At 44.1% G+C, this 144,179-nt stretch overlaps 3 protein-coding genes and 1 pseudogene across 3 annotated transcripts; all 4 read left to right on the top strand.

Moving 5' to 3' along the window:
• Window positions 1–56,585: 56,585 nt before the first annotated feature.
• Window positions 56,586–110,107, top strand: LOC136404019 (histone-lysine N-methyltransferase PRDM9-like). Its single transcript, XM_066383498.1, has 6 exons — window positions 56,586–56,678; window positions 104,318–104,419; window positions 104,622–104,893; window positions 105,275–105,342; window positions 106,824–107,017; window positions 108,567–110,107. Exons 2-6 carry the CDS (start codon window positions 104,347–104,349, stop codon window positions 110,105–110,107), a joined length of 2,148 nt encoding a protein of 715 aa, XP_066239595.1. The 5' UTR covers window positions 56,586–56,678; window positions 104,318–104,346.
• LOC136403390 (histone-lysine N-methyltransferase PRDM9-like) lies at window positions 58,405–74,778 on the top strand (annotated as a pseudogene).
• Window positions 110,108–127,646: 17,539 nt separating the features above from the next.
• LOC136404371 (histone-lysine N-methyltransferase PRDM7-like) lies at window positions 127,647–130,790 on the top strand. The gene is made up of 4 exons (XM_066383689.1): window positions 127,647–127,744; window positions 128,149–128,420; window positions 128,803–128,870; window positions 130,562–130,790. Exons 1-4 carry the CDS (start codon window positions 127,672–127,674, stop codon window positions 130,788–130,790), a joined length of 642 nt encoding a protein of 213 aa, XP_066239786.1. The 5' UTR covers window positions 127,647–127,671.
• Window positions 130,791–132,771: 1,981 nt separating this feature from the next.
• LOC136404370 (histone-lysine N-methyltransferase PRDM9-like) lies at window positions 132,772–133,896 on the top strand. Its single transcript, XM_066383687.1, has one exon. The coding sequence runs from the start codon at window positions 132,772–132,774 to the stop codon at window positions 133,894–133,896; it is 1,125 nt and encodes a 374-aa protein (XP_066239784.1).
• The last annotated feature ends 10,283 nt before the right edge of the window (window positions 133,897–144,179 follow it).

Raw genomic sequence — 144,179 nt, 5'->3', positions numbered from 1 at the left:
ACACTTGTTCCCTGAGGACATGACAGGGCCTCCTATCTGGCTATGAACTGATTTATGAATCCCTGGCTATGACACACTCAGAATGACTCAGACATTGTCACACACTTGGAGAGGGCAGTAAAGGAGCAGTGTCACAAGAAGGGGAGGAAAGGGGTAAGGGAAATCAATCAGTGGGGATCAGATTTACCGCATCCTTCCGTCGGCTAGGGTCCAGAGGGGAAGGCTGTGTGTCTCTTGCAGAGAGGAAAGCGTTTTCTTACCTGTCAGTTTGCTTCTACCCCACACCCTGGCTGAACCCTCGTTCACATGGATGGAAAAAAAGGACCCCCACCCTCCTCCACTGACATGAATAACTCCCCATTTGGTGTGTGCTCTTACTGTGAACTGTCTTTCTTCGCGCCTATGTGTGGTTTTACTGTGTCTCTTCCTTCTTTCCGACACGTGTCACCCTAGGGAAGACAGGACCTGCTCTCTCTCCCTCCACTATGCCATGATTGAGATGTTCCATTTTCTTCACCCGGACACATTAAATATTTCCCTACACATGAAGAAACGTCCCTCCCGGCCAAATAAAAAGTCCGCCATCCTAGACTATTCAGTGGGAATACACATCATTTTCAACTGTGAACAACAGACAGTCTTCGGGACCCACACTGAAACCCCATTTCTGTCCCCATCTTTCAGCTCCCTGGACTCCACAACATTCCCAGATGCCTAGCCCTCACTCTTTTATTCTCCCTGAATCTCATTCAGACTTACTCCCCTGGATGCCTTTGGAGGCCTTCCAGACTTCTCTCGGCTTCCCAAGAACCTTTACCACTCTTTCCATCTCTTTCTACTAACAAACCCCTAGCACATGAGGTCCCATATACTGTCACTATCCTCTGGATGCATGAACATCCATAGCTCTGGGACATATGACCCTCCCCACAGGAATAAACCTCTGAGACTTCAAGTAATTCTCACCCGAGTTGGAATGGAAGACTACTCCACCCACTGGGCCAACCCAGGGTCACAGTTCCCCTTACAAACTTCACAAAGAGATATTCTGAGATATCACAGTACAACCCTCATAAGTTTCTCAATACTTCTCTCTACCACACGGGCACTTCCAATGACTCATGGCAAAATGACTCTCCAAGGGACACACAGGGTCTCTCTACCTTTCTGATAAATCCATCTCCCCACAGCCCCCTTGCCCCTAGCCTTTCTGCATTTCACCTTCTATATAGTAAAGGGCCCCAACTCATCATATTCCCCTGGGAATTTTGGGGTATGAGGATAGCTAAACCCTGTTTGGGAACTAGAAAGAGATAACTTCCTCTTTAAGACTTCAGACAGCTGCCCAGGAACCCAATAACTGCTACCTCTAGGAAGTACCCTACGGCCAAATCTCTCAACCCCATCCCGCCTACTTGGGTTTTCATAAGTATTTCTATACCCCAACTGAGCTATGGTTCCTTTTAACTCTTTCTTCCACAAGGTCTATAAAACCTGTGTCATCTACATCATCCTCACTCTTCCGACCTATGCTGTGCACACCACACACTGCCCCCCTCCCCAAACACACTGCACAGGAACAGCTCCCCACCACATCCAACGAGAGTACAGGACACTGGAGAGAATAGAACACAATGAAACTAGTCATTCAGAGATGCTATGTAAACCCAGCTCCACTTACTCCCTGACGACTCCCAGGGAGGGAGAAAGGGCTTGGACTGTGGGCCGGGGACCCCAGCTCCATCTTACACCCTGAGCACCATGGAATGGAAAGGAATCACCATCTCGAAACCCTGTGGGGCTGTGGCTGCGTCCAATTGGTTCACATCACAAACTGACATGGTGGGAATGGGTGGCTCAGCAATAAAATGGCCGAGATCTCCCCCAGCAGACACTATCCCAATCCCCTCCACAACGCCCCTCCACATCACCTCCTTAGTAAACTCAGCCAAGTCCCAACTTTCTGAGACAGAGCTGGAAGGGGGTGAGAAGTGTCACTACACACCACAGATACTCATGGATCCCCTGGAAGTGGGTGAATCTCCTCTCTTGCCACCTTATAAACCCTTCTTTTAATTTCTTTTTTTTTTCTGAAGTTGGAAACGGGGAGGCAGTCAGACAGACTCCCGCATGTGCCCGACTGGGATCCACCCGGCATGCCCACCAGGGGGCAATGCTCTGCCCATCTGGGGTGTCACTCTGCTGCAACCAGAGACATTCTAGCACCTGAGGCAGAGGCCACGGAGCCATCCTCAGCGCCCGAGCCAACTCTACTCCAATGGAGCCCCAGCTGTGGGAGGGGAAGAGAGAGACAGAGAGGAAGAAGAGGGGGAGGGGTGGAGAAGCAGATAGGCACTTCTCCTGTCTACCCTGGCCGGCAATCAAACCCAGGACTCCTGCATGCCAGGCCGACGCTCTACCAATGAGCCAACCAGCCAGGGCTTATAAACCCTTTTTACAGACATTCAGCACACCAAATCGATTCTGCTAACGACATTGCTTTCTCTATGAACATACATATTGCAACTTAGTAAAGAAGTTGCCCCCACCAGCATGATCTTAGTAACATGCTTTGACAACCAGCACAACCTAGAAATCCTTTCCCTACACAACCTGTACTGAAAACTAGCATATCAATCTCCCGGTGAGGAGTCGACACTGCTGTCCTATACAGAACTCAGGAGACAACTCACCAGCAAAATATCTCGGCCAGAAAATTCCTAACTGACACACTGTTTCTATGAATGGTGTGAGGGATCTGCTGACGTTCACAGCCTCCTACTGGGGGGGGGGGGGCACCCAGCACGCAGATCATTTCAACTTCTCCCCAGGTGCTTTCGGTCTCCAGGGGAGTCCCTGCCCCACAACATATCCACGGTCCCCAGCTCTTCCCCTTTAATTCAATAAAGTCTATACAACACTGGAAGAATCCCCAGCAATACCTCCTGGGTGGGAACCCTACTAGTCCCAAAAATCTAGGAAGACATGAAATGATGAAATATATACAGCCATGAAACGATTACTTATGCTTTCCTCGCAGAGAACTCCAGCTGACAGAGGCAGGGCAGGGACGGGCTACTGTGGTGTGGCAGGACAGCATCACACTACGGGGTGTTAGTCACTGGGGACCCTCTCTGGCACCATTTCAAAACTGCAGCCACAAGTTCGATGGTGATGGAAGTAGAAGGGTGATGGTAGCAACAGAAGCGGAGAAGGAGCAGAAAACCGGAGAATAAATGGTGGAGAGTAGAGGCAGAGAGTAGGATCGGAGGCACAGTGCGGTCAAGGACCGGAAGCAGAAGCGAGGGCATGGGGCGGAGTGATTTGGAGATGACAGGTGACACTGGGAGTACTTAACATGAGTTCAGAAAGGGGAGGGAGGAGGGAGCGAGGGGAGAGATACAGATGTACAAGACGAAAGGAAACCTCTACACCTCTATCAAGACTTCACTACATTTCCAAGCAGGTACAATGATGAACTATCAACAGATTATCGGCTGAATTGTGGCCTACTAACTAGCACATGACCCACCTCACCCCCGACATAGCATCCTGGAAATACTTCAACTACAACCTACCTTTCCGTAGACCATCATGGCTGTGAATACACAAACCCAGTGCAAAACAAACATCAACCCAAACGACTTCCCCTCACCGGGCTTCTTTTGCCATGAACACACACCTTTCTAAACTTTTCCGTAAACCCTCTCCACCCCCACCATGGCTTTCCCTACACTCCCTATTCTGACACCTGCATCACAAATCCACTTGTGAGGAGTGGAGAATCCTTGTATCTATATACACACCAATAAACAAAGACAATAAATTAACATGATGCCTCACCTCGTTTACCCACCCACCACACTGTCCTGTTGGGACACTTTCATTGACGTCTCCTGGAGGACCCTTCCCCTCCCCCTTTCTTTTCTGTTTCTCTGTACCTTTCAGTACCCACTGCATGCTCCTGCATTATTCTGACACTGCACATGCTCACCTCAAATATTCCAGGGCTCTCACAACAATGACCTGAACCAAATATCACAGGACGCTCTTCTAAGATTCTAAAATCCACTTCAACAGACATTTCTCCACAACTCCCGGGACCAACTCATTCCTACAAGCAAGCCCACTTTCCGCCCCAGAGGAGGAAACGACGACTCCTGATGACTTTTCTGACGGATCTACTAACACCTCCACGAACATATGCACCAACCCCTAGTGCCCTTGGCCACAACTTTCTCCACATAAAATGTATTTTAAACTTTAGAATGCAATAGGATATACAACAGTGTGAAGCTGCCCAGTAATACCTTCTCCTGCAAGAAAACCCTTCTAACCTACACTTTGTCCTTCACCCTAGCTGCTTGTAAAGGAGCATGAACCCTTGACCTGCCCTACACACCTAGTAGGGCAAAGTTCACAAAACACCATAGGCCACATAATTCAACTAAACTACCAATTTCCTTTTCCTGCCACAGAACTCCCTGAGCTGAAGGTGAGGCTGCGGCTCAAGTGCACATGGACTGCTGTGCCGTCCACCACCTTCCGTGTATGATTACAGCCAACACCACACACTCTTAAATCCACAGCTGAGACACAGGTGACGTGACAGGAAGGAGAATGGAAAGTAACAAAGATAGTAAGGTAGAGGACACAGGACAGACACGTTAGTAAACACAAGGACAAGGAAAAAAGACATAAATAAAATAGAAAAAAACTAAACACAACCGTTACCCTCCACAGGAAATACAATACATACCAGCAGTTGACTGGGGTGTCTCATCACTACACTCTTCACCTAAATAAGTGACATCACGCCTAACGATCATCACTGCACTCCCGCTCCACACAACCCCCAACAGTGACTCATAAAACCACTCGGCTCACCTTTCTATGACAAACATACATGGGGCATTCATCATGCTATTCATCATATCATGTTCCCTTGAATCAGGGAAAGTGGATGGAAGAGACTCTTAATCAAAGTCCTGTAACCCTTTCACTACACACAGCATTCCCAGCCACTTACCCTGACAGCACTTCCTTCTCCATGAACACACAGCTTCCAACATTTCTCAGAAAACAACCCCTCATTCCCATGCTGTGAGAACCTGCAGTGCCTGTACTATCTTTCCCTTCACGCCCTTTTCTGACACCTGGATCTCAAACCTCCCTGACAGGAACGTAGGCACTGCTCATCTAGAAAGAACCCACTAAATGACCATAAAAAACAAACATAAGACCTCTTCACGTTCACCCAACCATCAGACTACCCCGTTATATGCTTCCCCGATGGTTCCTGTAAGACGCCTACTCTCCCACTTCCTATTCTGACACTCCACATGATCTGGTCCCCACTGCACACACCTACGCTCTTCTGTCACCACACACACTCCATCACTCTGAAACACTCCGGGATGCCTGCCTACACGGCACTCACCTGACATGCACTACTCCCAAATAAACGTCAACACAGATATTATATAAGTTTCTAAAATCCTCTTTTCAGGACCTTTCTCCACAATACCTACTACTATCCATAGGCCTCTAATGGCTCCCTGTTCTATCCCCAACACAAAGACTCACAGGGGACAATCACCTATATGACAACCATTTGATTACATCAAGAAAAAGATAGACTGACACACTGATGCCATCTACCACCACCATTTTCAACTTCCCTTCTTCTGGAAAAGGATACAGAGACATGGCACTACAAAATCACTCAACAAAAGGACATTTCTGGAACTCATACGAGGTGATTTCCTCCTTAACCAATACAAAACTCACCCAGAAGCTTGAAACAAGCCTGGCACAAAGAACTTCCCTACACCATGACACGATAATTTTTCAAAGAAGTCTACAATCTTCTTAAAACCCATTGACTCCAAACCTACCAAACTAGACCTACTTTCCCCCCTTCTCCCAAAAAGGCAATTTAATGATAGAATTACAATAAAAAACATTTCCTACCTAAAAATGCTACAAACTGCACGTGATTTCACTACCGCTCCCTAGGATGGTCACTACAAAAAACATTCTCCTCCCGTACCACGGACACCAATCCATTGCACCATGCTGCCCACTGGGGGGGGGGGGGTTCAACCTTCTTATACCTACCGCCCACTTTTGTATCTGTGAGTAGTAAAATTTTCTAACCGCCCACCGGTTCCATGATAATGGTGATTTGTAAAGTAGGGAAGTAACTGTACTTTATAACATTTATAAAGCAGAATTACAGCACGTGAAAGCATATAACAATAATTACTTACCAATTACTTTATTTTGGATTTTCACTAAGTTTGGAAGAATAAATGTTTATAAAACAACTTACTATAGTTCAATCTATCTTTTTATTTATACTTTGGTTGCTCTACTACCACCCACCATGAAAGCTAGAATGCCCACTAGTGGGCGGTAGGGACCAGGTTGACTACCACTACTGTACACTAAACATGGGAGCTACTACAGCACAACAATGACTCCTCGTCACACTGAGTAGAAACTGCCCTGATGTCCCAGTACCGACCTTCCTATCAAAACACCCCGGAGGAAAGAATCACAGCTAGCATTAGGATGGCCCTCTCTGCCATCTGCAACAGTGAGGCCAAATAAGGGAACCACCATTACAAACATGATCACTAGGAAGACTATAAAATAGGGGGTGCCTATACAACAGGATCTTTCACGATACAAATCTCAACCAGCAGTCCCCCTCATCAGTCACAACCCCAACTCCAACTCCTAAGGAACCCAACCAAAAGCCAACCCTTCTTTTCCTGACATACATGTCCTTAAGGAAGATTGAGACTGAGCAAGGACCATTCTATTCTTTGCCCAAAGGCCACCCTGGCTCACCTCAACAACCCCTGGGCTTGCTGGGTCAAGGCAGAAATGAGAAAAAAAAAAAAAAAAAGGTCATGCTTCCTGTTCTTACCACCCTCACTCTCCTCTCTCTAAAATCTTATTTCATTGATAATAACCTGTGACAAAAATAATTTTCAGCAATCACCACCTTTCTCACACAGAAAAAATAATAGTGAAAATATAAAAAATAATCTCTATGTGGCAAATAACTTCAACTCACACACTACTCCATCAAACCCAATCAAGGTAAACCTAAGATATTCTCCAAGAAGGCTTTGAACTTCTTAAAAACTGATCCTACTGAACAAAGAACAAACTTCCTACACATTTTGATGTACTAAAACTGCATAAATTCTCTTGGACTCTCCTCACCCTCCATCTACATCCCTTTCAAGAAAATTCTTGACATTTTCCTGTTTACATCTTTTCAAACAAACTTCTAAAAACAAAAAGTGAAAACCCCAACATAAATCGCTGGTTACCTTAGAAAACACTTTCAACAGACAAATCGCTGGTTACCTTAGAAAACACTTTCAACAGACAAATCGCTATACTGCTGTGTTCCTATCACTCTGGTTTCCAGGAATATTCAAAGCCAGGTTTCTGCATCAGGTCTCTGAACCAAAGTTGAATATGCCACCAGGGCATATTGGGCCAATATGGCGCTGCTTTCTATTATCAAGACTATAAGGCATGGTTTTTATTTGCATTCCGTAAATAGAAAGAAAGGATGCATGAGAGCTCCTAAAATGCACAGCCATTCACCCAGGACAAAGACTGACCCACCCAAAAACATCCATAGAACCCAGAAGACAAGCCCTACTACTTTACACCTGACTTTAGCTGCTCTTCTCTCCTTCACATGAAAACACCCAGGCACTAGGCACATACCTGCATATGTACCTTACCAAAGTAAATTCATTCACTCACACTTCATAAACCTAAAAACAACAATGGACAACACCTTCTTCACAAATTAAAACCATGAGCGCCACCCCATGGGAGACATTTTGAAACACAAAACCTGAACACGGGACACAAAGCTTCCAAGACAAACAGTTGGAAAATTTCTATGGGGTGAGCTGAATAAAGGTTGACAGTCATTCTATGGAAAATAATACACTAATTGATAAATAAGAATAAGACAATTTATTCCTTCTCCTACTCACCACTGAAAACCTGCTTTAAAACCCACATGTATGATGCAAACGTCCTACAAATGTACCCTATACAACACTTAGAACGGCTGAGGGCAAAAACAATGACAAAAAAGAACAGCATTTCCTACCTTTGAGTTGTATGGACCCGGGAGTTCCTACTTTTCATGCATTTCACAAACTCTGTAACAGAAACTCTCACTGACATAAAGCACACCTACAACCAAAATTACAAAACTTTATCACTAAACTAGATATCTCTCTATAATTCACAGATGGAGAGTCATTTCTTCAGAAACAATAGACACCTCCCCCCTTTCAAAATACTGGGCCATGAGACAAAACACTTTACCTGAACGAAAGACTGAATACAGCCTTCATAAAGGATCCGCTCTACTGAACATTCTCTGGGCAACTGCGCTAAGGTGTTCCCAGAGGTGTCCACACGAGGACGAAGGACATTGCGTGGACAGCGATTTTAAAAGGGACCGTCTTCCACACCTGTGATAACAGGGTAAAATTACAAAACAATTTCAATGCAAATATTCTACAAATACTGCATTAAACCCCTTTTAGGTTCCAGAAAGGTTCCAAGCTTCTGCCTCATTAGTTTCTGCTTCAAAGGTGACTATGCCCCCAGGGCATATCCGGCAAACAGGGCGGTCCTTCACATTATGAACCTTGTGGGGCTAACTGAGCACTGGAGACAATACACAGGTGCTCCTGAGCCCCGATGATACAGACGGCTTCACCCAGGACACAGAATGATCTAACCCAAACGGCCACTACTACACAAAGACAAACCCTACTCTCCATGACAGGGGAAGAGTCAAGTACAACACACACAGCTGGTCATTTTGCATTGTGGATCACAAATGCTGCCTCTCAACTAGCCACATCGGAGCTCGCACAGACAGAAAAACAGACAAAACCACCAATTTTCAACAATTCCGGAGGAATGCCCTATGCTGGGAACACACCTAACAAAATTACAGACTCACAAACCATCATTCCACTTCAGACACTAATCTCTCGTTCATGAGCCAGATGGGATTTCTCAAGGTCATTGCTTCTTTTCATAAACCATCATCCAATCTTTAATAACTTTTTCTTCATATCACATAAAATATGTATTCCTACTCTTTTACATTTTAGCATTCACTCTCTAAACTTGCATTACTTTTTTGGTAAAATCATAAACAAATTCCTCTTTACAAATAAACTTCATAAAACTTTTAATATACCACAGACCAAAGTTTGTTACTACTCTCAAACAGCTTCATTTCCCCTACAAGTTACCCAAAGCATTAAAAACCCTACACTCTGGGACCCTTATACTCACCCTCACTCAAACTATATACTACACTACATGACACAGTCTAAAATTTACAAGAAAAACTATTTGCGACTACACCATTCTTCTGCTATTTCGTTGCTCAAACACACACTGCCTCATCTTTTCCTCCACGGTGGATGCTGAAGTACTCGCAACTATCTCAGCGACATGGGATTATCTGCAGCACCGAGAAGTGTCTCCGGCACACATCCTGATGTGATAGACCTATCCTGGCCTTCAGCTTTATTAGCATCACATAGATCACAGGGGCCACTTAGAATACCACCACCACCCCCCCCCCGCCTGCCTGCTCAGTACAAAGACTGTGGACACATTAGGACACTGAATGACGTGTGAAACACAGGATGTTTTGAAGCATCCTTGCTTTCTCAAGACTCATGACAAGCTCTGTAATACAGCTGCAATAATGTAACTGATCATCAATCACCCTAGTCTTTTACTTTCCTACCTCCACCATCTACGGGTGCTTCTTTCAATTTTTGCACAACTGCCAATTGACATAATTGCTGCTCTCCTTTATTGCAAAATAATTCCTGTTCCTAGAACACTCTCCACCTAGACCCTTCATCTCCAACACTAACGACTCTCATCCAGTTTTCTTTCTTAATCAACTTTAAAACAATTTTACATAAAATCCCTTCCCAAACATGTCTATAAACTCCTGTCACACGTAAAAACAACACCCAGAGTTTTCATAGTGCTATTGCCTTAGTTTCATTTCACCTATTAAATTACAAAATATAGCCTGACCAGGCGGTGGCGCAGTGGATAGAGCATTGGACTTGGATGCAGAGGACCCAGGTTCAAGCCCCAAGGTCGCCAGCTTGAGTGCGGGTTCATCTGGTTTGAGCAAAAGCGCACCAGCTTGGACTCAAGGTTGCTGGCTTCAGCAAGGGGTTACTCGGTCTGCTGTAGCTCCACGGTCATGGAACAAGTGAGAGGGCAATCAATGAACAACTAAGGTGTCGCAAACGAAAAACTGATGATTGATGCTTCTCATCTCTCTGTTCCTGTCTGTCCCTGTCTATCCCTCTCTGTGACACTCTCTCTCTGTCTCCGTTTAAAAAAAAAAAAAAAAAAGAGCCTGACCTGTGGTGGTGCAGTGGATAAAGCATCGACCTGGAAATGCTGAGGTCACCAGTTCGAAACCCTGGGTTTGCCTGGTCAAGGCACATATGGGAGTAGATGCTTCCAGCTCCTCCCTCTCTCTCTGTCTCTCTCTCTCTCTCTCCCTCTCCTCTCTAAAATGAATAAATAATTAATTTAAAAAAAAAGATCAATAGTAACCAGAACACAAACCCTGGCCCTGGCCTGTTCACTCAGTGGTAGAGCGTCCGCCTGGTGTGCTGGAGTCCCGGGTTCGATTCCCAGCCGGGGACACACACAGGAGAAGCGCCCATTTGCTTCTCCACCCCTCCCCCTCTCCTTCCTCTCTGTCTCTCTCTACCCCTCCCGCAGCCGAGGCTCCATTGGAGCAGAGTTTGGCCGGGCCCTGAGGATGGCTCTGTGGCCTCTGCCTCGGGCGCTAGAATGGCTCTGGTTGCAACAGAGCAGTGGCCTGGATGGGCAGAGCATCGCCCCCCTGGAGGGCGTGCCAGGTGGATCCCGGTCGGGCATTGCAGGAGTCTGTCTGACTGCCTCCCCGTTTCCAACTTAAGAAAAATACAAAAAAAAGAAAAGAAAAAACACACTAATGATTGATGCTTCTCATCTCTCCATTCCTGTCTGTCTCTCCCTGTCTATCCCTCTCTCTGACTCACTCTCTGTCTCTGTAAAAACAATAAATTAATTACTTTTTTAAAAATGTAACATAAAAAAAAATGTAACAGAAGACAAACCCTAGTCTACATTAAACTGGACCAAGAGTAACATATAATGCAAACAGCAGGTCATGTTGCTGATCCTACATCTCATTTAGCAAACCTCTCTTCAACAACCCACATGGAAGCTGAAACTTAAACAATGACAATAAACACAAAGTATTCATCTTGCAATCCCTCTAGCTCAGTGTACCAGGCTGAGAACACTCAGGACAGAGGAGAGAAGGACCTCACAACTGAGGAGACGAATCCCTCTGTGATAAACCACACTGCACATGTCCACATCGCTACTTTTATAAATCATAAATCGCTCATTCGTAACTGTTTCTTAAGATCACTTACACTCTTTCCTCTTATTCTTTCACATTCCACATCTCATCTTCTAAACTTTTCCTCATTGAAATCAAAGACTCTGACCAGATGGTGAGCCCCCCCAACATGACCTTCACAGAGCACATGACGACTTACGTCCTTAGAATTTCCAATACACCTTGCATCCCCATCCTAAACTCATTGAAAATTAAACATAGCTGTCACTACTTTATTTTATCATTACTGGATGTATAACTTACAAAAGAGATGTTGCAAACACCTCACATGACCTCATTTCTTCCTTTTACCTTCCAAACTCTAACAACTTCTTCATTTCTTACATATTACAACAATGAAACTATCGTTACCGCACGTCATATACCTTGATGACACATGACAATCATCTAAAATTTACTGCAAATTAAATTAAGTAGAGGAGGAATAACATCAGTACATACCTATCCCATCTAAATACAAACAAGCAAATGCACTGTAAAGCCGGTAGCCACAGCCACCATCACAGCAGCCTGGCCCATGCACGTTTGCATTGGATTCGGACAGATGGTAATGAAACAACAAAGCCACAAACTGGTAGGCTATTACCTTTAATCCTACCTTACACCTGGCGGGCAGGTAAAAACACACTGGGCTCCAAAACCCACTCATTCACCACTCACAAAGCTACCAACTTATCCAAGTTTCCTAGAATCACAGGTTTCTAGCTAACTAGCCTCATTCTCCTTTTTTCCCCATCTCCTCTCTGCAAACTCGGCACTAACTGGCTTCCCTTTCAGCTATCTTGGCTGTCTCTCCTCTCCTCCACGTCGTGGCCTTACTGTGCTCTTCAACCTGCTCTCTACTCTAATGATAATCTCAGGAACCAAGAAAACAAGCTCCCAGTCTGCCCCACTTTATTGTGCAGAAATCAAAACCTTTAATCTAATATACAAAACAGGGAAGTCTCTAATACAAAGTCACTTATCTGAGGCATGATGGGATTGTACCACCCCACATCAAAAAGAGTGGGAAAGGCTTAGTCCTAAAACCAAGCCCCAGGCTACAAGGATCCTGCCTGTCCACAGCCTGCCCCCAACACACATTGATATCAACTAGGCGATGGGCTTCCATGTGGGCGGCGCCATCTTTAACAAAGTGAGCCTAATATATTTTATCTGTCCAACATACACCTCTTGGAATCCATGGAAGTACGAAAGACCAGAGTAACAGGCTTTATTGAAAGGAAGAAAGGCCCTGGCCGGTTGGCTCAGTGGTAGAGCGTCGGCCTGGCGTGCAGAAGTCCCAGGTTCGATTCCCGACCAAGGCACACAGGAGAAGCGCCCATCTGCTTCTCCACCCCTCCCCCTCTCCTTCCTCTCTGTCTCTCTCTTCCCCTCCGGCAGCCGAGGCTCCATTGGAGCAAAGATGGCCCGGGCGCTGGGGGTGGCTCCTTGGCCTCTGCCCCAGGCGCTAGAGTGGCTCTGGTCACAATAGAGCGATGCCCCAGAGGGGCAGAGCATTGCCCCCTGGTGGGCAAAGCATCGCCCCTGGTTGGCGCGCCAGGTGGACCCCGGTTGGGCGCATGCGGGAGTCTGTCTGACTGTCTCTTCCCGCTTCCAGCTTCAGAAAAATACAATAAATAAATAAATAGGAAGAAAGGAACCCTGCCGTGTACTTCTCCTGGGGAGAAGAGCTCTGGTTACAGACTAGGGGCAAATTACATAGTGTTTGGGAGAGCCTGACGGGGTACTGAGTCAAAAGTACTGGTATGTCTAGAGCCCCTCCTTAGAGCAGCTTTTCAGCTTCTTGGAATTCCTCTGTCTCACGGGCCATAGTCCAGTGAGGGTGAGGTCTGACAGATAAGCGGAACATCAAGAGGGCAGTTTCGAATTCACGTATCTATCATTTCTCAACTCTGTGGTTACATATAAAAGAAAGGTAGTTATTAATTTTATAATATACGGTGAGGGGTGTCGAAGAGAAAGAGGAGAAAAAATTGGAAAATTATAGCTTCTTCTAGAGAAAACTCAAGAAAGGAACCTTGCCAAGCTAAGTCCCTCATCCAGTTAAGGAGGTCGTCAATTTCCGTGCTGTAAGGTCTGAACCAGGCAATGTTTTTGACAAGCTGAGTGAGGAAGTTAAAAAAAACTTGCGAGGTAATAATTGTGAATTGCTTCCTGCGAGTGCTCAGTGGACAGAGTGACATGGTGATACATGGTCTCCTGGATGAGCCTCATGAGACGTTCTGGTCTGGTTCCTCTCTAATGGGAGGACATGTGGAGATTTTTAGAGACAGGGAACCTGTTGGTGTAAGTTTTAGAAAAACTGAGTATGTGTGGCTTAAAAGGAACAGGGTTTGGAGAACATTCAGGAGGGAACTCCTCGGGCTGAGGGGCAGCTTCTTCCTGCTGTCATGTCTACCTATTTGATATTTCCCTCGTGAAGTTCTCCTTGGGGTATTGAGGAATAGGAGTGTAGAACCATTTGATTGTAGGTAATCCTAGAGATTTCTCTCATCTGGGCCTGTAGGAACTTGATAAAGAGGGGGCAAGTATTTGGAGATTAGGAATGCAGAAATAAAGAGGGTTGTATAGCGGGGGGTTGAAAGTTAAAATATTTTTTCCTGGAAGCCCTGGAAGGGGCAGTTTTACCTTGAGCTAAAAGAAATGTTTCATGTCCGTTTGTAGGCTCTTCTTCAGCCAAGATCCCAGAGATCTTGTCCCCTTACTATGTGAAGAGTAAAAAGACTGAGAAGTGTTAAGAGGTGAATGCTATTCATTCTCCTAGTTCTTCAGGGATATGGGAGAGCTTTAGGGTCAGGGGACCAGTAGGGGTTAGAAGATAGGATTTAGGAGGTTTGCTGAAGTAGGTTTTCAGATTTCTCTGTTCCGCGAGGGCAGGTTTCAGGGTTGCTGGGTAGGGTTAGGTAGATTTGTCCAATTTTCTGATTGGCAAAGGTCTACATGCGATTCTGTAAGAAACTACTGAACAAATGTAAAAGGCAGGGTCCAAAAGTTAAAAAAATAAATAGGTGAGTGGACTAATGAAAGGCAATAGTCAGGACACCCAGTTTCTATGAAACCATTGATTCTATGTATATGAATTCGCTGGGCTTCAGAGAGAGAGAGAGAGAGAGAGAGAGAGAGAGAGAAGAAATAAGATGGAGAAATGGCCAGTCCCCATGCCCCTAGACCTATTTTTAAAGAAATTTTTAAAGCAACAAGAAGAGAAATTACCTGTTTAGCTCGTTTGGTCCTTAGATTAACAGGGAGTGTACGAAGAAATGGAAGAGGCTCATGAGGTGGGATTAGGTTGACATATGGGATGAGATAGATTAGGGTACAGGTTTTTGTCCAATTAGTGGGGAGACACATAATAGGTGTTGGTCCCACACAAGTAGAAAGCCCCTGACTGGGTGAGGCAGCCTGAGAGGTGAACAGAGAGGGAGTCGGTTTTTTGTTTCTCTGTTTCTGAGCTCCAGATGGTCAGGGTGCAGGAAAGAGTCACCCTTAGCAGCAGTGGGAGTTGTCAGGATCACGGTGTGTGGACCTGTCCACGTGAAAGTCAGTCCTTGGGTGATGTACTGCTGGAAGCACCTCTTGGACAACCTTTGAACAGTTTGCTGAGTAATCTGTTAATCCTGCAAGTGCTTAGGGAATGGGTGATGACATTTCTACACTTTGCAGCTAGAGTTTCAGTCCTAATGACCACTGCTTCTAGCTGGAATTAGCAGCAGGCCCCAGCCTACAATAGGCATGGGACATTGAGACAAGAGGAGTAAAGGAGACACTATACATTAAATAAAGCAACAAAATTAGACTGTCAATACCCACAGGACAGATCTTGGAGGAATAAATAATATTTAACTATTCAAACGAGGCATAGTAGATGGCCCTTGTGTTTAAAAGACATGGGATCAGTTTATCTTCTCCTTGGAAAAAATACCTTAGGCTCGTGAATGATGTTCTTCGGCCTTCAGTGGCAATTCCCAGCATGCTGGGCAAGGTCGGGTCACAGGTAGCTGGAGTAGAGCTAGAAGAGACTGAACCCTCCCTCCATGGATCAAGGGGGCACCTTACCTTCTTGTGTACCTTTTCCACAGCACAGACGTGTAAACTGGTGGGGCTAGGAAGCCTAGCAGGCTTCAGTACAATGAAGCAGGGCCCTTAAGGGTGCTGGTGCCTTCAAGAGCATATGACAAAAGCTGTTATTTCCTAACTTCTTTTGGGCCTTATTTGCCTTTTCTGTTACTTCCTTGGCCATTATAAACCTTAAAAGCCATGTTCAGAAGATCTCACTGAGGGGCTTGACTAAGAGAGCAAAATTGGGAATCCAGTGTATAAACAAGCCTATTAGACCGAGGAAAGAAAAGATTTGATTTGCGGTGGTAGGTGGATGGAGACTATGGAGGATCTGAGTTCAATCTAGGGTGAGACCTCAGGTGGTAGGGGTTAAGGCAATGCCCAGATAGACTAGGGACTAAGAGTGAAGTTGAGCCTTAGCAGAAAAGATGTGATATCCCTTCATGGAGAGGAAGTTAAGAAGGGTGGAACAAGATAACCTGGACATGTTATCTTTGAATATATCTATCCTGATTTATTGATGTCGCCCCATTAAAAAAATAAAATTATTTTTTAAAAAAAGGGTGGAGATGTGTCTCCTAGAGGCAGGCAGGGAGGAGCTGTAGAGGAGTATGTTATCTACATATTGTAAGAGAGTACTAGTTTTGACATTGCATGCTGCTAAATCCTGAGCTAGTGCCTACCAAAACAGGTGTGGGCTGTTTCTGATCCCCTGGGGTAAAACAGTACACATAAAGGCAAACAAAAGTAAGAGCCAGGGTGTAGAAGAATGGTAAAGAAGGCATTCTTCAGGTCTAGGACCTGTAGAGATTAGAGACTACTGGATGGAGGGGAACTACTGCCTCATTGATTGGATGTAAGTCTTATAGGAGGCGATAAGCCCCGGAAGGTTTTTGAACAGGAAGAATGGGAGTTATTGCAGGGAGAGTCTGTGGGGATGAGTAAACCTTGATTTAAGAGGCGGGTATTTATTGGTTTAAGGCCTTAGAAACAGACACAGTTACACATTAAATAAAGACTTCATATATTATGAATTAAGAAATTTAAATGAATGCGCTTTACTTCTTTCAATTAAAATTATAATAGAGATATTTTCTGAAAAACAAAGAGACAAGACAAATTACTTATTCACATTGCTCACTAGACAACGTTGCTTTTTTTAAGCTTTTCGAGATGGCAGGGAGTTGTCAGCATAGAGGGGAGGAAGAGAGAAAGCAGACGGATGGACAGTGAATAGCTGGATGGAAAGGAGGGTCAGAATCTGCAGGAGGAGGACAAGGAAGTTAAAGTATGGGTGTGGCACCACGTGGTCAGAGGAGTCAAAAGGATTTAGAGCTCTGAGGAGAGGGGTGCACTTTGACCGGTCACAGAAAAGCAACAAAAGACGATAGAAATCTGAAATCTGCACCAAATAAAAGGAAAACTCTCCCAGTTTCATACCTATTCAATGCAGTTCGATGTGGGCTCATGCACAGATTTCTTAGGGCTCCTTAGGTAGCTATCCCGTATAGCCTCTACGGACTCTTCACTGACTGATGGCCTACCAGAACGGGTTTCTCCACCAAACTGCCGGTTTCCTTCAAGGGCTAATCCCACCGAGTAATGTTATTCCTATGTGGTGGCGCTTCGTTATAAATGCGCCGATATTCATGTTGCACTTTGGTCACGGATTCTAATTGAGCGAGCCACAGAACACAATGAACTTTCCTCAGTACTATCCACATCTCGACTGGCATGGCCGTGGGCTGCTCCACTGTATACATGGTATTATGTCATCATCTACGCATGCATACATGCTGCCACATCATCCTACAAAAACTGGGAGGGTTTTTCTTTTATTTGGTGCCGATTTCACATTTCTATTGTCTTTTATTGCGTTCCTGTGACCGGTCAAAAGTGCACCATGACTTTATGGACACACTGTATTTTTAACATTATTTTTTTTATTATTAAAAACTTGTCTACCAGCCAGATGCAGCCATCAAAAGAGCCATATCTGACTTGTGAGCCATAGGTTCCCAATCCCTGCATTAAACACTTTCCAGCCCTGGTTGGGTGGCCTGATGCAGTCAACATTGACCATGCAAAACATAGTAGATTCAACCTGTGACGCCCCACCACCACCACCAACCACCTCCACTGTCAGAACACTGCAAGAGCGTGACCAGTCGGTGACGCAGTGGATAGAGCATCGGACTGGGATGCGGAGGACCCAGGTTTGAGACCCAGAGGTCGCCAACTTGAGTGCGGGCTCATCTGGTTTGAGCAAAAGCTCACCAGCTTGGACCCAAGGTCACTGGCTCGAGCAAGGGGTTACTCGGTCTGCTGAAGGCCCACGGTCAAGGCACATATGAGAAAGCAATGAATGAACAACTAAGGTGTTGCAATAAGCAATGAAAAAATAATGATTGATGCTTTTCATCTCTCTCCGTTCCTGTCTGTTTGTCCCTATCTATCCCTCTCTCTGACTCACTCTCTGTCTCTGTAAAAAATAAATAAATAAAATTTAAAAAAAAAGAACACTGCAAGAGTTCACAACTACATATAGCACCTAAGTTAAAAGACTGGAGCTCATACCCCTTTCTCTTTCTTTCTCTCCCAACCTCCTCCCACCTCCTACCCCAGATAACCACTTGACTTTCCCTATATCCATCAGTAAACTCAGTCTACCTCACCTTTTCTTCTTGGGACCATGGAGAGCACTCCTAAGCAGCTACTATGGAAGTTTCACCTGCCTCACCAAAATGAAACCATCTAAAGTGGTGAGCACCATCTCTGGCACGCATCCTGACTGGACAAAGCTACCCTGAGCATTCACTTAACACCAACACCAGCGAGCCCCAGGAGTGAGCACCATGGGGTCATAGAGGCAACTGCAAAACCCCCTGCCTGCCTGCCTGCCTGCCAGGGGAAAAGAATATCTGCCACCTTAAGACACAAAATCACTTCATGAACCACTGTGGGCATCTGACTTCTGTTGCATTTTCATAGCTCCTATATACCTGTTTCACGCTTGTCCTGCAATATAGCTTACCAACCTTTAGACAATTGCCAATCTGTGAGGCTCTCAGTGGACCTGAAGGGGGCACGATGTCACATACACAATACTTCTCATTTCTAGAACACCTTGCATCCAGACCCTTCCCTTCTGTAGCATGCTAAGGTCTCTGTTAATATTCTACGAATTACTCCACTTAAAACAAATAAAAAAAGTTTTATATACTTATGTCAGTTTTCCAAAACATGTCTATAACTGTATTACAATACAATTTAAAACATCGACCACATTTTTCATGATCCTATTGTCTTCTGTTCACTTCATGAACTAAAACATAAAGGATAGCCTGACCAGGTGGAGGCACAGTGGACAGAGCATCAGACTGGGATGCAGAAAGACCCAGGTTCCAATCCCCGAGGTCGCCAGCTTGAGCATGGGCTCATCTGCTTTGAGCAAAAGCTCACCAGCTTGAGCCCAAGGTCTCTGGCTCGAGCAAGGGGTTACTGGGTCTGCTGAAGGCCCACGGTCAAGGCACATATGAAAAAGCAATCAATGAACAACTAAAGTGTTGCATCGCACAATGAAAAACTAATGATTGATGCTTCTCATCTCTCTCCATTCCTGTCTATCTGTCCCTGTCTATCCCTCTCTCTGACTCGCTCTCTGTCTCTGTAAAAAAAAAAAAAAAATATATATATATATATATACACACACACACACACACACACACACACACACACACACACTATTGCCTTAGGTTCACTTCACCTATTAAAATAAAAAAATATATGGAAGGTTATACAAAAAGCAATAAATAGAAGAAATCACGACTACATTAAATAATTTCCTTGTGGCATACGGCTATTAAAATGAACTGCTGGGGGCCTGACCTGTGGTGGCGCAGTGGATAAAGCGTCGACCTGGAAATGCTGAGGTCGCCGGTTCGAAACCCTGGGCTTACCTGGTCAAGGCACATATGGGAGTTGATGCTTCCAGCTCCTCCCCCCTTCTCTCTCTCTGTCTCTCTCTCCTCTGCCTCTCTCTCTCCTTCTCTCTCTCCTCTCTAAAAATGAATAAATAAAAAGAAATATAAAAAAAATAAATAAATAAAAAATAAAAAAAAAAATAAAATGAACTGCTGGGCCTGACCTGTGGTGGCGCAGTGGATAAAGTGTCGACTTGGAAATGCTGAGGTCCCCGGTTCGAAACCCTGGGCTTGCCTGGTCAAGGCACATATGGGAGTTGATGCTTCCAGCTCCTCCCCCCTTCTCTCTCTCTGTCTCTCCTCTCTCTCTCTCTGTCTCTCCCTCTCCTCTCTAAAATGAATTAAAAAAAATGAACTGCTGGACTGACTCCTTATCAATAAACATAAATAGTGTAATTATTGGCACAAAGTACTATATGCAAATTCAGACACATAATATATATGACAAAAGTTTCTCTTTACATGAAAGAAAAAATTATCATGATTGATGCTTCTCATCTCTCCGTTCCTGTCTGTCTGTCCCTGTCTGTCTCTCTCTCTGACTCTGTAAAAATAAATAAATAAATAGATAGCTAGATAAATAAATAAATAAATAAATAAATAAATAGCATCCCTATGTCCTGACATCCACCGAAACCACTTCCTTCCGGAAGTTAATGGCTACCCACACCTAATAGAAAACCCTAGAGCCGCCTAAAACATAAGGCAGCAAAACATTAAAAGAACTAAAAATAACCACCAAAAATATCTGGGTAACATACAGTAGATTTTAAGGCAAAAAGTGGTCCTATAAATAACACAAAATCTTTTTAATAGGTTCAGTAGACCGGGAATATCCACATTCACATGCAATTCATAACAAACTCTAATAATACACCACACCTAAAAGAGAAAATAGAAATATTCATAACTATAAAAAGTAATTGAACACACCCCTCTGAGTCGGCAATGCAGCATGGCTTTCAAAACTGATGCATGCAACCAAAAAATCTGTGAGAACATTAAAATAAATAACCTAAAGGCAAATAACATTCCATAAACATAACTACTCCACAATAGTCCAAATATTCAAATCTACCACACTTACCAGAATCCTTGCTACTTTTTTAAAACTGACCCTGTTGGATGATAAACCACCTTCCTACACATTTCGATGAACTGAAAAGTGCCGTGAACTTTCTTTATAGCTCTTCTAACCCTCCATCTAGAACCCTGTAGGAAAGTTATCACATAGACATGTTACCAAATGAATGACCATTAAATTTAAAATACAAAATTTAATCAATGCTAGTCTTATAAAATATTTTCAAAGGAACGATGATGAAAATACTATTCCCAAGGACCTATCGCTCAAAGCTTCCAGGGCTGTGCTTTCTGGACCAAAGGTGAATATGCCCTGGGGCCATATTCGGCCAACAAGGCGCGGTTTCATCTTGTCAAGAGTTCCGGGATCCGGCCGGATGTTAATTCCAAGCAGGGAATACAAGGACCAGCTCCTCACAAGCACCTACAATGCAGAGGACGTTCCCCCAGGACACACAATGATCCTGCCTAAAAGCTCAACAGTACTCAGAAGACAAACCCTGCCCCACAGGAAACAGGATGAGGACTGACACACAATACAAACAGCAGGTCGGTTTGCTGATCTTACACGGGGAGCAGAAGCGTATTCCCTACAGACAGTCCGGGAGCTCCTCTCTCCTCGCGGCCGGCTGCACCTCCTCCCCAATCTCTCGCTCGCATCCCCTCTGTCCTGTCCCCCACACCCCGTTATCCCCGGGCCCCGGGGTACACTCACGTTTATCCGAGCTCTGCACCTCCCGACCCGTGAACAGGGGCCCCTGCCCAGAAGCCTCGCACCTCGCACCTCGCGCCCACCAACTCGCTGCCTCTTCCCCGGCGCCTCATCTGGAACCTGCTCGGGGCCCGATTTCCCTCCGCCCAGCCCCGCCCCGCATCTCCACCGGGGCCCCACCTCTCACCTCCCTCCGGGTCCTCACAACAGGCCCTGCAGCTCACACACTTCAGTTTTCAATGGTTCATTGACATAAAAACAGCCATGAATCTGGTACACGTTTACTTTAGCAAAATAAATTCATTGACACGTCATAAAACTAAAAACTGCCATGGAAAATACCTTCTTTATAGAATATAAACAGGAGCCACAACATAGACATTCTGAAATGCGATAACCCTACAGGGACGCGCAGATTGCAAGGGAAACGGTGGGAAAACTGCGCAGTGGGGCGAATAAAGGATGACGGTCATTCCAAATAAAATACTACAAGAATGAATAAATATGAATACGACAATTAATTCCTTCTCACAATCACAGCGAAAACCTATTCTGGAACCCTTCTGTATTATGCAAACGTTATACAAATAGATATTAACAATTGTTACGATTGAGGGCAAAAACCGTCACTGCAAATAGTAGCACTTCCTATCGATAACCGTTGTTCCCTCGGTAATTCCAACTTTTCCTGTACTTAATATAAACTCCGTAACATAAACTCCCACTTACAGCACAGTTACAAAACAAATAAAAGAAAAATATAAATATAAATATCATTTAAATATATTCAGCACACTTCTCTCATTCAGAGACGGACCATCACTCCTTCAAAAACGATAGACACTCCGCTTCAAAAAAATCGGTAAGGCCTGACCTGTGGTGGCGCAGTGGATAAAGTGTCAACCTGGAACTCTGAGGTCGCCGGTTTAAAACCCTGGGCTTGCCTGGTCAAGGCACATATGGGAGTTGATGCTCCTGTTCCTCACCCCTTCTCTCTCTCTCTTTCTCTACCTTCTCTAAATTTAATAAATAAAATATTTTTTTAAAAATCGGTAAGAACAGAAAAAAAACCGTACGTGAACGGCAGAGTGGATTCCGCCTTCTTAGAGGAGCCTACGCTACGGTGTCATTCCCCGAGATGTCCACAGGAGGGCACCAGGGTATCGCGCTTACGGCATCTTTTCTTAAAAGCCGCATTAGACTAGACTCAAGTGGTAACAAATAGAGACGATGTATCTTCCAGTCCTAGCGGTTCCTCTAGAAATCCGCAACTAAAAGTAACTACAGAGGCCTTATCGCTACAAGTTAGCAAATGCACTTCTCAATAACCCACAAAATAAATTAAACTGGCGATTACAATGCCACTGTAACTGAAACGTAATAAAAACACCGCGCACCGATACACAGGAAACTATAACAGTCTTCCTTGCACACATGAGCAATAAAGAAAACCTGACGATCCCCTACTTTCTCACTTTCCTTCAGAACCCACGTTAATACATATAATGCACCTCACCTTCACGCCGCCTCGCCGACCGCCTCCCTTGCAGTCGGGGGTTGGGGACAGTGTGGAGGTCCCCACAACCCTTCTCACCGCGGTCCTGACTGCGGCGCGGTGCCTGAGCCCGCCCCCAACTCTCTTCTCCGCCTCCCGCCTCCAGCCCCGGCGCCTCGGGCTTCGGGGGGCCTGACACGCCCCTCTCCATTCTTCTAGATTTCAGGGACACATCGAAATAGAAAAAACCAGGGACTTTATAAAATTAAAATCAACTCTTAAAAAAAAAACTATTCAGGTAATACAAACACAAGCCAGAAATGGAGAGAACATATTTACTCACTACGTACCTGATGAAACATTTCTGTTCCATAAACCGACAAAAATACAATGCATTTCTAATCAATACTCTCATAGCATTCTAAAACAAATAACCCCACTGAAAATGAATTCGCATATAAAGTCTCCAGGCGGAGGAACCCAGTGTGGACAAGAAAGCGTTCAGTGAAATGGGACCTCCTCCTGATCCGATAGAAATTCACGAACTGCCTGACCAGACAGTGGTGCAGTGGAAAGAGCGTCGGACTGGGATGCCGAGGACCCAGGTTCGAGGCCCTGAGGTCGCCAGCTTTGAGCAAAAAGCTCACCAGCTTGGACCCAAGGTCGCTGGCTCGAGCAAGGGGTTACTCGGTCTGCTGAAGGCCCACGGTCAAGGCACATATGAGAAAGCCATCAATAAACAACTAACGTGTTGCAACACGCAAGGAAAAACTAAAGATTGATGCTTCTCATCTCTCCATTCCTGTCTGTCTGTCCCTGTCTATACCTCTCTCTGACTGTCTCTGTAAAAAAAATAAAAAATAAATAAAAATAAATTTAAAAAAATAAGAAATTCACGAACTGAACAGGTCGAGGTGGGAAGTCACACCACTGGCAGATCACTTCTTTACCAGAAGGTTTCTCTTTGCCATCACTAAGCTGTGTCTAACCGCTCTGTGCATCAATAGGATCATACCTTTGACCTGCTCCCTGACAGTCCCCTCCTGCAAAACAGTGAGAGCACAAACTCTTCCCTACTTGCTCATCCTGTCCGGCTCTACCTCTCAGGCTCTGGTGGAATCTTCCCTCCTTTCTTTTATTTCACATGCATTAAAGAAATTACCTCTCTCTCCCCCCCCCTCACCCTCTAAAATGAATAAAACAAAAGAACAAACAAATAATTAAAATTAAAACACTGGTCTTGCCTGGTCAAAACACATATGGGAGTTGATGCTTTCTGCTCTTCCCCCCTTCTTTCTCTGTCTCTCTCTCTTCACTCTCTAAAATAATTTCTCTAAATAAAGAAATAAATAGCCTGACCTGTGGTGGCACAGTGGATAAAGCATCGACCTGGAAATGCTGAGGTCGCCGGTTCGAAACCCTGGGCTTGCCTGGTCAGGGCACATATGGGAGTTGATGATTCTAGCTCCTCCCCCTTCTCTCTCTCTGTCTCTCCTCTCTCTTTCTCTCCTCTCTAAAAAATGAATAAATAAAAAAAAAAGAAAAAAAAAACATTTAAAAATTTGATAAAAAAAAAAGAAATAAATAAAAAAGAAATTGCTACACTGAGTCTCTGCAGGATTAGAGATCTGTAGTAATATAATGTTATAGTACTTAAATATATAGAAATATAAAAAACAAAAATATGGAAGATAGACCTGACCTGTGGTGGCGCAGTGGATAAAGCGTCGACCTGCAAATAATGAGGTTGCCGGTTCGAAACCCTGGGCTTGCCTGCTCAAGGCACATATGGGAGTTCATGCTTCCAGCTCCTCCCCCCCTTCTCTCTCTCTGTCTCTCCCTCTGTCTCTCCTTCTCCTCTCTAAAATGAATAAAATAAAAATTAAAAAAAATTTAAACATTAAAATAAAAAATGTGGAAGATATATAAAATTAATTAAAATATAATAATAAAACATTTAAGGAAATTAAATAAAGTTATGCCATCTGGATAGGAATTGATATAGTGGATGCAGATATGATCAACAGACTCTGACTTTCAAGTAGGGCCCAGTTAGTGTGTATGTGTGAAGTTATACCTAGATAAGTGGCTTGGCATCATAACTTTGTAAGTTAAAGTAAATAAGAACATCTTAAAAAGTGATTTGATGTAAACATTTCAGTAGATTAACATAAAAGGGATTCCCTGTGAGGAACTCCCAAAAAGGTAGTTTGAAGTTATAATCCTATAAATTGACACCTGTTAGAAGGTGTCCGCCAGAAAAGGTACTAAAGCTGAGGGGCCCCTGCTGCAGTAGTTGCCCAGACTCCAAGGTGAATGTGAACTGTCTCCACTCCACTCTGAGCTCTGACTAAAGATAGCAGAGAGGAGCACGCTGACGGGGCCCCTTAAGCTGTACCCAGGCACACCAAAAGGATTTGTGAGTAATAAATTGCCTGTGTGATTGTTGCAACTAACTCGTGTCAGTCTCGTGCTTTTCCTCCAGTGGCAGTTAGTGTTGGCACTTATCAGTAGTGCCTCATTGATGGTCCATTTACAGGCATCTGTCCCCATGGAAACTACCCCGCCCCTCCTGAAAGTGTGTGGTTGGTGGTTGGTGTATGTAACTCTAGACAAAGGAATAGCAAATGAACACTAGAAAATATAGGAATATCTTTTAGTATGTAAAGTAACATTTTTACCATTGTGTTATCTTGTAAGCTTTATTGTGTAGAAACATCTTTTTATGAATCCTATAGACAAATGTTATAAACTTGCTAATGAATTGTTTCCCATCCCCCCCCTTCATCCTTTTTCCAAACCAGTACAGGTGAAAACAAAGATTATAAACTTATGCCATGATGTCAGCCTTTTTCTCCGCCCATCTGTAATTAATGGTATATAACTAGCCTCTACACTATTATAGACACATTCAATTTGGGTCTGCTGCCCCGTGGAAGCTATATGCGCCTGGCATATTTAATAAATTTAATGAAACTTCAAAATTCATCTGGACTGGGTGTCTGTACGTGAACTCAATGAAATGAGGTACAGTGCCTTTCAGAATCTGGGGTGCAGTACCTTACAACAATAAATCTGCAACATGCGTACCACATTTCTCACAACAAAAACGCAGGGGAAAAAAAAGACAGAAATACAAAGAAAAAGACCTACATCTCTCTACAGATCATGTTTCTATTTCCCCACCTAGAAAAGACTACTTTTTTTTTTCTTTTTTTTTTTTACCATAATCTATCTCTACTCTGAAAGTGTTTCCCGCCTACTTTTGACTCCCCTGGTGCATCTCCTACAATGGAACCTTTTCCCTCTTGCTTCCCCAAAACACCTGACCAGCAGTGCCTTGGGGAAACTCCTCCCAAACCTGAGGCTGAAGGGTTAATGAGGCTAATGGACTTCTCAGGACACAATGGATTCCTTTAATGTGCCATCAACCCCATGAATACTGGAGCCTTCTATCAGATTAGACTAAATGGAACCTTGAGGCTTCTCCCTGGATTTTCATAAAATATAGTGTCTCTTGGGCAGATAAAATATATTATGCTCACTTTGTTAAAGATAGATGCCTATGTGCAGGCTCATGGCCCAGGTGATATTAACGTGTGTTGGGGGTGGGCTGTGGGCAAGCAGGATCCTTGTAGCCTGGGGCTTGGTTTTAGGACTAAGCCTTTCCCACCCTTTTTTTTCCCTCACCCTTTTTGATGTGGGTTGGACTTTGTATCAGAGACTTCCCTATTTTGTATATTGGATGCAAGGGGTTTTGCTTTCTGCACTATTAAGTGGGGCAGACCTGAAGCTTGCTCTCTTGGTTCCTGAGATTACCAGTAAAGAGGAGAGCAGAGAAAGGCCACGTGGAGGAGGCTAGGAGAAGCAGCCAAGATGGCGGAGTGCTGAGTGAGAAGCCAGTTTGTGCAGACTTTGTGCAGAGAGAAGGAAGAAATATGGAGCAGAGGTGAATAAGTCTGGTGAGCTAGAAACCTTTGATCCTAGGAAACTCGGATAAGTCAGTAGCTTTGTGAGCACTGAATGAGTGGGTTTTGAAGCCCAGTGTGTGTTTTTACTTACCCACCGGGTACAACCTAGGATTAATGATAATGGCCCATCAGTTCTTGGCTCCATTGTTTCATTACTGTCTGTCTGAATCTAATGTGAACCTGCATGGGCCAGGCGGCTATGGTGGTGGCTGTGGCTACTGGCTTTACAGTGTCCAATTCTCTTCCTTCTCTTTCCCCAACAATATCTACCTTCCTGCCAACATAAACACAACAAGCATTACTGGACAGGCACCAGAAGCCAGAAAGCTTATAGCACATCAGGATCAAGGGGTAGAATGTCACAGTACTATAATGTTACAGTAATCAAATATATAGAGATATAGAAACTATAGAAGATATATAGAAATGTTAGGATACAATATTAAAAGCCATTAAAGCAAGGTGGGAGCTAATCTAGTGTATAGGGATATGATAGGCAAGGACTATGCCCTTTGCTCAGGGCCCAGTTAGTGTGTGTATGAAATTATATCTAGATAAAAAGAGTTCCCTACAAGAAACTCCCTAAAAGTGGCTTGATATAACAATTATGTAGAGTCCCATAAAAAAGAGCTCCTTAAAAGGAAGTCCCTAAAATGGCTTGATGTAATAATCCTGGAGATTAACAATTGTTAGAAGGTGTATGCCAGTGTTGGTCAAATAAGTTTGTAAATATGATATATATGTTTGCTCGCTTATAGTTTGCATTGGGTGTGGGGAACAGGCTGTAAGCATGCAGGATCCTTATAGCCTAAGGCTTAGTTTTAAAATTAAGCTTTTTCCCCACACCCTTGACTGTTGCATGGTGGTGGGGGGGTGCACTCTCATGAGGAATCTCATTATGCCTCAGATAAGTGGCTTTGTATCAGAGAATTCCTTGTTTGTATATTGGATTAAAGGTTTTGATTTCTACACTATAAAGGAGAGCAGAGAAAGGCCATGTGGAGGAGAGGAGAAGCAGCCAAGACGGCGGAGTGCTGAGGGAGAAGCCAGTTTGTTCAGAGAGAAGGAGATTGGGAACAGAGATGAATAAGGCTGGTCAGGTAGATACTTTTGATTCTAGGAAACTCAGATAGGTCAGTGGCTTTGGGAGCCCTGAATGGAAAGGGAAGTGTTTTCCCACCCCGTGTACTTCTTGCATGCTGGGTGCAACCTAGGATTAAAGCTAATGACCCACCAGTTCTTGCCTTCGTTGTTTCATTACCCTTTGTCCAAATCAAATGCAGACCTGCGTGGGCCAGGCAGCTCTGATGGTGGCCATGACTACTGGCCATACAGCCAGAAAGGATACTAAAGCCAAGAGGTCCCCAGCTGCAGTTAGTCACCCAGACTCCAACGTTAAATGTGTAGTCTCTGTGCTGGCCACTCTAACTAAGGACAGCTAGACAAGCACGCTGATGGAGACACATTAAGCTGAACCCAGATACGCCATATGATCTGTGATTAACGAACTGCCCATGTTATTCTTACAACTCACTGGTGTGTTGGTCATGTCTTTCCTCTGGTGGTGATTGGTCTCAGCACCAATAAGTAGAATCCACATAGCCTTCTCAAGAGTAGTCTCAGAGAGGCTGTCAGCCCTGCTGCTAAGCAGGAGTGTCCCACTGCACAGGGAAGTCAAATCAGCGATGCCTGATCGACATAGAGCTAGGGCTCTACTGTGACAGGGGAGCACTTCTCTAGAAAGCCAGCATCTCTCTGAGGAGGGTGTGGACAAAAAAGGGCCACATGCTGAACCTGACAAGCTCTGGGGAGACTTGCATGGTAGCCTTACAAACTCAAAGACCGAAAATAACCACACAGGATGGTATGATACTAAAACTTTCTAACTAAAAGCAGTTCATGGTACATAGTCATGTCCTAGGGAGGTATTTTTCTCTAACAAAGGTCAAAGGCTTACTTTAATTGAGCCTGTCTATTGTCTTTTGCATCTACAATAATGTACCTGATAATGGCACAGAGAAAACTCAGGTCCAAGGGGGCTTCTCAGGTGAGAAAGAATTCATGTGACAGACAGGGTGCAGTGTTCAAGCAAAGCGAGCAGTTTATTAAGCAAAGCTGAGCACTTGGTACAAGACACAAGTGGGCAACTCATCTAGTCTGAGCGACGCTACCTGTTGGGTTCTTAGAGATCATATACTTCTTAACTCTAACTTCCAAGGTTCCCTTTCACTGACACTCTGACTACCGTACAGTATTTATTTTTTTGTTTGTTAAGGTTTTTTTGTTTTGTTTTGTTTTTTTACAGAGACAGAGAGAGAGTCAGAGAGAGGGATAGATAGGGACAGACAGACAGGAACGGAGAGAGATGAGAAGCATCAATCATAAGTTTTTCATTGTGACACCTTAGTTGTTCACTGATTGCTTTCTCATATGGGCCTTCACCGCGGGCCTTCCGCAAACTGAGTACCCCTCGCTGGAGCCAGCGACCTTGGGTCCAAGCTGGTGAGCTTTTGCTCAAACCAGATAAGCCTGCACTCAAGCTGGTGACTTCAGGGTCTCGAACCTGGGTCCTCCACATCCCTGTCCGATGCTCTATCCACTGCGCCACCACCTGGTCAGGCTCATTGTGGTTTGAATTTGCATTTCTCTAATAATTAATGATGTTGAACATTTTTTCATCTGTCTATTGGCCATCTGTATGTCCTCTTTGGAGAAGTGTTTATTCATTTCTTGTGCCCTTTTTTTAATTGGATTGTCTTCCTGGTGTTGGGTTTTACAAGTTCTTCATAAATTTTGGTTATTAACCCCTTATCAAATGTATTGTCGAATATGTTCTCCCATTGTGTGGTTTGTCTTTTTATTCTGTTCATATTATCTTTAGCTGTGCAAAAGCTTTTTAATTTGATATAGTCCCATTTGTTTATCCTGTCTTTTATTTTATTTGCATATGGAGATAAATCAGCAAATATATTGCTGCAGTAGATGTCAGTGAGCTTACTACCTATGTTTTCTTCTAGGATGCTTATGGTTTCACAACTTACATTTAAGTCCTTTATCCATTTTGAGTTCATTTTTGTGCATGGTGTAAGTTGCTGGTCTAGTTTCATTTTTTTGCAGGTAGCTGTCCAGTTTTCCCAACATCATTTGTTAAAGAGGCTGTCTTTCCTCCATTGTATGCTCTTACCTCCTTTGTCAAATATGAATTGTCCATAAAGCTGTGGGCTCATTTCTGGGTTCTCTGTTCTGTTCCATTGATCTATATGCCTGTTCTTATGCCAGTACCAAGCTGTATTGTAGTATAACTTGATATCAGGAATGTGATAGTTCCCACTTTATTCTTCTTTTTCAAGATTGCTGAGGCTATTCATGTTCTTTTTTGGTTCCATATAAATTTCTGGAATTCATGTTTCTTATTTTGATGAAACCAAGCACTTAACCTTGTAAAAATAAGCTCTGCCTGATATATCATTAAGAAATGACAAATTCAGAATACAATACTGTAAGGTATTTTTCCCCGCCGAGAAGGAAGGAATGGGCCAGAGCCACAAAGTGTGGAATAGCAAAAGGCTTTATTAAGTACAGAGTGCGCATCCCGCCCAGCAAGGTTCCCTGGCCCCGAGGAAAGAAAGAAGGAGGCTAGGCACAGCTATCAGACAACAAGAAGAAATAAAAGGAATTCAAGTGGGAAAAGAAGTAAAACTATCATTATTTGCAGATGATATGATATTGTATATAGAAAACCCTAAAGTCTCAGTCAAAAAGCTACTGGACCTGATAAATGAATTCAGCAAAGTGGCAGGATATAAAATCAATACTCAGAAATCAGAGGCATTTCTATACACCAACAATGAACACTCAGAAAGAGAAATTAAGGAAACAATCCCCTTCACAATTACAACCAAAAAAATAAAGTACCTAGGAATAAACTTAACCAAGGAGACTAAAGACTTGTACTCGGAAAATTACAAAGCATTGATAAAATAAATCAAAGAAGATACAAACAAGTGGAAGCATATACCGTGCTCATGGTTAGGAAGACTAAACATCATTAAAATGTCTATATTACCCAAAGCAATCTATAAATTCAATGCAATACCAATTAAAATACCAATGACATACTTCAAAGATATAGAACAGCCTGACTGGGTGGTGGCGCAGTGGATAGAGCATCAGACTGGGATGCAGAAAACCCAGGTTCGAGACCCCGAGGTCGCCAGCTTGAGCGAGGGCTCATCTAGTTTGAGCAAAAAGCTCACCAGCTTGAGCCCAAGGTCGCTGGTTCCAGCAAGGGGTTACTCGGTCTGCTGAAGGCCCATGGTCAAGGCACATTTGAGAAAGCAATCAATGAATAATTAAGGTGTTACAACGTGCAATGAAAAACTAATGATTGACGCTTCTCATCTCTCCATTTCGGTCTGTCTGTCCCTGTCTATCCCTCTCTCTGACTCTCTCTCTGTAAAAAAAAAAAAAAAAAAGATATAGAACACATATTCCAAAAATTTATATGGAACCAAAAGAGAACATGAATAGCCTCAGCAATCTTAAAAAAGAAGAAGAAAGTGGGAGGTATCACACTTCCTGATATCTAGTTATACTACAAGGCCATTGTACTCAAAACAGCCTGGTACTGGCATAAGAACAGGCACATAGATCAATGGAACAGAACAGAGAACCCAGAAATAAACCCACAGTTCTATGGACAACTGATATTTGACAAAGGAGGCAAGGAAATACAATGGAGTAAAGACAGGCTCTTTAACAAATGGTGTTGGGAAAATTGGACAGCTACCTGCAAAAAAATGAAACTAGATCACCAGCTTACACCACTCACAAAAATAAACTCAAAATGGATAAAAGACTTAAATGTAGGCCATGAAACCATAAGCATCTTAGAAGAAAACATAGGCAGTAAGCTCTCCGACATCTCTCGGAGCAATATATTTGATGATTTATCTCCATGGGGAAGTGAAATAAAAGACAGGATAAACAAATGGGACTATATCAAACTAAAAAGCTTTTGCACAGCTAAAGACAACAAGAACAGAATAAAAAGACAAACTACACAATGGGAGAACATATTTGACAATACGTCTGATAAGGGGTTAATAAACAAAATTTATAAAGAACTCGTAAATCTCAACACCAGGAAGACAAACAATCCAATCCAAAAATGGGCAAAAGAGATGAATAGACACTTCTCCAAAGAGGACATACAGATGGCCAACAGGCATATGAAAAAATGCTCAACATCACTAATCATTAGAGAAATGCAAATTAAAACCACAATGAGATATCACCTCACACCAGTAGGGATGGTGCTCATCAACAAAACAACACAGAATAAGTGCTGGCGAGGATGTGGAGAAAAGGGAACCCTCCTGCACTGCTGGTGGGAATGCAGACTGGTGCGGCCACTGTGGAAAACAGTATGGAGATTCCTCAAAAAACTGAAATTATAACTGCCTTTTGACCCAGCTATCCCACTTTTAGGAATATACCCCAAGGACACCATAGAACGGCTCGAAAAGGAGAAATGCACCCCCATGTTTGTGGCAGCATTGTTCACAATAGCGAAGATCTGGAAACAACCCAAGTGTCCGTCAGAGGACGAGTGGATTAAAAAGCTTTGGTACATATATACTATGGAGTACTACTCAGCCATAAGAAATGATGACATCGGATCCTTTACAATAACATGGATGGACCTTGATAACATTATACGGAGTGAAATAAGTAAATTAGAAAAAAAACTAAGAACTACATGAATCCATACTTAGAAGGGACATAAAAATGAGACTCAGAGACATGAACAAGAATGTGATGGCAACAGGGGTGGGGGGTGGAGAGTGTGGGGAGGGGGGAGGGGGTGAAGAAGGAGAGAGGGGTTGGGGGAGGGGAGGGGCACAAAGAAAACCAGATAGAAGGTGACAGAAGACAATTTAACTTTGGGGGAGGGGTATACAGCACAATCAAATGTCAAAATAATCTAGAGATGTTTTCTCTCAACATATGTACCCTGATTTATCAATGTCACTGCATTAAATTTAATAAATAAATTTAAAAAAAAAGAAAGATGGAGGCTAGGGAAGTTGCACGGATTAAACTGCGAGGGAGATATTTAAAGGATCCCTCTAGGGAAGTGGAGCTACTATGATGTGGTAAAATTTCACTGGCTGGCAGACGATCGCTTCTTTCCAAATGGTTCCTGGGAAGCTTCCTTTGGCGGGCTTGGTTGTGGGCAGTTCCAGCCAAAGTTCACGGGCCTGGGTTCCCCACGTGACCATCCCCCATTATCCACCGACCTTACAAATAATACATCACTCACATCTATTAGAACTGCTAAACTCTGTCTGACCTGTGGTGTCGCAGTGGATAAAGCGTCGACCTGGAAATGCTGAGGACACCAGTTTGAAACCCTGGGCTTGCCTGGTCAAGGCACATATGGGAGTTGATGCTTCCAGCTCCTCCCCCCTTCTCTCTCTCTCTGTCTCTCCTCTCTCTCTCTCTCTGTCTCGCCCTCTCCTCTCTAAAAATTAAATTAATTTAAAAAAACTGCTAAACTCCAAATGTGACGATACCAATGTTCTCATGCATTCATTCTTTAATTCTTGGATGTCCCAAGACTGAGACTCAAGCCTACAACCTTGGTGTATCAGAATGATGCTCTAACTGAGCTATCTGGTGAGGGCATAACCATGGGTTTCATCCAACTCTCTCATTTAGGGATAGAAAATATCTTTCAAAACCAATATATTGATACAAAATGAAAGTCAGTTTAGAGATAGAAAACTTGCCTGACCAGGTGGTTGCGCAGTGGATGGAGCATTGGACTGGGATGCTGAGGACCCAGGTTTGAGACCCTGAGGTCCCCAGCTTGAGTATGTGCTCATCTGGCTTGAGCAAAAAAAAAAAGAAAAGAAAATGCTCACCAGCTTAGACCCAAGGTGCTGGCTCGAGCAAGTGGTTGCTCGGTCTGCTGAAGGCCCGTGGTCAGGGCACATATGAGAGGGCAATCAATGAACAACTAAGGTGTCGCAGCAAAGAACTGATGATTGATGCTTCTCATCTATCTCCGTTCCTGTCTGTCTGTCCCTATCTATCCCTCTCTCTGATTCTCTCTCTCTCTCTCTGTCCCAATAAAAAAGAAAAAAAAAACTTACTTAACATCAGCGGGTAAGTGGATCACCTGAGGAAGGAGGGGCAGGCCCCCTCTTCCTGAGAAGGAAAAAACAAGAAGAATGGAAGGGAAGGGAGCCTGCAGGGGTAACTGAGTCAGCCAGTTATAGATTAGCTACTTCCTACAGTTCTCTGAAAGGGTGCCTGGGGCCACTTGCTACACAAAGCAAAGAAGAGAGAACTTATCTGAAAACCTCTTCCCCTTTTTGTTTCTCAAAAGCTTTTAAGAAACAATGTTTACATGACTTAATTGAAGATTTTCCAACACTTTTCCTCTGAATCAACCTAAACTCACTCTCCTATCCTGGAGTCATGAGTGGGACATATACCTCTAGACAAAGGGATCACGGACCCCTTGCATGAAAACCTCTATTCTGTATATTAGATTCAGGAAGGTGTGCTGTGACTGCCAGAGTGTAGGAGCAGGAACAGGGAGGTGATGATAGGGACCCTGTGAGGCTGAGAACAAAGAAGATCAGCACAAAGGAAGACAAACGTTTGCATTCCATTGGTCAGAGACCCTTATCAGAAGTTTATGTTTGAAATTCACCACTAAGCTAAACACAGCCCCTGTTGCTATGCTGCGTGCGAACCCCTTAGCGAATAGGTAACTGCCACATCTGCTTCTGTATAATGCTTGCTTTCTTAGGATATATAAGGACCTAGTTGTAAGCACCAGGGGCGACTCTCATTTGCAGCTCCTTGTGAGTATGGTGTCTCCGGACATCTTGGGAGTTCGCCCCTGCACAGGTTAAACTTGGCCAATAAAGTACGATCTAAACTCCTGAAAGTCTCCAACGATTGTTCTCATACCCAGTGGATGCAACACTGTAAAAGGTATATAAGATGTGAGAAATCTAACTTCAGAGAGTACATGTTTGGTTGCCTCCTTTGGGGTAACACTGCTCCGCCAGCTAAATAAATCCTACTTCCTTCATCAAATTGTCTGGAACTTTTTGTCCTCCTTTGATTCCTACCATACAACCATTGACATATAATGCACTGTACCCACCCCTGTTCCTCCTGACTTCCATCAACATCTTGTTCTCAAGATGCACACGACATAACAGCAGAGACACACACTGAGGACACATTTAAAAGGGACCATACTGCAGTATAAAGCATGTAGCAACAAATTTCAAAAGTTTGAAATTCCATAACCCATGTTTCCTTCTCTCATGACAGTTAACCTTGAAATCATTAGTAACCGATAAGCCAGGAAGTCCTTATACTTATACTTCTAAAATACAATTTTAAATAACCTGTAACATACATTGCAATTGGAATTCTAAGATAATTTCATCAACAGAAAGATAACAATAATTTTTAAAAACCTATGGTACCCTGACCTGATGTCTCAGTGCATGGAGTGTCCTCCCTGTGTTCCAAGGTTCTGGGTTTTGTCACAGGTCTTAGCACCTGAAAGAAGTGACCAATGAGTAAACAAATAAAGGGAACAATTGAATAAATGATGTCATGTCTCTCTCTCTCTCTCTCTCTCAAACCAATGTAAAAAAAAATGCAAAAATCCAATGGAAAAAGCTGCGATAGACCTGCAACATGCCTAGTGCATTTCTCTCAACAGACAGGCAGAAAATAAGGAAAGAAAAACAAAGTAAAAAAACCAAGATATATTTTCAGACCATGTTTCTATTTTTCACCTAGACAAGGCTACCTTTTTTTAAAAAATCCATCAACAATCTAATTCTGCACCTCACAGTGTTTCCTGCCCATTTCTGACTCCCATGGTGCCTCTCCTACAAGGTAACCATTTCCCTCTCACTTCCCCAAAACACATAACCAGCACTGCCTTGGAGAAACTCCTCCCAAACATGAACCAGAGGGCTGAGGGGATGATGGACCTCTCAGAGCACAATGGTTTCCTCTAATATGCCATCAACCCTATGAATACTGGAGCCTTCTATCAGATTATACTAAATGGAACCTTAAGGCTTCTCCCTGGAGCAGGCATTCAAAGTTTCATAAAATACAGTGTCCAACTCTCTTCCCTCACTTTCTCTACCAATATTTACCTTCCTGCCAACACGAACACAACAAGCATTACTGGTCAGGCACCAAAAGCCAGAAAATGTATTGCTCACCAGAATCAAGGGGTAGAATGTTACAGTAATAAAATGTTATAGTAATTAAATATATAGAAATATAGAAACTATAGAAGATATCTAGAAATGTTAGTATATAATATTAAAAGCAACTAAGGTAAGTGAATAAGGCTACACACTCTGGGTGGGAGCTAATCTAGTGTATAGGCATATGATAAGCAAGACCATGCCCTTAGCTCAGGGCCCAGTTAGTGTGTATGTGAAATTATATATAGATAAAAATAGCTCTCTGCAAGGAACTCCCTAAAAGAGGCTTGATGTGACAATTATGTAGAGTCACATAAAAAAGAGCTCCCCCAAAAAACCCAAAAAACTCCCTGCAAGGAAATCCCCAAAACTGGACTGATGTGATAATCCTGGAGATTAACACCTGTTAGAACAGTGATAGTCAACCTGGTCCCTACCGCCCACTAGTGGGCATTCCAGCTTTCGTGGTGGGTGGTAGCAGAGCAACCAAAGTATAAATAAGAAGATAAATTTAACTATAGTAAGTTTTTTTTTTGTTTGGTTGGTTCTTTTTTTAGTAAGTTGTTTTTGATAGATACGTGAATTCCAAAATGCCCTCTTGATGTTCCGCTTATCTGTCAGACCTCACCCTTACTGGACTATCACCCCTAAGACAGAGGAATTCCAAGAAGCTGGTCAACCTGCCCCAAGAAGGAGCATTCCAGAAAGCTGAAATCCTCAAACCATAAAAGGGATCATACCAGGATTTTTGCCTCAGTATCCCCTCAGGCTCTCCCAAACACTATATAACTCGCCCCTAGTCTGTAACTGGTGCTCTTCTCCCTGGAGAAGTGCCCAGCAGGGTTCCTTTCTTCCTTTCAGTAAAGCCTGTTACTCTGGTCTTCTCAGACTCCTATGGATTCCAACAGTTTTAGAAAGATTTATTTTGCCAAACTTAGCAAAAATCTGACATCAAGTACTTGGTAAGTAATTATTGTTATATGCTTTCACTTGCTGTAACTCTGCTTTATAAATGTTATAAAGTGACTTCTCCACTTTATAAATCACCATTACTGTGGAACCGGTGGGCAGTTAGAAAATTTTACTACTAACAGAGATACAAAAATGGGTGGTAGGTATAAAAAGGTTGACTACGCCTGTGTTAGAAGGTGTATGACAGAAAGGGTACTAAAGCCAAGGGGTCCCCAGCTACAGTTAGTCACCCAGACTCCAACATTAAAGGTGGACTGTCTCCAAGCTGGCCACTCCAACAAAGGACAGCCAAGAGGCCCCATTAAGCTGTATCCAGGCATGCCATAGGACCTGTGAGTAATACACTGCTTATAATTCTTGCAACTCACTTGTGTATTAGTCATGTCTTTCCTCCAGTTGGCAAGTGGTCTCAGTACCAATAAGTAGAATCCACATAGCCTCCTCAAGAGTAGTCTCAGAGAGGCTGCCAGCCCTGCTGCTAAGCAGGAGTGTCCCACTGCACGAGGAAGTTGAATCAGAGACAGAGAGAGAAGGTGGGGAGGAGCTGGAAGCATCAACTCCCATATATGCCTTGACCAGGCAAGCCCAGGGTTTCGAACCGGCGACCTCAGCATTTCCAGGTCGACGCTTTATCCACTGCGCCACCACAAGTCAGGCCTCACAGGTATTTTAAAGACTGATTCTAATACAGTTCAAATTCCAGAACTGATGGTCCAAGATGGCCTAGAAGAGTGCACACTCATAGTATCCTGGACAAACCGAACAATCTAATTACTCCTTGCAGTCTTGTGTTGAATATTGTACTTTTTAAATTTTTTTTTATTTTTAATAAAACCTGCTCATAACCTGATGGTCCAGCTTGCCATGCTCTCACCCGAGGTGGTGTTTGAGGTGGAACTTGGGCAGGAAGCGAGATAGGATAGGTGGAGAGGGAGGAGGTGGCCTGGCCCTTCCCAGGTTCTCAACCAAGAACAGATCCCTTTAAGAGTGTCCTCCCCACTTCTACCCCCTCCCTGTCTTTAAAATCTGTTCTTCAGTCCAAAGCGTTGGTCTGCTTCTACCCAAGTGTCCTTCCTCTGAGACCTCAACTGACAGGAGCTTCTACCAGGCTCAGAATGAACTCTAGAGCTGATTTCTGGCTCCACCACCTGCAAGCTGTGTGATTTCAGGCAAATAAATGAAAACTCAGTCTCCTCATCTGTCAATTGGGGAGAACCGCTCCCTCTTGGGTGGCTGTGAGGATTCAGGAAAGTGGTGTGTTAGCTCCTGCCAACCGTGTGACCAGCACTCTCTCTCCCTCTGTCCTGTCTTGGCCCATGCTTCATATGACATTCCTATCAGTCCCTTCCTCTCTGCAGCCACCACCATATGGCATGTGAGACCTTGGAGCTCAGGATGGCCCTCCTGCACTCTGTCCTTGCTGTTCCTAGCTGACATCCAGGACAATAATAAACTGATGTGACTGAGCACCCAGAAGCCCAGGCTTACCCAGGGACACCCTCCCAGTCCTTGCACTTTCACAACCTCTTCATTCCTTGGAGACCACAGTCCGAGAAGGGACACCGAGGGGCCACCTGAAAAGGGGAGGCATCCAGAGGAAAAGAGCAGAAGGACTCAGTGCCCATAACCAACCCACCCTTATTATGACTTGCTCTTGGCCTTCTCCAGAAGCAGAGCGGCTATGGCACAGAGAGGCCAGACCCATAGGCCACTGGGCTGTTTTCCCTAAACCCCTCCTGGCATCAAGTTTGAGATCCTCAAGCTGTATCAATAGCTCATATGGCCTTACTGGGGTCTCTGTAAAGATGGGACTCTCCAACCTATACATTTTTTAAAATTAATTAATTTTAAAAGTTTTTATTTATTATTTTTAGAGAGAGAAGACAGAGAAGGGTGGGGAGGAGTGGAAAGCATCAACTGGTAGTTGCTTCTCCTATGTGCCTTGACCAGCAGAGCTTGGGGTTCCTAACCAGCAACCTCAGCATTTCCAGCTCAATGCTTTCTCTACTGCACCACCACAGGTCAGGCTATTTATTGATTTTAGAGAGCAAGAGGAAGGGGAATGGGGGGAGGCAGACAGAGGGCGTGAGAGAGAAATAATGTTATATTGTTCCACTTCTTTAATCATTCAATGGTAGCTTCTGACACATGTCCTGACCAGGGATCAAACCCACAACCTTGACATATTGGGAGGAAACTCTAACCCACTGAAGTACCTGGCCAGGGATCCACTCTATTCATTTTGTAAGCTAGCTCTCAATATGCCAATGTGGGTTATCTGTGTCCATAGGTAAGAACTGGGATACCTTCCAGTGTGTGATGACCTGGGCCTCCTTCAATCACTCCTGCCTGACTGGAACACAGGGGACAATGAACTTCTGAGGACACAGTGGATTCCTGAAATGGGTCATCAAGCCTAGAAATACTTGAGCTTTCATGCAGATTAAGCTTTAGCTAAATGGAGTGCTGAAATTTCTTCCTAAAACATGCTTTCTTAGATTTATATAATATAATGTGCAATTTCCTTACCTCTCTTTCTTCACCAATAGCCAGCTACCTGTCTTTGTAAACACAACAACCATTACTTGACAGATACCGGACAGAGGCCACAGACAGACTCGGGACCCCAGACACAGACCCTATGTCCCTCCACCTAAACAACAGACTCCAAACCTACAGTAGGACCCTGGGCCCCAGGCCCCAAACCAAACCCAAGTCAGACCCTGGAACCCAAATGCCAGACACCAGAGACTGACACAAGATCTTGGACACGGGATGCCACACATTACATCTTATGACTAGAGCTGTGTGTGAGCCCCACCCTGGAAACCAGGACATGGAGACACACACAGAGGGACCCCAGATTCCACACAGCTGAATACAGATTCAACCACAAACCCCAGAGACTGAATCCACATCTGCAACAGAGATCCTACAGCCAAACTCCATCATGGAGCCAGACAACAGACTCAAGTTTCCACACAAAAGATGTAGGAGCTGAACCGGATCCTCACAATGTAAACACAGCCGGGACTCAATACTGCAAACTCATGACTCTGAGTCCAAGCAGCTAGTTTCTCAGATGTGTTTTCATGCCAGTGCAAATGAGGGAGCACTACATAATTCCACCAAACCCTACAAAAAATGAAGCCAAACAGCTGACAGTGGACAAAATAATGGTAATTCTACCTGGCAGATGTCCACGTCTCAGCTGCAGCACTTTCCTGAAGTTAGTTTCTCATCCTTTATCTTCACATGTCCAGATCATTGACAGGATGAGGGATAAAAAGCAGACAAACAAACACAGTTTCCTTGTACCTTGTAAGTTCCAACAGCGTTGGTAATAATCAAATAAACTTAATCAGATGAACAAGAGATACTCAACATATAATACATGCTCAAGGTAAATTCATATTCATACAAGACAGTGAGTTAACAGGGGGCCCTCTCACAGGAAGAAGGCTCTGCCTTGTGAAATTTAGGGGTTGTGCCCATAAGTTCTGGGTCCACTTATTGTGGAAGGGGTCTCACTTGACACAGGGAGTCCTGTCACATTAGTTCTGTTCCCTGTCAGCAAAGAAAACAGACCAACCAGAGAGAATGGGGGGATCCTGTCACATTAGCTCTGGAACCTGTGAGTGTGAGGAGAGGTCCCTCCCTGAGAGCGTAAGGAGGGCATCACATCATTTTTTGATCCATGTGAGTGCAAGGAAAGGTCTTTCCCTGAGAGCATAGGGCATCCCATCACACATGCTCTGTGTCATTTAACGGTGTGGAAGGGTCACAACTGAGATAGTAGAGGGTCTGGGTTTGAACACATTGGCTCTGGACTCTGTGATGTAAGAAGAGGGCCCTAACAAAGGAGTCCTGGTTCAGCATGGCTGGGTTTTCTGACTGTGGTGAGGGGTCCCACCTAGGAGGAGGTCATGTGAGCTTTGGATTTTGTCTCATGGAGAAGAGTCCCACCTGACAGAGTGGTGAACTTTCTCCCATGTGCTTTAGTTCCTACCATTATGGAGACACAGACAACCAGAGCTGGGGGTGATGGAGGCGCCGTGGACATTCACTGTGTCCCTGTAACATGACAATAGCAGATGCTCGGTAAACGGGTGCTGTTCCCAGGGTGCACACTAGATGGCAGCAGAGAAGATTGTTTCCTCTGTACCGGAGTGTGTGCGGGGATCCACTCAGCGTGGAGAGTCCGGTCACATCGGCTCTGCCTCCTCTGAGCATGCCCAGGGGTCTTCCCTGAGGTAGTACGTGCCGGGGTCCAGCCCCGGGGGGATCCAGGGGTCCCACAGGAGGAGACGGCGTCGGCGAAAATCGAGTGAGAGAGCCGAATTTTTTTCTTTCTCTTTATTCTCTAGTTAGCATTTACTGCCAGGCATCTCTGCCAAATGCTAGTACAGCTCCTTTTTTATACACACACACCAAGTTACAATTACATGGTATTAATCATTGCTTCTGTTTCACTATGTTTACATGTTTCCAGATAACAGTTAATTTATATCTATAAACTACAAATCAGGTGGCAAATCATTCAAAGTACAACTACAAAATAACTTGAATAGCGATAACAACATTGGTAAAAGCTTTTAAAGGATTAGTACTAACTAATAACTCAACTTTACTGTTGTTGTGAGTCAAGGGGCAGAGAGAGATTAACAGACGAAATCATTAAGGATTAGCAAAGGACCACCACTTGCTCAGGCAAATGGCCTTGAGTTCATGCAGTGTCCTAATTTTTCTCACAAGACTTCAAAAGGCTTGCTTATTAAGAAATTGTCATAACATCAAGAGTAACTTTTGCTTAAAGATATATAGAGTGCACCTGCAAGATAGCTTAGTAGCAACATAATATCAGAAGGCATTAATTGCTATTGCTTCTATGGATTCTTCCATATTTCTCTTTATTATCTGAACGAAAAACCTTGCAAAGTATATAAATCTCATGAGAATGTCTCACTGAGAAAGCCCAGCAACTGCCTTTAGTCATAAAACAAGTCTCTTAGCAAAACATTCTTTTCTTGCCGACTGCGCTCCCATCCAAGGCCATGCAACAGGCCACTTCACTACACTTTACCTAAGATTCTAATGTCTAGTTAAACTTTATTCATTTACTATATTCATACACTAGTTAAGTTCTAACTTTATTCTTTCTAACATGATTAATAAGAAGAAATTCTCCTACAAACTTAACCCTTTTTGAGGGATATTATGGGCAGCCTCTTATATTTATGAGCCTAGTTCAAGGGGCTTACAGGCTTTTCTGTGGAACTTACATCTTCTGTCTTATTTCCAAAGAAATTACTACAAATCTACAGGGAAAGCACTGTACTATTATCCCTGTGCCACAAATAATAGCACACACCCAGAAAAAGGGGGGATATAAGGCCAGATTAATTCAAAAAGTCAAAGGGGGAAGTATCGTGCCTTTCCTTTGCAGTGACTTTGTCAACCCGCAGCCATTGGTCTTCACTGCGGTGACTCTGTCAACCAGCAGCCCTTGGTCTTCTCTGCTGTGACTTTGTCAATCAGCAGTTTTTGATCTTCTTCTGCTGTGACCTTGTCAGCCAGCAGTTGTGGGTCTTCTCCTGCTGTGACCTTGTCAGCCAGCAGTTGTGGGTCTTCTCCTACTGTGGCCTTGTCAGCCAGCAGTCGTTGATCAGCTCCCGACAAGTACGGAGCCCTGACACATCAGATCTGACCCTGTAATTGGGTGCAGGGGTCCCACCCAAGACTAGGGGGTCCTGTAACGAGTCCTCCAACTGTGGCGACCAGTAAATGCTTACGTAAATAGAACAACAAATCTCTCATCAATAAACATTTTTTTAAGCTGAAGGCCTGGCTACTGGAATTGGCTGCAACTGATGCTGGTGGACTCTGTTGTCTCTTCCTTTCTGTGGGGGAAACGGGAGTTCAGACACATCACCGGCAGCTCCATGGTTATGGTTTCAATCCTATTCCCCTTCCTCCAGCTCTCTCTCTCTCTCTCTCTCTCTCTCCATGATCTCGTCACACCCAGGCTCTCTGTTCTGAAAGCCTCAGTCCTCTCTTATTGCACCTTACTCTACCATAGGCACGCACCCCCCCTCCCTTACCCACCTCTTCATAGCGCCCCTCACAGCAGCCCCGCCCTCCTTCCAAACACAGGCCACAGGAAACCCTTCTCACCCCGGGTTTTTCCAGCCCCGAAATGATGCGGTCGCGCCTGCTTCCAACTCTGCTTACACTACACCCCTCACCTGGCCCAGCCTAGCCCTTCTCTCACCTCCCACCAGAGCTGCGCTCCTTCCCCCACTGTCTCACCCCTACCCTACCCCACCTGGCAGCGTCCTAGTCACTTGTTTCTCTGGAGGTTATTTGTCTGGACATCACCACCCTCTCCCATCAACGTTCCACCACTAGAACCTTGGCAGCCTGTGCCATGTCCGGCCTGACACCCCGAACAACTTCTGCCACCACATCTGCCTGTAAGGTATTTTTCCCCGCCAAGAAGGAAGGAACGGGGCTCGGAGCCACAAAGTGTGAAATAAGTAAACGGCTTTATTGAGTACAGAGCACACACCCTGCCCGGCAAGGTTCCCTGGCCCAGAGGAAAGAAACATGGAGGCTAGGGAAGTTGCAAAGATTAAACCGCGTGGCAGATATTTAAAGGGTCCTTCTAGGGAGGTGGAGCTACTATGACGTGGTGAAATTTCACTGGCTGGCAGACGATCACTTCTTTCCAAATGGTTCCTGGGAAGCTTCCTTTGGTGAGCTTGATTGTGGGCGGTCCTAGCCAAAGTGGGCGGGTCTGAGTTCCCCATGCGACCATCCTCCATTATCCACCGACCTTACACTGCCATGCAGATTCATCCGCACTGGGCATCTCAGGTCCTGACACCGCGGGGAGGGAAAAGCAGAGGAGAGACGGGCAAAGGCTGGGAGAGGCTGTGATCTGAGAAGTGCTCCTGAAACCTGGCCGGCTGGGGGAGGCTTCAGGACCAGTGAGCCCTGACCTGAGCTGAGCAGCTGGGGCAGGGCTGCCCGGCAGCGGCGTGGCCAGACTCATGCTGGCTGAAGTGCACCCTTCACCCCAGAAACCCCACTACCTCTCACAGACTGGTGAGAAGCCTCGTCTAGGTCTCTCCTCGCTCTTGACCTCAGGACACTCTCTGCCCAGCACAGACCTGCTGGAGCCAGGAAGAAAGAAGTGGCTCCAGGTCTCTCCTCACCTGTTTCCGGAGGCTCCAGCTGCCCATGAGATGCTGGGCTACAGTCAGAAAAAAAAACAATTCTCCTCCAGGTCTCTCCTGGCCCCTTCCTACAGAAACCTCTCCTGCCCATCATTCTGGCTAAAGCAGGGGTGGAAATTCAGCCCCAGACGACCCCTTTCACCACACAAGCTACTGCAGCTGGGATGTGGAATCCTGCGCATGGTCTTTCCTGGCCAGTGAACTGAAGATTCACTGTGCTCTTCACACACTGGCCTGAGCAAGGAGACAGAATTCACTGGCCAGTCTCTCCTTACAGTTTTCCCATGACCCCCTCCAAGAGATGCATGCAGAGAAGATAAATATTCATCTCTAGGTCTCTTCTCTTCCCTTAGCTAAAATATCTGCTCTGCCCTCACACACTGACCTCAAGCCTCCATAAAAAACTTGCCACAAGGTCAGCTGCCTCCTTCTCCAGACGTCCCCTCTTCTCCTCCATGGTTTCTGGGAATGGGGATAGAAAGTCTGCCTCCAGGTGTCACCTCACTCCTCATCCCAGTTCACCAGATGTCAGACATGTGGATCCAGGGAACAAACCTCTCACGGTCTTTCTCCAATCACTTATAAAAGTTCTCTTCTCTGGAGATTGTAACATGCATCTAGGCTCTGGACTTGGCTCTGCTGCCTGGAAGCCTGTGAGGTTAGACCTCACCATGCTCAATAAACTGGGACTACAATAGTGAGCTTCTGAATCTGCTTTGCATCTATAGGAAGGGCTCACAAAAAGTGGCCCCATGGGAATAGTTCATATAATTTGGGACATGAGGCATGTGCCACAGAAGTAGTCTGGGTACCCTTTTTGGGTCCTCACAAGCTACCTGTAGCTGTTCCCCACTCTTGCTTGCCTCAATCCCCTCCACTTACCTAGTATCCCCTCAACCACATTGCTCACTTCACATTTGGATTCTGACATGTGAACAGAAATAGAGCCCATATCTACTAAGAAAGACCACACCCAAAGTGTACGAAATAGCTGGAAGAACAGCTATTCTGCTACGGACTGGATTTCCTCATCTTCCTCTCTTATTCCACCCCATGCACTCACCAGGTCCACATGGAGGGGACTGGAGGACAATAACTACCTGCTCGTAGCAGGCTACCTGGGGAAACCAAGCTTCCTCAGAGCCCTACACCTTTTCCTTGCTCCCTATCTCACCTGGCCATTGAGGAAGTTGATGGGGAGGTTTCACATTCATCCAACCCAGCAGAAGAGATGGTCATTCCAGAGCTGACTCATTCAACATGTACTAACTATAAACCCCAGAATGTGAACAAATATTTCCCCCATAACAGTACACTGAGACATGAAGAACAACACAGAAAGCACTGTGACCCTACGTATTCATCAATGGATACATTCTAGATTTCTCCTCAATCCTCAGAGGTTAACTCACTGCATTAATGGAGTGTGGTTTCTACATTCCCAGGCCAATCATTCAGGTTCCAGAATGACCTTTGAACACGTGTTTCTCACCCAGGTTAGATGGTGGCTCCAGGGACAACCACAATGTATGTAGACACTTTGGATTGTCATGAGCCTGGGCTGAGGGAGGGTCTTAATGGCAGGCAGTGAGTGCACAGAATGGAGGCCGATAAGCACCCACAATACACAGGACAATTCTGAAAAGCAAAATAAAACACAGGAGCTTGCACAACTAGACAAGAGATGCATTCCAGTATGAAGATACGATAATTAAAACAGTGGGGTAATGACACATGAATAGACCAAATGACAAAATAGAAAAGAACCCAGCAATACCTGCACAGCCATATAAAAATTTTGTCTGAGATATCTTTTTAGTTGCATGAAAACAATATGCATTATATAATAAATACTTTGAGAAAAGTAAATACAAAAAAAATTGGAGCCTTATATCATAACCTTGACCAAACTCCATTCCTTATTGATTTTAATGACTACTCATTACTAATATAGGACATGGAGTCACCTAAAACATAAAGGTCAGAGATGGACTACGGTCGGTTGAGGCCCTGGGCACAGAAGAAAATATTGGGCCCCCTGTCATTGGAAAAAAGTGTCAAGTTGGGGTTTTGCAAGGCCTTTCAGAAGTTGGGGCCTGGGGTGCATGCCCGATGTGCCCACCATTAAATCTACCTCTGATAAAGGTACAAAGAGATTGAAAATGAAAGAATGGGTAAAGGCATACAGGTGGTACAAAGGTAGGTTTACATTTTTTAGTATGTCAAACAGTTATTTGTGGGATTCCTATTTATGAACTATTGTGTTGTTTCCATATGAACAAATGTAAACCTCCTTTCTCACTTATCTGTATTACATGCAAAATTATATGATAGCATACAGTACACTTGAGGGAAAAATGCATTAATAGAAATAAACAGTACTTCATATCAGTGACTTTAATTAACTAGGGAGTTCCAAATTAGTCTGTTTTCAATAACACAAATTCTAATTATACAGAACAGAGCTACAAGGAAAAATGAGCAAATGTATAATCATAACAGATTTAATGTTGCACTCGCCGGGTAAAATAGACACTGGAGACATTTGGAGAGTTTAATCAAAGTTTTATGGCAAAGAAAAAGCAAAACCTGCACAGGGGTGAGCTCAGGTGGCAGTCACCAGAGTCACACCGAGCGCCTACAGTCTAGGGGTTTTTATAGCGTAGCAAGCAAGCGGTTCATACAGAAGCGAATTTCGCGTTTAGCAATTGGCTCCCCCAAATTAAATTTTAGTCACGTGCCTTAGTAACCAGTCATACAGTTGAAAGCCCCCAGCTGGAAAAGTCCCTATCTATCCTCCAGGATTGGGTTGCACTAATCATCCTGGGAGTTTTACGACTTTCCTATCTCAAGGACTCATCTATTCCTAGCCATCCTGGGAGTCTAAAAACTTCCATCTGTTCCTAGTCATCCTGGGAGTCTAACAACTTCCATCTGTTCCTAGTCATCCTGGGAGTCTAACACCTTCCTTACCTCAAGGACTCATCTGTCCCGGGAATGGGTTGCATTTACTGGACTAGTTCCTTTGAAGTTATTTCTAAAGCCTATTAATATATTTTATGGCCTTTATTCGGATGTCACATTTAACCCAACACCTCTCCCCTTCCCGATAGGTTCCACCTAACCAGACAGTGGCACAGTGGATATAGACTCGCACTGGAAAGCAGAGGACCCAGGTTCAAATCCTGAGGTCACCGGCATGAGCTTGGGCTCACCAGCTTCAGTGTGTGGAGTTGTTAGATTAAGCATGGGATCACACACATGACCCCCATGGTCACTGGTTTGAGCAAAGGGTCACTCTCTCTGCTGGAGTCCCCCCACACCCCATCAAGACACATATGAGAAAGCAATTAATGAACAACTAAGGAGACTAAGGAGCCATAATGAAGAATTGAGGCTTCTCATCTCTGTCCCTCTCTGTCTCTCTTTCTTTCTTTGTCACACACACAAAAAATGAACCAATAGATTCTGTCGCGGTCCAGCCACGACAAGTCTGTTACGGGGTCCTCGAACAGGAAAAGGTATGGAATTAAATAAATGATAGACAAAGAATTAAAGATATATACATAAAGATGGGTTTGGGAGGACCAAACAGCTAACAGTCTCTACTGCTCCTTAGCCGATGCAATGGCGGCCCCCAGAAGCACGTCCGTCTTTATTCAGGGAAAAAACGTGGTCCATTAGCAATTCAATTCTTTCCAGGACAACTCAAAGACAACCCCCACCATACCATTTATATCTAACTTTACACCAATAAGAAACTAGCTTCCAGCCTCTTCCGGAAAACATAGGTGGGATAAGTAATAATCAGGTATAGCTTTTTGTTAGCTGGGCAGGTGAAATGGATGGTTAGACCCAGCACCTGTCCCCTGGATATAAAAACACCCTGTTTATATTTCGGTCCCCAACAAGATTCCCACAAAACAAATCACTAAGGATACACAGAAACTTTACATGAACGGCAAATTGGAACCAACGTTTGTAGACAATCCTCTCTATCAAACCTTTCCTGTGGACCTGAGCTGAGGTGTATTTCCCAAGATGTACACGAGGTGGCAGCAAAGAAGCACATGTACAGAGACCATTATTGTATGTGCTATGAAGCAAGTTCCAACAAACTTCAGAGGATTGAAATGATATAAAGTATGGCTCTTGCTTTCACTACAGTTAACATTGAAACCAGTAACAAACGGTAACTAGAACTTTCTTATATTTACAAGTTATAAAAGTCACTTCTAGATAGCATTGTATTCAACACTGATAACGCACAACACCCAACTGCCCTATTTTTCCCGGGTGAACTCCACTGAGCTGTTATTCCCAAGATGCACACGAGGTGGCAGCAGAGAAGCGCACTTGGAACACACTTACCAGAGATCATAGTGTACGTTCTTTAAAGCAAGTTTCAACAAACTTCAAACCTTTGAAATTATATAAAGCATGTTTCTTGTTGTCATTACACTTAATCTAGAAATCAGTAATAGAAACTAACTAGAAAACCCTTACTTTTTTTTTCAATTTTAATAATTTTATTCCCTTACTTTTTAAAGTTAAGAAATTCAGTCCTAAATAATCCCCCTCAAAATAACAATCCAAGTTACAAAATTCTTTAAAATTAATGAAAATAGCTGAATCATTAGCAGCTAGAAGCAGCGGTCATTGGGTCTTGGACGTGAGCTGCAAAGTATAGAATTGTCACAACAATTCCAGTGCCATGTGGACTTTTCCTGGATGGGGACTTTTCCTAGACTCTTGCTCCTTGTGACAGCTCCTAACAAACTGAACTGGGGTTGGGTTGCATTTTACAGGGATTTGGCATGGTGTTGGGGCCAACTTGGACTTGGTGAACATGTTAAGGACACTACTCTTTTATGGATTCTTGCTGTATTGGCCAAGAGTTTGCTTAAAGGCTTTAATCACTGTAAAAAAAATAGAAGACTAGATAAAGAAGATGTGGCACATATACACCATGGTATACTATTCAGCCATAAGAAATGATGACATCGGATCACTTACAACAAAATGGTGGGATCTTGATAACATACGGAGTGAAATAAGTAAATCAGAAAAAAACAAGAACTGCAGGATTCCATACATTGGTGGGACATAAAAACGAGACTAAGAGACATGGACAAGAGTGTGGTGGTTACGGGGGGGGGGGGGGGGGGGGGGGGGGGGGGGGGGGAAGGAGGGAGAAGGGGAGGGGAGGGAGAGGAATACAAAGAAGACTAGATAGAAGGTGACAGAGGACAATCTCTCTTTGGGTGATGGGTATGCAACAGAATTGAATGACAAGATAACCTGGACATGTTTTCTTTGAATATATGTACCCTGGTTTATTGATGTCACCCCATTAAAATAAAAATTTATTTATTAAAAAAATTAATGAAAATAAAACCTACATAAGAAAACCTATGTCATAATGTAGTGATGAATACATTTTAGGGGGAAAAACCGGAAAATACATAGTCTTTCCACCCATACTAAGAACCAGGATAGTAAATTAAATCCAGAGAAAGTAAAAGAAAGAACTGTTCACAGAGACATCTGGAGGGTGTATACCATATTTCCCCTATGTATAAGACTCATCTTTTTTTTTTGCAAAACTGGGGTCTGAAATCTGGGTGCATCCTAAACAGTGGTTGTAGTTATTTTACTTGCATTTCCCATTTATTTGCATTTGTTATCTTTTTCTCAAATTTAGGGCCCCAAAATTAAGGTGCATCTTATACAGTGAGGCACCTTATACATGGAGAAATATGGTACTTTACAACCTTATCACTTTTTTCCTCTTGGGGTGAGATTTTGAAAAAAAATAATTCTTTTCTCTATACAATTTAAGCTGCAAGAACAACAAAAGAATCCATCGTTATTTTTCATTTTTTTCTAAATTTTAATTATTAATGTTATAGAGAGGAAGGGGGGAGACAGACAGACAGATAGTCAGAAACATCAATCTGTTTCTGTATGTGCCCTGACCCAGGATCAAACCTATGACATTAGTGTATGGGTGTGATGCTCTAACTACTGAACTCTCTGGTGAGAGCAAGCCATTATCTTTTGGGGGGGAAAAGTACTAGAGAAAACCTGAGGTAATTAAAAAACAAAATAATAATCTGTCTGCTGTGGTGACAACACCGGAAGTGTTTTCTTTGCTCTTGACAGTCAAGGGTGTAAACACTATTTCTAATTGTTTATCACAAAGTGACCCCTTTCCTAACATGCACTTTTTATTGTGCCATGGCTGCAGTCCAGACTGAGAGACCTCCTAACCTCTGGGCATCCAGAATTTATCTGAGCCTGGGTCACCACTTATAAGAAAGGTTCTTTTGGTCACAGAACACCTCCCAGGGTTTTTGTTTTGTCACTCATAAATTTTCTCAGTTTTATATCTGAGAACATGCATTGAGAACCGAGACTTAGGCCTCAGCTCTGCCTTCAGAGAAGCTGAGATATTGGACCTCACCACAATCAATCAAAACTGGGACCAAACGCATTGCACCACCAAATCCAGTGCTTATGTTTATAAAGTCAGAAAGTGAGTCTGTCTCATTCACTATAGGCAAACAGTGTCGAGCACAGTGCCTGGCACATAATAGAAGTACAATAAGTGTTTATTGGATGAGTGAATAAATACTCATTTGTTTACATATACACATGTACACAAATGACAGACACATATAGACACAGAGAGATATGCTCATGTGCAATGCACATCTATGCACACAGATGTACCCACACCCAATCTACCTGGGTACATATAGATAGAGAAATATAATAGGTACACAGAGAATATGGGAAGAAAATGTCATAATATTTACAGTAAATATCTCTGTATGGAAAATTTGTTGTTTTGTTTTTCTTATAATTTTTCTAGCATTTCTGCAATAAGAATACAGTTTTATAATAAAAAAGTTGTTAAAATTCAATATACTTGTCAAATCAAAGCACATCATATTTTACAATAAATTAAGGAGATTTAAATAAAAAAGTTAAAAGGACAGAAGTAAAAATAGTAGAATAGGAAGTCATTGAGTACAGGAACATGAGTTCCTAGTACAGTGCCTGGTATATGATGGGCACTTTCAAAGGCTGTATGAAAGCATGGCAGAAAGCTAAGAAGAAAAACAAGATGAAAAGAAGGGTGATAGAGAAATCCAGGGAGGGAAAGGAGAAGAGAGGAAGAAAAAGAGAGAAAAACAAATCATACCTAGAGAGAAAAAATGGGGGAGGAAAAAGAGAGATTCATCACAATTATATTCATTCACATTCTTTGAGATCCCAAGTTTATGATAAAAGTTCTCCACATTTACCAAGCATTCAGAATATATTTTTAGAGCATTAAATAATACATGAAACTTACTGGCTCCACATGTTGAATTTCTTGGACTATTGAACTTCCTGAATTTCATAAATGTAATCAAGGGATGACTCGAAAAAAATGTGCCTCTCTGTTCACCTATAGGTCTACCTGTAGAATGGTAGCAAATGCCACAAATTTGCACTGTTGTTCACGCAAATAGTGCTTATGGAATGAACAGAATGCTGGAGCTAGAGGAGAATTTAGGAACCATGGAGTGATCTGATCCCTTGACTTTACAAATAGGGAACACGAATCCAAGAGATAAAAAGCTACTAACACAAGACTTCTGGTTTCTTGTCCTACAATTAAGAAGCTTGGAAATTATCATGCCCATCCTCACAGGAGAAAAAAACTAAACAAGGAAAAATAAAACTACTCCTCCTGGATCCAACAACTAATTGAAGTCAGACAGAAAACCAATGTCTCCAAAATTGTATAGATATTTGAATATGAGGAATAAGAGCATATCAGAGCAAAAGCCGATTGCTGCAGCCAATATCAGACTTTATTTAAGAACTCTACAGTGGGTCCAAGATGGTGGCACATGTGGACGCTGGGCTTGCACCCTCCCCAAAACCCATCCAATGTACCCCTTTACTTAGAACAATTCCTCCTGAAAGTCAACTGAGAAACAATTAAACAGCTTCTGCACAAGTGAGAGAGAGAGAGAGAGAGAGAGAGAGAGCATAGAGAAGGCTGAGGAACCATGAGAGCTCTGCAGGAGGTAAAGGAACAGCTCAGGACTGAAGAGACCAGTGAGCACCACTGTGTACACCTCCCAGGCATGTGGATAGAAGATGGGAGCTAATCCAGGCTCTATGGACATCTGCAGGGTGCTGCAGCACATCCCCAGCCACCCCTCCTGGAGCTAAATACAACAGAATCATGAGGGCAGCATAGCTTGTATAAAGATTGTTCCTCTTCCCAGATATCGATCCAGCAGGTAGGTATGACAGGGTGACACTTTGCCCACTAAGCTGCCTGTGCATGTGGGGCTCCCCCACCTAGAGAGAGTGCAGAGCCAGCAAAACACTCCGGTACCAGATGCAGGACTATTCAACCAAGAAAAAGTGCAGAGATAGTGGGTCACTACTGGCATTATCCCTCCTGGAAAATGTGGAGTCGGAAAATGGGCTATGGTCTGCACACAGGACTGCCTGATTAGAGAAAGTGCAGAGATTGGGGGGCCCTGCTGCTCGCACTGGTCAGGCTACTCTACTCAAAGGAAGCACAAAGCTAGCAAAACCTTGTGGACCAGTGCAGAGTGAGGGGGGCAATACTGTCCATGTGCACAGGGCTGCCAAGCCCCAAGAAGGTGAAGAATGAACAAATTAAGGCTGTGTGTGCACCTAGGCTACTTACCCCACCAGGAAAAAAGATGGATCTAATGGGGGGTGAGATACAAGAAAGCAATCAGGTAACCCAGCGCAGACCATGCTCTGACAACAGATAACACTGAAAAATAAAATTTTTGTTGCATCCACATAAAAACTTATTCTTACCTAATTCAAATGTGCTGATCTCAAATTTAACATTAGTTTTTCTCTGTAAGCTACACTTTCTTTGCAATTCAAGATTTTAGGTTTTCATCTTATTGTAAAATTTTCAACATTTAGTTTAACATAATGAAGTAGAATGTCTTCTTGGGCATCATCTTTGTGAAAATATAATAATTTATATAATGCAGTAAATACACTAAGATACTAAAAGATATGATTGCATCAAAATTTTTCTACAATTTCCAAATAGAACATATTAAAAACACTTATTTTAATCAAATCTGCACAAAACTTATTTTAATTCTATTCAGGCAAAAATTTGCGTTTGTAGCTCTTGCGTTTTTGTACTTGTTGAGGACAATCTCGTTTGATGCTCCAGCAGTAGTCTGCTCATCATTAACAGCTCCAAGATTTTCAGAAAACTTATCAAGGTGACTGTCCAGGAAGTGAATCTTAATGCTCATGTTACATCCAATGTCGCGTAAAGCCAACAGCATCCTTTCAACCAGAAGTTCATAGTTTCCTGCTTGTTTGTTGCCAAGGAAGTGCTTTGTATCTGCAACAAAAGACTGCCATGCTGCTTTCTCATCCTTATTTATCTTTCTGGCAAATTCTTTGTCACGTATGAAGGTTCGAATTTGAGGTCCATCAAATACACCTGCTTTTATCTTCTCGAAAGACAAGGCAGGAAAAGCAGAAATAATATGTTGAAAGCATTCACTTTCTCTATTCAAAGCCTAAACAAACTGCTTCATTAAGCCAAGTTTGATATGAAATGGGGGGGAAATGATCCTGTCTTGATTAACTACAGGTTCATTCACAATATTTTGCATCCCTACTTCCAGAGCTTTATGTTTTGGCAACTCCTTCTGTGTCCAGTGTTTCTTCCAGGCTTGGCTGTCCCACAAACACAGAAAGCAAGGATACTTTGTGAAACCTCTCTGTTGTCCTAGCAGGAAATTTATCATTTTAAGATCCACACAAATGATCCAGTTATGCTCCTCATACTTCAGAAAGTCAAGGACAATTTTTATGTCATTATAATCTTCTCACAGATGAGTTGAATAACCAATTGGAAACACTGCATAAACATTATCCATTGTGTAGGAGAACACATTTCAAACTTCTTTTAGAGCTGTCAAGAAATAGCCGCCATTCTGATGGACTGTAAGTGGTAACACCTAGCTGGCTGAGAAGACTACTGATATCATGACAGTAAACAAAGTGTTTGTCTTCGGGAAAAAAGTCCACAAAAATTGCTTCATGCTTTCTGAAATGAGATACATTAGCTGTATATTAGTTTCTTGAAGCCTGGGGGCTAATAACGCAGCTGCCTTCTTTGATAGGCTCAAATCTCTTACTAAGTCATTCAATTTGTGTTGGCTAAACTGCTGAGGGGTTAATGACTGCTTGGCATCAGAAGAAGACCCTTCAGATTCTACAACCATTTTCTCATGCATCTTATCAAAATACACTTGATCACCATGTTCACTTTCCTCATCCTTAGAAGAAATAAAACCATTGAAAACTAGAACCGGGAGTGTCTCAGAGTGTGGGATAGGTCGTATTGTTGAAGGAATATTAGGATATGCGATCATATGCCATTTTTCTTGCCGATGCCCTTTGTATGGATCAGACAGAAATAACAGTCACTGCTGTGGTCCTTCGGTTCATGCCAAACCATGGGAATACCAAAAGGCATTCCTTTGCATTTTCCTTTTGTCCAGTCACGAAGCATTTCCTCACAATTATGACACACAATATGAGGAGCCCAATTCTTATCTTGATCGCCAAGGGGAACTTGAAAATAGGCAATATATGCACGTGTTACAAATATTGTATGAAATATTATATCTTTGACGTTGAAGTGTGTAACAGCCACATATATAACAGAAGGTGTCAGGACTATTCTTACATTTATGCTTACTCAAAGAAGCCATGATTCAATCTTAATACAAAATAAGAGGGTGGTTTTTATAAGATAATAATATTTTACATTTAAAAACAACTACAATTATGTAAAAGTGATGTTTGTAAAACATTAATTGCCTTGTGGTTATGTTCAATCCAAGAGTCATTGCCCTTTAACTCCAATTTAAAAACCAATGCATGCCATCAACTGTAACAAAAAGAAATTAAAATTGCATGAAAACTAGACCATACACCAAAAAAATGGATTTCAGATTTGGAATCAGCAATGCAGAAATATATAGAAAAAGTTCGAAAATATCATGCAAAAAAAAAAAAAAAAAAAAGTCCCCCAGTGATTAAAACAGGACACGCAAAACACACACCACGCAGCCCCTTTTACACCAGGCAGCCCTGCTCCAATTAAAAGGGCAAGGAGGCTCACACACCACAGGTGGTCCATTCAGAATCCACTCTTTCAGGCCAGGCCACACAACAAGTACTGTATACAACCGGCAGGCTGAAACTATTCAACACACAATGTAACAAAGACAAGTTTTTCAAGACTGGGCAAGATGACCATTTCATCAACTCAAAGGAACAAAAACAGACAAAATGAGGAGACAGAAGAATAAACCCCAAATGAAGGAACAAGAAAAAAACTCCAGAGAAATATCCTAATGAAATGGAGATGGGTAATTGGACAGATAAAGAATTCAAAGCAAACAGTCATAATGATGTTCAATAAACTTGAGAGTAAAATAGAGGAACTTAAGACAGCGCTTGAACAACAAGAAAATGTAATAAGCTCATCCGGCTTGAGCGCGGGACATGGGCTTGAGCCCGGGATCATAGACCCATGGTCGCCAGTTGAGCCCAAAGGTCGCGGGCTTAAAGCCCAAGTCGCTGGCTTGAGCAAGGGGATTACTGGTCTGGCTGAAGTCCCTTGGGCTGGCCCCATGTGTCTCCTCTCAGGACATCCCATTGCAAGAGCGCGCGCATGCGTGTGACACGCCTGAGGACCAAGCAGTCAGCTTCAGCGCCATCTGCCGCGCAGGCACATCAGGGCTGAGCCTGCGGGGTGGCCGGAGCATGGACGCCCACGGGAGCCCGCAGGGCGGAGCTAAGGGAGCAGCGGGGAGGGCGTGGGCGGTGCCGCAGGTGAGCGCCAGGCGGCGGGCTGGGGGCAGCCGGGACCCAGCCGGGGGAGGGGCGCTTCCCGCGGGCCCCTAAGGCGGGGTCACGTGGCCACGTCTCCCCCTCCCCCCCCCCTCCAAGGCCACTGATTTTCAGGGATGTCCACGCTTACTTCTCCCAGGAGGGGTGGCCGCCATGGGCGACAGGGAGAAGGCGCGCTGCCGGTATGTGAAGAGGAACCAGGACACGCTGCTGCGCACAGGTAACGGGCGGGGACCACTGGACGGCACAGGGGCTGACCAAGTGTCGAAGCTGCTCCTTCAACCGCTTCGCTTTCCGGACCATGATTTTGTTTCTCCCCAGGCCGCAGAGTCCCTCAGCCCGCTTGCCGGCAGGCCACCAGACCCCCGGCGGAGGACACTGAGGACTCGCATGAAGAATGGACTCGGAGGCAGCGAGGTGAGGGGCCGCAGGCAAGTTTCCCTTCTGAAACCGACCTGGGGTCAGCCCCCCCCCCCCCCCCCCCCCCCCCCCTGTAGCTAACAAGGGACAGAGCTTGCGTTTAGCAAATGAGCAAGATGCAAACAGTGCATTGTGCAGTATGGGGTGATTTGCTACACTGCTTCCATGTGTAAATAATTACACATATTTATAGATGTGTTAATGAGCAGGAACAGTATAGTAAAGAACTAATTCATTCAGAACACTTGTCATCACAAGAGGAGGAGGAAGGTCTGGCCAGTGCGCAATGCTCCAGAACAAGGGCTGTCTGGGAAGTGCCGGCCACATTGCAGACAGGAAAGAATCATGGTGATTAAGGCAGCTGGGGTTGTGGGCCAGGGTAGGGACCATTGTATCAGGCCCTGTCTCAGCTATTTCTTCAGTGTGTCTGGTTTTATGAGGGTGTGGTCAGTAAGGTCCTTCCATTTTCATGGATCTAGCACTGAAACACAGCTGAATAGACCTGAGGCTCTATTCCCAAGACTGTTTGGTGCTGACCAGACTGATCGGTTATATGTGTAAAGGTGAAGGGATAAGAAGGAAAGGAGGCAAGGTGGTCACTGTACCATTAGACTGAACAAGGCCACTCTGAAACAAGAAGACAGAAAGGAGCCCTGGCCAAGTTGCTTAATTTATTAGAGAGTTGTTGCCATAAACCAAGTTGTGGGTTTGATGTCCAGTCAGGGCCCATATAAGAATCAACCATTGAAGCCTGACCAGGTGGTAGCAGAGTATAGACTCTATAGAGCATCAACCTGAAATGATGAGGACCCAGGTTCCAAACCCCAAGGTTGCGGGCTTGAGGATGGGTACACTGGCTTGAGTGTGGGATCATAGACGTGACCCCATGATCACTGGCTTGAAGCCCAAGGTTGCTGGTTTGAGCAAGGGGTCACTGGCTTAACTCGAGTCCCCTGGTCAAGGCACATATGAGAAAGCAATCAATGAACAACTAAGGTGCTGCAGCTATAAGTTGATGCTTCTCATCCCTCTCCCTTCCTGTCTGTCAGACTCTCTAGCTAAAAGAAAAGAAAGAATAATCAACCACTACATGCATAAATCAGTGGAACAAATCAATGTTTCTCTCTCTCTCTTCCCTCCTCTCTCTCTAAAATCAATAAAAAAATTAATTTATTGATTTTAGAGAGAGAGAAAGAGAGAAGGGGGTAGTAGTGAGGAGCAGGAAGCATCAACTTGTAGTAGTTGCTTCTTGTATGTGTCTTGACCAGGCAAGCCTGGGGTTACGAACTGGTGACCTCAGTGTTCCAGATCACTGCTTTATCCACTGTGCCACCACAGGTCAGGCAAATTTTTAAAAAATTTTAAAAAAGACAGAAAGGATAAAGTGTTATGTTAAAGAAATGGACTTTCTGTCCAGTTAAGTGACCTTTATTAAATGTTTGACATGAACGGCCAATTTTTTTTCTTTTTCTATTTTTTTAGTGAGAGAGAGAGAGAGGGAGGGACAGACAGGGACAGACTGGCTGAAAGGGAGAGAGATGAGAAGCATCAATTCTTCATTGCAGCTCCTTAGTTGTTCATTGCTTTCTCATATGTGCCTTGACTGGGGGCTCAACACCACAGAGAGTGGCCCCTTGCTCAAGCCAGCTACCATGGCCTTGAGCCAGCAACCATGGGGTCATGCCTATGATCGCACGCTCAAGCCAGGGACCCTGTGCTCAAGATGGTGAGCCTGCACTCAGGCCGGATTAGCCCACTCGGAGGCCGGCAGCCTCGAGGTTTCAAACCTGGGTCCTCAGCATCACAGTCCATCCAGAAGAAGCAAGACCCTCTGGAAAACTCTCTAGATGAAAATTGGTTAAGAGAAAAATCATTTGTAGATTTTAGTTCTTCTGAGTCCTCTAGAAAGGCTAATAAGTATGGCCTAGGTATGTGGGGTGGACTTTGGATAGGCCTGGATTTAAGCTCTACTAAACTGAGAGTGAATTTAGCACTGGAGCTTTGTGCAAATCTTACAAATTCTCTGAGCTCTTGAATGCTAATGTGTAAGGAGAAGATATGTGCATGTATGCTTTGACAGTGTTCAATTAAATTTATTTATTTGTGTATGTATTTATTTTTTAGGTAAGATGAGGAGAGATAGTGAGGTGACTCACATATGCACTCTTACCAAGATCTACCAAGCAACCCCAATTCTCGAGTACTGAGCTGTTTTTTTAGCACCTCAGGATGATGTGCTCTAGCTAACCGAGCCATCCCCCTAGCACCCAGGGCCAATGCTCGAACAAATTGAGCCACTGCCTGCAGAAAAAGAGGAGGGAGAGAAGGGGAAGAGGGAGGGGTGGAGAAGGAGATTGTTGCTTCTCCTATGTACCCTGACTGGAATCACACCCAGGACATACACTGGGCTGACGCTCTATCCTTTGACCACTGGCTAGGGCTTAAATTCAATGTAAAAGAACTGACACATACCAGTTTGTCCAATAAATACATCCCTGATAATAGCAACCATACGCTGTTGGTGTTGTATACCAGGCCTTTCCTCAATACTTAACATATAATATGCCCTTAATAAAGTTGGGAAGTTATACCTCACAATGGGAAGATCTAGAAACAAAAATGGAATTGGCCATCTGTAGTCAGTGACGAGGCTTACTGTTATAGAGCCTCTCTGAGCCAGTAGTTCAAAAGGAAAATACCAGAGTATATAGAAGGACAGGTGATAATTTGATGGAAAAAGATTGTGTGTTTTCTGACAAAATAGGGATTAACACTCCAGACTCTACCAAACTCACTCTTCTCCAACTTAGAACTCAGGAGAAAGGAGACTGAAGTAAAGATGTATAGCCTACAAGAAAGAAAAGGCCATGTGCACCAAGAGGTCAGCGAGCCCCAGGATGATAACCACCTCTGTAAGTGACCCTCAAAAAGCATGTTATCTCTTTATACAATAATTTCATTGGTCATTTGGCTCTTAGAGCATTCCGTTCCCCTATGGACCTGCACTACAGAATTGAGGCTCAGTGATATGAGTGCCTGGGCTCTCTCTGAAGTTCTATATGTCCAGGAACATGCACTACACCTTCCCTAATCCCTGTTGCTCTCACCTCCAGATTGTGAGAAGTGTCAGAACTTCTTCATTGACAGTTGTGATGTGCATGGGCCCCCTACATTTGTAAAAGACAGTGCAGTGGATAAGGGGCATCCAAACCACGCAGCCCTCACTCTGCCCCCTGGGTTGAGAATCAGACCATTGGGCTTGGAGTGTGGAATGAGGCATCTGCTCTGCCAGTGGGTCTGCACATTGGCCCTTATGAGGGCCAGATCACAGAAGATGAAGAGGCAGGCAACAATGGATACTCCTGGCTGGTGAGAAGTATTTACCTCTTCCCCTTTCTTGTGGCTTCCCACACCCCTCCCATGGCTTGGTGGGACCTGACCTTCTACATACTAGGACATGAATGGAGACAGTCTGGTTAGCTCTGAGTACTGAGTGGACTTTGCAGACCATGGAGCTCCTTTTGAGGATCACAGGTTAAGTGGGAGCAAAGTGGTAGAGACACAAAGGAATGCCTCCTCCCAGTCCTGAGTGGACAGGTCAACTCAGATGTGATGAGTAAGAAAAATATCATGTGGTCCAGAGTGGCAGTGCATGCATGCTGAAAGAGCTTTGTTGACAGTAGGGTAAAATAATTCTTCTATTACCTCCTCATCCAAAAAAAGCTTTTATTTTTTCTTCCTGAAATGCAGATCACCAAGGGGAGAAACTGCTATCAGTATGTGAATGGGAGAGATGAACCCTGGGCCAACTGGATGAGGTAAAGCCAAGAAGTTTCTGGGAGTCACAAGAACACTCATCCCTCTCAGGCCCATACATCTTTCCTTCTCATCATGCCTCCCTCAGTGGTCTCCCTCAATCCTCTGCTCCTCTTTTATCTCCATTCAATACTCTTTCAAAGCAAGAGATATTTAGAGGAAAAAGGAGATAAAAATATAGCATATGTCCTCAAAATATAAATCTCTATGCTATACAAAATTTAGCCACTGGAAAAAAACTTTGAGGGCCTGGATTGTACTTTAATTGAGCTAATGAACATTATTTAAGCAAGTCCTTACTATATTCCAGTTTAGAGGAAGGTATTCATTACTTAAACATATCATGTAACCCATCTTCTTATGGAGGACTAATTGCAGACAGAGTGAAACAATTGATTTTAGAAATATTTAACTATAATTTTTCTATTTTTTGAGAAGTGCACAGTGCCAGAATACCTAAACCAAGGGCAGCCTAAACCAGTGAGGGCAGCAAATTATCCCAGCCTCATTTCTAACTAGAACTGAGTTCTGAAGCCTGCAGAGCAATGATCATGGGCTACTTTCCTGAGGGGCTATTTTATCAGGGGCTACAGAATATGAATAATGTAATAATTATTCTTTATAATTTTACTAAGACAAAGAAACCTTTAAGACCTGGCTGATTGGCTCAGTGGTAGAGCTTCAGCTCGGCCTATGGAGGTCCGGGGTTTGATTCCCAGCCAGGGCACACAGGAGCACCCATCTGCTTCTCCACCCTTCCCCCTCTCCTTTATCTCTATCTCTTCCCCTCCCACAGCCCAAGCTCCACTGGAGCAAAGTTGGCCCCAGCGCTGAGGATGGTTCCATGGCCTCTGCCTCAGTTGCAGTGGAGCATCGCCCTTGATGGGCTGAGCTTTGCCCCCTGGTGGGCATGTTGGGTAGATTTCAGTCGGGTGCATGCAGGAGTCTGTCTGCCTCTCTGCTTCTCACTTTGTGTGTGGGGGACCTTCAGGTTTTTATGGGAAACTGGTTGAGGCATCAAATGCTACCTAGATAAAATGTGAGTAGAATGGAGAAAGGCCTCTCAAGAAAAGATGGACTTGGCCTGACTAGGTGGTGGCGCAGTGGATAGAGCATTGGACTGGGATCTGAGGACCCAGGTTCGAGACCCCGAGGTCATCAGCTTGAGCTCGGGCTCATCTGGCTTGAGCAAAAGCTCACCAGCTTGGACCCAAGGTCACTGGCTTGAGCAGGGGGTTACTCAGTCTGCTGAAGGCCCACAGTCAAGGCACATATGAGAAAGCAATCAATGAACAACTAAGGTGTCTAAATGCGCAACGAAAAACTAATGACTGATGCTTCTCATCTCTCCGTTTCTGTCTGTCTATCCCTCTCTCTATCTCTGGGAAAAAAAAGAAAAGAAAAGATGGACTTGGGCTGAGTATTAAATGATGTGAACTAATCTAGACACAGAGTCCAACCTCAAATAGCAAGTTCTGTGATATAAAACAGAACCTGATTTAGTTTAGAGAAGCTAGAGGTCACTGGGTTTTATGGCCAATCAGGGTGGAGGTTATGTCTGGATTTAGCTTTGGAAAATGGTATTAGGCAGGATGAGCACCGTAAGCAGGACCTGGCCATAGGAAGTCGTATCACATTGTGACAGGCTCAGACATTGAACAGGAGGTTCTCTGGGAGCACTGTGAGAGTGGGCGACATCAGAGCCCGAGTGTCAGGTGCAGAGCTGGACATGGATCTGAGAGGTAATAGGAACTCATTGCCTGTGTGTTTCTTTTCTTTCACCTGCCTCAATCCCAGGTATGTGAACTGTGCCTGGGATGATGAAGATCAGAACCTGGTGGCCTTTCAGTATCGTACACAGATTTTCTACCGAACCTTCTGGGTCATCAGGCCAGACTGTGAGCTGCTGGTATGCTATGGTGACAAGTATGGCCAGAAGCTGGGCAGCAAGTGGAAGAGAGAGCTCACAGCAGTTAGAGGTGGGCACAACTGTTCTTCCAAATGGAAAGAAAAGAGAGCACTCACCTTAGAAATTTTCATGGTACACTCTAAAGTCAGTAAGATTTCAAATCAGATGCTTCAGAAATTAAGGATTCATTTCATATGCCTTTGATTCTTAGAAAAAATTTTTTACTTTTAATTTTTTTATTTTTTTTTTAATTTTTTATTTTTCTGAAGCTGGAAACGGGGAGAGACAGTCAGACTCCCGCATGCGCCCGACCGGGATCCACCCGGCACGCCCACCAGGGGCGACGCTCTGCCCACCAGGGGGCGATGCTCTGCCCCTCCGGGGCATCACTCTGCCGCGACCAGAGCCACTCTAGTGCCTGGGGCAGAGGCCAAGGAGCCATCCCCAGCACCTGGGCCATCTTTGCTCCAATGGAGCCTTGGCTGCGGGAGGGGAAGAGAGAGACAGAGAGGAAGGAGGGGGGGTGGAGAAGCAAATGGGCGCTTCTCCTATGTGCCCTGGCCGGGAATCGAACCCGGGTCCCCCGCACACCAGGCCGACACTCTACCACTGAGCCAACCGGCCAGGGCCACTTTTAATTTTTTTAAAGTGATAGTAGGAGAGACAAACAAGACTCCTTCATATCCCCCAACCAGGATCCACCCAGCAACCCCTGTCTGAGGTCCACGCTCAGACTAGCTGAGATATCCTCAGCACCTGAGGTCAACACTTGAACCAACTGAGCTATTGTGCTGATGCTTGAAACAATTGAGCCACTGGCTGTGGGAGGGAAAGAGAGACAGAAGGGGGAGAGAGAGGGGAAGAGAAGCAGATACTCACTTTTCATGTGTCCCCTGACCAGGGATTAAACCAGGAACATCCACATGCCGGGCCAGGGCCTGTTTTCTGTGGGCCACTCCAGTCTAGCATACAGGGTAAGAGCAGAGGTCGGATAGATGACCAGCAGCCTGGATATGCAGTGCTGTGATCCAAGAATAGATGCTGGGATTTCCTGAGGTGGGACAATGGTGTTGTTCCCACCTACAGGGTGGCTTGTTCTCTAAGATTTACTTTAAGTTTTGAAAACAAATTTCAGTGGGGAATCCGCTCAGAGATTACTTCATCTCCAAGTGAGAAAGGATGAGAGAAAAATGGGAATCAGGCATGTAAGAAGCATGGTTGGAGGCCCTGGCTGGTTAGCTCAATTGGTTAGAGCAGGCGTAGTCAACCTTTTTATACCTACCACTCACTTTTGTATCTCTGTTAGTCATAAAATTTTCTAACCACTCACTGGTTCCACAGTAATGGTGATTTATAAAGTAGGGAAGTAACTTTATAAAATTTATAAAGCAGTTACAGCAAGTTAAAGCATATAGTAATAATTACTTACCAAGTACTTTATGTCAGATTTTCACTGTTTGGCAGAATAAATCTTTATAAAACAACTTACTATAGTTAAATCTATCTTTTTATTTATACTTTCGTTGCTCCGCTACCACCCACCACAAAAGCTGGAACACCCACTAGTGGGTGGTAGGGACAAGGTTGACTACCACTGGGTTAGAGCACCATCCTGCAATACCAAGGTTGAGCCCAGGTCAAGGCATATACGAGAAATGACCAATGACTGCATGTCTAGGTAGAACAATGAATAAATGCCCTTCTCCTTTTTTCTCCTTCTTCCTTCTTCTTTCTTCTTCCTTTTCCTTCTTCTTTTTCTTTCTCCTTTCTTGTTTCTCCTCCTTTTCCTCTTCTTCCTCTTCTTTTTTCTTCTCCTTTGTCTCTCTAAAATCAATCAATTTTTAAGACATATGGTTGGGGAAATATTTTGAAACAGGACTTCCCATTGTATATGAAATGGGCTGACACTGAATGAAATCAAATATGAATATTTGGTGTGAGACTTGAGGAAGAACATATTTTCAGTTTAACATCTGTGGGAAACTATGAGGGAAGCAATTCTTAGTTGGGGCCAGTTGTCTTTCTAAATAACTGTTAAAAGCTACATGTATATAGGAAATATCAGCATTGTTCCACCCATACAAGGGGTGAAACAACCCCTGATATTAATTGACAGTCTCTCATTTGGAAATGTGTAGAAAGGACCCTTGATATGGCTTTCTTGATTTCTAAAGAAGATACATTACATAAAAATTAAAAGAGAAAACAGACTATAAAGAAACACTTTGTGGAAGACAGAGATTACACTGTCAACCCCATAAGAATGACTTGTGGGAGACGTCTTAACAGCAGACAAGACATACGGTCCAGGCAGCCTTATCAACCTCTTCTCTGACCAAAATTTTCTCTTTTAGCACAACCAAAGCCAGAGATAAACCCGTGTTCCTCCTACTCTCTGGCCTTCTCCCGTCAGAAATTCCTCAGAGAAAATGTGGGATGCAATAACCTCCCTCAGATTCTCCCAGGAACATCTACAAAAAAAAAAAAAATCTCCAATCAGAGAATTTCTGCCCAGAGGATCCAAATCAGCAGCAGCAACATACTGTTACACACAGCTGGGATGACAAAGCTAAAGATCAAGAGGTCAAAAAAAAGTCCAAACCTTTGATTAAAAGGACCAGGCAGAGGATTTTAAGGGCCTTTTTAAAACCTCCCAAAGGACACATGAGGAGCTCGACTGAGCAAGAGAAAATAATGCAGGCAGTGCCCAGCAGTGGCCAGGAAGTGAATTCAGTGGACAGATGAAAACTATGGGAGTAAGAATGTCAAGAATTGTAGCTATCAAGTATGAAGAGTGTGGGCAAGGCTTTGATGATGGGTCAAATCTCAGACACCAGAGGACACTCTCAGTGGAGAAGCCTTATGTTTGCAGGGAGTGTGAGCAAGGCTTTACACAGAAGTCACATCTCCTTAGACATCAGAAGACACACTTAGGGGAGAAGCCCTATGTTTGCAGGGAGTGTGAGCGAGGCTTTTCACAGAAGTCACATCTCCTTAGACACCAGAAGACACACTCAGGGGAGAAGCCCTATGTTTGCAGGGAGTGTGAGCGAAGCTTTACACAGAAGGCAAATCTCCGCAGACACCAGAAGACACACTCAGGGGAGAAGCCCTATGTCTGCAGGGAGTGTGAGCGAGGCTTTACACGGAAGTCAGATCTCCAAATGCACAAGAGGACACATTCAGGGGAGAAGCCTTATGTTTGCAGGGAGTGTGAGCGAGGCTTTACATGGAAGTCAGATCTCCAAATGCACAAGAGGACACACTCAGGGGAGAAGCCCTATGTTTGCAGGGAGTGTGAGCAAGGCTTTACACGGAAGTCAACTCTCCTCATACACCAGAGGACACACTCAGGAGAGAAACCTTATGTTTGCAGGGAGTGTGAACAAGGTTTTACACGGAAGTCACATCTCATACACCAGAGGACACACTCAGGGGAGAAGCCCTATCTTTGCAGGGAGTGTGAGCGAGGATTTAAGTGGATGTCAGATCTCATATAGTAGAGGACACACTCAAGGGAGAAGCCTATGTTTACAAAGAGGGTGAGTCATTAGCATTAATATGCATCTCCACAGCCACAGCTGTTACACAGGTCATGCCCTAGCTCTCAGGGGACTTTAGAAGGAGTCTACTGTCCCCTTCCCTCCCAAGACTATAATTAGTACAGAAGTAACTGATTAAACAAATTCTTCACTTTCATGACAAGAGATGAGCTAGACAAACAGTTCCTTAAGTGCTATGGAAATGTCGACACCAATCTCCTCCATGATCTCTTGTCCTCCTGTTCTAATAAATCTTATCTCCATAAAACTATGAAGCCCACATACCTCAATCCCCCCTGTCAATGAAACCTGAGAGTTCCTGAAGGGCCACAGAGAACTCACACCGTCAGGCACAGAAACTCAACCCCTGGAAATATGGAAGTCTGGAGTCAATCTACTTAGCTTACTGCCCAGGGAGAGGGATTTGAGACAGACTCACCAGGAAAGGAATTTTCTAGACTCCCGGGAAGTGAAGCATTTTCTCCTAGCAGGCTAACTGTTGTAAGGTACCAAAAAGTCAAAAAACTGATATTCTAGGAGAAAAAGTCAGACTTTCCTGTCCCATCCTTACTGTGGGGAGGGGAGGGAGAATATAGAAATTTCTGACCTGCAAGAACATTGAGTCATTTAGTTTTAAATCTAAAATAAAGGTTAACCAAAAAACTTCTTCTCTTTCAATGGGAGACAGAATTTACGTAACACCTTACATTGATTGTAGTTCCTCCCTCTTCCTGGAATCTTGAGAATAAAATACCTCTAGGTTAGTGAGGGAAGATGAACCCTAAAAGATTTGTAAACATCTTTGATTGTGTTACCTTGAAAGTCTTAATGATTCTGTATATCCCCTAAGCATATTTCAGCTTGTGCCATGTCATGATCTCCCCTGCCCGTGTGTGATCAAGGGTATATAAACAGCCCCTGAAATATTTTTGGGGCTTGCACACGATTTGAGTCTGCTGCCCTGTGTCAGCTATATGTGGCTGGCATATTTAATAAATCTCCTTTAATAAAACTCTTCAAAATTAATCTGGACTTGGTGTCTCTACATAACCCACAGAATTGAAATACAGTACCTTTCAGCATCTGGAGTACAGGTACTTTACAACATTTGGCGCTCAACGTGGACCTGCGGTGTTTCACGTCACCAGGTAGAGATACCCCGAATCAGATGGACTCTGGGAGCTGTCTGACCCCCTTGAATCTCAAGTAGAGGTGCCACCTGAGACTTTCCAGGGCTCCTGGTTTTCCTGTGGGTTTGGACAGTTCTCTGGTAGATGCCTCCCAGTTCCCAAATTCAACAATTTGGACAATTTAGCAGAGAAATCAAAGAGGTAGGTAAAGCAACTCTCTGGTTTTACTGAATTCTTGTTTTCGCTTATCTGTTTGGGACTAAACTGTAGGTAAGGTAAGTTTGGGGCTTTGTTGAGTTGTGACTCTGGAAATGTGGAACTCTGGTGTGTAGGTAGGGCCTTCAGAGCTGCTTTACTGAGCTGAAACTAGTCTGTCTGAATCTGGGACTCTCCAAAGACTGAGACATTGGTAGGAGGTATGTTGGTCCTGCCTTAGAATTATCTGGGATGCATTTAGTTTTACTCTGGAAAGTGGGCTTCCAGAGATGTCCATTTGTGTTTTCACATTTGTACATTTCTCTAGGAAGACAATTAGGGGGACTGAGTAGAGACCCCAAACTTCATGAGAGCATAGTTGTGTTATGCTCTCACAGAAAAACCTGAGTAGGGGTACCTTTGTATTTGTCGAGATCTCATTCTTTGCTCTCCTTGTGTTTAGAAACTCCTGGTTTAAAGGAATCTTTGGTGCCATGGCCTGTGTGCATTGGGGAGGCCATGAGGGGGAGTGCTTCCCTCGTCTATAAAGCTTTGTCTCTGTCAAAATATCCGGTATTATTTTATTTTTTTAATTTTTTTAATTTATTTATTCATTTTTAGAGAGGGAGAGAGACAGAGAGAGAGAGAGAGAGAAAGGGGGAGGAGCTGGAAGCATCAACTCCCATATGTGTCTTGACCAGGCAAGCCCAGGGTTTCGAACTGGCGACCTCAGCGTTTCCAGGTCGACGTTTTATCCACTGCGCCACCACAGGTCAGGACGGTATTATTTTAATTGAAATAAAGCACGCTCATTATTTGTTTATGTCAAGTTTTGTTCTATGTTGAAATGTGTCTGTTTTAAGGCCTGGCTTGAGTTTTTGTGTCAAGAATTAGAGGTTTATGACTAGAAGGCAATTTTAAATGGCAAACTGTTTATTCTCTTTGTTCTTGGCTCCAACTTTTAGCTTCAGGAGCTCTGTTAGATTTCTCCCCTGAAGAAATTATTCTCTTCTGTTGGCTCCTTCCTCTTGTGTAATAACACTGTGGCACAAAATTTTTGTTGCATCAACAAAAACACTTATTCATACGTAACTCGAGTGTGCTGATCTCAAATCTGTCATTAGTTTTTCTCTGTAAGCTACAGTTTCTTTGCAATTCTAGATTTTAGGTTTTCATCTTATTGTAAAATTTTTAACATTTAGTTTAACATAATGAAGTAGAATGTCTTCTTGGGCATCATCTTTGTGAAAATATAATAATTTATATAATGCAGTAAATACATTAATACACTAAAAGATATGATTGCATTAGAATTTGTCTGCAATTTCCAAACAGAACATATTAAAACACTTATTTTAATCATAAAATTTGCACGAAACTTAAATTTTATTCAAGCAAAAATTTGCGTTTGTAGCTCTTGCGTTTGTGTACTTGTTGAGGACAATCTCGTTTGATGCTCTAGCAGTAGTCTGCCATCATTTAGAGCCGTCCAAGAAATAGCCGCCATTCTGTTGGACTGTATGTGATGGACTCTTACCTGGCTGAGAGTACTATTGATATCATGACATTAAAGTGTTTGTCTTAAAAAAAAAAGTTCACAAAAAGTTGTTAATGCTTCCTGAAATGGAATACTTTAGCTGACTGGTGAAGTACTTTCTTTTCTTGAAGCCTGGAGGCTAATAACTCAGCTGCTTTCTTTGATAGGCCCAAATCTCTTATTAAGTCATTCAATTCAGATTGGCTAAACTGCTGAGGGGTTAATGACTGCTTGGCATCAGAAGAAGACCCTTCAAATTCTACAACCATTTCCTCATGCATCTTATCAAAATATACTTGATCACCATGTTCACTTTCTTTGTCCTTAGAAGAAATAAAACCATTAAAAACTGGAACCGGGAATGTCTCAGAGTGTGGGATAGGTCGTATTGCTGAAGGAATATTGGGATATGCGATCATATGCCATTTTTCTTGCCGATGCCCTTTGTATGGATCAGACAGAAATAACAGTCACTGCTGTGGTCCTTCGGTTCACGCCAAACCATGGGAATACCAAAAGGCATTCCTTTGCATTTTCCTTTTGTCCAGTCACAAAGCATTTCCTCACAATTATGACACACAATATAAGGAGCCCAATTCTTTTTTTTTTTTTTTTTTTTCATTTTTCTGAAGCTGGAAACAGGGAGAGATAGTCAGACAGACTCCCGCATGCGCCCGACCGGGATCCACCTGGCACGCCCACCATGGGGCGACGCTCTGCCCACCAGGGGGCGATGCTCTGCCCATCCTGGGCGTCGCCATGTTGCGACCAGAGCCACTGTAGTGCCTGGGGCAGAGGCCACAGAGCCATCCCCAGCGCCCGGGCCATCTTTGCTCCAATGGAGCCTTGACTGCAGGAGGGGAAGAGAGAGACAGAGAGGAAAGCACGGCGGAGGGGTGGAGAAGCAAATGGGCGCTTCTCCTGTGTGCCCTCGCCGGGAATCGAACCCGGGTCCTCCGCATGCTAGGCCGAAGCTCTACCGCTGAGCCAACCGGCCAGGGCCCAATTCTTTTCTTGATCACCAAGGGGAACTTGAAAATAGGCAATATATACATGTGTTACAAATGATGAAATATTGTACATTTGACGTTGAAGTGTGTAACAGCCACATATATAACAGAAGGTGTCAGGACTATTCTTACATTTATGCCTACTCAAAGAAGCCATTATTCAACCTTAAAATAAAACAAGAGGGTGTTTTTATCAGAGAATAATAATTTACATTTAAAAACAACTACAATTATGTAAAAGTAATGTTTGTAAACATTAATTGCCTTGTGGTTATGTTCAATCCAAGAGTCATTGCCCTTTAACTCCAATTTAAAACCAACACATACTATTAACTGTATCAAAAAGAAATTAAAATTGCATGAAAACTAGAGCATGCACCAAAAAAAAAACGGATTTCAGATTTGGAATCAGTGATGCAGAAATATATAGAAAAAGTTCTAAAATCTCATGCAACAGAAAATGAATAAAAATTGGTTCCCCACTGTAATTAATACCAGTATAGTAAAACACCCTTTATTCTGGGTGCTAGTTAATTATTTGTCTCATTGTTCTTGCTTATATTGCTGCACTAATTCTTAGATTCTCCTGGAACAAGTTTCAGTTTTGTAATAGGTGCCAGTGGCTGGAACTTTTTATCTCCGGCTAGTAAGGGCAGTCTGGAATATTATAACTGGGAATCCAGACTGCCTCGACCAGTTTCCATACATCGATCAATAGCTAAATTTAACAATGAATCCACCACAGTGGCTTAAAACACACTTGATACAGAGCAGGTGCCACATCTTCTTAGTCAAGCCACAATTGAGTTGGAAACAGGAAAAAGGAATAGCTAAAGTATGTTTAAAATTTCTTTTGAATGCTAATGTACTGAGTTATTCAGCAGCAGAGAGACTCTGGAATCCTAAAGGAGACACCAAACCTGCTCCTCCTGCAAGCTTTACCTTCTTTTATTTGATCCAGCTAATAACACTCTTTTGTCTTTTTCCAAAAGCTTATATAGACAGGAAAGAACCCTCAAGCTCCTAAGCAAGATCTTCTGAGCATGGCTTTTAAGGTCTATAATGATCAAGTAAGGAACAGAAAAGGCAAGTAAAGCCCAAAAGAAATCAAGAAAATACCAGCTTTTGGAATACGCCCTTAAAGGCTCCCATGCCCAGAGGATTCACAGGATTTTATCAGTGCCCTGCTTCAAGAGAGGAAAAGGTCATTGAGCTGAGGCCTGCCAGGCTTCTCGGCCCCACTAGGGGACATGCCTTTGCTGTGGGGAAAAGGAACACGAGAAGGTAAGCTGCCCCTTTGCTCTGCAGAGGGAGGGTTCAGTCTCTTCCAGACCTAATCTAGCCACCTGTAAACTAACCTTGCCCAGCCTGCTGGGACTTGCCATCTGAAGGTGCCCATGGCTGTTGGCCCCATCTCACATCACTGTGGATGAGCTTAGGGTATTTCTTCCAAGTAGCAGGTAAACTGATCTCATTTCTTGTAAACACAAGGGCCACTTACTATACTTAGCCTAATATTCAAGTTTTATTTATCCCTTGAAGATCTCTACTGTGGGTATTGACAGTCTTATTTCTGTTTCTTTGTTTAAAAAAAAATGTATAGTGTGTCCTTTATTCATCTTGTCTCAATGCCCCCATGCCTATTTTAGGCTGGGACCTGCTCCTAATTCCAGTTAAAATCAGTGATTATTAGGACTTGGACTTTAGCTACAGAGTGTAGAATGTAACCACAACTACAGTGTCTTGTGGACTTTTCCTGAATATGTGTGGCTCCTGCTCTCTGAGACAATTCTCAGACTGAAGTGGGAATTAGGTTACATTTGTAAATAATATAAATCAGTAATAGTGTCAACATAGACTTAGTAAAATTATGTTAACATGTTAAGAACATTTGGGACTGTAAGAGTTTTTATTTTGAATCCTGTTATATTGGTTAGAACTTTGTTTTTGTTAAATAATCTAGTAGGCTTCAGTCACTTTATTGTATTAGGATGCTTGTTATAATATTTGTTAACATTAGCTGTTTTAATTTTATTTTTTGTTTCATACAAAATTTTTTTAGTCTGCCTAAAATCGGAACATAGGAATTAAGAATTTAAATGAGTAGAAAAATGCCACCCTTATTGTCTCAGGGACAATAGTCCGGTAATTAAGGGTGAGGTCTGACAGATAATTGGAACATCAAGAGGGCAGTTTGGAATTCCTGGTAAATTCAAGTATCTATCATTTCTCAACTCTGTGGTTACATATAAAAGAAAGGCAGTTATTAATTTTATAATATACAGTGAAGGGTGATGAGCAGAAAGAAAAGAAAAAATGAAAAATTATTGTTTCTTCTGGAGAGAACTCAGGAAAAGAACCTTGCCAAGCCAAGTCCCCCATCCAGTTTGGAGGTCATCAATTTCCATGCTGTGAAGTCTAAACTAGGCGATGTCTTCTAACACCTGAGGAAGTAAAAAAATCTTGTGAGGTAATAATTTTGAATTGCTTGCTGCGAGTGCAGAGTGGACAGAGTGACATTGTGATACATGGTCTCCTGGATGAGCCTCATGAGACATGCTGGTCTGGTTCCTCTCGAATGGGAGGACATGTGGAGATTTTCAGAGACAGGAAACGTGTTGGTGTAAGTTTTCAGAAGGACTGACTGTGTATGGCTAAAAGGAAGGGGGTTTGGAGAACATTCAGGAGGAAAATTCTCGGGCTGAGGGGCGGCTTCTTCCTGCTGTCATTCCTACCAATTTGATGTTTCCCTCATGAAGTTTTCCTTGGGAAATTGAGGAATAGGAGTGTAGGAGCATTTGATTGTAGGTTATCCTAGAGATTTCTCTCATCTGGGCCAGTAAGAACTTGATAAAGAAGGGGGCAAGCATTAAAATTAGGCACAGAAATAGGATTGGTCCTATAATTGGTGCTAGCATGGAGAATAAGGGGTTTTTCTACCACTGTTCAGAGTAGGGGTCAGTACTGGCCTGGTCACTGTGGATTCGTTCTTGAAGTTTTCAGAGTTGATAGTCTCCTCGACCAGGCCAGACTCGTTGATGTAACAGCAATAGTGTTCCTGTAAAAGAAGACAAGTACCACCTACCTCGGCTGTTAGTAGATCTAAAGCACTTTGGTTTTGTAGGGCGACCTGAGCTAGAGAGGTAAGTTGCCTCTGGATGGAGGCTAGAGAAGTGGCTGAATTATCAAGGGCCTGTTCCAGGTCTGCCTTTAGTTGGTTAGCAGTCCCTATACTATGGCCTAAGCCAGCCCTGCCTATCCCTGTAGCCACTATAGAGGTGGCAAGGGTAAGGCCAAGGAGGACCAATAGGACTGCAGCCTGTTTATTCCTGTTTGTTCTCAGCTGGTTTGAAAATTCTTCCTCTCCATAATAGGTTAGTTGTGGTGCAACTATTACCGGGACACAAGGGAGGAAGAAGAGGTATTTAAGGTTTTTAGAATGGTTCCATTGCACCAGAAATGAGTTCCATTAGGGCTGATTAGAAAAGTTTTGATTGGGATAGTTTTATTATATAACGGGGTAGGCCAATTGGTGTAGCAAATGGAGAGAGTAGAGGTGGGGTCTTCTTGGAAGAGAGAAACTCCAGAAAGAGAAAAACAGTCTGGATTTTTGGTGATGTTGAGTGGGTGGGGTAAAGGAACCGGAGTGATGGGAGGCTTATTAAGGAAGGCACAGAGAAAGCAGTGAGAAATGTTATATACAGAAGTGAGGTTGAGAACTTGGATGCCCTGCTCGATGAGTTCCTACCCATGAGAAAAGTTGGGAGTAGGGGTCTATTTATAGGAATCCAGATTTTTCTGTTTCAAGAGAGCAGGTTTCAGGGTTGGTGTGTAGGGTTAAATACATTTTAACAATTTTCTGATTGGTGAAGGTCTGCATGAGGTTTTGTAAGAAACTAGTAAACAAACGTAAGAGGCAGGGTCCAAAAGTTAAAAAAATAAATAGGAGAGTGAATGAACTAATGAAAGGCAATAGTCAAGACACCCAGTTTGTGCAAAACCACAGATTCCATGACTCAGTTTGGTTTTTTTCTGAATTTGCTGGGCTTCAGAAAGAAAGAAAGTGGGAATAAGACAGGGAAGTGGCCAGTCCCCCTACCCCTAGACCTATTTTTATAGAATTTTTTTACAGTAACAAGGAGAGGAATTATCTGCATAGCTTTTTTGGTCCTTAGATTGATGGGTAGTGTACTAGGAACTGGAAAAGGCTCATGGGGTGGAATTAGGTTGATATTTGGGGTGAGATAGATTAGGGTACAGGTTTCTGTCCAATTAGTAGGGATACATATACAGGTTTTTTTTAATATATTTTTTTCTTTTTATTCCTCTTTATGATAAGCTGGGAATGAGGAGAGACAGTCAGACAGACTCCCGCATGTGCCCGACCAGGATCCACCTGGCACGCCCACCAGGGGAGACGCTCTGCCCACCAGGGGGCGATGCTCTGCCCCTCCGGGGCGTCGCTCTGCTGCGACCAGAGCCACGCCAGCACCTGGGGCAGAGGCCAAGGAGCCATCCCCAGTGCCCGGGCCATCTTTGCTCCAATGGAGCCTTGGCTGCGGGAGGGGAAGAGAGAGACAGAGAGGAAGGAGGGGTGGGGGTGGAGAAGCAAATGGGCGCCTCTCCTATGTGCCCTGGCCGGGGATCGAACCCGGGTCCCCCGCACGCCAGACCGATGCTCTTCCGCTGAGCCAACCGGCCAGGGCCCATATATAGGTTTTGGTTCCACACGAGTAGAAAGCCCCTGATTGGGTGAGGCAGGCTGAAAGGTGAATAGAGAGAATAGAACAAGAGGTCGGTTTTGTTTTTCTGTTCCTGTGCTCCAGATGGTCAGGGTGGAGGAAAGAGCCACCCTTAACAGCAGTGGGAGTTTCAGGATCACGGTGTGTGGACCTGTCCACGTGAAAGTCAGTCGTTGGGCGATGTACTTCTGGAAGCGCCTCTTGGACAGTCTTTGAACAGTTTGCTGAGTAACCTGTAAATCCTGAAGTACTTAGGGAAAGGGTGGTTACATTTCTACACTTTGCAGCTAGAGTTTAAGTCGTAGTGACCACTGCTTCTAGCTGGAATTAGCAGCAGGTCCCAGTCTACAATAGACACAGGGCAGTGAGACAAGAGGTATAAAAGAGATACTATACATTAAATAAAGCAACAAAATCAGACTGTCAATACCCACAGTAGAGGTCTTTGAGAAATAAGTAAAACTTAAATATAGTAAGGCATAGTAGATGGCCCTTGTGTTTCCAAGAAATGAGATTAACTTATCTGGTGCATGGAAGAAATACCTCAGACTCCTGAATGATATCCTTGGGCTTTGAGTGGCAATTGCCAGCATGCTGGGCAATGCCAGGTCACAGGTAGCTGGAGCAGGGCTAGAAGAGACTGAACCCTCCCTCCATGGAGCAAGGGTGTGGCTTAGCTTCTTGTGTCCCTCTTTCCACAGCAAAGATGTGTCAACCGCTGGGGCTGGGAAGCCTGGCAGGCCCCAGTTCAATGACCTTTCTTTTCACTCTGAAGCAGGGCCCTGATGGAATCCTGTGAAGCCCTTTAGGGTGCTGGAGCTTTTAGGAGCATATGCCAAAAGCTGGTATTTCCTGACTTCTTTTGGGCCTTATTTGCCTTTTCTGTTACTTTCTTGGCAATTATAGACCTTAAAAGCCATGCTCAGAAGATCTCACTGAGGGGCTTGACTAAGAGAGCAAAATTGGGAATTCGGTGTTTAAAGAAGCCTAATAGACTGAGGAAAGAAAGAATTTGAATTGCGGTGGTTGAAGACTGCAGAGGGTCTGAGTTCGAACTATGGTGAGACCTCAGGTGGTGGGGGTTAAGGTGATGCCCCAATAGACTACAGACTGAGAGTGAAGTTGAGCCTTAGCAGAGAAGATGCAATATCCCTTTACAGTGAGGAAGTTAAGAAGGGTGTCTGTGTTTCTCCTTGAGACAGGCAGGGAGGGGCTGCAGAGGAGTAGGTTATTTACATATTGTAAGAGAGTACTAGTTTTTTGTTTTGTTCTGTTAGGCTTCTTTAAGCCTATTGATTAGGTGTAAATCTTATACGAGGAGATAAGCCCCTGAAGGTTATCAAACAGGAAGGATGGCTCTATTGCAGAGAGAGTCTGTGGGGATGAGTAAGCTTTGATTTAGGAGGCAGGTAATTATTGGTTTAATGCCTTAGAAATAGACACAGGTACACATTAAACAAAGACTTTACATACAAATTATGATTTAAGGAATTTAAATGAGTGCACTTTGTTTCAATTTAAATTATACTAGAGATATTTTCTGAGAAAGAGACAAGACGGATTACTTACTCACATATCTCAATAAACAACTCTCCTTTTTTAAGCTTTTAGAGATGGCAGGGAGTTGTCAGCATAGAGGGAAGGAAGATAAAAAGCAGACGGATGGACAGTGAGCAGCTGGATGGAAAAGAAGGAGGGTCAGCATCTGCAGGAGGAGGAGGAGGATGAGGAGGAGATTAAAGTGCTGGTGTTGGCACCACGTGGTCAGAAGAGTTAAAATGATTTAGAGCTTTGAGGAGAGGGGAGAGGATGAGGGGGAAAAGGGCATAGCTGTAGCCTGTGAGGAGGGGGGTTGGGGTGAGGAGAAGAAAGGCAGAGCCTGCAGTTTGTAAGGAGGGAGGAGGGGTTTAAGAACACAGTGGAGAAGGGAGGGGCCCCCAGCCAGCAGGGGAGGAGAGAAAGAGACTGGTATTTGCAGATGAATGAGAAAAAAGGATTCAGCAAAGAGAGTGGAGGGGGCTTTCTGGAGGGAAGAGACTCGAATGAAAGAGATTTGTAGAGGGACCAGAGTAAGGTCCCGAGAGAGGGGTGTCCCCAGGGGTCAGGCAGGAGGGGAAGAGAGTTGGGAGTCTGCGGCAAAGGAAGGATTAGGAGCGGAGGTTTTAGGTGAGGTTTCTTTGACCAAAAACAGCCTGCGTGTAGAAGAACCAGTATAGAAATTAAGGACAGGAGCAAAGGGAGAAGAAAGCCTACATGTAAGGGATTTCTGATGCCCTCCTCCTTTGGTGGCAAAAGTTGTCAAGGTCGTTCAGAATATTGTAATTGACTGTCCCATTTTTAGGCTGATAGGAGTCGTTGTCTAGTTTATATTGTGGCCAGGCAGTATGGCAAAAGAAAATGAGAAGACAGCCCAATGGGGCTTGGTCAGATGCCTTTGACTCTGAAGAGCCCATTGTGGAGATCAGTGATCGAGAGAGGGCATCCCCACCTCCAATCACAATCTCTAAGGAGAAAGCTCTCCTCGGATGTGGAGTATTCCTGCCTAGGGGTTGTCACCACCTAAGAAGGAGCTCAAAGAGAATGTGGAGGGATTTGGCTAAGTGCTTAGACTTTTGGAATATGATGTCCCTGGGACAAAAAAATGACAAAACTGCCCTGGCTGGTTGGCTCAGTGGTAGAGCGTCGGCCTGGCGTGCAGAAGTTCCGGGTTCGATTCCCGGCCAGGGCACACAGGAGAGGCGCCCATTTGCCTCTCCACCCCTCCCCCTCTACTTCCTCTCTGTCTCTCTCTTCCCCTCCCGCAGCCGAGGCTCCATTGGAGCAAAGATGGCCCGGGCGCTGGGGATGGCTCCTTGGCCTCTGCCCCAGGCGCTAGAGTGGCTCTGGTCGCGGCAGAGCGATGCCCTGGAGGGGCAGAGCATCGCCCCCTGGTGGGCAGAGCGTCACCCCCTGGTGGGCGTGCCGGGTGGATCCCGGTCGGGTGCATGCGAGAGTCTGTCTGACTGTCTCTCCCCGTTTCCAGCTTCAGAAAAAATACAAAAAAAAAAGTGACAAAACCCTCAAAATATGAGGCTGACCAGAGAAAACCGTCTGACGATGGATTGGAGACTTATTGGTCGAATTAAAGCCAACCGGGAGAAAGAACGGAGAAACTCCTTACCTTTCTGGTCCAGCTGGGGTTCAAGGCAGGGACAGATCATCAGCTAATCCACCTACAATTGCTTGTGCAGGCTTCCTTTGAACAGCAAAGAGCGATCATCCAGGGAACTGGTACCCCATCAAAAGTTTTGGCACCAAATGTTGGAATCTACGGGAGTCTAAAAAGACCAGAGTAGCAGGCTTTATTTGAAAGGAAGAACAGAACCCTGCTGTAAACTTCTCTGGGGAGAAGGGCAGCAGTACCAGCTAGGGGAACAAATTTTTTAGGGTAAGGGAGAATCTTGTGCAAGTGGGTGTTGAATCAAAAGTCTTGGTATGTCCAGAATGCTCCTCCTTGGGGCGATTGACCAGCTTCTTGAAATTTCTCTGTCTCAGGGCAATAGTCCAGTAACTAAGGGTGAGGTCTGACAGATAAGCAGAACATCAAGAGGGCAGTTTGGAATTCCTGGTAAATTCATATATCTATCATCTCCCTTCCTGTTGTCTATCCCTGTCTCTCCTCCTTCCCACCATCCCCGCCAAAAAGAAAATATTTTTCGTATCCCATATGTTTTTATTTACTCACAATATACCTATTGTTGTCGTTCTTGTTGTTGAGAAAGGCAGGGAGAGAGACAGGAACATCAAGCTGCTCTTGTATTGCCCTGACTGGGGAATTGAACCAGCAACCTCCACGCTCTGGGTTGAGGCTCCAACCAACTAAGCTATCTGGCCAGGGCTTAATTTTTATTTACTTTTTTAGAGAGGCAAAAAAAAGGGGGAAGGAGGGAAGCATTGTTTTTCACTCAGTCATGCATTTCTTGGTTGCTTCCTGTGTGTGCCCTGACCAGGGATCAAACACACAACCTTGTTTCTCGGCACTCTCTTAACCAACTGACCTAATGGACCAGAGCCATACCTTGTTTTTATTTTACATATGATACAATTGTTCCTTGTTTTTCTTTGTAGCTTTAATAACATATATTAGAATTCTTAACCTTTAAAATAGTTTAATTTCTAGTGAAAGCTATGAGTAAGGAATTTTGCATTGTCCGTTATGCCAGTCGTCTTGAGATTGGTATTTATAAACAAATTCAATCTTACCTTGAAATGTATTTACTGGAGAGAAGGGCAGCAGTACCAGCTAGGTATTTTTTGTATTTTCCTTGTTGCAGTAATATAAGATTATACTAATTAAATATATAGAAATATAGAAAAATATGGAAGATATATAAAAATATTTAGGATATAATATTAAGAGCAATTAAGGAAATTAAGTAAAGTTATGGTGTCTGGATAGGAATTAATAAGTGTACAGATATGATAAACAGACTCTGCCTTTCACACAGGGCTCAGTTAGTGTGTGTGTGATGTTTTACATAGGTAAGAAGTGGCTTGATGTCATAACTCTGTGGGTTGATGTAAACAGGAGGCTCCCCTAGGAACCTCTTAAAAGTGGCTTTATGTAACATTTTAGTAGATTAATATAAAGAGGGCTCCCTGCAAGAAACTCCCAAAAAGGTGGTTTGAGGTGGTAATTTTGCATATTAACACCTGTTAGAAGGCGTTGGTCAGAAAAGGTACTACCTGCTGTGGTAGTTGGCTGGACTCCAGTGAGAACGAGGACTGACACCACTCCCTCTAATAAAAGACAGCCTAGAGGATCATGCTGACGGGGCCCCCTTAAGCAGTACCCAGGCACGCCAAAAGGATTTGTAATACCTGCCTGTGTGATTCTTGCAAATAACTTGTGTGTTGTCATGTCTCTCCTCCAGTGGCCGTTAATGTTAGCATTTATAAGTAGCATTTTCATAGTTGCCTCAAGAGTAGTCTCGAAGAGGCTACCAGCCTGCTGATAAGCAGGACTGTCCTACTGCATGAAAAAATTCAATCAGGGATGCCTGATCGATGTAGATCTTGGGCTCTACTGGGACAACTGGCGTAGTCGGCACTCCACCTTAAAAAGGCAATCTCAATTGGAAATTTCTGGCTTAAAACCAGAGGGCAGAAGTAAAGGAAAATTCATAAACTCCATATAGTTCAGTGGCTGTCTGCTGGAAGCTGAGGGAAACCACTTCCATTTCCAGGTCTGACCTAGTCAGGGGTGTATACTGACCAGGCCTATGCTAAGAAGAGGAAATGTCCCAAGGTGGACTCAGCAGATGGTTGTCACTCTTGAAAGGCAACTCTGAGAACATGGTTCTAAAGCCCACAAGTTATAAAAAAAAAAATTATGAAGAGGATCTACAACATAAGCTCCAGAGTAAATTCATGAAAATATTATATTGCTTAAAGCTAAAAATAACTAAAAGCCTAAGAGAGTGCTGGAGAAAGCATAGAGTAGAAAATAGTTTCAGATATCCACATACTAACCAAAAGCAGTTTTACCCATTTGGAAGATACAAAGTAGGAATTAGTATTAAGAAGGAAAATGGAAAAGATTAGTGTTGGAATCCATGGGATTCTGAAAAGACCAGAGTAACAGGCTTTATTGAAAGGAAGGAAGGAGCCCTGCTGGACACTTCTCCAGGGAGAAGGGCACCGGTACAGACTGGGGGGGGGGGTGAATTTTATAGGGCTTGGGATAGCCTGAGGGGATACTGAGTCAGAAGTTCTGGTGTGATTGCTTTTATGATTTTCGGCTTTCTGGAATGCTCTTGCTTGGGGCGGTTGATCAGCTTTCTGAAACTCTTTTGGCTCAGGGGCAATTATCCAGTAAGTATGGGTGAGGTCAGGCAACCAGGTGGGACAACCAAAGGGCAGTTGGAATTTCTGGTAAATTCATATATCTATCATTTCTCAACTCTGTGGTATGATAAAAAAGAAAAGAGGTGGGGGAAGGAAAGGGTATGGGGTTCAGGAAGGAGGTTTGTCTCAGACCAGCCATCTTCTGGAGCTACTTCCTCCTGTTATCCCTATTGGGAGCCCGCATCATGAACCTCCCCCCGGAGTAGTTGGTGTAGTGGTTGTAAAAGCATTTGACTGTAGGTAATTTTGGCAATTTCTCTCTTTTGTGCCTGTAGGAACTTGATAAAGAAAGGGGCAAGCATTAACGTTAGGCACAAAATTAGAAATGGTCCAATAATAGGTACTAGCATTGAGAACAAGGGGTTTTTCCACCATTGTTTGGAGTAGAGGTGTATTTATAAGGTTTCAGATTTCTTGTTTTGCGTCGGCAGGTTTCAGGGTTGGTGTGTAGGGTTAGGTATATTTTTCCAATATTTTGATTGGTGAAGGTTTGCATGCGATTCTGTAAGAAACTAGTGAACAAACATAAGAGGCAGGGTTCAAAAGTTAAAAAAATAAACAGGAAAGAGAGTGGACTAATGAAAGGCAATAGTCAAGACACCCAGTTTGTGTGAAACCACTGATTTCATGTTGACAAATTCACTGGGCTTCAGAGAGAGAGAGAGTAGGAATAAGACAAGGAAGTGGCCAGTTCCCCTGTCCCTAGACCTACTTCTATAGAAATTTTTAATGCAACAAGAAATTACCTGTATAGCTCATTTGATCCTCAGATTGATGGGTAGTGTATTAGAAACTGGAAGAGGCTAATGGGTGGGATTAGGTTGATATTTGCGGTGAGATAGATTAGGGTACAGGTTTCTGTCCAATTACTATGAAGACACATATAGGTGTTGGTCCCACATGAGTAGAAAGCCCCTGATTGGCTGAGGCAGGCTGAAAGGTGAATAGAGAGAATAGGACAAGGGGTCGGTTTTGTTTCTCTATTTCTGAGCCCCAGATGGTCAGAGTGGAGGAAAGAGGCACTCTTAGCAGCAGGGGGAGTTGTCAGAATCACAGTGTGTGAACCGGTCCATGTGAAAGCCAGTCCTTGGGCGAAGTACTGCTGGAAGTGCCTCTTGGACAGTCTTAGAACAGTTTGCTGAGTAACCTATAAATCCTGCAAGTACTTAGGGAAAGGGTGGTTACATTTCTACACTTTGCAGCTAGAGTTTAAGTCCTAGTGACCACTGCTTCTAGCTGGAATTAGCAGCAGGTCCCAGCCTACAATAGGCATGGGGCATTGAGATAAGAAGAATAAAGGAGACACCATACATTAAATAAAACAACAAAATCAGACTGTCAATACCCACAGTAGAAATTTTTGAGGGATAAATAAACTCAAATATTCAGGCCAGCCATAGTAGATGGCCATTGTGTTCACAAAAAATGAGATCAGTTTATCTGCTCCTTGAAAGAAATACCTTAGGCTCGTGAACAATGTCTTTGAGCAATTCTCAGTAAGTTCAGCAAGGTGAGTTCGCAGGTAGCTGGAGCAGGACTAGAAGAGGCTGAACCCTCCCTCCACAGAGCAAGGGGGCAGCTTACATTCTCATGTCCCTCTTTCAACAGCAAAGGGTTGTCAACCGGTGAAGCCGGGAAGCCTCGCGAGCTTCATTTCAATGACCTTTCTTTCCACTCTTGAAGTAGGGCCCTTATGGAACCCTATAAAGGCATTTAGGGCGCTGAAGACTTTAAGAGCATATGCCAAAAGATGGTATTTTCTGACCTCTTTTGGACCTTATTTGCCTTTTCTGTTACTCTCTTGGCCATTATAGACCTTAAAAGCCAGGCTCCGAAGATCTCACTGAGGGGCTTGACTAAGAGAGCAAAATTGAGAATCCAGTGTCTAAAGAAGCCTATTAAACCAAAGAAAGAAAGAATTTGATTTGCAGTGGTAGGTGGTTGGAGACAGCAGAGGGTCTGAATTCAAACTAGGGTGAGACCTCAGGTGGTGGGGGTTAAGGGGATGCTCAGATAGACTATGAACTAGGAGTGAAGTTGAGCCTTAGCAGAGAAGACATGATATCCTTTCATGGTAAAGGGTGGATGTGTCTCCTTGAGGCTGGCAGGGTGGGGCTGCAGAGGAGTAGGTTATTTACATATTGTGAGAGTACTAGTTTTGAGATTGCGTTCTGCTAAATCCTGAGTTAGTGCCTGCCCAAACAGGTGTGGGCAGTTTCTGAACCCCTGGGGTAAGACAGTCCACGGAGGCTGCTGGGCTGTATTAGTGTCCCGGTCAGTCCAGGTGAATGCAAACAGAAAGTAAGAGTCAGGTTGGTAAGGAAGGCATTCTTGAAATCTAGGACCGAGAGGTGAGTGGAGTTTGAGGGAATGTGGGTCAGTAACCTGTAGAGATTAGAAACTACTGGATGGAGGGGAATTACTGACTCATTAATTAGGTGAAAGGCTTGTTTGAAGTTATAAGCCCCTGAAGATTTTCAAAAAGGAGGGATGGAGGCATTGCAGGGAGAGTCCATTGGAACGAGTAAGCCTTCATTTAAGCGGCGGGTAATTATTGGTTTAAGGACTAAGAAACAGGCACAGTCACACATTAAAATTAAGAAATTTAAATGAGCGTGCTTTACTTGTTTCAATTCATATTATATTAAAGATATTTTCTGACACACAAAGAGACTAAACAGATTACTTACTCACACAGCTAAATAGACAACTCTGCCTTTTTAAGTTTTTTGAGATGTTAGGGAGTTGTCAGCATAAAGGGAGGATAGAGAAAGAGACGAATGGACAGTATGAACAGCTGGATGGAAAATAAGGAGAGTCATAATTTGCAGGAGGAGGAGCAGGAAGAGGTTGAAGTGCTGGAGGTGGCACCACGTGGTCAGAAGTGTCAAAAATATTTAGAGCTCTGAAGAGAGGGGACAGGACACGGGGGAGGAGAGAATAGATGTAGCCAAAACTGGTGGAGAGCGAGAAGAGTCAAAGAAGAAAAAGAGACAAACCTGCCCTTCTGCAAGTGGATAGGCGGGGTTTAAGAACACAGTGGAGAAGGGAGGGGCCCCTAGCCAGCAGGGGAAGAGAAAGAGAGACTGGTATTTGCAGGAGAATGAGAAAACAGGATTCAGTGCAGAGTGGAGGGGGCTTTCTGGAGGGAAGAGAATCAAGTGGAAGAGACTTGCAGAGACCCCAGAGAGGGGTCCCAAGACAGGGGTGCCCCTGGGGGTCAGGCAGGAGGGGAGAGAGTTGGGAGTCCGAGGAGAAGGAAAGATTAGGAGCAGAGGTCTTAGGTGAGGTTTCTTTGGCTAAAAATGGCCTGTGTGTAGAAAAAGTAGCACAGAAATTAAGGACAGGAGCAAAGGGAGAAGAAAGCCAGCACGTAAGGAATCTCTGAGACCTTCCCAGTACGGTGGCAAAATCGTCAAGGTTTCTTAGGATATTGCAATCAAAGGTTCCTATCTCTGGCCAATGGGAGTTGTTGTCTAATTTATATTGTGGCCAGGCTGTATTACATAGGATGATGAGTTGGGGTTTTTTTGGTTTGAGGTCAGATAGGCCAAGTTTGGCGAGATATTTGATGACACAGCCGAGGGGAGTCAGGCTGGATGGTTTGTACTGAGAGGAGCCCACAGTAGAGAAGACTGGTGAGAGAAGGGGGCATCCTCGCTTCAGTCTCAGTTCTGAGAGGAGAAAATCACCGTTGAAAGAGAGTCTCAGACAGGAGGTTGTCACCCCAATGCCAAGATCCCGGGATGTAGAAGAGGGGCTTGGACAGGCACACCTAGACTTTTGTAGATGTCCAGTAAAAAAGGAGAGGCAGACCACTTGTAGATATGGGGTCCGAAGTCAAAACCATCTGACCAAGAAAGGGTTATATTAGAGAGAAATTTGGAGGCCAACCGGGGAAGAAGAGAAAAAAATCCTTACCTTTCTGGTCCAGCAGGGGTTCAGGACAGAAACAGATTGCTGGCCAATCAACCTACAATTACACATCCAAACAGAATCAGGGAGTAAGCCCAGGATGAGCTGCCAATGTCCAGTTCTTCCCTCGTTGAAAGTTTGGACGGCAAAGAGGGATCGTCCAGGCAGTTAGTACCCTGCCCGGGTTTCGGCACCAAATGTTGGGATCCATGGGAGTCAGAAAAGACCAGAGTAACAGGCTTTATTGAAAGCAAGAAAGGAGTCTGACCAGGCGGTGGTGCAGTGGATAGAGCGTCAGACTGGGACTTGGAGGATCCAGGTTAGAGAAACCAAAGTTGCCACCTTGAGCGCAGGCTCATCGGGTTTGAACAAGGCTCATCATCTTAAGCCCAAGGTCGCTGGCTTGAGCAAAGGGTTACTCCGTCTACTGTAGCCCGAAGGTCAAGACACATATGAGAAATCAATCAGTGGACAACTAAGGAATCACAACGATGAATTGTTTCTCATCTCTCTCCCTTCCTGTCTGTCTGTCCCTATCTGTCCCTCTCTCTGAATCTCTGTCTCTGCCACAAAAAAAGAAAGAAGGGAACCCAGTCGGGAACTTCCCGGGGAAAAGGGCACCGGTACAGACTAGGGGGCATGAATTTTATACGGCTTGGGAGAGCCTGAGCGGATACGGAGTCAGAAGATCTAGTATGTTTCCTTTTACGGTTTCAGCTTCCTGGAACGCTCTTCCTTGGGGCAGTTGATCAACTTTCTGGAACTCTTCTGCCTAAGGAGCGATTATCCAGTAAGTAAGGGTGAGGTCAGGCAGCCAGTTGGGACAACCAAAGGTCAGTTGGAATTTCTGGTAAATTTATATATCCATCAATTAGAACTTTCTTTAGAAAAATCTTTAAGAAAGAAAAGGACCCTATAACACCACTTCAGAAAGTCCTGGGAGGATGATGGAGGACTCCCTAAGGAAAAGGTTTAAGGTTCCAGTCACAGAAAATATCTCATGCGACCTTAAAAACCCAAGCTACTTAAACCCTATTATAGAGAGGGCGGAAGGAAAGGAAGTTACAGGAATTGTCCCCTAAACTGTCAAACAAATAAAAGCAGATAGACACAAAAGCAAGGAATTACCAGGGAAAGTATTAGAAAGAGTCAAAGCAGACCCAGAAGTAATAAGAAAGAAAACAATTAAACAAGAAGATGCTAATAATAAGGAAACTATTGAATTTAATCCTGAATGACTAAACTGCCTTTTGGTCATTCCATCTGGCTGCCTAACCTCACCCTTACTTACTGGATAATCATCCCTGAGGCAGGAGAGTTCCAGGAAGCTGATCAACCAAGAAGGAGCATTCCAGAAAGCTGAAATCCTAAAACCATAAAAGGGAGCATACCAGAACTTTTGACTCAGTATCCCCTCAGGCTCTCCCAAGCCCTATAAAATTCACCCCCTCTTTGTCTGTACCAGTGCCCTTCTCCCTGGAGAAGAGCCCGGCTGCGTTCCTTCCTTCCTTTCAATAAAGCCTGTTACTCTGGTCTTTTTGGACTCCCATGGATTCCAACATTTGGTGCTGAAACCCAGGACAGGGTATTGACTGGACAATCCCTCTTTGCCGTCCAAACTTACAACCAGGGAAGCAATGGGCAGTGGCAGCTCATCCCAGGCTTAATCCCTGATTTTGTTTGGATGTGTAATTGTAGGGTGATTGGCCAGCAATCGGTCCCTGTCCTGAACCCCTGCTGACCAGAAAGGTAAGGAGTTTCTCCCTTTTCCTACCCCGGTTGGCTTCTCTTTTCCACAAAATTTTCTCTGGTTAGAAGGTTTTATCTGACACGCCTCACATTTTGAGGGGTTTGACTTTCAGTTTCAGTAGACTGCACGGAAGACTAGGCGTCTAGCCGAACCTCTCCACTCTCTCTCTCAGAACTCCCTGACCGGTGGTGATGACCTCTATCATGGACAACTCCTCCACACAGAGATGTTCTCCTCTTGGGACAGTGACAAAAGGAGGGGATGCCCCCTCTTGCTCACCTGTCTCTACAGTTCTTCAGAGTCTAAGCCAGGGGTCCCCAAACTTTTTACACAGGGGACCAGTTCACTGTCCCTCAGACCATTGGAGGGCCGGACTATAAAAAAAACTATGAACAAATCCCTATGCACACTGCACATATCTTATTTTAAAGTAAAACAACAAAATGAGAACAAATACAATATTTAAAATAAAGAACAAGTAAATTGAAATTAACAAACTGACCAGTATTTCAATGGGAACTATGGGCCTGCTTTTGGCTGAGATGGTCAATGTGCTCCTCTGATTAACCACGAAAGAAAGAGGTGCCCCTTCCGGAAGTGCAGCAGAGGCCGGATAAATGGCCTCAGGGGGCCGCATGCGGCCTGCGAGCCATAGTTTGGGGACCCCTCATCTAAGCCTTCTGACCAGACCCCTCTAGGATGTCTTATAAAAAACCTCACTAAGTTGAGCCTCTCTGACCTTAAGCCAAAAAATCTCATTTTCTTCTGTAACATGGTGTGGCCCCAATACAAATTAGACAGTGACTTCCACTGGCCTGAAAATGGGACATTTGATTACAATATTCTGAAAGATCTTGACAACTTCTGCCACCAGACGGGGAAGGTCACAGAAATCCCGTATGTGCAGGCTTTCTTCTCTCTTTGCTCCTGTCATTAATTTCTGTACCACTTGTTCTACACGAAGGAAGTTTTTGGCCAGAGAAACCTCACCTAAAACCTCTGCTCCTAATCTTTCCATTGCGGAGTCCCAACTCTCTCCCCTCCTGCCTGACCCCCAGGGGCACCCCTCTCTGGTCCCTCTGCAGATCTCTTCTGCGGGAGTCTCTTCCGTCCAGAAAACCCCCTCCCCTCTCTTCACTGAATCCTCTTTCTCATTCACTTACAAATACCAGTCTCCCTTTCGTTCTCTTCCCCTGCTGGCCAGGGGCCCCTCCCTTATCCACTGTGTTCTTAAACCCCTCCTCCCCCCTTACAGAAGGGCGGCTCTGCCACTTTTTCTTAGTTGACGCTCTCCCCTCTCCCTAATGCGCTTCTTCCCCTCGTCCTCTCCCCTCTCTTCATAGCTCTAAATCTTTTTGACTCCTCTAACCACGTGGCACCACCACCAGCACTTCAACCTTCTCTCCTCCTCCTGTAGATTCTGACACTCCTTTCCAGCTGCTCACGCTGTCCATCCATCTGCTTTCTCTCTTCCTCCCCTCTACACTGACAACTCCCTGCCATCACAAAAATCTTAAGCTGTGTAAGTTATCTGTTTTGTCTCTTTGTTTGTCAGAAAATATCACTAGTATAATTTGAATTGAAACAAGTAAAGCGCACTCATTTAAATTTTCTATTTCAATATTTGTATGTAAAATCTTTGTTTAATGTATAACTGTCTCTCTTTCTAAGGCCTTAAACCAATAATTACCCACCTCTAAATCAAGACTTACTCATCACCATGGACTCTCCCTGCAATACAGCAATTCTTTCTGTTCAATAACCTTCAGGGGCTATCACCTCATACAAGACTTATGCCTAATCAATGAGGCGGTAGTTCCCCTACATCCAGTAGTCCCTAATTTCTACAGGTTACTGTCACACATTCCCTCAAACACCACTCACTTCACAGTTCTAGACCTCAAGAATGCCTTCCTTACCATTCCTCTACACCCTGACTCTTACTTTCTGTTTGCCTTTATGTGGATTAACCTGGACACTAATACAGCCCAGCAGCGAACATGGACTGTCTTACCCCAGGGGTTCAGAAACAGCCCACATCTGTTTCAGCAGGCACTAATTCAAGATTTAGCAGCATGCAATCTCAAAACTAGTACTCTCATACAATATGTAAATAACCTACTCCTCTGCAGCCCCTCCCTGCCTGACTCAAGGAGACACACCACCACCACCACCCTTCTTAACTTCCTCATCATGAAGGGATGTCATGTCTTCTCTGCTAAGGCTCAACTTCACTCTCTGTCCGTAGTCTATTTGAATATCACCTTAACACTCACCACCTGAGGTCTCACCATAGATCGAACTCAGATCCTCCACAGTCTCCAACAACCTACAACCACTGATCAGATTCTTTCTTTCCTCGGTCTAATAGGCTTCTTTAGACACTGGGTTCCCAATTTTGCTCTCTTAGTCAAGCCCCTCAGTGAGATCTTCTGAGCATGGCTTTTAAGGTGTATAATGGCCAAAAGAGTAACAAAAAAGGCAAATAAGATCCAAAGGAAATCAGGAAATACTAGCTTTTGGAATTTGCTTTTAAAGGCTCCAGCACCCTAAAGGGCTTCATAGGATTCCATCTGAGCCCTGCTCCAGAGTGGAAAGAAATGTTATTGAACGGAAGCCTGCCAGGCTTCCCAGTCTCACCAGTTGACACACCTTTGCTGTGGAAAGAGGAACACGAGAAGGTAAGCTGCCCCCTTGCTCCATGGAGGGAGGGTTCAGTCTCTTCTAGCCCTGCTCCAGCTACCTGTGACCTGACCTTGCCCCGGATGCTGGCAATTGCCCCTGAAGGCCCAAGGACATCATTCACGAGTGTTGGGCAGAAAAAAAATATATATATTATGCTCACTTTGTTAAAGATGGCGCTGCCCATGTGGAAGCCATCACCCAGGTGATATTAATGTGTGTTGGGGACAGGCTGTGGGCTGGCAGGATCCTTGTAGCCTGGGGCTTGGTTTTAGAACTAAGCCTTTCCACCCTTTTTGATGTGGGGTGGTACAATCCTATCATGCCTCAGAAAGTGACTTTGTATTAGAGATTTCCCTATTTTGTATACTGGATTAAAGGTTTTGATTTCTAGACTATAAAATGTATAGGGGGTAGAATAGGAGCTTGTTCTCTCGGTTTCTGAGATTAGCATTAGAGGAGAGAGCAGCGTGCAGAGAAAGGCCACGTGGAGGAGGCCAGGAGAAACAGCCAAGATGGCGGAGTGTTGAGTGAGAGGCCAGTTTGTGCAGAGTTTGTGCAGGGAGAAGGAAGGAGATTGGGAACAGAGGTGAATAAAGTCTGGTGAGCTAGAAACCTTTGATTCTAGAAAACTCGGATAAGTCAGTAGCTTTGTGAGTGCTGATGTGAGTGGGTTTTGGAGCCCAGTGTGTGTTTTTACTTGCCTGCTGGGTGCAAGCTAGGATTAAAGATGATGGCCCATCAGTTTTTGGCTCCATTGTTTCTTTTTTTTTTTTTTGTATTTTTACAAAGCTGGAAACGGGGAGAGACAGTCAGACAGACTCCCGCATGCGCCTGACTGGGATCCACCCGGCACGCCCACCAGGGGCGATGCTCTGCCCACCAGGGGGCGGTGCTCTGCCCCTCCGGGGCGTAGCTCTGTCGCATCCAGAGCCACTCTAGCGCCTGGGGCAGAGGCCAAGGAGCCATCCCCAGCGCCCAGGCCATCTTTGCTCCAATGGAGCCTCGACTGCGGGAGGGGAAGAGAGAGACAGAGAGGAAGGAGAGGGGGAGGGGTGGAGAAGCAGATGGGCGCTTCTCCTGTGTGCCCTGGCCAGGAATCGAACCCGGGACTTCTGCATGCCAGGCCAACGCTCTACCACTGAGCCTCCATTGTTTCTTTACCGACTGTCCAAATCCAATGCGGACCTGCATGGGCCAGGCAGCTGTGATGGTGGCTGTGGCTGCTGGCTTTACAACGAGCCTAAGGTATTTCTTCCATTTAGCAGATAAACTGATCTCATTTCTTATGAATATGAGGGCCATCTACTATGCCTTGCTTGAATATTTGAGTTTTATTTATCCCTCAAAAATCTCTACTGTGGGTATTGACAGTCTGATTTTATTGTTTATTTAATATATAGTATCTACTTTATTCCTCTTGTCTCAATGCTCCATGCCTATTGTAGGTTGGACCTGCTAATTCCAGCTACAAGCAGTGGTCACTAGGACTTAAACTCTAGCTGCAAAGTATAGAAATGTAACCACCCCTTCCCTAAGTACTTTCAGAATTTACAAGTTACTCAGCAAACTGTTCAAAGACTGTCCAAGAGGCATTTCAAGCAGTACATCACCCAAGGACTGACTTTCACAGGGATAGGTCACATCCCATAATCCTGACCACTCCCCCTGCTGCTAAGGGTGATTCTTTCCTCCACACTGACCATCTGGAGCTCAGAAACAGAGAAACTAATCTGATCTCTTGTCCTATTCTCTATTCACCTTTCAGTCTGCCTCAGCCAATCAGAAGCTTTCTACTCACGTGGGACCCACACTTATATGTGTCTCCCTAGTATTTGGACAGAAACTTGTATCCTAATCTATCTCACCACAAATATCAACCTAATCCCATCCCATTAGCCTCTTCCAGTTCCTAATACACTACCTGTCAACCTGAGGAACAAATGAGCTATACAGTTCATTCCTCTTCTTGGTGCTTTAAAAATCTTTATACAAGTAGGTCTAGGGGCAGGGGTACTGGCCATTGCCCTGTCTTATTCTCTCTTTCTTTCTCTGAGGCCCAGCAAATTTGTAAACATGGAATCAGTGGTTTCACACAAGCTGGGTATCTTGACTATTGCCTTTCATTAGTCCACTCACTCTCCTATATATTTTTCTAACTTTTGATCCTGCCTCTTAAGTTTGTTCACTAGTTTCTTACAGAACCGCATGCAGACCTTCGCCAATTAGAAAATTAAAAAATTCTACCTAACCCTACACATCAACACTGAAACCTGCCATCACGAAACAGAAAAATCTGGAACCCTATAAATTCACTCCTACTCCGAACAATGGTGGGAAAATCCCTTGTTCTCCATGCTAGTACAAATTATAGGACCACTCCTAATTTTGTGCCTAATATTAACACTTGCCCCATTCTTTATCAAGTTCCTGAAGGCTCAAATGAAAGAAATCTCCAGGATTACCTACTACAATCAAATGCTTTTACAACCTCTACTCCAACTGCCCCAGGGAGGGGTTAATGAAGGAGGCCCCCAATAGGGATAACAGCAGGAAGTAGTTTCAGAAGACGGCTGGTCTGAGAAAAACCTCCTTCCTGAACCCCATACCCTTTCCTTCTCCCCACCTTTTTTCCTATTTTTATCATACCACAGAGTTGAGAAATGATAGATTTCTCAACTGCCCTTTGGTCATTCCATCTGGCTACCTGACCTCACCCTTACTTACTGGATAATCACCCCTGAGGCAGAAGAGTTCCAGAAATCTGATCAACCAAGGAGGAGCATTCCAAAAAGCTGAAATCATAAAAACCGTAAAAGGGAACATACCAGACCTTTTGACTCTGTATCCCCTCAGGCTCTCCCAAACCCTATAAAATTCACTCCCCTAGACAGTACAAGTGCCCTTCTCCCCAGATAAGTGCCCGGCAGGGATCCTTTTTCCTTTCTAATTTTTTTTTTATTTTTTTTACAGAGACAGAGAGTGAGTCAGAGAGAGGGATAGACAGGGACAGACAGACAGGAACGGAAAGAGATGAGAAGCATCAATCATTAGTTTTTCATTGCATGTTGCAACACCTTAGTTGTTCATTGATTGCTTTCTCATATGTGCCTTGACTGTGGGCCTTCAGCAGACCGAGTAGCCCCTTGTTAGAGCCAGCAACCTTGGGTCCAAGCTGGTGGGCTTTTGCTCAAACCAGATGAGCCCATGCTCAAGCTGGCGACCTCAGGGTCTCGAACCTGGGTCCTCTGCATCCCAGTCTGACGCTCTTTCCACTGCGCCACCACCTGGTCAGGCCCTTTCTTCCTTTCAATAAAGCCTGTTACTCTGGACTTTTCAGACTCTCATGGATTCCAACAAATCCATATACCCAAACAGAGCTAGCTGATTTAAGAAAAACATTAATTCAGGGAAATAATACAGATGTAGACTGGTTAATGAAAATTTATGAACAAGAAGGACATACAACCTTCCTATGTACAGATGAATTAAAAAGCAGTTATAGATGCAATTAAATACTCAAAAATTAAAACACCAGCTTGGATTGATAATGGATAAGAATATGGACAGAATAGCATCATTATAGACCTGGATTAGGGAAGCATGGAAAACATCATACAATAGACCTAACATCAGGAGCAAAAACAGCTAGATAAATGGAAATAAGACATTTAAAGATAAAGTTAAGAAAGCTAGTACATTTACTAAGTATATATAAGGATGATTTGGAAAACCCATGGGAAAATAAAAATACATCAGGAATTATCAGAGCACTTATACAAGGACCCCCGAGAATTGCAAAATACCTTTACAAAACTTGTTACAAGGGGCATCCACAGCAGAGGACATTAGAGAAAGGATACAATTACATGAGGACTTAAATTGAGCACCGGGTCACTGGCTTGAGCGTGAGATCATACACATGACTGCATGGTCACAGGCTTGAGCTCAAGGTTTTTGGCTTGAGCCCCAGATGGCTGGCTTGTGCAAGGGGTCACTGACTCAGCTGGAGACCCCAGATCAAGGCACATATGAGAAAGCAATCAATGAACAACAAAGATGCTGCAATAAAGAATTGATGCTTCTCATCTCTCTCCCTTCCTGTCTGTGTGTCTGTCTCCCTTGCTCTCTCACTATAAAGAAAAAAAGAAAAAAACCCATACAAACAAACAAAGGAGGGAGGATGGGAGGGAGGGAGGGAGGGTGGGAGGGATGGAGGAAGGAAGGAAGAATATGAAAATCACCAGAGGTCCTCAGCATTTATTTCAAGATTGTCACATGATGACAGTGACGAACATGATCTGGGCTGCCCTACCTAGCTGGGCCCACTCTCCTCATTATTTTCTAAATGAGTTCAGCATCTATATTCACACAAAGGCTTGCGAAACTCATACTTGTCAAGCTGGTTATAAAAACACTTTGTAACTCAGCAGAATGTAAAGGCTCCCCCATTCAGGTGAAGGACAGTTCCCAGAAAGGAGAGTTCCCCAAAAGAAAAACCACACAAGTGAAAATTTTTCCCATGAACTCTTACCATTTCCATCTAAAAATCCATCTATAAAGTTCATGTAATGTAACAACTAGTTCAAAGTCACTACCTCAGTGATGCCTTCTTTGACAGCTCTAGGCAGTCAATTGTTCAACTCTCTGTGCTTCTTTAAAATTTTTGGTGTAGCATTTGTTAATAAAATTATGAATTATATTACAACATTAGTCATACAGGATTATGATTTATCTGTGATCATGCCCTTCTCCTCTAAAAGACTGAATATTTCTTGAAGATAGAAATCTAACATGCCTCACTGTAGTGTGAGGCATGTCACCATGAACACATGGTGCAGAGTAGATGTCCATGATAGCCATAAGCATTCACTACATGTGAGGTAAATACCCTGTGTCCTTAAAGTCATGGTGCACTTTTGACGGGTCACAGGAAAGCAACAAATGATGACAGAAATATGAAATCTGCACCAAATAAAAGGAAAACTCTCCCATTTTCATACTTATTCAGTTCAGTTCGATGTGGGCTCCATTTGTTGCCCTACACACACCCAAATGATAGTGAAGTTCTTGCAAGACAAGGGTAAGGATGTCTGGTGTAACAGAGTGAATAATGTCTGTGATTCTCTGTTTTACATAATTGATTAATTGATATGTTCAATGTAATCATGTTGCTTCACATAACTCCAAAAGTATAAGTCTAATAAGGGCATCAGATCCGGGGATCGTGGTAGCCATGGCTTGACAGAACCCCTGCCTATCCACCGCCGGGGAAATGTAAATGTTCTATCCAGAAACTCACAGCAATGCTGGCGTAGTGTAGAGGAGCACTGTCCTGTTGAAAGATGACACCTTCTAGAAATTGTGGCACTGCATACAATTTCAATATGTCAAGATAGGACTTTGCCATCACAGACTGCTCCGTGAAAAAAAATGGGCCTATCACCTTATTATGCTGTAGTTTTGCTTAGGTGTAATTGTTGAGCACATGCACACACAGATTTTTAAAAACTCCTTAGGTAGCTGTCCCGTATAGTGTCTACAGACTCGTCACTGACAATATGGCCTACCAGATGCGGTTTCTCCACCAAACTGCTGGTTCCCTTCAACTGCTTATCCCACTGAGTAATGTTATTCCTATGTGGTGGCACTTTGTTATAAACGCGCCGAAATTCACGTTGCACTTTGGTCACAAATTCGAATTTAGTGAGCCACAGAACACAATGAACTTTCCCTCTGTACCGTCCACATCTCGACTGGCATGTGAGATACTCTGCTGTATACACAGTGTTACGTCATCATCTGCGCATGCGCACATGCTGCCACATCATCCCATAGAAACTGGGAGAATTTTCCTTTTACTTGGTGCAGATTTCACATTTCTATCGTCTTTTGTTGCTTTCCTGTGACCGGTCAAAAGTGCATCATGACTTTACAGACACACTGTAAATGAGTAAAAAAAAAAAGTGACAAAATGGTAAAGCTGTGCCTATGCCCATCCATAAGGACCCACATGGAGAGAAGGTGGAGAAAACCTTTAAAAATAGTTTGGAAGAGAGGGAAGAGGCATTCACAACAATAAGACCTACAGAGTACCTCAACTGCCAAACAGGACGGTAGCAGAGAACTTGGGCTGAAACAAGTCCATAGTTGGGTCTGATCTGGGAGAGAGGCGGCAAATTAGCAACACAATAACTACTGGACAGACAGAGGTGTCAGAGGATGAAAGGGTGGGTTTGAACAACAGTCAGCCACAAAATCAGGGAAGAGATAATAATGGAAGAGCATGAAGAGTCCAGCACACTAAAATATTTGTGATCCACACCAGTGACTCTTGACAAATTGGCCGGGATGCAAAACCCTAGAATTCCAATGTCAAGGTCATTAGGGCTTAAATCCATTTGTAATGCAGAGACAGGTGGAAAAACCCACATGCAAACTTATATTCTGCAAACTGAGCTGGAGCTTTTGTCTGCGTGGGAGGAAATCCTGTGTGAGCTCCACAGTTAAGTTTTTGGAAATTAAGAGGCTACAGAGAAAGGCCAAGACCTAAAAAAACTGTGCAAAGATAACTTTATCATCAGCATCTTCTCATTGATCCAATAAAAAAAAAACGCCACAGTAAATTTTCAAACAACAACAACAAAAAAAAACAGAAAAGAAACTCCACAGTGTTTTTTCCCAGTATACTGTAGTGTTACAAGCAGTCATGCAAACACAAACATATCTACACAGGTTAAACATTTACACTGAACTCAGCTCCAGAAAATAAGAACTACTAACAGATTAATTCATGTGGATCTTTTTCAGATAGCATATAAAACCATTCATAATATGGACAGTATAAAGATAGACTGACTTTTCTCTCTAAATCCTCAGGATGAACACAGAGTAAGTACTCAATAAATATCTGTTCACTAATATTTATTTTTACATTCATTCATCCCATAAACATTTACTGTGCTTCTATTATATGCCAGGCCCTGTGCTTGACACTGGTTGCCTATAATGTGTGAGACAGACTCGGTTTCTGTCTTCATAAATACTCCTCTGTCATGGGGTAGACAGAACAGAAGGGAAAATGTACATAAATAAAATAATTTTAAGTTGTGATAAGCACTAAAACAAAGAACAGAAATGGGCAGCTACTTTAGCTCAAGCAGTCAAGGAGGTCCTCTGGAAGTGTCAGTTAAACTAAGGCTCTGTAACTTTAAGAAGACCTCCATAATGCTAAAGAATCCAAGAAGCCTGAACCCAGTTTTAAGTCAGAAGTGTTTTGAGGGCGTCGCAGAAGAAGACATACAAATGACCAATTCAATATTTTTCATGTCTAAAACACTCAACCCCAATAAACATCAAATATGCATAAATGAAAACAAAATATGCCTTTATCTAACAAATAAAAAAATTTTAAATAATGCTCAATGTTGGCAATATTGAACTATATTGCTCTAATTCTAAGAAAGTAAACAGGTGAGCACACATACATATGCACACACTCCATACACAGATGAACAGATGCGTATATAGAAATACAATCTATATGTATATACATACATAGACACATATAAAACTATGTATATACACACATGTACATAAAGTACTACATACTATACACACAGGTGTGTGTGTATACATGTGTATGTGTTCCACACACACAGTAGTATACACAATTTTACTGTTTTTTTTGCAAGCTTTCTCATCTTAGGAAATGCCAACACCACCCAATCAGGCCATCAAACCAGAATGCAAAGAATCATGTCTGATTTCTCCTTCACTCACGTTTCCATCCAATCCACCAATAACTCCTGTCAGTTTTGTTTCCAAATATCTCTAATCCAGCCATTGTTTTCCATTTCCACCACCATTACCCTAGTGCACACCAACCTCTTCTCTTGCCTAGACTTTTGCAGTAGCCTCCTGACTGGTTTCCACACCACCAGTGTTTTCTGCTTCCAAGCCATTCTCCCTACAACAAACTCAGCTCATGTCATATCCTGCTTAACGCCTCTCAGAGGTTCCCACTGCCCTGAGGCCACACTCCAACGCCCTGACCACAGCTTCAGCTCCTATACCTTTCTCTCAGACATGATCTCTGCCATTCCCTCGTATCTCACAACATCTAAAGGCTAATCTTCATCCCATGATTATACCGTTCTTTCCTGAGTTGAAGACTAGGCTTGTGTGTCTGTCTGTGCCAGGATCTCCTTTCCCCACAATTCTCACTGCCTCATATTCACATTCTTTAGACCCTAAGTGACACTTTCAGAGGATTTCCTTGACTGCTTAAGCTAAAGTAGCTGCTCATTGCTGTTCTTTGTTTTAGTGCTTATCACAACTTATAATTATTTTATTTATGTATATTTTTCCTCCCTTCTGTTTACCCCATGATGATGTAGTATTCATAAAGGCAGGAACTAAGTCTGTATTCTTCACTATAGGCAACCAGTGTCGAGTACAGTGCCTGGCACATAATATAAGTACAATAAGTGTTTATTGGACGAGTGAATAAATACTCATTTATATACATATACAGATATACACAAATGACAGACACACATGGACACAGAGAGATATGCTCATGTGTAATGCACATCTATGCACTCAGATGTACACACACCCAATCTACCTGGGTACATATAGAGAAATATAATAGGTACACAGAGAATATGGGAAGAAAAGGCCACAATATTAATAGAGAATATCTCTGTATGGGAAATATGTTGTTTTCTTTGTCCTGTAATTTTTTCTAGTGTTTCTGCAATAAGAATACATTTTTTATAATAAAATACTTGTTAAAATTCAACATACTTGTCAAATCAAAGCACATAATATTTTATAATAAATTAAAGATATTTAAATTTTAAAAAGTTAAAAAGACAGAAGTAAAAATAGTAGAATGGGAAGTCATTGAGTGCAGGGACATTAGTTCCTAGCACAGTGCCTGGTATATGATGGGCACTATCAAAGGCTTTATGAGAGCATGGCAGGAAGGAATGAAGGAAAACAAGATGAAAAAAGGGGTGATAGAGAAATCCAGGGAGGGGAAGAAGAAGAGAGGAAGAAAAAAAGAAAAACAAATCATAGCAGAGAAAAACAGAAGGGAGGAAAGAGAAAGATTCATCACAATTATACACACTCACATTCTTTGAGATCTCAAGTTTATAATAAAAGTTCTACACATTTACCAAGCATTTGGAAAATATTTTAGAGCATTGACGAGTACATGAAAACTACTGGCTCCACAATCTTGAATTTCTTGGACTCCTAAACTTCCTGAATTTGATAAACTTAATCAAGGGAGGTCTCAAACAAAAATGTGCCTCTGTTTGTCCACCTGCAGGTAGACTTGTAGAATGGTAGCAAATGTCACAAATTGGCACTGTCATGCACGCAAGTCAGTGATTATGAAATGAACAGAATGCTGGAGCTAGAGGAGAGTTTAGGCACCATGGTGTGATCTGATCCCTTTATTTTACAAATACGGGACACAAAGCCAAGAAATATAAAGCAACTAACACAAGACTTCCGGTTTCAGGTCCTACAAGTAAGAAGCTTGGAAGTTATCATGCCCATCCTCACAGGACAAAAAAGCTAAACAAGATAAAAATAAACTACTCCTCCTGGATTCAACAAAGAATTGAAGTCAGAGAAAAAACCAATGTCTCAAAAATTGTATAGACATTCGAATATTGGGAATAAGGGCAGATCAGAGCAGAAGCATGTTGCTGCAGCCAATATCAGACTTTATTTAAAAACTCTCCAGTGGGTCAAAGATGGTGGCATATTTGGATGTTTAGCTTGCACCCTCCCAAATACCCATCCAACATACCCTTTTACTTAAAACAATTCCTCCTGAAAGACAACTGAGAAACAATTAAACAGCTTCAGCACAACAAGCCAGAGAGAGAGAGAGAGAGAGAGAGAGAGAGAGAGAGAGAGATAGAGAGAGTGGGGGTGCATAGAGAAGGCTGAGGAAGCATGAGAGTTCTACAGGAGGTGAAGGAACAGCTCAGGACCTAAAAGTCCACTGAGTGCACTGTTTACACCTCCCGGGCATGTGGATAAAAAATTGGAGCTCCATCCAGGCTCTATGGCCACCCGCAGGGTGCTGCAGTACATCCCCTGCCACCCCTCCTGGAGCTACATACAACAGAATCATGAGGGCAGCTTAGCTTGTGTAAAGAGAGCTGCTCTTCCCAGATATCGACCCAGCAGGTAGGTATGGCAGGGCGACACTTCACCCACTGAGCTGCATGTGCATGTGGGGCTCCCCCACCTAGAGAGAGTGCAGAGCTAGGAAAACACTCCGGTACTAATTGCAGGAATATTCGACACAGAGAAAGTGCAGAGATGGTGAGTCAGTACTGGCATTACTCCTCCTGGAAAATATGGAGCTGGCAAATGGCCTATGGTCTACACACAGGACTCCCGGATCAGAGAAAGTGCAGAAATTGGGGGGGGGGGGCGCTGCTGCACACACTGGTCGGGCTGCTCTACTCAAAGAAAGCACGAACCTAGCAAAACCCTGCGGACCAGTGTGGAGTGAGGGGGGCAATACTGTGCATATGCACAGGGCTTCCAAGCCCCGAGAAGGTGGAGAATGAACAAATTAAGGCTGTGTGTGCACCCTGGCTATCCCCCAGGACAAAGGGTGGATGTAATGGGGAGTGAGATACAAGAAAGCAATCAGGTAACCCAGCACACAGCGTGCTCTGACAATAGATAATTAAAACAGGACATGCAAAGCACACACCACGCAGCCCCTTTTACATCAGGCAGCCCTGCCCAGATTAAAAGGGCAAGGAGGCTCACACACCCCAGGTGGCCCATTCAGAACCCACTCCTTCAGGCCAGGTGACAGGACAGGCACTGCAAGCACCTCCCCCCAACTACAACTGGCAGGCTGAAACTGTTCAAAACACAATGTAACAAAGACAACTTTTTCAAGACTGGGAGAGATGAATATTTCATTCTACTCAAAGGAACAAAAACAGACAGTCAAAGAAAATGGGGAGACAGAAGAATATACCCCAAATGAAGGAACAAGAAAAAAACTCCCGAGAAATATTCTAATGAAATAGAGATGGGTAATTGAACAGATAAAGAATTCAAAGCAAAGAGTCATAACGATGTTCAATAAACTTGAGAGTAGAAGAGGAACTCAAGAGAGCGCTTGAACAAGAAAATGTAATAAGCTCATCCGGCCTGAGCGCGGACACCACCTTGAGCGCGGGATCATAGACATGACCCCATGGTCACCAGTTGAGCCCACAGGTCGCTGGCTTGAGCAAGAAGGTCACTGACTTGGCTGGAGTCCACGACCTGGCCTGTCCTTGCGTCCCTGGGGCTGGCCCCACGTGTCGCCTCCTAAGACACCCCATTCCGAGCGCACACAGATGTGCGCGAATGTGCGCCCCTGGGCCAAGCAGTCAGCTTCAGCGCCATCTCCCGCGAAGGCACGTCGGGGTGATCGTGCGGGATGGCTGGAGCATGGACGTGGACAGAAGCCCGCAGGGCGGCGCTGAGAGAGTGGCGGAAAGGTCGCCAGGGGGCTGGGGGCAGCCAGGACCCAGCGGGATGACGGCGGTTCGCCGGAGGCTGTGCAAGGTCACGTGGCTGCATCTTCCCCCAGGCACCCGACTTCAGGGACTTCCAAGCCTACTTCTCCCGGGAGGGATGGCCGCCTTGGGGGACTGGGCGAAGGCGCGCTGCCACAACGTGGAGAGAAACCAGGTCGCGCTGCTGCGCACAGGTGACGGGGCGCGGGAACTGGGCAGGGACCACAGGGTGGCACACAGGCGAGCCGAGTGTTCGCGCTACTCTGTTGGGCAGATGAAATATATTATGCTCACTTTGTAAAGATGGCGCTGCCCAGGTGGGAGCCTGTCACCCAGGTGTGTTGGGGGCAGGCTGTGGGCAGGCAGGATCCTTGTAGCCTGGGGCTTGTTTTTAGGACTAAGCCTTTCTCACCCTTTTTGATGTGGGGTGGTACAATCCCATAATGGGTCAGATAATGACTTTGTATAAGAGACTTCCCTATTTTGTATATTGGATTAAAGGTTCTTAATCTACACTATAAAGGGGGGCAGACCGGGAGCTTGCTCTCTAGGTTCCTGAAATTAGCATTAGAGAGGAGAGCAGAGAAAAGCTATGTGGAGGAGGCCAGGAGAAGCAGCCAAGATGGCAGTGTGCTGAAGGAAAAACCAGTTTGTGCAGAGTTTGTGCAGAGAGAAGGAAGGAGATGGGAAACAGAGGTGAATAAGCCTGGTGAGCTAGAAACCTTTGATTCTAGGAAACTCGGATAAGTCAGTAGCTTTGTGAGCACTGAATGAGTGGGTTTTGGAGCCGAATGTGTGTTTTACTTGCCCGCCGGGTGCAAGCTAGGATTAAAGATGATGGCCCATCAGCTTTTGGCTCCATTGTTTCTTTACCAACTGTCCAAATCCAACGCGAACCAGTGGGCCAGGCAGCTGTGATGGTGGCTGTGGATCCTGGCTTTACATGCTCCTTCAAGCACTTCACTTTGGGGACCATGATTTTGTTTCTCCCCAAGCCTCAGATCCCCTTGGCCCTCTTTCATGGGTCAACATAGGCAAGCCACCAGACTCCCCACGGAAGACACTGAGGACTCGCATGAAGAATGGGCTCAGAGGCAGTGAGGTGGGGGCCACAAGCACAGTGCTGCCCTTTAGAAACCAACCTGGGGTGAGTGAGGTCCCCGCCTCTCAGCAGCTAACAAGGGACAGAACTTACATTTAGCAAACGTGAGATGAAAACAGTTCACTGTGCAGTAAGAGGCAATACGCTACACTGCTTCCATGTGTAAATAATTACACATATTGATATTTGTAGATGTGTTAATGAGCAGGAATAGTTAAAAGTATAAAAGCCCATAAGAAATAACTCATTCAGAACACTTGTCATCACAAGAGGAGGAGGAAGGTCTGGCCGTGAGCAGTGCTCCAGGAAAGGGCTCCCTGGGCAGCGCCAGCCACATTGCTGATGGGAAAGGATTAATAATGGTGTTTAAGGCAGCTGGGGTTGTGGGCCAGGGTAGGGACCATTGTATCAGGCCCTGTCTCAGCCATCTCTTCAGTGTGTCTAGTTTCACGAGGGTGTGGTCAGTAAGGTCCTTCCGCTTTCATGGGTCTAGCATTGAAACAGCTAAAGTCCAGATGTGATCTCTAACTTGACCCAAATGGTTTCTGTGGTTTACAGACCTGAGGCTCTGTTCCCAAGACTGTTTGGTGCTGACCAGACTCTGATGATTAAGGAAGGGCAAGGACGGTTATATGTGTAAAGGTGAAAGGATAAGAAGGAAAGGAGCCCTGGCCAAGTTGCTTAATTCATTAGAGTTGTCCCCATAGACCAAGGTTGTGGGTTTGATGTCCAGTCAGGGCGCATATAAGAATCAACCATTGGAGACTGACCAGGTGGTAGCACAGAGGATAGCACATCAAGCTGTGATGATGAGGACCCAGGTTCCAAACTCCAAGGTTGCAGGCTTGAGGATGGGTTCACCAGCCTCAGTGTGTGGTCGCTGGCTTGAGTGTGGGAATGTAGATGTAACCACATGGTCACTGGCTTGAAGCCCAAGGTTGCTGGTTTGAGCAAGGAATCACTGGCTCAGCTAGAGTCGCTTGGTCAAGGCACGTATGAGAAAGCAATCAATGAACAACAAAGATGCTGCAGCTATAGGTTGATGCTTCTCATCTCTCTCCCTTCCTGTTTGTCTGTCTCTGTAGCTAAGAAAAGGAAAAGAAAAAAGAATAATCAACCACTAAATGCATAAATCAGTGGAAGAACAAATCAATGTTTCTCTCTCACTCTCTTCCCTCCTCTCTCTCTAAAATCAATGAAAAGTTTAATTTATTGATTTTAGAGAGAGGAGAGAGAGAGAGAGAGAGAGAAGGGGGAGGCAGACAGGAGCAGGACGCGTCAACTTGTCATAGTTGATTCTTGTATGTGCCTTGACCAGGCAAGCCTGGGGTTACGAATTGGTGACCTCAGTGTTCCAGATCACTGCTTTATCCACAGTACCATCACATGTCAGGCAAATTTTTAAAAAATACAGTAAGGAGTAAGTGTTATGTTAAAGAAATGGACTTTCTGTCCAGTTAAGTGACCTTTATTATATTTTTGACATGAACAGCCAATTTTTTTTCTTTTTCTTTTTCTTTTAGTGGGAGAGAGAGAAAGGTAAGGACAGACAGGAACAGACTGGCTGAAAGTGATAGAGATGAAAAGCATCAATTCTTCATTGCAGCTCCTTAGTTGTTCATTGATTGCTTTCTCATATATGCCTTGACTCGGGGGCTACAGCACAGAAAGTGACCTAGCTAAGCCAGCTACTTTGGACTTGAGCCAGAGACCATGGGGTCATGCCTATGATCTCATGCTGAAGCCGGCAAACCTGTGCTCAAGCTGGTGAGCCAGCACTCAAGCCGGATTAGCCTGAACTTAAGCCAGCAGCCTCAGGGTTTCAACACTGGGTCCTCAGCATCACAACCCATCCTCGAGAAGCAAGACCCTCTGGACAACACTCTAGATGAAAACTGGGTAAGAGAAAATCATTTGTAGATTTCAGCTGCTCTGAGTCCTCTAGAAAGGCTAATAAGTATGGCCTAGGTATGTGGGGTGGACTTTGGATAGGCCTGGATTTAAGCTCTATTAAACTGAGAGTGAATTTAGCACTGGAGATTTTGGCAAATCTTACAAACCCTCTGACCTCTTGAATGCTAATGTGTAAGGTGAAGATACATGCATGTATTCTTTGACGGGGTTCAATTCAATTTATTTCTTTGTGTATGTATTTGTTTATATTTTAGGTAAGACAACAAGAGATAGTGAGGTTGACTACCATATGAACTTTTACCAGGATCTACCTGGGAACCCCAATTCTCGAGTACTGAGCTGTTTTTTAGCACCTCAGGATGATGTACCCGAGCCATCCTCAGTGCCCAGGGCCAATGCTCGAACAAATTGAGCCACTGACTGCAAGAATGGAAGAGGGAGAGAAGGTTTAGAGGGAGGGGTGGAGAAGAAGATGGTCACTTCTCCTATGTACCCTGACTGGAATCAAACCCGGGACATACACTGGGCCAACATTCTATCCACTGAGCCAATGGCTAAAGCTTAAATTCAATGTAAAATACCTGACAGATACATGTCCAATAATACATCTCTAATAATAGCAACCATATGCTGTTGGTGTTGTATAGCAGGCCTTTCCTAAATGCCTTACATATACTGTGCCCTTAAAAATATTTTATGAATAACTAAAAGTTGGGAAGTTAAACCTCATAATGGGAAGATCTAGAAACAAATATTGCATTGGCCATCTGTAGTCAGTGTAGAGGCTTACTATTATAGGGGCTCTCTGAGCCAATAGTTAACAAAGGAAAATACCAGAGTATATAGAAGGACAGGTGATAATTTGATGGGAGGAGATTATGTGTTTTCTGACAAAATAGGGACTAACACTCCAGACTCCACCAAACTCACTCTTCTCCAACTTAGAACTCAGGAGAAAGGAGACTGAAGTAAAGATGTATAGCCTACGAGAAAGAAAAGGCCATGTGCACCAAGAGGTCAGCAAACCCCAGGATGATGACTACCTCTGTAAGTGACCCTCACAAACTATGTTATCTCTTTATACAATAATTTCATCTGGTCATTTGTCCCTTAGGGGATTCTGTTCCCCTAGGGACTTGCACTACACAACTGAGGCTCAATGATGTGAGTGCCTAGGCTCTCTCTGAAGCTCTATATGTCCAGGAACATGCACTACACCTTCCTTAATCCCTGTTGCTCTCACCCCCAGATTGTGAGAAGTGTCAGAACTTCTTCATTGACAGTTGTGACGTGCATGGGCCCCCAACATTTGTAAAAGACAGTGCAGTGGATAAGGGACATCCAAACCACGCAGCCCTCACTCTGCCTCCTGGGTTGAGAATCGGACCATCGGGCATCCCTGAGGCTGGTCTTGGAGTGTGGAACGAGGCATCTGCTCTGCCAGTGGGTCTGCACTTTGGCCCTTATAAGGGCCAGATCACTGAAGATGAAGAGGCAGGCAAAAATGGATACTCTTGGCTGGTGAGAAGTATTTACCGCTTTCCCTGTCTTGTGACTTCCCACATCCCTCCCATGGCTTGGTGGGACCTGCCCTTCTACATACTAGGTCATGGATGGGGACAGTCTGGTTAGCCCTGGGTACTGAGTGGACTTTGCACACTATAGAACTCCTGATAAGTATCACAGGTTAAGTGGGAGCAAAGTGGTACAGACACAAAGGAATGCCTCCTCCCATCACTGAGCGGACAGGTCAACTCAGATGTGATGAGTAAGAAAAATATCATGTGGTCACGAGTGGTAATGCATGCAAGCTGAAAGAGCTTTGTTGACAGTAGGGTAAAATAATTCTTTTATTACCTTCTCATCTAAAAAAAGTCTTTATATTTTCTTCCTGAAATGCAGATCAACAAAGGGAGAAACTGCCATGAGTATGTGGATGGAAAGGATGAATCCTGGGCCAACTGGATGAGGTAAGGCCAACAAGTTTCTGGGAGTCACGGAGAACACTCATCCCTCTCAGGCCCATACATCTTTCCTTCTCATCATGCCTCCCTCAGTGGTCTCCCTCAATCCTCTGTTCCTCTTTTATCTCCATTCAGTGCTCTTTCAAGGAAAGAGGTATTTAGATTTAAAAAAAAAAAAAAGGAGATAAAAATATAGCATATGTCCTCCAAATATAAATCTAGACAAAATTTAGACACTGGAGAAAAAATTTTGAGGGTCTAGATTACACTTTAATGAACATTATTTAAGCAAGCCCTTACTATAGTCCAGTTTGGAGGAAGGTATTCATTACTTAAACAGATCATATAACCCATCTTCTTATGGAAGATGAATTGCAGAGTGAAAAAATTGATTTTAGAAATGTTTAACTATAATTTTTCTATTTTTTGAGAGGTGCACAGTGCCAGGATACCAAAACCAGGATAGCCTAACACTGTGAGAGCAGCAAATGATCCCAGTCTCACTTCTAACTAGAACTGAGTTCAGAAGCCTGCAAAGCAATGATCATTGGCCACATCTCTGAGGGGCTCTTTTATCAGAGGCCACAGAATGTGAATAAGCTATTATTGTTCTTTATGATTTTTTGCTAAGACAAAGACACCTCCTAGTCCTGATCATTTGGCTCAGTGATAGAGCATCAGCCTGACTGTGGAAGTCCAGGATTTGATTCCTAGCCAGGGCACAGAGAATCACTCATCTGCTTCTTTGTCTTTCCCCAACTCTTTTATCTCCATCTCTCTCTTGCCCTCCCACAGCGAAGGCTCTACTGGAGCAAAGTTGGCCCCAGCACTAAAAATGGCTCCATGGCCTCTGCCTCAGGCACTAGAATGGCTCTGGTTGCAGCAGAGCAATGCCCCAGATGGGCTGAGCATCGCCTTCTGGTGGGCATGCCAGGTGCATCCCCGTCGGACGCATGCGGGAGTTTGTCTGTCTGCCTCTTTGTTTCTCACTTCGGTGGTGCAGGGAGACCTCCAGGTTTATGTGGGAACCTGGGTGAGGCATCAAATGCTGCCTAAATAAAATGTGAGGAGAATGGAGAAAGGCCTCTTAAGAAAAGATGGACTTGAGCTGAGTATTGAATGATGTAAACTAATCTAGACACAGAGTTCAAAATCAAGTAGCAAGTTATGTGATATAAAACAACCTGAGTTAGTTTGGAAAAGCTAGAGGTCATTGGGGTTTATGACCAATCAGGGAGGAGGTTATGTCTGGAATAAGCTTTGGAAAATGGTATTAGGCAGGATGAACACCATAAGCAGGACCTGGAGATAGGAAGTCATATGACATTGTGACAGGCTCAGACATTGAACAGAAGGTTCTCCGGAAGCACCGTGGGAGTGGGTGACATCGGAGTCCGAGTGTCAGGTGCAGAACTGGACATGGATTTGAGAGGTAGTAGAAACTCATTGCCTGTGGGTTGCTTTTCTTTCATCTGCCTCAAAACCAGGTATGTGAACTGTGCCCGGGATTATGAAGAGCAGAACCTGGTGGCCATTCAGTATCGCAGGCAGATTTTCTACCGAACCTGCCAGGTCATCAAGCCAGACTGTGAGCTGCTAGTCTGGTACGGTGATGACTATGGCCAGATGCTGGGCATCAAGTGTGGCAGCAAGCGGAAGAGAGATCTCGCAGCAGCTAGAGGTGGGCACAACTGTTCTTCAAAATGGAAAAAAAAAAGAGAGAACTCTTCTTAGAAATTTTCATGGTCCACTCTAAAGTCTGTAAGATTTTAAATCAGATGCTTCATAAATTAAGGATTCATTTCATATGCCTTTGATTCTTAGGAAACATCTTTATATTTGTTACTTTTGATTTAATTTTTTTTAAGTGAGAGAAAGGGAGATAGACATTTTCCTTCATGTGCCCCTACCAGGATCCACCCAGCAACCCAAGTCTGGGATCCATGCTCAGACTAGCCAAGCAATCCTCAGTGCCTGATGTCAACACTTCAACCAGCTGAGTTATTGGGCTGATGCTTTAACCAATCAAGCCACTGGCTGCGGAAGGGGAAGAGAGAGAGAAGGGGGAGATGGAGGAGAAGAGAAGCAGATAGTTGCTTTTCATGTGTGCCCTGACCGGGGATCAAATCTGTGACGTCCACATGCTGAGCCAACACTCTATCCTCTGGGAAAACTGGCATGGGCCTGTTTTCTGAGGGCCACTCCTGTCTAGCATATAGGGTAACAGCAGAGGTTCAGTAGATGCCCAGAAGCCTGGACTGCAGTGCTGTGATCCCAGCTGAGACACTGGGGACCTTCCTGAGTGAGGTGGGACAATGGTGTTGTTCTCGGCTATAGGGGGTCTTTTTCTCTTAAGATTTGCTTTGTTAATTTTGGAGAATACACTTCAGTGAATAATACTCTCAGAAATTATTTTATCTCCTAGTGAAAAAGGATTATGGATTAGCTGGAGGGGGTGGGAGTCAGCAATGTAAGAACTATGATTGGGGACCCTGGATGGTTAGCACAGTTGGTTAGAGCACCATCCTGTAATATCAAGGTTGAGCCAGGTCAGAGCACATACGAGAAATGACCAATGACTGCATATCTAGGTAGAACAATGAATAAATGCCTCTCTCTCTCTTTCTCTCTCTCTCTTTCTTCTTCTTTCTCCTCTTCCTCTTCTTCTTCCTCTTCCTCTTCCTCCTCCTCTTTTTGTCTCTCTAAAATCAATCAATTTTTAAAAAGTATGGTTGGAAAAATATTTTGAAAGAGGACTTCCCATTGTATATGAAATGGGCTGACACTGAATAAAATCAAGTATGAATATTTTATGTGAAGCTTGAGGAAGGACATATTTTTAGTTTGTCATCTGTGGGAAACTGTGAAGGAAGAAATTTGTAGTTGGGGACAGTGGTCTTTCTGAATAACTGTGTTAAAAGCTACATGTATATAGGAAAGGTTAGTATTGCTCCACCATACAAGGGGTGAATCAACCCCTGATGCTACTTGACAGTCCTTCATCTAGCAATGTGTAGAAAGGACCATTGATGTGGGCTTTCTGGATTTCTAAAGAAGACACAGTACATAAAAATGAAAAGAGAAAACAGACTGTAAAGAAACACTTTGTGGGAGACAGAGATTACACTGTCAACCCCATAAGAATGACTTGTGGGACAGGTCTTAACAAAACATATGACCCAGGCAGCCTTGTCAACATTTGTCCTGAGCAAAATTTTCTCTTTCAGCAGAACCACAGCCAAAGATACACCCATGTCCCTCCTGCTCTCTGGCCTTCTCCAGTCAGAAATTACTCAGCCGACATGTGGGACGCAATCACCCCTCTCAGATTCTCCCAGGAACATCTACAAGAAAACACCTCCAATCAGAGGATCCCTGCCCAGAGGATCCAAATCAACAGCAGCAACATTCTGATACTCACAACTGGGATGGCAAAGCTGAAGTTCAAAAGGTCAAAGAAAAGTCCAAACATTTGCTTAAAAGGAACAGGCCAAGGAGGATTTCAAGGGCCTTTTCCAAACCTCCCAAAGGACACATGGGAAGCTCTAGTGAGCAAGAGAGAATGATGCAGGAAATGCCCAGCGGAGGCCAGAAAGTGAATTCAGCAGACACAGAAAAACTGTCTATGGGAATACAAATGTCGAGAATTGTAGCTGTCAAGTATGGAAAGTGTGGGCAATATTTTGATGATGGGTCACATCTCCTCAGATTCCAGAGGACACACTCAAGGGAGAAAACTTATGTTTGCAAACAGTGTGAGCAAGGCTTTTCACAGAAGTCAAATCTCCTCAGACACCAAAGAACACACTCAGGAGAGAAGCCCTATGTCTGCAGGGAGTGTGAGCGAGGCTTTTCACAGAAGGAAAATCTCCTCACACACCAGAGAACACACTCAGGGGAGAAGCCTTATGTTTGCAGAGAGTGTGAGCGAGGCTTTTCACACAAGTCAAATCTCCTCGCACACCAGAGAACACATTCAAGGGAGAAGTCATATGTTTGCAGAAAGTGTGAGCGAGGCTTTTCACAGAAGTCAACTCTCCTCACACATCAGAGGACACACTCAGGAGAGAAACCCTATGTTTGCAGGGAGTGTGAGCGAGGATTTACACGAAAGTCGCATCTCCTCACACACCAGAGAACACACTCAGGGGAGAAAACCTATGTTTGCAGAGAGTGTGAGCAACGCTTTTTACAGATGTCAACTCTCCTCACACACCAGAGAACACACTCAGGGGAGAAACCCTATGTTTGCAGAGAGTGTGAGCGAGGCTTTTCACACAAGTCAAATCTCCTCACACACCAGAGAACACACTCAGGGGAGAAACCCTATGTTTGCAGAGAGTGTGAGCGAGGCTTTTCACACAAGTCAAATCTCCTCGCACACCAGAGAACACACTCAGGGGAGAAGCCATATGTTTGCAGAGAGTGTGAGCGAGGCTTTTCACAGAAGTCAACTCTCCTCAGACACCAGAGAACACACTCAGGGGAGAAACCATATGTTTGCAGAGAGTGTGAGCGAGGCTTTTCACAGCAGTCAACTCTCCTCAGACACCAGAGAACACACTCAGGGGAGAAGCCCTATGTTTGCAGAGAGTGTGAGCAAGGCTTTTCACAGAAGTCATCTCTCCTCAGACACCAGAGAACACACTCAGGGGAAAAGCCCTATGTTTGCAGGGAGTGTGAGCGAGGCTTTTCACAGAAGTCAACTCTCCTCAGACACCAGAGGACACACTCAGGGGAGAAGCCCTCTCTTTTCAAGGAGGGTAAGTGAGTCATTAGCATTAACTTGCATCTCCACAGCCATAGCCACCACACTGGTCATACCCCAGCTCTGAGGGAACTCCAGAAGAAGTCTACTGACCAGTTACCCTCCTAAGACTGTAATTAGTACAGAAGTAATTGGTTAAACAAGTTCTTCACTTTCATGACAAGAGATGAGCTCGACAAATACATAGTTCCTTAAGTTGTATGGGAATGTCAACACCAATATCCTCCATGGTCTCTTGGCCTCCTGTTCTAATAAATCCTATCTTTATAAAACTATGAAGCCCACATACCTCATTACCCCTGTCCCCATCACTGAAAGCAGAACGTTCCCAGAGGGCCACCGAGAACTTACACTGTCAGACACAGAAACTCAACCCTGGAAATGTGGAATTCTGTAGTCAATCTACTTAGGTTACTGCCCAGGGAGAGGGATTTGAGACAGTCTCACTAGGGAAAGTGATTTCTTTGACTCCCAAGAAGTGGAGCCTTCTCTCCTAGTAGGCTCATCACCCCCTCCCTTGGCTTCCTTTTGTTCATTTCTTGGTTTTCTCTGACCTCTGTAGTCTCAGTGGTAAAAACCAGGGAGAAATATGTGCATGTCCCTGTGCCTGGTTCAGTCTGGGCACCTGGTTTCCCTCACTGTCCCTTCAGGGTGAGAATCTCATGGTGTACACCATATGGACTCCAGATCATTCCATAGTGGGTTTCAATGTCAGCTCTGCTCTCACCAGATGTGTGACCTAAGGCTAGATTCTCAACTTCTCTGTGCCTGTTTTTTGATTTATAAAATGGAAATGATGCTTGACCAGGCAGTGGTGCAGTGCATAGAGCATTGGACTAAGATGGAGAGGACCCAGGTTTAAAACCTCAAGGTCGCTGGCTTGAGCGCAGGCTAACCAGCTTGAGTGCAGGGTTGTAGGCTTGAACATGGAATCATAGACATGACCCCATGGTCACTGGCTTGGATCCTAAGGTTGCTGGCTTGAGCAAGGAGTTACTCATGCTATAGCCTCCTGGTAAAGGCACATATGAGAGAGCAATCAATGAACATCTAAGGTGCCCCAACAAAGAACTGATTCTTCTCATCTCACTCCCTTCCTGTCTGTTGCTATCAGTCCCTCTCTCTGTCTCTCTCACACACACAAAAAAGAATTGCTTCTCTCTCTCCACACTCTAACATGAATAAAATAAGCAAAAAGACTGGACTTGCCTGATCAAGGCATAGATGAAAGTTGATGTTCCCTGCTCCTCCCCCTTCTCTCATCTCTCTTTCTACCTTCACTCTCCAAAATGAATTTTAAAAATAAATAAATAAAATAGAAATTGCTACACTATCAGTCTGCAGGAGGGGAGATCTTCATTCCAAACGTTTGGAGTCATTTTGGTTCAGATAATCTTAAAAACTACCAGTTTTAATGTTTCTTATTTCAACAAGACCAAGTACCTAACCTCGTAAAAATAAGCTCTTCCTGATATATCGTTAGGAAATGGCAAATTCAGACTACTATAGTATGGCACTCATCTCTTAGAACTGCTAAACTCCAAATATGACAGTATGAATGTTCTCATGCATGTATTAATTCTTTTTTTTTTAATTCATTTTAGAAAGGAGAGGAAGAGACAGAGAGAGAGAGAGAGGAGAGACAGAGAGAGAGAAGGGGGAGGAGCTGGAAGCATCAACTCCCATATGTGCCTTGACCAGGCAAGCCCAGGGTTTCGAACCGGCGACCTCAGCATTTCCAGGTCGACGCTTTATCCACTGCGCCACCACAGGTCAGGCAACATGTATTAATTCTTAGATGTCCCCTGAGAAGATTGAGCTTACGACCTTGGTGTATCAGAATGACACTCTAAGTAATTAAGCTTCCCGGCCAGGGCATAACCATAAGTTTCATCCAACTCTCATTTAGAGATAGAAAATACCTTTTCAGAACCAATAGATTTCCACACCAAAAAAAATCAGTAGAGATAAAAGATTTATTTAACATAAGCAGATAAGTGGATCAACTGAGGAAACGGCCAGGCCCCCTCTTTCCTGAGAAGGAAAAAAAAAGAAGCATGAAACGGAAGTGAGCCTGCAGGGGTAACTGAATCAGACAGTTGTAGATTAACTACTTCCTATAGCTGTGATGGTGAACCTATGACACGTGTGTTAGTGCCATTTTTGATGACACGCTATCGCATGCCAGAGAAGCATGGGGTCGCATGCCGAAAGGGACGTTTTATCCTCGGCTTCTGAATGGCAGGTGCAGTAGCCGAGGATAAAGCATTTGCTATAGTGTAGACACTCTCTGCCGGAGGTCTGTAGGCCAAAACAACAGAACTCTGGCACAGAACATCTAGTTCTGGGACTTCCAGGTAGGCCATTTTTCTCAAAGTGACACACCACCCAAGTTATGCTTGGTTTTTTGGCAAATTTTGACAAACCAAGCTCAAAAGACTGCCCATCACTGTCCCATAGTTTCCTTGAAAGGTGCCTGGGACCACTTGCTACACAGAGCAAAGATAGAACTTATCTGAAAGCCTCTTCCCCTTTTCTTTCCTCAAAAACCTTTGAAAAAACAATGTTTACATACCTTAATTAAAAATTCCAACACTTATCCTCTGATTCCACCTAAATTCACCCTCCCATCCTGTAGTCATGGGAATGACATGTTCCTGTAGACAAAGGGATCATGAGCCCCTTGTATGAAAACCTGTATTCTATGAAAGGTATATAATATGCAAGAAATCTAACTTTGGAAAGCATGTGTTTGGTTGCCTCTTTGGGGATCACACTGCTCCACCAGCTAAATAAGTCCTTCTTGCTTCATCAAGTTGTCCAGCTGTTTTTGTCCTCCTTTGATTCCTGAAATACAACTACTGACAGATAATGCACTGTACCCACACCTGTTCCTCCTGACAGCCACCAACATGTTGTTCCCAAGATGCACACTACCAAAAAGCAGAGACACAGTTGGAGGACACATTTAAGTGGGCCCATATTGCTCTACAAAGTAAGTGACAACAAGCTTCAAAGATTTGAAATTCCATACCCCATGTTTCCTCCTCTCATGACAGTTAACCTTGAAATCATTAGTTGCCGGGGTCCAGCCCCGGGGGGGGGGTGTCCAGGGGTCCCACAGGAAGAGATGGCTTCGGCACGAATCGAGTAAGAGAGCCGAATTCTTTTCTTTCTCTTTATTCTCTGGTTAGCATTTACTGCCAGGCATCTCCGCCAATGGCTGGTCTAACTTTACTTTTTATGCACACACACTAAGTTACAATCACATGGTATTTTGAATATATCATTGTTTTAGTGTCACTATGGTTACATATTTCCAGATAACAGTTAATTCATATCTATAAGCTACAAATCAGGTGGTAAGTCATTCAAAGTACAGTTATACAATAACTTGAATAGTAATAACAATATTGGTACAAACTTCTAAAAGATTAGTACTAATTAATAACTCTATTTTACTGTTGTTGTGAGTCAAGGGCACAGAGAGAGATAGCAGACGAAATCATCAAGGACTAGCAAAGGACCACTGCTTGCTCAGGCAAATAGCCTTGAGTTCATGTAGTGTCCTAATTCTTTTTTCACAAGACTACAAAAGGCTTGCTATTTAAGAAACTGACATAGCATTAAGAGTAACTTTTACTTAAAGATACATAGAGTGCACCTGCAAGATAGCTTAGTAGCGACATAATATCAGAAGGCATTAATTGCTATTGCTGCTATGAATCCCACCACATTCCTCTCCTTATTCTTGGAAAATACAAAAATCTCATGAGAATGTTTTACTGAGAAAAGCCCAGCAATTGCCTTCAGTGACAAAACAAGTCTTTTAACAAAACATTCTTTACTTGCCAGCTGCACTCCTATCCAAGGCCACGCAACAGGCCACTCCACTCCACTTTACCTAAGATTCTAATGTCTAGTTAAACTTTATTCATTTACTATATTCATACACTAGTTAAGTTCTAACTTTATTCTTTCTAACATGATTAATAAGAAGAAATTCTCCTACAAACTTAACTCTTTATGAGGGATATCATGGCCAGCCTCTTATGTTTATGAGCCCAGTTCAAGGGGCTTACAGGCTTTTCTGTGGAACTCACACCTTCTGTCTCATTTCCAAAGAAATTACTACGAATCTACAGGGAAAGCACGATACTATTATCCCTGTGCCATAAATAATAGCACACACCCAGAAAAGGGGGGAATAAAAGGCCAGATTAATTCAAAAAATTAAAGGGGGAAGTGTCGTTGTGCCTTTCCTTTGCGGTGACTTTGTCAACCCGCAGCTGTTGGTCTTCACTGCGGTGACTCTATCAACCAGTAGCCATCGATCTTCTTTTGCTGTGACTTTGTCAATCAGCAGTTGTGGATCTTCTCCTGCTGTGACCTAGTTAGCCAGCATTAGTGGATCGGCTCTGGACAATTAGTAACAGATAAACCAGGAAGTCCTTATACTTACACTTATAAAATACTATTTCAAATAACCTGTAACATACAATGTAATTGGAATTCTAAAATAATTTTATCAACTGAAAGATAATAATTTTAAAAAATCTATGGTGCCCTGACCAGATGGCTCAGTGCATGGAGTGTCCTCCCTGTGTGCCAGGGTTGTGGGTCTTGTCACAGGTCTCAGCACCTAAGAGAAGTGACCAAGAAATGATTTCATGCTCCTCACTCTCTCTCTCAAATCAATATAAAAAATGTAAAAATCTAACAGAAAAACTTGTGGTAGACCTACAACATGCCTAGTGCATTTCTCTCAACAGAAAGGCAGGGAAAAAAAGGAAAGAAAAACAAAGAATAAAACCCAGATATCTCTTCGAACCCTGTTTCTATTTTTCACCTAGAAAAGACTACCATTTTTAATTATCAACAATCTAATTCTGCACCTCACACTGTTTCCCGCCCCTTTCTGCCTCCCATGGTGCCTCTCCTACACAAGAACCATTTCCCTCTTGTTTCCCTTCTCACCTGGCCAGCAGTGCCTTAAGAAAACTCCTCTCAAACCTGAACCAGAGGACTGAGGGGATGATGGACATCTCAGAACACAACGGATTTCTCTAATGTGCCATCAAGCCTACAAATATTGCAGCCTTCTATCAGACTTGACTAAATGAAACCTTGAGCCTCCTCCTGGAGCATGTATTCCAAGTTATATAGAATAGAATCTCCCATTTGCTTGGCTCTCCTTCCCTATCCATATCTACCTTCCTGCCAACATGAACACAACAATCATTACTGAACAGACATGAGAGTCCTTAGACAAATCAGGGCCCCATGGACCATAGACAACTCAAACTGAGGACTGGATCAACCCCCAAACCAAAAAGGGGACTCGGCATCAAACACCAAACACTCATCTACAGACCCAACCGAGACTAGGAAACATCAATGCGAGAAACTGACATTGCACCTTGGACACCAGAGTCCATACATCATGCCCTAGAACTGGAGCTGCTCGAGGGACCCACACTGGAACTCAGACATGAGGCTACATGCAAAGGGACTCCAGGTGCACTGCAGAATACACATTCAACAACAAACCCTGGAGACAGACTCCTGATATGTAACCAAGACCCCATTACCGAACTTCAGACATGGAGCCAAATGACAGACCCCACTTGCTGCATGACAGATGCAGGAGCTGAACCTGATACTCACAATGCAAACACAGCCAGGACTCCATAAAGGACATCTTATGACTCCCAAAGTCCAAGCAGCAAGCTTCAAAATATATTTCACTACCAATGTAAATTTAGACTAGAGAAACATCACTAGCAGCCCTACCAGATTCTATCAAACCAAGTAACCGACAGAGGGAACAGAAATAAGGACTCTTCAGGACTTAATGCCCCAGCTATTCATGTCACATGCCTGGCTCATCAACACTGTGGGGAATAAAATAAAAAAAATGTTCTTATGCTTTGAAAGTTCTAGCAGCTGGGCTAATAATCAAGTGAAATAAGAAGAACAAGGATAGTCAATGTATAATAAAGGCTCCAGGGAAACTGATATTCCTGAGAATAAAAGGCAATGCGGATACTGAAGACGGCAGCAGAGCAGGCAGATGCACAGACTCCCAGCTCTCACCACCAAACGATTACAAATCAATTTAGGAACAATCAGCGTGAAAAATCAACTCTGGACTACAAGAACAGCTCTCAAAAACCAAGGAGCAAAGAAGAAGCCACAACAAACCTGGTAGGGAGCACATGAATCTCCCCTGCTTACAGGAACGGAGGGGAGGGTGAGGCTGAGAGCCCAGAGGGGCTCTTACTCCAGGGAAAAGAGCAGAAAATGCTGCTCACAGCCACTTGCTTGGCGACCAGGGAGTGAGGTGTGTTGAAAGGACTGGCTTATCTTCCAAATGGAAAGGGGAGAGAGAGGGACAGATGGTGAGGAGCAGAGGAATACAGCAGATGACCTAAAAAGCTAACTCATCCAGTACTGGAGGCAGCCATAGCTGGGGGAGGTACTGATCCTTTCACAAAACAGAAGACTGAATTGCTTCTGGATCACAGCTCCAGACATCTCTCCAGCTCCAATCAGTGCAACAAGACAGAGCTGAAAACAAGAAGTGGTGGGGAGGGGCAGTAACTCAGGTCTCCATGGAGATATGAGATACACCTCTCCCTACTGAAGCTAAGAAAACACCCTGCCCCCAGAGAGATTAGTTGGTGGAAGAGGCCATCAGAGTCTCAGGCTACACCCACTGCATTCCTGGATAGTTTCAAGAAAGCTCCCTGCTGAGATCAGTAAACAAGACTATCACCTGTTAAGAAAACAAACAAATCAAGACTTAAAAGCAGCCCAAATACGAAAGTGGATTACAAATAATAGCTGATGACAACCCAAGAAGACTTAGAAATAACACAATTGAAAACTGGAGGCAGACAACACCAAGCCTAGACTCAACCAGCTCTACAAACAAAACACCCAAAAACACAGACACAATGAGAAGACAGAGAAGAGCAATCCAAATGAAACCACAAGAGAAACCTTCAGGAGTTGAACAGAGTGATATGGAAATAACCAAACTTCCAGATGCAAAGTTCAAAATAATGATTGTAAGGATGCTTAGGGATCTTAGAACAATAATGGATGGTCATTACAAACACTAAAATAAAGAAATAGCAAGTATAAAAAAGGATAATGAAACATTAAAAAAGAATCAGTCGGAGATGACAAACACAATATCAGAAATGAAGACCACAAGGGAAGGAATTAAAAACAGGATGGACAGAGATGAGGATTGCATCAGTGAGTTGGAAAATAACTTGAATAAAGGCAAGAAAGTAGAGAAGAAGAAAAAAGAGAGACTCAAAAAGTCTGAGGAAACTCTTAGAGAGCTCTGTGACAACATGAAGAGAAATAACATCTGCATCATAGGGGTTCCTAAAGAAGAAGAGAAAGAACAAGGGATAGAGACTTTGTTCAATCATATCATAGCTGAAAACTTCCCTAAATTAATGCAGGAGAAACTCTCACAAGTTCAAGAAGCACAGAGAACTCCATTAAAGAGAAAACCAAAGAAACCTACACCAAGACACATCATAATTCAAATACCAAAGCTTAGTGATAAAAAGAAAATATTAAAAGCTGCTAGAGAAAAAAAAGCTATCACCTACAAAGGAGCCCCCATGAGGATAACATCCAACTTCTCAACAGCAACACTTGAGGCCAGAAGGGAATGGCAAGAAATATTCAAAGTAATGCAGAACAAGAACCTACAACCAAGACTACTTTATCCAGCAAGGCTATCATTTAAAATCAAAAGAGAAATAAAAAACTCCCCAGACAAAAAAAAAAAAAACTCAAGGAATTCATTACAACCAAACCAGTGCTGCAGGAAATGGTGGAAACAGATCAAAGTGGGAAAAGAATATAGCAAAAAAGCAGTACAGCTTTAAAGAATAAAATGGCAATAAACAACTACATATCAATAATAACCTTAAATGTAATTGGATTAAATGGTCCAATCAAAAGACATAGGGTAGCTACATTGATAAGAAAACAGGACCCATACATATGCTGTCTACAGAGACACACCTTATAAAAAAAAGATGCACATAGATTGAAGGTAAAAGAATGGGAAAAAAATTTCATGCAAAAAGAAATGAAAAAAAAGCTGGGGTAGCTTATATCAGACAAAATGGACTTTAAAACAAAGGATATAGTAAGAGATAAAGAAGTCCACTACATAATGATAAAGGGAGTAATCCAACAGGAAGATATAACTATTATAAATATCAATGCACCTAATATAGAAGCACCTAAATATATAAGCATATTTTAATAAATATAAAGGGCAAGATCAACATCAATACTATAATAGTAGAGGATTTCAATATCTCATAAACATCACTAGATAGATCCTCAAGAAAGAAAATTAACAAAGAAACAGCAGACTTAAAGGATACACTAGATCGACTCGATTTAATAGATATCTTCAGAACCTTTCAACCTAAAGCAGCAGAATATACATTCTTCTCAAGTGCTCATGGTACATTCTCTAGGATAGAGCACATGTTAGGGCACAAAAGTGGTCTCAAATAATTTAAGAAGATTAAAATCATATCAAGCACTTTCTCTGATCACAGTGACATGAAACTAGAAATGAACCACAACAGAAAAGCTCAAAAATTCTCAAACACATAGAAACTAAATAGCAGGTTGTTAAATAACAACTGGATTAAGAATGAGATAAAAAAAAAGAAATAAAAAAAATTCCTAGAAACAAATTACAATGAGCATACAACTCAAAATTTATGAAACACAGCAAAAGCAGTACTGAGAGGGAAGTTCTTAGCACTACAGGCACACTTTAAAAAACTAGAGGAAGCTCAAATAAACAATTTAACCCTGCATCTAAAAGAACTAGAAAAAGAGCAGCAAGTAAAGCACAAATGTAGTAGAAGGAAGGAAATAATAAAGATCAGAGCAGAAATAAATGACATAAGGCTAAAGAAACAATACAGAGGATCAATGAAACCAGGAGCTGGTTCTTTGAAAAGATAACCAAGATTGATGAACCTTTAACTAGACTCACCAAGAAAAAAAGACAGAGGACTCAAATAAATAAAATTAGAAATGAGAGTGGAGAAATAACTGACACAACAAAAATGCAAAATATTGTAAAAAAAAATACTATGAAGAACTGTTTGCCAAAAAACTAGACAACCTAGAGGAAATGGACAAATTCCTTGAAAAATACAATCTTCCAAAAATCAAACTGGAAGAATCAGAAAACCTAAACAGACCGATTAAACCAAATGAGGTCGAAACAGTTATCAAAAACTCCCAACAAAGAAAAGTCCAGGGCCTGATGGCTTCACAAGTGAATTCTACCAAATATTCAAAGAAGAACTAACTCCTATCCTTCTCAAGCTACTTCAAAAAATTCAAGAGGAAGGAAGACTTCCAAGCTCCTTTTATGAGGCAAGCTTAATACTGATTCCAAAACCAGGCAAAGACAACACAAAGAAAGAAAATTTTAGGCCAATATCCCTGATGAATATATTGTAGATGCTAAAATCCTCAACAAAATATTAGCAAACCGGATTCAACAATATATGAAAAAAATCATACACCATAATCAAGTGGGATTTATTCTGGGGAGGCAAGGCTGGTAAATATTTGCAAATCAATCAATGTAATTCATCACATAAACAAAAGGAAGGAGAAAAACCACATGATAATTTCAATAGATGCAGAAAAAGAATTTGATAAAATCCAGCATCCTTTCATCATCAAAACTCTCAGCAAAGTGGGAATACAGGGAACAAACCTAAACATGATAAAAGCCATCTATGACAAACCCACAGCCAACATCATACTCAATAGGCAAAAATTAAAAGCAATCCCCTTAAGATCAGGAACAAGGCAGGGGTGCCCCCCTTTCACCACTCTTATTCAATATAGTCCTGGAAGTCCTAGCCACAGCAATCAGAGAAGAAGAAGAAATAAAAGGCATTCAAGTTAGAAAAGAAGAAGTAAAACTATCATTATTTGCAGATGATATAATATTGTTTATAGAAAACCCTAACGGCTCAGTCAAAAAACTACTGGACCTGATAAATGAATTCAGCAAAGCGGCAGGATATAAAATTAATAGTCAGAAATCAGAGGCATTTTTATATGCCAACAATGAACAGTCAGAAAGAGAAATTAAGGAAACAATCCCCTTCACTATTACAACCAAAAAAATAAAGTACCTAAAAGTACGTTAAACCAAAGAGACTAAAGACTTGTACTCGGAAAATTATAAAAACATTGATAAATCAAGAAGATACAAATAAGTGGAAGCATATACCGTGCTCATGGTTAGGAAGAATAAACATCATTAAAATGTCTATATTACCCAAAGCAATCTATAAATTCAATGCAATGCCAATTAAAATACCAATGACATACTTCACAGATATAGATCACATATTCCAAAAATTTATATGGACCCAAAAAAGAACATGAATACCCTCAGCAATCTTAAAAAAGAAGAATAAAGTGGGAGGTATCACACTTTCTGATGTCAAGTTATACTACAAGGCCATTGTACTCAAAACAGCCTGGTACTGGTATAAGAACAGGCACATAGATCAATGGAACAGAACAGAGAACACAGAAATACACTCACAGCTCTATGGACAACTGATATTTGACAAAGAAGGTAAGGAAATACAATGGAGTAAAAAGACAGCCTCTTTAATAAATGGTGTTGGGAAAATTGGACAGCTACCTACAAAAAAATGAAACTAGGCCACCAACTTACACCATTCACAAAAATAAACTCAAAATAAATAAAAGACTTAAATGTAAGCCGTGAAACCATAAGCATCTTAGAAAAAAACATAGGCAGTAAGCTCTCGGACATCTCTCGCAGCAATATATTTGCTGATTTGTCTCCACAGGCAAGTGAAATAAAAGACAGGATAAACAAATGGAACATTATCAAACTAAAAAGCTTCTGCACAGCTAAAGACAATAAGAACAGAATAAAAAGACAAACTACACAATGGGAGAACATATTTGACAATACATCTAATAAGAGGTTAATAACCAAAATTTATAAAAAAACTTGTAAATCTCAACACCAGGAAGACAAACAATCCAATCAAAAAATGGGGAAAAGAAATGAATAGACACTTCTCCAAAAAGGATATACAGATGGCCAATAGGCATATGAAAAATTGCTCAACATCACTAATCATTAGAGAAATGCAAATTAAAACCACAATGAGATATCACCTCACACCAGCCAGAATGGCGCTCATCAACAAAACAACACAGAATAAGTGCTGGCGAGGATGTGGAGAAAAGGGAACCCTCCTGCACTGCTGGTGGGAATGCAGACTGGTGCAGCCTCTGTGGAAAACAGTATGGAGATTCCACAAAAAATTGAAAATCGAACTGTCTTTTGACCCTGCTATCCCACTTTTAGGAATGTACCCCAAGAACACTATAGACCTGCTCCAAAAGGAGAAATGCACCCCCCATGTTTGTGGCAGCATTTTTCACAATAGCAAAGATCTGAAAACAGCCCAAGTGTCCGTCAGAGGACGAGTGGATTAAAAAGCTTTGGTACATATATACTATGGAATACTACTCAGTCATAAGAAACGATGACATCGGATCATTTACAATAACATGGATGGACCTTGATAACATTATACAGAGTGAAATAAGTAAATCAGAAAAAACTAAGAACTATATGAATCCATACATAGATGGGACATAAAATGAGACTCAGAGACATGGACAAGAATGTGATGGTAACGGGGGGGGGGGGGAGGGTGGATGGGGCAGGAAGGAGAGAGAGGAGTTGGGGGGAGGGGAGTGGCACAAAGAAAACCAGATAGAAGGTGACGGAAGACAATTTGACTTTGGGTGAGGGGTATACAGCATAATCAAATGTCAAAATAATCTGGAGATGTTTTTTCTCAACATATGTACCCTGATTTATCAATGTCACTGCATTAAATTTAATTTAAAAAAAAGACAATGCGGTCCTGGCCGGTTGGCTCAGCGGTAGAGCGTCGGCCTAGCGTGCGGAGGAACCGGGTTCGATTCCCGGCCAGGGCACACAGGAGAAGCGCCCATTTGCTTCTCCACCCCTCCGCCGCACTTTCCTCTCTGTCTCTCTCTTCCCCTCCCGCAGCCAAGGCTCCATTGGAGCAAAGATGGCCCGGGCGCTGGGGATGGCTCTGTGGCCTCTGCCCCAGGCGCTAGAGTGGCTCTGGTCGCAATATGGCGACGCCCAGGATGGGCAGAGCATCGCCCCCTGGTGGGCAGAGCGTCGCCCCATGGTGGGCGTGCCGGGTGGATCCCGGTCGGGCACATGTGGGAGTCTGTCTGACTGTCTCTCCCCGTTTCCAGCTTCAGAAAAATGAAAAGAAAAAAAAAAAAAGACAATGCGGTTATACTGGGTGTACAGAACACTTCAAAAAACTGAATAACAGAATCTAAGATATTTTGAAAAAAATTGATTGATTTTAGAGAAAAGACAAAAGAGATAGAAAGGGGGAAGGAGCAAGAAGCATCACCTCGCCCTGGCCAGTTGGCTCAGTGGTAGAGTGTCGGCCTGGCGTGCAGAAGTCCCGGGTTCGATTCCCGGCCAGGGCACACAGGAGAAGCGCCCATCTGCTTCTCCACCCCTCCCCGTCTCCTTCCTCTCTGTCTCTCTCTTCTCCTCCCGCAGCCGAGGCTCCATTGGAGCAAAGATGGCCCGGGCGCTGGGGATGGCTCCTTGGCCTCTGCCCCAGGCGCTAGAGTGGCTCTGGTCGCGACAGAGCGATGCCCCAGAGGGGTAGAGCATCACCCCCTGGTGGGCGTGCCGGGTGGATTCCGGTCGGGCGCATGCGGGAGTCTGACTGTCTATCCGTTTCCAGCTTCAGAAAAATACAAAAAAACAAAAAACAAAAAAAAAACCTAATTAAATGACGATGAGTAATAGGACAGATAAAGAATTCAAAGCAAAGTCATAACGATGTTCAATACACTTGAGAGTAGAATAGAGGAACTCAGGAGAGCACTTGAACAACAAGAAAATGTAATAAGCTCATCCAGCTTCAGCACGGACTCACCAGCTTGAGAACGGGACCACAGACATGACCCCATGGTCGCCGGTTGAGCCCAAAGGTCGCTGGCTTAAAGCCCAAGTCGCTGGCTTGAGCACGGGGATCACTGGCTTGGCTAGAGTCCCGGCCTGGTCCGTCCTTGCGTCCCTGGGGCTGGCCCCACGTGTCCCCACAACCCAATGCTGGCGCTCGCGCACATGCGCCTGAATGATCGCGCATGGGCCACGCAGTCAGCCTCAGCGCCGTCTCCCGCGCAGGCACGTGGGGCTGGGCGAGCAGGGCGACCGGAGCGCGGACGCGGACGGGGTCTGCCAGGCCGGCGCAGAGGGAGCGTCGAGCAAGGCGTGGGCCGCGCCCCAGGAGAGCGCGGGGCGGCGGACTGCGGGCAGCCCGGACCCAGCGGGGCGAGGGGCGGTTCCGCCGGCGCTGCGCGGGGTCACGTGGCCGCGGCCCCCCCCAGGCCCCAGGCCCCCGCGCCTACTTCTCCCGGGAGGGGTGGCCGCCATGGGCGACAGGGAGAAGGCGCGCTGCCGCAACGTGGAAAGGAACCAGGACGCGCTGCTGCGCACAGGTGACGGGGCGCGGGAACCGCAGGCCACACACGGGCCGGCCTGTGTCGGGGCTGCTCCTACAACCGCTTCGCTTTCGGGACCACGATTTTGTTTGTCCCCAGGCCTCAGAGCCCCTCGGACCGCTCTCATGGTTAAACGCCGTCAGGCCACCGGACCCCTGGCGGACGACGCTGAGGACTCGCAGGAGGAATGGACTTGGAGACTGCGAGGTGAGGTGCCGCAGGCAGGGCGCTGCCCTTTAGAAACCCACCCGTGGTCAGGTCCCCGGCGTCTCAACAGCTAACGAGGGACAGAGCTTGCGTTTAGCAAACGAGCGAGATGCAAACAGTGCATTGTGTAGTAAGGGGCGATTTGCTACACAGCTTCCATGTGTAAATAGTTACACATGTTTATAGATGTATTCATGAGCTGGGACGGTATAAAAGCACGTAAGAAATAACTCATTAAGAACACTTGTCATCACAAGAGGAGAAGGAAGGTCTGGCTGGTGAGTAGTGCCCCAGGACAGGGCTCCCTGGGCAGCGCCGGCCACTTTGCAGACGAGAAGGGATTAATCATGGTGCTTAAGGCAGCTGGGGTTGTGGGCCAGGGTAGGGACCATTGTATCAGGCCTTGTGTCAGCCATCTCTTCAGTGTGTCTGGTTTTATGAGGGTGTGGTCAATAAGGTCCTTCTGCGTTCATGGGTCTAGCATTGAAACACAGCTGCACTGCAGATGTGATCTCTAACTTGACCCAAATGGTTTCTGTGCTCCACAGACCTGAGGCTCTGTTCCCAAGACTGTTTGGTGCAGACCAGACTCTGATGATTAAGGAAGGGCAAGGACAGTTAAATGTGTAAAGGTGAAGGGATAAGAAGGAAAGGAGGCAAGGTGGTCACTGTACCATTAGACTGGACAAGGCCACTCTGAAACAAGAAGACAGAAAGGAGCCCTGGCCAAGTTGCCTAATTCGTTAGAGTCGTCCCCATACACCAAGGTTGTGGGTTTGATGTCCAGTCAGGGCCCATATAAGAGTCAGCCATTGAAGCCTGACCAGGTGGTAGCACAGACGATAGAGCATCAACCTGGGATGATGAGGACTCAGGTTCCAAACCCCAAGGTTGCAGGCTGTGGTTGGGTTCACCCACTTGAGTGCGGGGTCACTGGCTTGAGCGTGGGATCCTGGACGTGACCCCGTGGTCACTGGCTTGAAGCCCAAGGTTGCTGGTTTGAGCAAGAGGTCACTGGCTCAGCTAGTGTCCCCTGGTCAAGGCACATATGAGAAAGCAATCAATGCACAACTAAGGTGCTGCAGCTATAAGTTGATGCTTCTTATTCATCTCCCTTCCTGTCCGTCTCTCTAGCTAAAAAAAAAAAAAAAAAGGCCCTGGCCAGTTTGCTCAGTGGTAGAGCATCGGCCCGGTGTGTAGAAGTTCTGGGTTCGATTCCTGGCCAGGGCACACAGGAGAAGCACCCATCTGCTTCTCCACCCCTCCCCCTCTCCTTCCTCTCTGTCTCTCTCTTCCCCTCCCGCAACCAAGGCTCCATTGGAGCAAAGTTGGCCCGGGCGCTGAGAATGGCTCTGTGGCCTCTGCCTCAGGCGCTAGAATGGCTCTGGTTGCGACAGGGCAACGCCCCAGATGGGCAGAACATCGCCGCCCTGGTGGGCATGCCGGGTGGATCCCGGTCGGGCGCATGCGGGAGTCTGTCTGACTGCATCCCCATACCCAACTTCAGATAAATACTAAAAAAAAAAAAAAAAAAAAAAGAATAATCAGCCACTAAATGCATAAATGAATGGAACAACAAATCAATGTTTCTCTCTCACTTCCCTCCTCTGTCTCTAAAATCAATAAACAATTTAATTGATTGATTTTAGAGAGGGGTGAAAGAGAGAGAGAGAGAAGGGGGAGGCAGACAGGGAAGCATGAAGGATCAACTTATAGTTGCTTCTAGTATGTGCCTTGACAAGGCCAGCTTGGGATTACAGACTGGTGACTTTACTGTTCCAGGTCACTGCTTTATCTACTGTGGCATCACAGGTCAAGCAAATTTTTTAAAAAATTAGAAAACAGGCCCTGGCCGGTTGGCTCAGCGGTAGAGCGTCGGCCTGGCATGCGGGGGACCCGGGTTCGATTCCCGGCCAGGGCACACAGGAGAAGCGCCCATTTGCTTCTCCACCCCCCCCTTCCTCTCTGTCTCTCTCTTCCCCTCCCGCAGCTGAGGCTCCATTCGAGCAAAGATGGCCCGGGCGCTGGGGATGGCTCCTTGGCCTCTGCCCCAGGTGCTAGAGTGGCTCTGGTCGCGGCAGAGCGACACCCCAGAGGGGCAGAGCATCGTCCCCTGGTGGGCAGAGCGTCGCCCCTGATGGGCATGCCGGGTGGATCCCAGTCGAGCACATGCAGGAGTCTGTCTGACTGTCTCTCCCCATTTCCAGCTTCAGAAAAAAAAAAAAAAATTAGAAAACAAAAGAGAAAATGTTATGTTAAAAAAATGGACTTTCTGTCCAGTTAAGTGAACTTTATTATATTTTTGACATAAATGCCCAGTCTTTTTTCTTTTTCTTTTTTATTTTAGTGAGAGATAGAGTGGGAAGGACAGACAGGGACAGACTGGTTGAAAGGGAGAGAGAAGAGAAGAATCAATTCTTCACTGCATCTCCTTAGTTGTTCATTGATTGCTTTCTCATATGTGCCTTGACTGGGGGGCTACAGCACAATTAGTGACCCCTTGCTCAAGCCAGCGACCTTGGACTTGAGCCAGCAACCATAGGGTCATGCCTATGATCACTCGCTTAAGCCGGCGACCCTGTGCTCAAGCTGGTGAGCCTGCACTAAAGCCTGATTAGCCCACACTGAATCTGTCAGCCTTGGGATTTCAGAACGTGGGTCCTCAGCATCATACTGCATCCTGGAGAAGCAAGACCCTCTGGAAAACACTCTAGATTAAATTGGGTAAGAGAAAGTCATTTGTAGATTTCAGTTCCTCTGAGTCCTCTAGAAAGGCTAATAAATATGGCCTAGGTATGTGGGGTGGACTTTGGATAGGCCTGGATTTAAGCTCTACTAAACTGAGAATGAATTTATCCCTGGAGCTTTGGGCAAATCTTACAAATTCTCTGCGCTCTTGAATGCTAATGTGTAAGGTGAAGATACATGCATATATTCTTTGACAGTGTTCAATTCAATTTGTTTATTTGTGTATGTATTTATTTAGTTTTTTAGGTAAGACAAGGGGAGATAGTGAGACTGACTCCCATATGCACCCTTACCAGGATCTACCTGGCAACCCCAATTCTCGAGTACTGAGCTGTTTTTTAGCACCTCAGCATGATGTGCTCCGGCTAACCGAGCCATCCCCCTAGCACCCAGGGCCAATACTCAAACCAATTGAGCCACTGGCTACAGGAAAGGAAGAGGGAAGAAGGTGGAGAGAAAGGGGTGGAGAAGGAGATGGTCGCTTCTCCTGTGTACCCTGACCAGAATCAAACCTGGGACATACACTGGGCCAACGCTCTAAAAACTGAGCCACTGGCTAGGGCTTAAATTCAATGTAAAATAACTGACACATACAAGTTGTCCAATAAATACATCTCTGATAATAGCAACCATACGCTGTTGGTGTTATATACCAGGCCTTTTCTCAATACCTAACATATAATATGCCCTTAATAAAGTTGGGAAGTTATACCTCATAATGAGAAGATCTAGAAACAAAGATTGAATTGGCCATGTGTAGTCAGTGTAGAGGCTTACTATTATAGAGACTTTCTGAGCCAATAGTTGGCAAAGGAAAATACCAGAGTTTAAAGAAGTATGGGTGATAATTTGATGGGAGGATATTGTGTGTTTTTTGACAAAGTAGGGACTAACTCCAGACTCCGCCAAACTCACTCTTCTCCAACTTAGAACTCAGGAGAAAGGAGACTGAAGTAAAGATGTATAACCTACGAGAAAGAAAAGGCCATGTGTACCAAGAGGTCAGCGAGCCCCAGGATGATGACTACCTCTGTAAGTGACCCTCACAAAGCATGTTATCTCTTTATACAATAATTTCATCTGGTCATTTGGCCCTTAGAGCATTCCGTTCCCCTATGGACTTGCACTACACAACTGAGGCTCAATGATGTGAGTTCCTGGGCTCTCTCTGAGGCTCCGTATGTCCAGGAACATGCACTACACCAGGCATCCCCAAACTACGGCCCGTGGGCCGCATGTGGCCCCCTGAGGCCATTTATCCGGCCCCCCGCCGCACTTCCAGAAGGGGCACCTCTTTCATTGGTGGTCAGTGAGAGGAGCACTGTATGTGGCGGCCCTCCAACCATCTGAGGGACAGTGAACTGGCCCCTTGTGTAAAAAGTTTGGGGACCCCTGCTGACTACACCTTCCCTAATCCCTGTTGCTCTCACCCCCAGATTGTGAAAAGTGTCAGAAGTTCTTCATTGACAGTTGTGACGTGCATGGGCCACCAACATTTGTAAAAGACAGTGCAGTGGATAAGGGGCATCAATACCATGCAGCCCTCACTCTGCCCCCTGGGTTGAGAATCAGAGTATCGGGCATCCCTGAGGCTGGTCTTGGAGTGTGGAACGAGGCATCTGCTCTGCCAGTGGGTCTGCACTTTGGCCCTTATGAGGGCCAGATCACAGAAGATGAAGATGCAGGCAACAACGGATACTCCTGGCTGGTGAGAAGTATTTACCTCTTCCCCTGTCTTGTGGCTTCCCACATCCCTCCCATGGCTTGTTGGGACATGCCCTTCTACATACTAGGACATGGTTGGAGACAATGTGGTTATCTCTGGGTACTGAGTGGACTCTGCAGCCCATGGAGCTCCTATTGAGGATCACAGGTTAAGTGGGAGCAAAGTGGTACAGACACAAAAGAATGCCTCCTCCCAGCCATGAGTGGACAGGTCAACTCAGATGTGATAAGTAAGAAAAATATCATGTGGTCCAGAGTGGCAGTGCATGCAAGCTGAAAGAGCTTTGTTGACAATAGGGTAAAATAATTCTTCTATTACCTCCTCACCTGAAAAAAAGCCTTTATTTTTTCTTCCTGAAATGCAGATCACCAAAGGGAGAAACTGCCATGAATATGTGGATGGGAAGGATGAATCCTGGGCCAACTGGATGAGGTAAGGCCAAGAAGTTTCTGGGAGTCACGAGAACACTCATCCCTCTCAGGCCCATACATCTTTCCTTCTCATCATGCCTCCCTCAGTGTCTCCCTCAATCCTCTGTTCCTCTTTTATCTCCATTCAGTGCTCTTTCAAGGTAAGAGGTATTTAGAAGAAAAAGGCAATAAAATATAGCATATGTCCTCAAAATATAAGTCTCTATCCTAGAAAATATTTAGGCACATGAAAAAAACTTTGAGGGCCTGGATTATACTTTAATTGATCTAATGAACATTATTAAGCCCTCCTATATTCCAGTTTGGAGGAAGGTATTCATTACTTAAACAGATCATATAACCCATTTTCTTATGGTGGAATAATTGCAGACAGAGTGAAACAATTGATTTAGAAATATTTAACTATGATTTTTCTATTTTTCGAGAAGTGCAGAGTGCCAGGATACCCAAACCAAGGATAGCCTAAACCAGTGGTCAGCAAACTGCGGCTCGCAAGCCACATGTGGCTCTTTGGCCCCTTAAGTGTGGCTCTTCCACAAAACACCACATGTGGGCGCTACCTCAATAAGGAATGTACCTACCTATATAGTTTAAGTTTAAGAAATTTGGCTCTCAAAAGAAATTTCAATCATTGTACTGTTGATATTTGGCTCTGCTGACTAATCAGTTTGCCGACCACTGGCCAAAACCTGTGAGGGCAGTAAATTATCCCAGCCTCCCTTCTAACTAGAACTGAGTTCTGAAGCCTGCAGAGCAATGATCATTGGCCACTTTCCTGAGGGGCTCTTTTATCAGAGGCTACAGAATGTAAATAAGCTATTATTGTTCTTTATGATTTTGCTAAGACAAAGAAACCTCCAAGTCCTAGCCGGTTAGATCAGTGGTAGAGCATCGGCCCAGCCCATGAAAGTCCCAGGTTCGATTCCCAGCCAAAGCACACAGAAGCACTCATCTGTTTGTCCACCCTTCCCCCTCTTCTTCCTCTCTCTCTTCCCATCCCGCACCCAAGACTCCATTGGAGCAAAGTTGGCCCGGGTGCTGAGGACGGCTCCATGGCCTCCGCCTCTGCCTCAAGGACTAGAATGGCTCCAGTTGCAGTGGAGCAACACTCCAGATGGGCTGAGCATTGCCCCCTGCTGTGCATGCTGGGTGGATCCCTGTTGAGCACATGTGGGAGTCTGCCTCCTCACTTCTCACTTCGGTGGGGGAGACTTCCAAGTTTTTATGGAAATCTGGGTAAGGAATCAAATGCTACCTAAATAAAATGTGAGGAGAATGGAGAAAGGCCTCTCAAGAAAAGATGGACTTCGGCTGAGTATTGAATTATGTGAACTAATCTAGACACAGAGTCCAACATCAAGTAGCAAGTTCTGTGACATAAAACAGAAACTGATTTAGTTTAGAGACACTAGAGGTCAATGGGTTTTATGGCCAATCAGGGTGAAGGGTACGTCTGGAATTGGCTTTGGAAAATGGTACTAGGCAGGATGAGCACCGTAAGCAGGACCTGGAGATAGGAAGTCATATGACATTGTGACAGGCTCAGACATTGAACAGGAGGTTCTCTGGGAGCACTGTGGGAGTGGGCGACATCAGCGCCCGAGTATCAGGTGCAGAGCTGGACATGGATCTGAGAGATAGTAGAAACTCATCGCCTGTGGGTTTATTTTCTTTCACCTGCCTCAATCCCAGGTATGTGAACTGTGCCCGGAATGATGAAGAGCAGAACCTGGTGGCCTTTCAGTATCGCAGGCAGATTTTCTACCGAACCTGCCAGGTCATCAAGCCAGACTGTGAGCTGCTAGTATGGTATGGTGACGAGTTTGGCCAGAAGCTGGGCATCAAGTGTGGCAGCAAGCAGAAGAGAGAGCTTGTAGCAGCTAAAGGTGGGCACAACTGTTCTTCAAAATGGAAAGAATAGAAAGCACTCACCTTAGAAATTTTCATGGTACACTCTAAAGTCAGTAAGATTTCTAATCAGATACTTCAGAAATAAACAACTCATTTCATATGCCTTTGATTCTTAGGAAAAACCTTTACATTTTTTACTTTTGATTTAATTTTTTTTTTAAGTGAGAGGAAGGGAGATAGATTCCTTCATGTGCCCTGACCAGGATCCAGCCAGTAACTCCAGTCTGAGGTCCACGCTCAAACTAGTCAAGCTATCCTCAGCACCTGAGGTCAACACTTGAACCAACTGAGCTATTGGGCTGATGCTCAAACCAGTCGAGCCACTGGCTGTGCTAGGGAAAGAGAGAGAGAAGAGGGAGAGGGAGGGAAAGAGAAGCAGATAGTCGCTTTTCATGTGTGCCCTGACCGGAGATTGAACCTGGGACTTTTACATGCCGGGCAAATACTCTGTCCACTGAGCAAACCAGCCAGGGCCTGTTTTCTGAGAGCCACTCCTTTCTAGCATACAGGGTAAGAGCAGAGGTCTGATAGATGCCCAGCAGCCTGGAAATGCAGTGCTGTGATCCAAGCTGAGATGCTGGGGACCTTCCTGAGTGAGGGGGGATGATGGTGCTGTTCTTGGCTATAGGGTGGCTTATTTTCTAAGATTTGCTTTGTTAATTTTTGGTAAAAACCACTTCAGAGGGAAAACCTCTCAGATATTACTTCATCTTTAAGTGAGAGAGGATGGTGGATTAGCTGGAGAGAGATAGGAGTCAAGCATGTAAGAAGTATGGTTGGGGGCCCTGGCTGGTTAGCTCAGTCGGTTAGAGCACCATCCTGTAATACCAAGGTTGATCCCAGGTCAGGGTACATACGAGAAATGACCAATAACTGCATGTCTAGGTAGAACAATGAATAAATGCCTCTTTCTCTCTCTCTCTCTCTCTCTCTCTCTCTCTCTCTCTATATATATATATATATATATATATATATATATATATATCCCTCTCTTTCTTCTTCTTCTTCTTCTTCTTCTTTCTTCTTTCTTCTTTCTTCTTCTTTCTTCTTTCTTCTTTCTTCTTTTCTTCTTCTTCTTTTTCCTCCTCCTCCTCTTCCTTCTTCTCCTTCTCCTTTCTTTGTCTCTCTAAAATCAATCAATTTTTAAAAAGTATGGTTGGGGAAATAATTTGAAACAGGACTTCCAATTGTATATAAAGTGGGCTGACACTGAATAAAATCAAGAATGAATATTTGATGTGAAGTTTGAGGAAGGACATATTTTCAGTCTATCTGTGGGAAACTATGAGGGAAGCAATTCCTAGTTGGGGCCAGTGGTTTTTCTGAATAACTGTGTTAAAAGCTACATGTATATAGGAAAGGCCAGCATTGCTCCACCCTAACAAGGGGTGAAACAGCTCCTGATGCTACTTGAAAGTCCCTCATCTGGCAAAGCGTAGAAAGGACCCTTGATATGGGCTTTTTGGATTTCTAAAGAAGATATGGTAGATTAAAATGAAAATAGAAAACAGACTATAAAGAAACACTTTGTGGAAGACAGGGATTACACTGTCAACCCTATAAGAATGACTTGTGGGGCAGGTGTTAACAACAGACAAAACATATGACCCAGGCAGCCTTGTCAACATCTGTCCTGACCAAAATTTTCTCTTTCAGCAGAACCACAACCAGAGATACACCAATGTCTCTCCTGCTCTCTGGCCTTCTCCAGTCAGAAATTACTCAGCCAACATGTGGGATGCAATCACCCCTCTCAGATTCTCCCAGGAACATTTGCAAGAAAATACCTCCAACCAGAGGATCCCTGCCCAGAGGATCCAAATCAGCAGCAGAAACATTCTGATACTCACAACTGGGATGGCAAAGCTGAAGGTCAAAAGGTCAAAGAAAAGTCCAAACATTTGCTTAAAAGGAACAGGCCAAGGAGGATTTTAAGGGCCTTTTCCAAACCTCCCAAGGGACACCTGGGAAGCTCTAGTGAGCAAGAAAGAATGATTCAGGAAGTGCCCAGCAGAGGCCAGAAAATGAATTCAATGGACACAGAAAAACTGTCTATGAGAGTAGGAATTTCAAGAATTGTAGCTGTCAAGTATGGAGAGTGTGGGCAAGGCTTTGATGATGGGTCACGTATCCTGAGACAACAGGGGACACATTCAGGGGAGAAGCCCTATGTTTGCAAGGAGTGTGAGCGAGGCTTCAAACGAAAGTCATATCTCCTTATACACCAGAGTATACACTTGGGGGAGAAGCCCTATGTTTGCAGGGAGTGTGAGCGAGGCTTTACACAGAAGTCACATCTCCTCAGGCACCAGAGGACACACTCAGGGGAGAAACCCTATGTTTGCAGGGAGTGTGAGCGAGGCTTTTCACAGAAGTCACATCTTCTGACACACCAGAGGATACACTCAGGGGAGAAGCCCTACGTTTGCACAGAGTGTGAACGAGGCTTTACACAGAAGTCAGCTCTCCTCATACACCAGAGGATACATTCAGGGGAGAGGCCCTATGTTTGTAAGGAGTGTGAGCAAGGCTTTGCACAGATGTCAAGTCTCCTCAGACACCAGAGGACACACTCAGGGGAAAAACCGTATGTTTGCAGGGAGTGTGAACGAGGCTTTTCACAAAAGGCAACTCTCCTCACACACCAGAGGATACACTCAGGGGAGAAGCCCTATGTTTGCAGGGAGTGTGAGCGATGCTTTTCACAGAAGTCACATCTTCTCACACACCAAAGAACACATTCAGGAGAGAAGCCCTATGTTTGCAGCGAGTGTGAGCGAGGCTTTTCACAGAAGTTAACTCTCATCACACACCAGAGGATACACTCAGGGGAGAAGCCCTATGTTTGCAAGGAGTGTGAGCGAGGCTTTGCACAGAAATCAACTCTCATCAGACACCAGAGGACACACTCAGGGGAAAAGCCCTATGTTTGCAGTGAGTGTGAGCGAGGCTTTTCACTGAAGTCAAACCTCCTTAGACACCAGAGGACACACTCAGGGGAGAAACCCTATGTTTGCAGGGAGTGTGAGCAAGGCTTTTCACAGAAGTTAACTCTCCTCACACACCAGAGGACACACTCAGGGGATAAGCCCTATGTTTGCAAGGAGAGTGAGTGAGTCATTAGCATTAAATTGCATTTCCACAGTCATAGCTGTTACACAGGTCATACCCCAGGTCTGAGGGGACTTCACAGGAAGTCTACTGACCCCTTACCCTCCCAACACTGCAACTAGTACAGAAGTAACTGGTTAAATAAGTTCTTCACTTTCATGACAAGAGATGAGCTATCCAAACAATTTCTTAAGTGCTATGGGAATGTCAACACCAATCTGCATGTTTTCTTGGCCTCTTGTTCTAATAAATTTTATCTCCATAAAACTATGAAGTCACATAACTTATCCCCTCTCTCCATCACTGAAAGCAGAGAGTTCCCTGATAGCCACAGAGAACTCATTGTCAGGCACAGAAACTCAACCCATGGAAACATGGAAGTCTGGAGGTCAATCTACTCGGGTTACTTCCCAGGGAGAGGAATTTGAGAGACTCACCAGGGAAAGGGATTTCCTTGACTCACAGAAAGTGGAGTCTTCTCTCCTAGTAGGCTCACCACCCTCCTCCCCTGGCTTCTCTTGGCTCCTGTCCCAGTTTCCTCTGCCCTCTGTAGAATGAGAGGTGAAAGCCAGGGAGGAACATGTGCATGTGCATGTCCGCGTGCCTGGGTCAGTCTGGGCACCTGGTCTTCCTTACTCTCTTCTCACTGCCCCTTCAGGGTGAGAATCTCCTGCTGTACAGCACACAGAATTCAGATAATTTCATAGTGGGTTTGAATCTCAGCTCTGCCCTCACCAGCTGTGTGATCTAAGGCAAGATTCTCAACTTTTCTTTGCCTGTTTTTTCTATAAAATAGGAATGGTGCCTGACCAGGCAGTGCTGCAGTGCATAGAGCATTGGACTGGGACTCAGAGGACCCAGGCTCAAAACCCCAAGGTTGCTGGCTTGAGCACATGTCACCAGCTTGAATGTAGGGTTGTAGGCCTGGGTGTGGGATTATAGACATGACCCCACAGTCACTGGCTTGAAGTCCAAGGTTGCTGGCTTGAGCAAGGAGTCACTTGCTCTGCTGTAGACTTCTAGTCAAGGCACATATGAGAGAGCAATCAATGAACAACTAGGGTGCCTCGATAAAGAATTGGTGCTTCTCATCTCTCTTCCTGTCTGTCACTATCAGTCCCTCTCTCTGTCTCTCTCACCAAAAAATAAATTGTTTCTCTCCACACTCTAAATTGAATAAAATAAATAAAAAGACTGGAATCACCTACCAAAGCATATATGGAACTTAATGCTTTCTGCTCATTACCCTGCTCTCTCTCTATTTCTCTCTCTCTCTCTGCACTCTCTAAATTGAATTTTAAAAAGTAAATAAATAAAATAGAAATTGCTACACTATCAGTCTGCAGGATTGGAGATCTTCATTCCAAACGTTTGGAGTCATTTGGCTCAGATAATTTCCCAGTTTTCATGTTTCTTATTTTGACAAGACCAAGTACCTAACCTTGTAAAAATAAACTCTTTCTGATATATTGTTAGGAAATGGCAAATTCAGACTACTATAGTATGGCACTCACATCTGTTAGAACTTCTAAACTCCAAATATGACACTACCAATGTTCTCATGCATTTCTTAATTCTTAGATGTCCCCTGACTGAGGATTGAGCCTATGACCTTGTTGTATCAGAATGACGCTCTAACAAACTGAGCTACTGGCCAGGGAATAACCATGGGTTTCATCCAACTCTCTCTTTTAGGGATAGAAAATACCTCTTTTAGAACCAATAGATTACCATAAAAAAAGAAAATTAGTACAGAGATAGAAAGCTTAGTTAACATAAGCAGGTAAGTGGATCAACTGAGGAAAGAGGGGCAGGCACCCTCTTCACTGAGGAGGAAAAAACAGGAAGAATGCAAGGGAAGGGAGCCTGCAGGGGTAACTGAGTCAGCCAGTTCTAGATTAACTACTTCCCATAGTTCTCTGAAAGGGTGCCAGGGGCCACTTGCTACACAGAGCAAAGAAGATAGAACTTATCTGAAAACCCCTGTCCCTTTTCTCAAAAGCTTTTAAGAAACAAGGTTTACATACCTTAATTAAAAATCCCAACACTTACCCTCTGATTCCACCTAAGTTCACCCTCCCATCCTGGAGTCATGGGAGTGACTTATACCTCTAGACAAAGGGATCACGAGCTCCTTGCATGAAAAACCTGTATTCTGTAAAAGGTATATAAGATGCAAAAACTTTAACTTTGGGGAAAACATGCTTATTTGCCTCTTTGGGGGTTACACTGCTCCACCAGCTAAATAAGTCCTATTTTCTTCATCAAGTTGTCTGGGCATTTTTGTCCTCCTTTGATTCCTGCAATACAACCACTGACATATAATGCACTGTACCCACCCCTGTTCCTCCTGACTGCCACAAAGGTGTTGTTCCCAAGATGCACACAACCTAACAGCAGAGACACACACTGAGGACACATTTAAAAGGGACCACATTGCACTATAGAGCAAGTGACAACAAACTTCAAAGATTTAAAATTATATAACCCGTTTCCTCCTCTCATGACAATTGACCTTGAAATCATTAGTAACATAAACCAGGAAGTCCTTACACTTACACAAAACAATTTTATATAACCTATAACATACATTGCAATTGGAGTTTTAAAATAATTTTATCAACTGAAAGATAATAATTTTAAAAAGCCTACGGTGCCCTGACCAAATGTCTCAGTGTATGGTTGTGGGTTTTGTCACAGATCTCAGCACGTAAGAGAAGTGACCAAGCTGTACACACCTAAATGGAACAACTAATTGAAAAAATGATTTCATGCTTCTCTCTTTCTTTCAAATCAATGTAAAAAATGTAAAAATCTAATTGAAAATCTGTGATAGATTTTCAATATGCCTAGGGGATTTCTCTCAACAGAAAGGCAGAAAAATAAAGGGAAAAAAAAACAAAGTAAAAACCCCAGATATCTCCTTGGACCATGTTTCTATTTTTCACCTAGAAAAGACTACCTTTTTTACCATCAACAATCTAATTCTGCACCTCCCAGTGCTTCTTGCCCATTTCTGACTCCCATGGTTCTTCTCCTACAATGGAACCATTTCCCTCTTACTTCCCTAAAACACCTAACCAGAAGTGCCTTGGGGAAACTCCTCCCAAACCTGAAACAGAGGGCTGAGGGGACAATGGACCTCTCAGAACACAACAGATTTCTCTAATGTGCCGTCAAGCCTACAAATATTGGAGCCTTCTATCAGATTTGACTAAATGGAACCTTGAGACTTCTCCCTGGAGCAGGAATTCTGAGTTTTATAGAATAGAATATCTCGTTCGCTTTGCTCTCTTTCCCCATCCAACATCATTACTGAACGGACACCAGAGTCCTTAGACAAAATCAGGGCCCTATGGACCCTAGACTGAGCACTGAAGCAACCCCCCAAACCAAAAAGGGGAATTGGCACTAAACACCAAACCCTGGTCTACAGACCCAACTGACACTAGGAAACACCAATGCCAGAAACTGACATGGAACCTTTGACACCAGAGTCCATACGTCATGCCCTAGAACTGGAGCTGCTCATGGGCCCCACACTGGAACTCAGACATGAGGCTACATGCAAAGGGACCCCAGGTGCACAGCAGAATACAGATTCAATGACAAACCCTGGAGACAGACTCCTGATACATAACCAAGGCCCCATCACTGAACTTCAGACATGGAGCCAAACGACAGACCCCACTTGCAAAATGACAGGTGCAGGAGCTGAACCTGATACTCACAATGCAAACACAGCCAGGACTCCATAAAGGACATCTCATGACTCCCTAAGCCCAAGCAGCAAGCTTCACAATATATTTCACTACCAATGTAAATGTAGAATAGAGAAACATCACTAGCAGCCCTACCACATTCTACCAAACCCCACAAAAATAAACCAAGTAACTGACAGAGGGAACAGAAATAAAGCTTACCCTTAGTCAGCACATGTCCATGATCTCAGCTGCAGGACTCTCCAGGACTTAGTGCCCCAGCTATTCATGTCACATGCCTGGCCCATCGACACTGTGGGGAATAAAATAAAAAAAAATTGTCCTTATACTTTGAAAGTTCTAGCAGCTGGACTAATAGTCAAGTGAAATAATAAGATGAACAAGGATATTCTATGTATAATAAAGGCTCAAGGGGAACTGATATTCCCAAGAATACAAGACACTTAGGTTATACTGGGTGTATAGAACACTTCAAAAAACTGAATAATAGAATCTACAATTTTTGGAATAAATATATTGATTGATTTTAGAGAAAAGAGATAGAAAGTGGAAAGGATCAGGAAGCATCATTTCAGAGGAGTTGCCTCTAACCTGTGCCTTGACCCAGCAAGTCTCGAGTTTCAAACCAGCAACCTCAGCATTCCAAATCAATGCTTCATCCACTGCATCACTACAGGTTAGACCAGAATCTTAGATGCATAAAGGTGACATGGATAACATGCCGCTAATTTGAGAACATGTGACACATCTGACAGATTACTTTTTGTTGAGAAATCCCAAAACCTATTGGACACAAGATATAAGGTAAGGGAGTGAACAAGCTGCTCCTTGCAGTCTTCATGTCTAACACTAAGGTACTTGTACTTAAGTTCTCATCTGAAACTGGCATGTGCACAAGGTGACAGAGAAGCACAACTTCACACATATTTAAAGAGACCACAAAGCAACAGAAAGCAACCTTCAACAAGCTTCATGGTTTGAAAGAATATAAAGTGTGTGTCTTGCTGTCATGGCCATGAACCTAAAAAGTATTAATAAGAGGGACCTACGAGCTCCTTATGTTTTAAGGTATAAATGACATTTTCTAAATAACCCCCCAAATGTATCACAATTGGAAATATAAAATAACTTCAATTGAATGATAATTAAAGTATTACATTGAAAAAACCCTATGGGCCTGACCAGGCGGTGGCACAGTGGATAGAGCGTCAGACTGGGATGTGGAAGACCCAGATTCGAGACCCCAAGGTTGCCAGTTTGAGCGCAGGCTCATCTGGCTTGAGCAAAAAGCTCGCCAGCTTGGACCCAAGGTCGCTACCTCGAGCAAGGGGTTATTCGGTCTGCTGAAGGCCCGCGGTCAAGGCACATATGAGGGGGCAATCAATGAACAACTAAGGTGTCGCAATGCGCAACAAAATACTAATGATTGATGCTTCTCATCTCTCCATTCCTGTCTGTCTGTCCCTGTCTATCCATCACTCTGACTCTCTCTCTCTGTCTCTGTAAAAAAATAAAATAAAATAAAATAAATTAAAAAAAACCTTTGGGGCACTGACAATGCAGCTAAGTGCATAATCCATTTTCCGAAATGCCAAAGTGACAGGTGTGAGCCCCATTGTCGGCACCCAAAAGGAGCAACCAGTGAACACATAACTAAATGGAACAACTAAGTGGAGCAATGAGTAAATGCTTTTCTCTCTCTGACTCAAATGAATGGATAAATTTGGAAAACCTAAAGAAACTGGAATGATGAATTCACAATGTGGTCACTGTGTTTCACTCAGGGGAAGGACAGAATAAAATGATAAACAAAAGGCCCAGATCTCTGTTAGGACCATGTTTCTAATCTTCAGCTGGGAAGGATGACCTTTCTTGACCATAAACACTCTGGATTCTGAACCTCAGTGTTTCCCACCCATTTTTTACTCCCATGGTGCCTCTCCTACAATGGAACCTTTTCCTCTTCTTTCCCTTCTCACATGGCCAGCAGTGCCTTGGGGAAACTCCTCCCAAACCTGAGCCTGGGGGCAGAGGGGACAATGGACTTCTCAGGACACAATGGATTCCTCTAATGTGCCATCAAGCCTATGGATACTGGAGCCTTCTATCAGGTAAGACTAAATGGAACCTTGAGGCTTCTCCTGGGCACACATATTCTATTTGTTGTTTGTTTGTATGTTTCTAAAGTGAGAAGCAGGAGGCAGAGAGACAGACTCTCACATGCCACCGACCAGGATCCACCCATCAAGGCCACTAGGGGGCGATGCTCTGCCCATCTAGGGCATTGCTCCATTGCAACTGGAGCCATCCTCAATACCCAGGCCAATTTAGCTCCATTGGAGCCTCTTCTGTTGAAGGGGAAGAGAGAAATAGAGAGAGAAAAAAGAGGAGAAGGGTGGAGAAGCAGATGGACACTTTTCCTGTGTGTCCTGGCCGGGAATCAAACGTGGGACTTCCACACATAGAGGCGATGCTCTACCACTGAGCCAAGTGGCCAGGGCACACATATTCTGTTTTATTTATTTATTTTTTTTTTTTAATTTTTTTTTTTAATTTTTTAAATTTTATTTATTCATTTTTAGAGAGGAGAGAGGGAGAGAGAGAGACAGAGAGAGAGAAGGGGGGAGGAGCTGGAAGCATCAACTCCCATATGTGCCTTGACCAGGCAAGCCCAGGGATTTGAACCGGCGACCTCAGCATTTCCAGGTCGACGCTTTATCCACTGTGCCACCACAGGTCAGGCTTCTGTTTTATAGAATAGAATCTCCAACTCACTTTGCTCTCTTTCCCCATCAGTATCTACTTTTCTGCAAATGTGAACATAACAACCATTACTGAACAGAGACTTTAGACAGAATCAGGACCCCAAGGACTCTAGACAACTGAGACTGAGCACTGGACCAATTCCCAAACCAAAATGAGGACTTGGCACTGAACACCAAACACTGGTCAGAGCCAACTGAGACTAGGAAACACCAATGCCAGAAACTTACACAGCACCTTAGACACCAGAGTCCATATGTCATGCCCTAGAACTGGAGCTGCTCGTGGGCCCCACACTGGAACTCGGATACAAGGCTACATGCAAAGTGACCTCAGACCCCAGATGCACAACAGAATACAGATTTAACCACAGACCCTGGAGACAGACTCCTGATTTGTAACCAAGACCCCGTAACCGAACTTCAGACATGAAGCCAAATGCCTGACCCCACTTGCTGCATGACAGATGCAAGAGCTGAACCGGATACTCACAATGCAAACAGAGCCAGGACTCCATAAAGGAAATCTCATAGCTCCCTAAGTTCAAGCAGGAAGCTAAAATATATATTTCACTACCAATGTAAATGTAGAAGAGAGAAACATAACTCACAGCACTACCACATTCTACCAAACCCCACAAAAATAAACCAAGTAACTGACAAAGGGAACAGAAACAATGCTTACCCTTAGCTGACACATGTCCATGATCTCAGCTGCGGGACTCTCCAGGAGTTAGTGCCCCAGCCATTCATGTCACATGCCAGCTCATCGACACTGTGGGGGATGAAATTTAAAATTTTCCTCATTCTTTGACATTTATATCAGCTGGGCTAATAATCAGGTGAAATAATCAGATGGACAAGAGATATTCAACATATAATACATGCTCAAGGGAAATTTATATTCCCAAGAATACAAGACAATGAGGTTATATCGCATATATAGGACATTTCAAAAACCTGAATAACAGAATCTTAGATTTTTGGAAAAAAATTATAGATTATTATAGAGGAAAGAGAGGAGAGCCAGAGAGAAAGGGAGAAGAAGTAGAAAGCATCACCTAAGAGTAGTTGCCTCTCATGTGTGCCTTTACCCAGCACCCCTAGAGTTTTAAAGTAGCAACCTCAGCATTCCAAATTGATACTCTATTCACTGTGCCACCACAGGTCAGGCCAGAATCTTGGATTCTTCAAGGTGATATGGACAGGCCATGGCTGGTTGTCTCAGCAGTAGAGTGTCAGCCGGGCATGTGGAAGTCACAGGTTCGATTTCTGGTCAGGACACAGAGGAAAAGCACCCATCTGCTTCTCCACCCCTTCCCTCTCCTTTCTCTCTATCTGTCTCTTCCCCTCTCGCAGCCAAAGCTTCATTGGAGCAGAGTTGGCCCTGGCACTGAGGATGGCTCCATTGTCTCCACCTCATGTGCTAGAATGGCTCCAAATGCAACGGAGCAACACCCCAAATGGACAGAGCTTTGTCCCCTGTTGTGCATGCCGGGTGGATCCCAGCCAGATGGGATGTAGGAGTCTGTCTGTCTGCCTCTCCCCTGCTTCTCACTTCATAAAAAAAAGTGACAAGGATAACATGCAGCTAATTTGAGAACATGTGACACACCTGACAGATTACTTTTTGTTGGGAAACCCCAAAACCTATTAAACACAAGAAATAAGGTAAGGTATCAACAAGCTGTTCCTTGGAATATTCATGTTAACACTAAGGTGATTGTACTTAAGTTCTCTTCTGAAACTACCATGCACAGAGTGACAAGAGAGAGGTACACTTCAAGCATATTGAAAAGGGATTACCGAGCAACAGAAAGCAACATCCAACAAGCTTCCAGGGTTGAAAGAATATAAAATGTGTGTTTGGTTCTCAGGGCCATTAACCTAAAATATAGGTTGAGACAGGAACAGAGAGGGACAGACAGGCAGAAAGGGAGAGAGATAAGAAGCATCAATTCTTCATTGCAGCACCTTAGTTGTTCATTGATCGCTTTCTCATATGGGCCTTGAGTGAGGGACTACATCAGAGCCAGTGACCCCTTGCTCAAGCCAGAGACCTTGGGCTTCAAGCCAGTGACCATTGGGCTTAAGCCAGCAACCATGGGGTCGTGTTTGTGATCCTGCACTGAAGCCAGTGACCCTGCACTCAAGCTGCTGAGCCTATGCTCAAGCTAGATGAGCCAGCACTCAATCTGGGGACCTCAGGGTTTAAAACCTGGGTCCTCTGCATTTCAGTACGATGCTTTATTCACTGCGCCACTGCCTGGTTAGGCTAAAAAATATTAATAAAAGAGACACATGATCTCTTTATGCTTTAAGGCATAAATGACATTTTCTAAATAACTCCCCAAACACATCACAATTGGAAATATAAAATAACTTCAAATGAATGATGATTAAAATAAATACTACATTAAAAAAGCCTATGGGGTCCTGGCCGGTTGGCTCAGTGGTAGAGCGTCAGCCTGGCGTGAGGAAGTCCTGGGTTCGATTCCCAGCCAGGGCACACAGGAGAAGCACATATCTGCTTCTCCACCCCTCCCCCTCTCCTTCCTCTCTGTCTCTCTCTTCCCCTCCCGCAGCCAAGGCTCCATTGGAGCAAAGATGGCCCGGGCACTGGGGATGGCTCCATGGCCTCTGCCTCAGGCACCAGAATGGCTCTGGTTGCAACAGAGCGACACCCGGATGGGCAGAGCATCGCCCCCTGGTGGGCATGCCGGGTGGGTTCTGGTCGGGTGCATGCGGGAGTCTGTCTGACTGCCTCCCCATTTCCAGCTTCAGAAAAATACAAAAAAAAAAAAAAGCCTGTGGGGCACTGGCCATGTAGCTCAGTGCATGTGGCACTGTACCAAACACCACTGTGACAGGTGTGAGCCCCACTGTTGGCACCTAAAAGAAACAACCAATGAGCACATTACTGAATGGAACAACTAAGAGGAGCAACGAGTGCATGCTTCTCTCTCTCTCTCAAATCAGTGGAAAAAATTTAAATCCTAAGAAAAACTGAGTAGTAAATCTGCAATGTGCCTCATGCTTTTCACTCAGGAGAAAGGCAGAAGACACAGCAAACAAACAAAGAAATAAACAAAAAGTCCAGATCTCTGTTAGGACCACGTCTGTACCTCCCAAAGTTTCCCGCCCATTTTTGACTCCCACAGTGCCTCTCCTACAATGGAACCATTTCCCTCTTGCTTCCCCTAAACACCTGACCTGCAGTGTCTTGGGGAAACTCCTCCCAAACCTGAGCCAGAGGGCTGAGGGGACAGTGGACATCTCAGGACACAGTGGTTTCCTCTAATGTGCCATCAAGTCTATGAATACTGGAGCCTTCTGTCAGATCAGACTAAATAAAACCTTGAGGCTTCTCCCTGGAGCAGGCATTCCAAGTTGCATAAAATACAGTATCCAACACTCTTCCCTCACTTTCCCCACCATTATTTACCTTCCTGCCAGCATGAACACAAGAATTAGTGGACAGGCATAAGAATCCAGAAAGCTTATAGATCACCAGGATCAAGGGGTAGAATGTTACAGTAATATAATGTTATAGTAATTAAATACATAGAAATATAGAAATTATAGAAGATATATTAAAATGTTAGGATATAATATTAAAAGCTACTGAGGTAAGTGAATGAGCTACACCCTCTGGCTGGGAGCTAATCTAGTGTGTAGGGATATGATAGGCAAGACCATGCCCTTAGCTCAGGGCCCACTTAATGTGTGTGTGAAATTATATTTAGATAAAAAGAGCTCTCTGCAAGGAACTCCCTAAAAGTGGCTTAATGTGACAATCCTGTA

Source organism: Saccopteryx leptura, chromosome 4 (genome assembly GCF_036850995.1).
Source record: "Saccopteryx leptura isolate mSacLep1 chromosome 4, mSacLep1_pri_phased_curated, whole genome shotgun sequence".
NCBI classification, from domain to species: Eukaryota; Metazoa; Chordata; class Mammalia; order Chiroptera; family Emballonuridae; genus Saccopteryx; species Saccopteryx leptura.
The sequence above is the reverse complement of the archived record's forward strand: the minus strand, read 5'-3'. Positions and strand labels throughout refer to the sequence as shown.

What these genes read in the sequence shown, in the direction of transcription:
- LOC136404019 (XM_066383498.1), top strand. Translation starts at nt 104,347, where the DNA reads ATGTATAGCCTACGAGAAAGAAAAGGCCATGTGCACCAAGAGGTCAGC. An exon ending in TCCTGGGCCAACTGGATGAG is followed by an intron (nt 105,343 to 106,823) that starts GTAAGGCCAACA and finishes CCTCAAAACCAG; the next exon opens with GTATGTGAACTGTGCCCGGG. An exon ending in AGATCTCGCAGCAGCTAGAG is followed by an intron (nt 107,018 to 108,566) that starts GTGGGCACAACT and finishes CTCTTTCAGCAG; the next exon opens with AACCACAGCCAAAGATACAC.
- LOC136404371 (XM_066383689.1), top strand. Translation starts at nt 127,672, where the DNA reads ATGTATAACCTACGAGAAAGAAAAGGCCATGTGTACCAAGAGGTCAGC. An exon ending in CCAGGATGATGACTACCTCT is followed by an intron (nt 127,745 to 128,148) that starts GTAAGTGACCCT and finishes TCTCACCCCCAG; the next exon opens with ATTGTGAAAAGTGTCAGAAG. An exon ending in ACAACGGATACTCCTGGCTG is followed by an intron (nt 128,421 to 128,802) that starts GTGAGAAGTATT and finishes CCTGAAATGCAG; the next exon opens with ATCACCAAAGGGAGAAACTG.
- LOC136404370 (XM_066383687.1), top strand. Translation starts at nt 132,772, where the DNA reads ATGATTCAGGAAGTGCCCAGCAGAGGCCAGAAAATGAATTCAATGGAC.